Genomic DNA, 127,694 nt, shown 5'->3' with positions numbered 1-127,694 from the left:
CATCCCTGATCATCCCTACTCCCTCTGATCTGGAGGACTCACTAAACAGAGAACATCCCTGATCACCACTACTGCCTCTGATCTGGAGGACTCACTAAACAGAGAACATCCCTGATCATCCCTACTGCCTCTGATCTGGAGGACTCACTACACAGAGAACATCCCTGATCATCCCTACTGCCTCTGATCTGGAGGACTCACTAAACAGAGAACATCCCTGATCATCCCTACTGCCTCTGATCTGGAGGACTCACTAAACAGAGAACATCCCTGATCATCCCTACTGCCTCTGATCTGGTGGACTCACTAAACAGAGAACATCCCTGATCATCCCTACTGCCTCTGATCTGGAGGACTCACTAAACAGAGAACATCCCTGATCATCCCTACTGCCTCTGATCTGGCGGACTCACTAAACACAAATGCTTTGTTTGTAAATGATGTCTGAGTGTTGGAGGGCGCCCCTGGATATCCATAAATAAATTGTCTGGTTTGCTTCATATAAGGAGTTTGAGTATATTTAAAGCATATTTAAAACCAAATACTTTTACTCGAGTAGTATTTTACTGGGTGACTTTTACTTGAGTCATTTTCTATTAAGGTATCTACTTTTACTCAAGTATGACAGTTGGGTACTTTTCCACCGCTGGCAGTATACAGGGAATAGGATTCCATTTGGGAGCCACGCTCCAGTTGGGTACAGTTGGGTACTTTTCCACCACTGGCAGTATACAGGGAATAGGATTCCATTTGGGAGCCACGCTCCAGTTGGGTACAGTTGGGTACTTTTCCACCACTGGCAGTATACAGGGAATAGGATTCCATTTGGGAGCCACGCTCCAGTTGGGTACTTTTCCACCACTGGCAGTATACAGGGAATAGGATTCCATTTGGGAGCCACGCTCCAGTTGGGTACAGTTGGGTACTTTTCCACCACTGGCAGTATACAGGGAATAGGATTCCATTTGGGAGCCACGCTCTGTCTCTGCGGGGTGATTCTCACCGTCAGATGCAATCCATTGTCTACAGCCGTTGAGCTGAGTGGGTTTTTCTCAAAGACATCTGAGGTCAACTGCTAATTTCTCTCTTTTATCCTCAGTCGATATACGAAACAAGTGTCAGGAACCAACGGAATTACAACAAGATTTGACGATTTCAACCAACTCAATGTCATTATTATGTATCCTATAAAGTAACCATCTGTATTATTTAGAGGTTTAATTGAAGTTGTGTGGGTAAGCTGTAGACGTGCTGTGAAGCTAGTTGTCTGACTGGTTCGGTGCGAGGTTGTTTACATGTAGACAGGGGTGCGCAGCGTGAGGACGTGCGAGCTCCGAGAGCAGTTGACAGGTTCACTGTCGCCGAAGTTGGTGTTCTTCTGTCGAACGGGAAAGGAAAACTCCGAAAATATTTGATTCAGTGTTTTTTAAAGATAATTTGGTTATTTTCCCTTTTACCTTTGAATACTGTGTGAAATGTAGCTGGAATGAACCGGAGTGATTAATCCTGGAACCAAGGGAGAAGGAGAGCGAGAGGGATATTTCACCAGGGGTTTGGTAAGCACTTCTCCCGAACATGAAGGAGAAAAGTCGGGATCAGAGCTTTTCTGACTCGAGGGAACTAGACGGGTCTTATGATCCGCTCACAGGTAAGTAAATAATACTTTTCATTTTCGTTTGGATTAATAATTGCAATGGATAAAAAAATTGAAAATGTATACTAGTTGAAGTATGTTGGTTTTGTTAGTTTGCTGACCTGGCTTTTGGTAGGCTATCTTCTTTGGTCTCTGGATATGACGTCCTTATAATAATAATAATCATCATGATGTAAATGATGTGCTTCATTTGGTGGCCCATCAATGACTGAAATCAACCTATTATTTGGTAGCCTAACAGCGTGGAAACGGTGCTGGACGCACAAAGCAAAGTGGAGGACAAGCAGATGTGTTTCAAACTGAAATAATCGGACAGATCGGCCAGTAATAAACTTCTTTCCCCGTAGCGGGTTTTTAATTAAATGACACAACGCGCGCCGCGTGGCCTGATTTGATGAGTCAGCAGCGGCGGTTTAACCGTCCGACTCCATCCCGGACCCCGCGCGGTAGTTTGACGAGCGGGCGGGAGAAATGGGATCCACCGATATGGATAATTTCCCTGCCTAGTCATAAATTCTGCCGGCTCTGGCGCCACGGACAACCGACCAAGGTCACTGTTAAGGGCGACCTGGGATAATGGCACGAGCGGAAAATGAATGAATGAGGCGTCTAATCACTGTTGATTTTAGGGTGTTGTTTCTAACGAATGATGGACAGTCTGTTAGTCTCAGTCTGTTGGTCTCAGTCTGTTGGTCTCAGTCTGCAGACGAGGGCTGCCTCTCAATAGTCTAGGGTAGCTCCGTCTCTCCTCATCTCCTCATCTCCTCTCCTCCATTTATAGTCAAATATATTGAGAGAGGTGAAAACATGTAGACTGAGGTATTCTCTCGAGACATACGGTTTGCTTCCGGCAATGTATCCATGCTCCAGGCTGACGACTAGGTCAGGTACTGAAACGAGCCTAGTCACGTGGCGCTCTCCATGGTCCTGAACATAGAAATATCATCCATTCCATTTCTATGGTCCTTGTTGTGCTTGGAGTTTGGTCTGTTTGAATGGGAGAGAGGTGGGATTGTTTGTTCCTTCCTTCCTTCCTTCCTTCCTTCCTTCCTTCCTTCCTTCCTTCCTTCCTTCCTTCCTTCCTTCCTTCCTTCCTTCCTTCCTTGATGTCCTTCCTTTTGTCCTCCCTCTGTTTGTTGTGTTGGTGGAAGTGGAACTCAACCATCCCTCTCACTTATTAGGGGACATTTTAAGGAAAGGAAGCTAGTTAAGCCAAGAGAATATTGTCACATAGCCCTTGGCTCCCTATGAGTGTGATCCAATGACAGACACGTTTGTCCATCAAATCTCACAATTTGAGGTGCCTGTCTGTCTGTTAGCAACACTTTGAGGTGCCTGTCTGTCTGTTAGCAACACTTTGAGGTGCCTGTCTGTCTGTTAGCAACACTTTGAGGTGCCTGTCTGTCTGTTAGCAACACTTTGAGGTGCCTGTCTGTCTGTTAGCAACACTTTGAGGTGCCTGTCTGTCTGTTACCAACACTTTGAGGTGCCTGTCTGTCTGTTACCAACACTTTGAGGTGCCTGTCTGTCTGTTACCAACACTTTGAGGTGCCTGTCTGTCTGTTAGCAACAATGATCCACCTCCCAACTGTTGTTTTAGTGTTCTTCCCTTTACTGGGGCTGCATCCCAAAATGGCACCCTATTCCCTATATAGTGCACTACGTTTGGGTCAAAAGTAGTGCTTTATGTAGGGAATAGGGTGCCATTTGGAGGCTGACCCTGGGAAGATAAAAGTGTCATTTGAGACAAGGAGGGATCAGCCAATGTTTGGTTGCAGACAGACTCATATTCATTTTTCTATTTAATGCTCTGTGTCTCTCTCTCTCTGTGTGTATGTGTGTGTGTCTGCTCCGATAATTCTAGTCTTTTGTTCTCTCTGACAGATTGTCAAACAGCTCCCGAAATACTGCAAATTCTCATTCTACAAAAATCTCTGATAACACAATCGTTATTTGATCATTTACAGGAGTGTTAGACAGCGAGTGCATCCCAAATGGATCCCTCTTGAGTGCATAGGGCCCTGGTCAAAAGTAGTGCACTATGTAGGGAACAGGCTGTCATTTGGGACTCAGGCAGAGTGTTAGACGGTAGATTTTGATATGGTGATAGATCTGGTCCCAGATCAGTTTGTGCTCATGTTTGGCATGACAGTTCCATAATGAGTTGGACGAGAGAAGAAGAAGCATTTATTTCCAGCTTTTTATCCAGCAGTTTTTCACATTTGTGTTTTTCCATCAGAAAGGGTTATGGTACTTTCATGTGTACAAAGTTACTGTTCCCAGATCTTTTATTAATAGATTTTATGTAGATGTTCTTTTTTTCCAAACGCTATACTTGTTTAGCTGGAAAGGAATGTTTGTATCCTGTGTATTTGACTGTGATCTGTGGCCATCTCACCGAGCTATCTCAAGAAGGATGGTTGAATAGATGACTGAAAGATGGATGGTTGAATAGATGAGTGAAAGATGGATGGTTGAATAGATGAGTGAAAGATGGACGGTTGAATAGATGGCTGAAAGATGGACGGTTGAATAGATGAGTGAAAGATGGACGGTTGAATAGATGAGTGAAAGAGGGATGGTTGAATAGATGAGTGAAAGATGGATGGTTGAATAGATGGCTGAAAGATGGATGGTTGAATAGATGGCTGAAAGATGGATGGTTGAATAGATGGCTGAAAGATGGATGGTTGAATAGATGGCTGAAAGATGGATGGTTGAATAGATGGCTGAAAGATGGATGGTTGAATAGATGAGTGAGAGATGGATGGTTGAACAGATGAGTGAGAGATGGATGGTTGAATAGATGAGTGAGAGATGGATGGTTGAATAGATGAGTGAAAGATGGACGGTTGAATAGATGAGTGAAAGAGGGATGGTTGAATAGATGAGTGAAAGATGGATGGTTGAATAGATGGCTGAAAGAAGGATGGTTGAATAGATGACTGAAAGATGGACGGTTGAATAGATGAGTGAAAGAGGGATGGTTGAATAGATGAGTGAAAGATGGATGGTTGAATAGATGAGTGAAAGATGGATGGTTGAATAGATGAGTGAAAGATGGATGGTTGAATAGATGGCTGAAAGATGGATGGCTGAAAGATGGATGGTTGAATAGATGAGTGAGAGATGGATGGTTGAACAGATGAGTGAGAGATGGATGGTTGAATAGATGAGTGAGAGATGGATGGTTGAATAGATGACTGAAAGATGGATGGTTGAATAGATGACTGAAAGATGGATGACTGAATATCATGCTACATACATGAGTGTGTGTGTGTTCCTCCATCCACTTCTTGTGTGTGTCTTGCATCACTTATCAATAACTTCAGGTGCATAATAACAAATACAAAAGACTTATTAATAATAAAAAAGCTATATAAAGAGATCATCATGAGAACATGTTTGTTTTATTATCCTTGTTTGTTTTATTATCCCAAACAACTGATTTCCATTCAAAATCCCATTGTCCCTAACCCCATTCCTAACCCTAACCTTAATTGTAATCCTAACCCTAAACCTTACCGCCTAGCCTAAAATAGCCTTTTTCCTTGTGCAAACCGGCGAAATGTCGCCACTTGGATAGTAAAACCAAAAACCCCACACACACACGTACTTACACGCACACACACACACACGCTGATGCGGAAACCATCCACTAGGGTCAACAGTGAGCGCTGTTACCTTCCAGTAGGTTTGGGTTTTAGCTGGGTGATGTGGACGGGGTGGTGGAAGGCTGTAAGTATCTGCCTCTGGTTCAGAAGGTTACATGTTCCAACCCAGTGATATTTTAGTTTTAACCCCCCAGAGTCGATGTCTGCGCCCACGCAGAAATCTAATACAATCTGTCAGTTTAAGCTAGAGATCTTTTTGCATCGGCTGCGTCTCAATCCACCGCATCCACCGATGTAACACTTCCACATGGGCTGCGTCTCAATCCACCGCATCCACCGATGCAACACTTCCACATGGGCTGCGTCTCAATCCACCGCATCCACCGATGCAACACTTCCACATGGGCTGCGTCTCAATCCACCGCATCCACCGATGTAACACTTCCACATGGGCTGCGTCTCAATCCACCGCATCCACCGATGTAACACTTCCACATGGGCTGCGTCTCAATCCACCGCATCCACCGATGCAACACTTCCACATGGGCTGCGTCTCAATCCACCGCATCCACCGATGTAACACTTCCACATCGGCTGAGTCTCAATCCACTGCATCCACCGATGTAACACTTCCATATCGGCTGTGACAGAGCTAGAACAGTGTTTGTCAGACCATGAGACATCTCGAAAAATGGTCTGAACGGTTTGGCCTAAAAACCCCTCGGTGGAAAGATGAGACTCTCATGAACATGATGGTGTTCTTCGTTTTGCTCTACGACCCCGACTAGCGTTTTGGGACTCGTCTCAAGTCGGTACAGCCGACTTTTGTCTGTCGTGTCCAGTTTGGACTACACACTACTATAACCCCTCTGTGTAAAAGTGAGATTCTCACTAACACATATGTTGCTTGGTCCCCCAGTACCAGTTGAAAATCATTCTGGAAGTATATATGGAGACTGTTTAGTGCACAAAATAAGGGTGTAAAAAAAAATGTTTGTTTCCTGATTTCTCAGATATAGGACTGACACTTCAGAATAAACATCCTTTAGATTGTTTGGGGGGGACTATCTGTTATTGTATGAGCTAATAGCAGTAAGGCCAAATAAATGTTTTCATCAAATAATTTTTTCATATATTTTTTTAATATTTCAAGGGGTCTTAAAATTCAAAATCAAATAAAAAAATGATCCTTGTTATGACCTTCTTAAAACAATTCCATACAGCTTAGTAGTATCCCCGGCTTAGACGGGGCTTAGCCTCTGGTGGGTTAAGCCTATCCCAACCTTAGTAGTATCCCCGGCTTAGACAGGGTTAAGCCTCTGGTGGGTTAAGCCTATCCCAACCTTAGTAGTATCCCCGGCTTAGACGGGGTTAAGCCTCTGGTGGGTTAAGCCTATCCCAACCTTAGTAGTATCCCCGGCTTAGACAGGGTTAAGCCTCTGGTGGGTTAAGCCTATCCCAACCTTAGTAGTATCCCCGGCTTAGACGGGGCTTAGCCTCTGGTGGGTTAAGCCTATCCCAACCATAGTAGTATCCCCGGCTTAGGCGGGGCTTAGCCTCTGGTGGGTTAAGCCTATCCCAACCTTAGTAGTATCCCCGGCTTAGACAGGGTTAAGCCTCTGGTGGGTTAAGCCTATCCCAACCTTAGTAGTATCCCCGGCTTAGACGGGGCTTAGCCTCTAGTGGGTTAAGCCTATCCCAACCTTAGTAGTATCCCCGGCTTAGACGGGGCTTAGCCTCTAGTGGGTTAAGCCTATCCCAACCTTAGTAGTATCCCCGGCTTAGACGGGGTTTAGCCTCTGGTGGGTTAAGCCTATCCCAACCTTAGTAGTATCCCCGGCTTAGACGGGGCTTAGCCTCTAGTGGGTTAAGCCTATCCCAACCTTAGTAGTATTCCCGGCTTAGACGGGGCTTAGCCTCTGGTGGGTTAAGCCTATCCCAACCTTAGTAGTATCCCCGGCTTAGACAGGGTTAAGCCTCTGGTGGGTTAAGCCTATCCCAACCTTAGTAGTATCCCCGGCTTAGACGGGGCTTAGCCTCTGGTGGGTTAAGCCTATCCCAACCTTAGTAGTATCCCCGGCTTAGACGGGGCTTAGCCTCTGGTGGGTTAAGCCTATCCCAACCTTAGTAGTATCCCCGGCTTAGACGGGGCTTAGCCTCTGGTGGGTTAAGCCTATCCCAACCTTAGTAGTATCCCCGGCTTAGACGGGGCTTAGCCTCTGGTGGGTTAAGCCTATCCCAACCTTAGTAGTATCCCCGGCTTAGACAGGGTTAAGCCTCTGGTGGGTTAAGCCTATCCCAACCTTAGTAGTATCCCCGGCTTAGACGGGGCTTAGCCTCTGGTGGGTTAAGCCTATCCCAACCTTAGTAGTATCCCCGGCTTAGACGGGGCTTAGCCTCTGGTGGGTTAAGCCTATCCCAACCTTAGTAGTATCCCCGGCTTAGACGGGGCTTAGCCTCTGGTGGGTTAAGCCTATCCCAACCTTAGTAGTATCCCCGGCTTAGACGGGGCTTAGCCTCTGGTGGGTTAAGCCTATCCCAACCTTAGTAGTATCCCCGGCTTAGACGGGGCTTAGCCTCTGGTGGGTTAAGCCTATCCCAACCTTAGTAGTTTCCCCGGCTTAGACAGGGCTTAGCCTCTGGTGGGTTAAGCCTATCCCAACCTTAGTAGTATCCCCGGCTTAGACAGGGCTTAGCCTCTAGTGGGTTAAGCCTATCCCAACCTTAGTAGTATCCCCGGCTTAGACAGGGCTTAGACTCTAGTGGGTTAAGCCTATCCCAACCTTAGTAGTATCCCCGGCTTAGACAGGGCTTAGCCTCTAGTGGGTTAAGCCTATCCCAACCTTAGTAGTATCCCCGGCTTAGACAGGGCTTAGCCTCTAGTGGGTTTAGCCTATCCCAACCTTAGTATTATCCCCGGCTTAGACGGGGCTTAGCCTCTGGTTGGTTTAGCCTATCCCAACCTTAACCCTTACCTCAACCATTTGGAGTTAATGCCTAACCTAAAGAATTCTAACGCCTAAACTTAACCTTCAACACTTTGAAATGGGATGTTTGAGAAACTTGGATGTCTAATTGTGATGTGAGAGCGTGTTGCTTTCGTAACCCTAGTTTTAATCGCTCCTCTCTTTCCCACGGTAAATGAAACAACTCTTTAACACCACAGAAAGTTGAATCGCCGGCTCAGATCTGAATCTCAGATTGGTAATCAATGGGATTCCTGGAGGGGCCTTAGTCAGAGTGTACTGTGTGTGTGTGTGTAAGGTAAGTGTGTGTGTGTGTGTGTGTGTGTATCAGTGTACTGTGTGTATCAGTGTACTGTGTGTGTAAGGTAAGTGTGTGTGTATCAGTGTACTGTGTGTGTGTGTGTGTGTGTGTGTATCAGTGTACTGTGTGTAAGGTAAGTGTGTGTGTGTATCAGTGTACTGTGTGTGTGTGTGTGTGTAAGGTAAGTGTGTGTGTATCAGTGTACTGTGTGTGGTTTGCAGTTCAGAACGTTGGGACCACAGGCCACACAGGAGCTGTCAATCACACTACAGCACAGCAGCTGGCCTGCTATGGAAAAACAAACAGAGATATACACACACACGCTTATGAACAAAACACACACAGGCAACAATGCATGTGAGGACACACACACACACACGTTGGAGAAAAATAGTTCTCGTAGGAATAAATAATTGGTGTTCAGCCTCTCTGACCTTTAACTTCTCTTCAGATAATCCCCTGTTTAAACCAGAGAGAGAGAGAGAGAGAGAGAGACACAGAGGGAGGGAGAGAGAGAGACATATGGAGATAGAAACAGAGAGAGCGAGAGAGACAGAGAGAAAGAAAGAGATGGAGAGAGAGAGAGCCAGAGAGAGGGGGAGAGCCAGAGAGAGGGGGAGAGCCAGAGAGAGAGAGAGAGAGACAGAGAGAGGGGGGAGAGAAAGAGACAGAGAGAGACATAGGGAGAGACACAGAGCGAGTCGAAGAGAGAGAGGGAGGGGGAGAGAAGGAAAGAGAGGGAGAGAGTTGGGGGGAGAGAGACACAGAAAGAGAGAGAGAGAGAGAGACACACACAGAGGGAGAGAGAGAAAGAGACAGAGAGAGACATAGGGAGAGACACAGAGCGAGTCGAAGAGAGAGAGGGAGGGGGAGAGAAGGAAAGAGAGGGAGAGAGTTGGAGGGAGAGAGAAGGAGAGAGTTGGAGGGAGAGAGAGCCAAATGTTTGGGAGTCTCTGCTGTTTAGCCTCTCTGACCTCCGCTTCATATAATCCCCATGTTTATACCATGTTAGATTAGAGAGGCTATCCCTCTTCTCATCCAGTCTGTGTCTATGTGTCTGTGTGTCTGTCTGTGTGTGTGTGTGGGTGTTCTATCTCTCCTCTTCGTCTCTTCCTGTCTCTTTTCCACCACACTGAGCCTTGGCCTTATTGAGGTCGTTTGGTCACAGTTCAATCCCTCCATTCAGGGCAGATGGCATTGGCGCTGTCTCTGTGTGTGTACATCGGCGGCATCAATTACACAAGCCTCACTTTCATTATTTGTTACACAACATTGATTGTTATACAACCCGGGAGGGTTGTGTTCATTAGGTACCAGACGGACAAAAACGCACTGAAACAGGGAGGGATATACCTAGACTTTTGTAATGAGAAACGCTCATTTGTAGTTTTACGTTCCAAAACGTTTTTTTTGTTGCGTGTCCTGATGAACACGACACTGGCAAGCATAACCAAACGGTTCAAACTCACTCTTAGGTCATGAATTTTGGCTTTTAGTTTTTTAAGCTGCTGTCCTGATTGTCCCTCATCTGTTCCTGTAGGACTGACTTCAATAGCCCCCTGTTCTTGATTAAGCCCTTGACCATGTGACCTGGAAAACTCAGGGTCCAAATTATGATCATTGACTTCAAGGGGACTATAGATATACAGTAGACTGTGTGTGTGCACGTGTGTGTGTGTGTTCATGCGAGAAATTACAGTTATTTAACCGTACTAAATTACATCATTTTACCTTTATTTAACTAGGCAAGTCAGTTAAGAACAAATTCTTATTTACAATGATGGCCTAGGTTAACTGCCTTGTTCAGGGGCAGAACGACAGATGTTTACCTTGTCAGCTCGGGGATTCGGTTACTGGCCCAATGCTCTAACCCCTAGGCTACCTGCCTCTAACCCCTAGGCTACCTGCCTCTAACCCCTAGGCTACCTGCCTCTAACCCCTAGGCTACCTGCCTCTAACCCCTAGGCTACCTGCCTCTAACCCCTAGGCTACCTGCCTCTAACCCCTAGGCTACCTGCCTCTAACCCCTAGGCTACCTGCCTCTAACCCCTAGGCTACCTGTCTCTAACCCCTAGGCTACCTGTCTCTAACCACTAGGCTACCTGTCTCTAACCACTAGGCTACCTGCCGCCCGAATCAAACACGTCTCGTCATAAGCCTGCTGTAGTTATTATAGTACAGGCTAGTCCCAAATGGCACCCTATTCACTATTTAGTGCACTACCATTGACCCTGGTCAAAAGTAGTGCACTCTATAGGGAATAGGATGCCAGTTGGGAGTGGGACAAACCCAGGTGTTCTCATTTGGAGTGGATGTTTTCTGGTTCAACGTTGCCACAAAGTAGCTCAACACTCCCACCTGGTGGAAGAAATGACACATGACATCCCCTAGAGGCTGACGACCTGCTGGGCTCACCAGGTGGCAACACTGTCTATCAGACATCAATTATTATGTATCAAGTGTCTCAGGGTAATAGTGCTGGTCTAGGATCAGATCCCACCCTGTCCATATACTCATATTAATTATGATCTAAAAGGCCAAACTGATTCTAGATCAGTACTCCTACTCTGAGGCTTTGTGGATACAGGCCCAGGTCCCTCCTGTCCATAAGGTCTTATTGATTATGATCTAATGAAGGTTTAACTGATCCTAGACCAGCACTGATACAGCTTGATATATACAGCCCCAGATTCTACAATATGCTCGAGGTAGAACAGCCTTATTGGCATCAATAATGTGTATTGTTCCCCTCTGTATTGTTGTAGGAGCTTGATGTGGAATAGAATTCATTCACCACTCCACACTGATCTAAGACCTGTTTTAAAATTCCCCCTCTAATGGTTCAGATATGATGAGGTGAAACCGAGGACAATGCACTTTGTGTTGGTTGGCCTTTAAACCGGTCGGTGTGGATTGTGAGGTTTCCATGGCGATGGTCATCAACTCTAATTCGCCGGCGGAGCAGAGAACGATTGAGAGAGAGAGGGAGATGTTAAACCAAAGGTGAGAGAAAGAGTGTGAAAGAGAGAGGGAGGACAAATGATTATATAGAAGAGGGTGGAGAGAAGAGATTGATAGAGACACAGATGAGTGTGAGATCAAGATGTTTTCTGACCAAACAGAACGGCACACGAAGAAAGGTCATCGGTCATATCCGTGCAAACACAAAGTGTTGCATCACCTCGAGAGAGGAGAGGAGATGAGAGAGGAGAGAGCAGAGCGAGAGCAGAGAGAGGAGAGCAGAGAGAGGAGAGCAGAGAGAGGAGAGCAGAGAGAGGAGAGCAGACAGAGGAGAGAGCAGAGAGAGGAGAGCAGAGAGAGGAGAGCAGAGAGAGGAGAGCAGAGAGAGGAGAGGAGAGGAGAGCAGAGCAGAGAGCAGAGAGAGAGGAGAGAGAGAGGAGAGCAGAGAGAGGAGAGCAGGGAGAGAGAAGAGAGCAGGGAGAGAGAGGAGAGCAGGGAGAGAGGAGGAGAGCAGAGAGAGAGCGAGAGGAGAGCAGAGAGAGAGAGAGAGGAGAGCAGAGAGAGAGAGAGGAGAGCAGAGGAGAGAGAGGAGAGCAGGGAGAGAGAGAGAGCAGAGAGAGAGGAGAGGAGAGCAGAGAGAGAGAGGAGAGGAGAGAGAGAGAGAGACAGAGAGACACTTGATAGAGGAGAGGAGAGAGAGGAGAGGAGAGAGAGAGAGAGAGAAGAGAGAGAGGGAAGAGAGGGGAGAGGAGAGGAGAGGAGAGAAGAGAGGAGGAGAGAGAGAGAGAGAAGAGGAGAGGGGAGAGGAGAGGAGAGAGAAGAGAGAGAGGGAAGAGGAGAGAGAAGAGAGAGGGAAGAGGAGAGAGAAGAGAGAGGGAAGAGGAGAGGAGAGAGAAGAGGAGAAAGAAGAGGAGAGGAGAGAGAAGAGAGAGAGGGAAGAGGAGAGAGAAGAGAGAGAGGGAAGAGGAGAGGGGAGAGGAGAGGAGAGGAGAGGAGAGAGAAGAGAGAGAGGGAAGAGGAGAGAGAAGAGAGAGAGGGAAGAGGAGAGGGGAGAGGAGAGGGGAGAGGAGAGGAGAGGAGAGAGCAGAGCGAGAGAGAGGAGAGAGTAGAGAGAGAGAGAGAGGAGAGAGCAGAGAGCAGAGAGAGAAAGGTGTTTCACCACAAGGGAGAAAAAAAAAGTAAAAGAGGAAGTGAAAAAGAAGAGGAAGAAGAGGAGAGGAAGAAGAGAAAGGGAGCGTTTCAATCACCACAAGGACTGGGAAAAAAGTAAAACATGAGAGAAAGAGAAACTTTGGCGGGATGAAAGAAGAGAAGAGAGAGAACATAACAATGAGAGACTCTTTCTTTTCTGACCCTTGACCTCGTGTCGCTCCGAGGTTTCCTACAGATACAGATCTAGGATCAGCTTCGCCTCCTCCAACCCTAAGCTTAACCATTAGTGGTGTAAATGCATAACTGACCCAAGTTCCGCACCTAAGGTCAACTTCACTTTGGGTGTGACAGATGGAGGAACACTGAGTGGTTCGGAGTAGAGTGAATTTGCCTCTAGGGTCAGTTTTGCATTTAGCCAACTAATGGTTAAAGTTTTGTTAAGGGGAGGGGAAGCTGATCCTAGAACTGTACCTAGAACTTCACCCAGAGAGAGAGCTAGAAAGTGAGAAAGAGGTTGATAGAGAGAGGAAAGAGAGACGCGGAAGACAGGGACAGAGAAAGAGAGAAAGATCCAGAGAGAGGAAGCCTTGGGGAGAGGACACAGTTTCCTCTTTAAGACCAGATCGCAACAAGTGGATCTGATTTGAACAAGCTCTCCAGGACCTGAGAGAGAGGGAGTGAGAGATACAGACAGGGAGAGAGAGAGAAGGAGAGAGAGGGAGTGAGAGAGAGAGAGAGAGAGAGAGAGAGAGAGAGAGGAGAGAGGTAGAGAGAGGGAGTGAGAGAGTCAGACAGGGAGCGAGCGAGAGAGAGAAGGAAAGAAGGAGAGAGGGAGTGAGAGAGTCAGACAGGGAGCGAGAGAGAGAGAGAGGGAGAGAGGGAGAAACATAGAAATTAAAAGACGTTTAGTCGCTGCTCATCTTGACCCAGACCCAGATGGAGATCCAGTCCTAACAGAGCTCTCTGTAGAGGAAGAGGAACTCCGTGAAAATAGGATTACAAACCCTGGACTACAATAGACAGGGATTGTAGAGCCTCAACTACAGAACTACATAGAACCATAGGACCACTAACACAGAGAACTGCAACCTTACGACCGTAACCTTAAACCTGCAACTACACAACCATAACCAACAACTGCAACCATAGAACCTTCGGAAAAGAACCTTCGGTTAAAAGAATCTTAGGACCTCGGGAAACTACAGAACCGTAACCTTACGACCACAACCAGAACACAGTCAGGATGGGCCATCGCAGAAGAAGGTGCAAGAGACGACTACTCAGGGTGGCCAGATACCTGTACCGCTGGTTCACTGGGACCCTGGTAGAAGGTACTGTAGGGGGGGGAGGCACCAGGACCCTGGTAGAAGGTCCTGTAGGGAGATGGGGGGGGGGGGGGGGGGGGGGCACCAGGACCCTGGTAGAAGGTACTGTAGGGAGATGGGGGGGGGAGAACACCAGGACCCTGGTAGAAGGTACTGTAGGGGGGGGGGGGGGGGGGGGAGAACACCAGGACCCTGGTAGAAGGTACTGTAGGGAGATGGGGGGGAGAACACCAGGACCCTGGTAGAAGGTACTGTAGGGAGATGGGGGGGGGACACCAGGACCCTGGTATAAGGTACTGTAGGGAGATGGGGGGGGGGGGGGGGGGGAGAACACCAGGACCCTGGTAGAAGGTACTGTAGGGAGATGGGGGGGAGAACACCAGGACCCTGGTAGAAGGTCCTGTAGGGAGATGGGGGGGGGGAGAACACCAGGACCCTGGTAGAAGGTACTGTAGGGAGACACGGTCAGGGTGGAGGAGAGGCTGTGGCGTAGTTATCCTGGCTCTTCGTGGCGTAGTTATCCTGGCTCTTCGTGGCGTAGTTATCCTGGCTCTTCGTGGCGTAGTTATCCTGGCTCTTCGTGGCGTAGTTATCCTGGCTCTTCGTGGCGTAGTTATCCTGGCTCTTCGTGGCGTAGTTATCCTGGCTCTTCGTGGCGTAGTTATCCTGGCTCTTCGTGGCGTAGTTATCCTGGCTCTTCGTGGCGTAGTTATCCTGGCTCTTCGTGGCGTAGTTATCCTGGCTCTTCGTGGCGTAGTTATCCTGGCTCTTCGTGGCGTAGTTATCCTGGCTCTTCGTGGCGTAGTTATCCTGGCTCTTCGTGGCGTAGTTATCCTGGCTCTTCGTGAAGTAGTTATCCTGGCTCTTCGTGAAGTAGTTATCCTGGCTCTTCGTGAAGTAGTTATCCTGGCTCTTCGTGGCGTAGTTATCCTGGCTCTTCGTGGCGTAGTTATCCTGGCTCTTCGTGGCGTAGTTATCCTGGCTCTTCGTGGTGTAGTTGTCCTGGCTCTTCGTGGCGTAGTTATCCTGGCTCTTCGTGGTGTAGTTATCCTGGCTCTTCGTGGCGTAGTTATCCTGGCTCTTCGTGGCGTAGTTATCCTGGCTCTTCGTGGCGTAGTTATCCTGGCTCTTCGTGGCGTAGTTATCCTGGCTCTTCGTGGCGTAGTTATCCTGGCTCTTCGTGAAGTAGTTATCCTGGCTCTTCGTGAAGTAGTTATCCTGGCTCTTCGTGAAGTAGTTATCCTGGCTCTTCGTGGCGTAGTTATCCTGGCTCTTCGTGGCGTAGTTATCCTGGCTCTTCGTGGCGTAGTTATCCTGGCTCTTCGTGGCGTAGTTATCCTGGCTCTTCGTGGCGTAGTTATCCTGGCTCTTCGTGGCGTAGTTATCCTGGCTCTTCGTGGCGTAGTTATCCTGGCTCTTCGTGAAGTAGTTATCCTGGCTCTTCGTGAAGTAGTTATCCTGGCTCTTCGTGAAGTAGTTATCCTGGCTCTTCGTGAAGTAGTTATCCTGGCTCTTCGTGAAGTAGTTATCCTGGCTCACTGCGACACTGACAGAAGGTTCTGTAGGGGAAGGGTTTCTCAAACTCGGTCCTGGGGCCCCCTGGATGCACGTTCTGTTTTTCTCCCCTAGTACTACACAGCTGATTCAAATAATCAACTCATCAAGTTTTAATGGTTTGAATCAGTTGTGTAGAGCCATGGAGAAAAACAGAACGTGCACCCAGGGGGCCCCAGGACCGAGTTTGAGAAACCCTTCAGCACGGGAAGGTGATAAACATATAGACACAGAGCTACTATGTCTATGGGGAACAACACCCGGACAGGGAGTAGTGGTTGAGGGGTAAGTACCGGACCTTATATACAGATTGATCTTCATGTGTTGCTTGGTGGGGGGACTCCTGACCTCGGGGGGGAAGGGGAAGTAGGAATGGAGGCAGAGCACCTGGACAGGCAGCAGGGGTGAGAGGTTGAGGGGGATGGAATGGCTGGGACTGAGGGTGGAGGTTTTGTGAAGTTCTCTCTATCTTTCTACCTTTCCCTCTTTCAGTTGTTGTAATGCTCTCTCTGTGACTTGCTACCAGAGACCTGCGTAGCTGTCTACATACTGTTGTAATGCTCTCTCTGTGACTTGCTGCCAGAGGCCTGTGTAGGTGTCAACATACTGTTGTAATGCTCTCTCTGTGACTTGCTACCAGAGACCTGTGTAGCTGTTCACATGCTGTTGTAATGCTCTCTGTGACTCGCTACCAGAGACCTGTGTAGCTGTTCACATGCTGTTGTAATGCTCTCTCTGTGACTTGCTACCAGAGACCTGTCTACATACTGTTGTAATGCTCTCTCTGTGACTTGCTACCAGAGACCTGTGTAGCTGTCCACATGCTGTTGTAATGCTCTCTCTGTGACTTGCTACCAGAGACCTGTGTAGCTGTTCACATGCTGTTGTAATGTTCTCTCTGTGACTTGCTACCAGAGACCTGTGTAGCTGTTCACATGCTGTTGTAATGCTCTCTCTGTGACTTGCTACCAGAGACCTGTCTACATACTGTTGTAATGCTCTCTCTGTGACTTGCTACCAGAGGCCTGTGTAGCTGTCTACATACTGTTGTAATGCTCTCTCTGTGACTTGCTACCAGAGACCTGTGTAGCTGTCTACATACTGTTGTAATGCTCTCTCTGTGACTAGCTGCCAGAGACCTGTGTAGCTGTCTACATACTGTTGTAATGCTCTCTCTGTGACTTGCTGCCAGAGACCTGTGTAGCTGTCTACATACTGTTGTAATGCTCTCTCTGTGACTTGCTACCAGAGACCTGTGTAGCTGTCTACATACTGTTGTAATGCTCTCTCTGTGACTTGCTACCAGAGACCTGCGTAGCTGTCTACATACTGTTGTAATGCTCTCTCTGTGACTAGCTGCCAGAGGTCTGTGTAGCTGTCTACACACTGTTGTAATGCTCTCTCTGTGACTTGCTACCAGAGGCCTGTGTAGCTGTCTACATACTGTTGTAATGCTCTCTCTGTGACTTGCTACCAGAGGCCTGTGTAGCTGTCTACATACTGTTGTAATGCTCTCTCTGTGACTTGCTACCAGAGACCTGTGTAGCTGTTCACATGCTGTTGTAATGCTCTCTCTGTGACTTGCTACCAGAGACCTGTCTACATACTGTTGTAATGCTCTCTCTGTGACTTGCTACCAGAGACCTGTGTAGCTGTCCAAGGCGTTGAAATATACACGCTGTTGTCTGGTCCTGGAATGGTTACTGTGCACCTTGGTTTGACTCGGGTTGGTAGTAGGTCCAAGCTACAGAAATAGGCAGCCTGCTGCTCGCTACAAAGTGGTGACTGTAGACCGTTTGAAGAGGTGAGGAGCTGTGTGGTTGGGTTGAAGCACTGGTCTTGTAGAAAGGCCGCAGGCCTCAAAGAGAAATCCTTCTAGAAGATCAGAGAGTTCAATCAAGTACCGTCTTAACTGAATGACAACCGAGACAGAACACAATATGGAATGTTATTGAATAGTTGAGGTCTCTTCTCAGAGGAGTGCTCCTCAGAGCCAGATGCTGATGACAGGTTGTCCTATGCTGGGCAGCTGGCATCAGAACCCCCCTGCTTGGTGAACGGGGTTCTGATGACGAGCCTTCAGGTTGTTATGCTGGTGGTGGGCAGGAGGTGGAAGGTCACTGGAAGACTGCAGAACATCAAGTGAGAGACAAGGCATGAGTTGACATATAAAGGCTCCCTGAGATCTATGCCCATTGGTTGACAGAAAGGGAAGTGATTATTGCCCGAGTGAGCCCATAGGTTAATCAGAAAGCGGGGTGGGATAGCCTTAGCGTGCCATGCTCATTGGCTGACGTTAATAGGTGAATGACATTCCACACACTTGTTAGTGGTGAAGAGGAGATGTGACATTATGCTGATGAGGTACCATTATAGTCACTACCATATCAATACACTATATATACTAAAGTATGTGGACACCCCTTCAAATTAGTGGATTTTGCTATTTCAGCCACACCCGTTGCTGACAGGTGTATAAAATTGAGCACACAGCCATGCAATCTCCATAGACAAACATTGGCAGTAAAATGGCCTTACTGGAGAGCTCATTGAAACACTCACTCCGAGTTCCAAACTGCTTTCCCAGAAGAGTGGAGGCTGTAAAAGCAGCAAAGGGGGGACCAACTCCATATTAATGCCCATGATTTTGGAATGAGATGTTCAACAGGCAGGTGTCCACATACTTTGGTCATGTACTGTACCTGCTATGAGGATGAGTGAGATAGGAAGCGATGTGAATTGTAGAGTTTACTAAATGAATGAAATGACGATCCATTCGGACTGGCCTGACTTTCCAAACTACATTTGATGGATTGATGGTTGATAAATGGTATTGAATAATCCCTTATGAGTGAAGCATCATAGCATTGGACTGGGTTTATGAGCAGCTTGTCATGTATTATGTATAATATCTCACTATATCCGCGTCACAAATGGCACCCTATTCCCTATATGGTACACTACCTGGTTAAGCGTAGGACACTATATAGGGAATAAGGTACCATTAAGGACAAGACCTGGTTCTAATGTCAAGACACCACTCAGAGATTCTGTCAGAGCCTGGTTCTAATGTCAAGACACCACTCAGAGATTCTGTCAGAGCCTGATTCTAATGTCAAGACACCACTCAGAGATTCTGTCAGAGCCTGGTTCTAATGTCAAGACACCACTCAGAGATTCTGTCAGAACCTGGTTCTAATGTCAAGACACCACTCAGAGATTCTGTCAGAGCCTGATTCTAATGTCAAGACACCACTCAGAGATTCTGTCAGAGCCTGATTCTAATGTCAAGACACCACTCAGAGATTCTGTCAGAGCCTGATTCTAATGTCAAGACACCACTCAGAGATTCTGTCAGAGCCTGATTCTAATGTCAAGACACCACTCAGAGATTCTGTCAGAGCCTGGTTCTAATGTCAAGACACCACTCAGAGATTCTGTCAGAGCCTGATTCTAATGTCAAGACACCACTCAGAGATTCTGTCAGAGCCTGATTCTAATGTCAAGACACCACTCAGAGATTCTGTCAGAACCTGGTTCTAATGTCAAGACACCACTCAGAGATTCTGTCAGAACCTGGTTCTAATGTCAAGACACCACTCAGAGATTCTGTCAGAGCCTGATTCTAATGTCAAGACACCACTCAGAGATTCTGTCAGAGCCTGATTCTAATGTCAAGACACCACTCAGAGATTCTGTCAGAGCCTGGTTCTAATGTCAAGACACCACTCAGAGATTCTGTCAGAGCCTGATTCTAATGTCAAGACACCACTCAGAGATTCTGTCAGAGCCTGGTTCTAATGTCAAGACACCACTCAGAGATTCTGTCAGAGCCTGGTTCTAATGTCAAGACGCCACTCAGAGATTCTGTCAGATGACTAAATTCAGTGTGTTCAAAATGAAACTTCCACTAAGCTTCAATAATCTGTTTGTAAGCCAAGAACACCAAACCATTCTCTCGTGTGTGAAGATAGAGAATGATGATTTCAAAAGAAATAAAGAATAGAAATCTACAAGATACAGTGGAATGATTCTGATTATTTACATTATCCTATCAGAATGTATCTTTCAGTAAGACTCCTTCAACAACTACAGAAACAATAGCAACATAGCATGCTGGCTGCTCTTTTGATAGTCTACCTTGTTGTGTCAGATGGAACTCTGAAAACACACACGGACACACACACATTTAAAATGCGGGTACCTAAAACGCCATGTGACAAACTGACAGACAGACATACTGACAAACTGACAGACAGACAGAGAGATTGACAGACTAACAGACAGGCAGACTGACAGACAGAAAGACTGACAGACTGACAGACACACACACACACACACACACACACACACACACACACACACACACACGCACACACACACACACACACACACACACACACACACACACACACACACACACACACACACACAGAGAGAGAGAGAGAGAGAGAGCTACTGAAACGTGAGAAGGAAGCAGACAGGCATTTACGCTCCTGTGTTTACACCTCTGTCAGGTTACCATGGAGACGGCTGTTCTTCTCGGAACCCTCCGCTCTGTAGATGGAACCTGACAACCATGGCTGGTTACTGTCACAGTTCCATATATATATATATATATCACCAATCATAAGAAACTATAACCTGAAGCCAGATCAGCAAACTAACTATAGCATCAAGATGGAATAGTGACTACTTCAACTTGTGTGTGTGTGCATGCATATGTGTGATTTGAGTCCATTCTATGGGGTCGTGCCATCCTGCTCTAATCTGTGCTGTGATTGGTTACTTCCAGGTAACCCAGCATCCAACCACAGCAAGCGAACTATAAAACAGAGGTTCCTCAAGCTGCTGCCCTGCTGTCGCTCCAGAACCGCCCCCTCACTCAGTCAAAGCAAGTGCTCGTTTGCATATCCCACCCCTTCCTCCGTTCCTCCGCCCCCTTCGAGCCCTTGCTAAACAAGTGTAATAGACAGTTACACAGACAAGTTGCCGTGTTGGATAGCTTTAGCCAGCTAGCTAACATAAATAGCATTCCTCTCTATTTGAGTTAGGTTGTTGTTAAATTAGCTAAATTAGCTAGCTAAGTAAGTGAACGGTAAACTAAGAAGAAGCATAGAACAAAATATAGCTCTCTCTCTCTCTCTCTCTCTCTCTCTCTCTCTCTCTCTCTCTCTCTCTCTCTCTCTCTCTCTCTCTCTCTCTCTCTCTCTGATGCTTCTCCTTGGTAAAAAAAAGGTTAAAAAGTAAACTACTCCAACTGCAGTGCTAGCTACCTGCAGTGGTGGAAAAAGTAACCAATTGTCATACTTGAGTAAAAGTGAAGATACCTTAATAGAAAATGACTCAAGTAAAAGTGAAAGTCACCCAGTAAAATACTACTTGAGTAAAAGTCTAAAAGTATTTGGTTTTATATAAACTTAAGTATCAAAAGTAAATGTAATTGCTAAAATGCACCTAAGTATCAAAAATAAAAGTAAAAGTATTAATCACTTTAAATTCCTTATATTAAGCAAACTAGACGCCACCATTTTCTAGATTTTTTATTTAATTTACCGATAGCCAGGGACACTCCAACACTCCGACATCATTTACAAACGAAGCATTTGTGTTTAGTGAGTGCGCCAGATCAGAGGCAGTAAAGATGACCAGGGATGTTCTCTTGATAAGTGCGGGAATTTGACAATTGACAATCCTGCTAATCATTAAAAATGTAAGGAGTAGTTTTGGGTGTCAGGGAAAATGTAACCAGTACTTTTGGGTGTCAGGGAAAATGTAACCAGTACTTTTGGGTGTCAGGGAAAATGTAACCAGTACTTTTGGGTGTCAGGGAAAATGTAACCAGTACTTTTGGGTGTCAGGGAAAATGTAACCAGTACTTTTGGGTGTCAGGGAAAATGTAACCAGTACTTTTGGGTGTCAGGGAAAATGTAACGAGTACTTTTGGGTGTCAGGGAAAATGTATGGAGTAAAAAGTACATCATTTTCTGTAAGAATGTAGTGAAGTAAAAGTTGTCAAAAATATGAATAGTAAAGTAGAGTACAGATACCCCCAAAAGTGACTTAAGTAGTACTTTAAAGTACAGTATTTTAACTGAAGTACTTTACCCCACTGGTAACAGGGAACTGAGTATCGCCGTCTTCTCTTCTATCTTTATCTCTTTCACTTCTTCTTCTCTCTTCCTCTTTCTCACACACAATAGGGGGTAGCTACTAAGCATAACCACCATGCCCTCTCTCTCTCTCTCTTCCCCTCCTACAGACAGTGTAGTGGAGGATGGGGAGTTATCTACAGTGTGTTATAGACCAGAGGGGTTGGACCAGCTACTACAACAGACTAAGTTCACCAGGAGAGAACTACAGATCCTCTACAGGGGCTTCAAGAATGTACGTCTCTCCCTGAGGACTGTCTGTCTGTCTGTCTGTCTGTCTGTCTGTCTGTCTGTCTGTCTGTCTGTCTGTCTGTCTGTCTGTCTGTCTGTCTGAAATACAATTTGTAGATATTGTCAAAGCAGTATAGTGGTACAGCATTTCAGTAAATATAGTACAGTAAATATAGTACAGTGCAATGAGGATAATGAATACAGTTTATTTCAGTAGTAATAATAATAGTACTTCAGGGAATTAGTGGTCATGGGATGTCCCTCAGGCTATATGATGATGGTTCCACTATGTATTACTGTCAGTTAAATACAATGTAAAAACTTCAGGGAATTAGTGGTCATGGGATGTCCCTCAGGCAATGGCAGTCATATACATGTGTGGCTGTAATATTTGCTGTTCCTCCCTCACCCAGAATAATTCAGCTTTATGTCATTAGTAAATGCACAGAAGTTGGGAATTGATTGAGATATTTTCTTGAAAAAATAAGATCTTTACTTGGGAGTATTTCTCTCTCTGTCTCATTCTGTCTCACAAACACATTATATCTCTGTCTGTCTCTGTCTCTCTCTTTCTGAACCCCCTCTCTCAATTTCTCTTTCTGTGTCGCTGTCTCTCCCTCTCTAACACACTCTCTCTCTCTCTCTCTGTTTTTATGTGTGTGTTATTTCTGTTGATTATTGAATAGGAATGCCCTAGTGGTGTCTCTCTGTCTTAATGTGTTCTACCATTCTGTTGATTGTCCAATAGGAATGCCCTAGTGGTGTCTGTCTGTCTCTCTAACTTAATGTGTTCTACCATTCTGTTGATTGTCCAATAGGAATGCCCTAGTGGTGTCTGTCTGTCTCTCTAACTTAATGTGTTCTACCATTCTGTTGATTGTCCAATAGGAATGCCCTAGTGGTGTCTGTCTGTCTCTCTAACTTAATGTGTTCTACCATTCTGTTGATTGTCCAATAGGAATGCCCTAGTGGTGTCTGTCTCTCTGTCTTAATGTGTTCTACCATTCTGTTGATTGTCCAATAGGAATGCCCTAGTGGTGTCTCTCTGTCTTAATGTGTTCTACCATTCTGTTGATTGTCCAATAGGAATGCCCTAGTGGTGTCTGTCTGTCTCTCTAACTTAATGTGTTCTACCATTCTGTTGATTGTCCAATAGGAATGCCCTAGTGGTGTCTCTCTGTCTTAATGTGTTCTACCATTCTGTTGATTGTCCAATAGGAATGCCCTAGTGGTGTCTGTCTCTCTGTCTTAATGTGTTCTACCATTCTGTTGATTGTCCAATAGGAATGCCCTAGTGGTGTGGTGGATGAAGAGACATTCAAGTTAATCTACTCCCAGTTCTTTCCTCAGGGAGGTGAGTGTCTTTAAGTGTGTGTGCTGCACCCATGCATGAAATCCTGTGTACGTTTGTCTCTTTTTCTATGTCTCTCTCTCTCTCTCTCTCTCTCTCTCTCTCTCTCAGTATCCCCCTCTCTCACTTCCTCCCCGGGCGCCGAAGACGTGGATGTCGATTTAAGGCAGCCCCACGCATCGCTCTGATTCAGAGGGGTTGGGTTAAATGTGGAAGACACATTTCAGTTGAATGCATTCAGTTGTACAACTGACTAGGTATCCTCCTTTCCCTTTCCCCTCTGTTTAAGACTCCAGCACCTACGCTCATTTTCTGTTCGAAGCATTTGACACCCACAAGAATGGTTCTGTGAGCTTCGAAGACTTCATCACAGGCCTGTCAATCATCCTGAGAGGCTCTGTCACAGAGAAACTCAACTGGGCTTTTAACCTCTACGACCTCAACAAAGATGGCTTCATCACCAAAGAGGTATGGTAAGATGTGTGTGTGTGTATGTATGTACAGTTGAAGTCGGAAGTTTACATACACCTTAGCCAAATACATTTAAACTCAGTTTTTCACAATTCCTGATATTTAATCCTAGTAAATATTCCCGGTCTTAGGTCAGTTAGGATCACCACTTTATTTTAAGAATGTGAAATGTCAGAATAATAGTAGAGAGAAGGATTTATTTCAGCTTTTATTTCTTTCATCACATTCCCAGTGGGTCAGAAGTTTACATACACTCAATTAGTATTTGGTAGCATTGCCTTTAAATTGTTTAACTTGGGTCTAACGTTTCGGGTAGCCTTCCACAAGCTTCCCACAATACATTGGGTGAATTATGGCCCATTCCTCCTGACAGAGCTGGTGTAACTGAGTCAGGTTTTTAGGCCTCCTTGCTCTCACACGCTTTTTCAGTTCTGCCCACATATGTTCTATGGGATTGAGGTCAGGGCTTTGTGATGGCCACTCCAATACCTTGACTTTGTTGTCCTTAAGCCATTTGGCCACAACTTTGGAAGTATGCTTGGGGTCATTGTCCATTTGGAAGACCCAATTGTGACCACGCTTTAACTTCCTGACTGATGTCTTTAGATGTTGCTTCAATATATCCACATAATTGTCCGTCCTCATGATGCCATCTATTTTGTGAAGTGCACCAGTCCCTCCTGCAGCAAAGCACCCCCACAACATGATGCTGCCGCCCCCGTGCTTCATGGTTGGGATGGTGTTCTTTGGCTTGTAAGCCTCCCCCTTTTTCCTCCAAACATAATGATGGTCATTATGGCCAAACAGTTCTATTTTTGATTCATCAGACCAGAGGACATTTCTCCAAAAAGTCCGATCTTTGTCCCCATGTGCAGTTGCAAACCGTAGTTTGGCTTTTTTATGGCGGATTTGGAGCAGTGGCTTCTTCCTTGCTAAGTGGCCTTTCAGGTTATGTTGATATATGACTCGTTTTATTGTGGATATAGATACTTTTGTACCTGTTTCGTCCAGCATCTTCACAAGGTCCTTTACTGTTGTTCTGGGATTGATTTGCACTTTTCGCACCAAAGTATGTTCATCTCTAGGAGACAGAACACGTCCCCTTCCTGAGCAGAATGACGGCTGCGTGGTCCCATGGTGTTTATACTTGCGAACTATTGTTTGTACAGATGAACGTGGTACCTTCAGGCGTTTGGAAATTGCTCCTAAGGATGAACTAGACTTGTGGAGGTCTACAAATTTTTTTCTGAGGTTTTGGCTGATTACTTTTGATTCTCCCATGATGTCAAGCAAAGATGCATTCAATTTGAAGGTAGGCCTTGAAATACATCCACAGGTACACCTCCTATTGACTCAAATGATGTCAATTAGCCTATCAGAAGCTTCTAAAGCCATTACATAATTTTCTGAAAATTTCCAAGCTGTTTAAAGGCACAGTCAATTTAGTGAATGTAAACTTCTGACCCACTGGAATTGTAATACAGTGAATTCTAAGTGAAATAATCTCTCTGTAAACAATTGTTGGAAAAATGACTTGTGTCATGCACAAAGTAGATGTCCTAATCGACTTGCCAAAACTGTAGTTTGTTAACAAGAAATTTGTGGAGTGGTGGAAAAACAAGTTTTAATGACTCCAAACTAAGTGTATGTAAACTTCTGACTTCAACTGTGTGTGTGTATGTATGTATGTATGTATGTATGTATGTATGTGTGTGTGTGTGTGTGTGTGTGTGTGTGTGTGTGTGTGTGTGTGTGTGTGTGTGTGTGTGTGTGTGTGTGTGTGTGTGTGTGTGTGTGTGTGTGTGTGTGTGTGTGTGCAAATATGTTTTTTTTCTCTTCTAAACTATTCCCCCATCCACTCTGTGTGTGTGCGTGTTTGTGTGTGTGAGCACGAATATGTGTGCGTGTGTGTGTGCATGTTTGTGCGTGCATGTGTATTTGTGTGTGTGCCTCTGTGTGTGTTTCTGTGTGTGTGTGCTTCAGGAGATGACTGATATAATGAGCTCTATCTATGATATGATGGGGACGTGTACGTACCCCTGTATGCAGGACGACGCCCCCAAGGAGCACGTCGACAACTTCTTCCAGGTAACAACTAACCACAGATCTAGGATCAGATGAATAACTTATTCCAGGTAACAACTAACCACAGATCTAGGATCAGATGAATAACTTATTCCAGGTAACAACTAACCACAGATCTAGGATCAGATTAATAACTTATTCAAGGTAACAACTAACCACAGATCTAGGATCAGATGAATAACTTATTCCAGGTAACAACTAACCACAGATCTAGGATCAGATTAATAACTTATTCAAGGTAACAACTAACCACAGATCTAGGATCAGATTAATAACTTATTCCAGGTAACAACTAACCACAGATCTAGGATCAGATTAATAACTTATTCAAGGTAACAACTAACCACAGATCTAGGATCAGATTAATAACTTCTTCCAGGTAACAACTAACCACAGATCTAGGATCAGATTAATAACTTATTCAAGGTAACAACTAACCACAGATCTAGGATCAGATGAATAACTTATTCCAGGTAACAACTAACCACAGATCTAGGATCAGATTAATAACTTATTCAAGGTAACAACTAACCACAGATCTAGGATCAGATTAATAATTTATTCAAGGTAACAACTAACCACAGATCTAGGATCAGATTAACAACTTCTTCTAGGTAACAACTAACCACAGATCTAGGATCAGATTAACAACTTCTTCTAGGTAACAACTAACCACAGATCTAGGATCAGATTAACAACTTCTTCTAGGTAACAACTAACCACAGATCTAGAATCAGATTAATAACTTCTTCTAGGTAACAACTAACCACAGGTCTAAACCTTGATTCAATCCTAATGTGCTTGTAGGCAGCAGCACATTTTAAAGCCCATGTTACTGCGTTAGTGGAGATCACATTCAAGGTAAACACAGCAGATGTCGGCTCAATTGGAAATTACCTTTAAATGCTTTAGCACAGTATCTTATTTAATCCAGGCTCCAGGGTTAGATAATTCTACCTCCAGTGTTTTCTAATTTAATCCAGGCCCCAGGGTTAGATAATTCTACCTCCAGTGTTTTCTAATTGAATCCAGGCCCCAGGGTTAGATAATTCTACCTCCATTGTTTTCTAATTGAATCCAGACCCCAGGGTTAGATAATTCTACCTCCATTGTTTTCTAATTGGATCCAGGCCCCAGGGTTAGATAATTCTACCTCCATTGTTTTCTAATTGGATCCAGGCCCCAGGGTTAGATAATTCTACCTCCATTGTTTTCTAATTGGATCCAGGCCCCAGGGTTAGATAATTCTACCTCCATTGTTTTCTAATTGGATCCAGGCCCCAGGGTTAGATAATTCTACCTCCAGTGTTTTCTAATTGGATCCAGGCCCCAGGGTTAGGTAATTCTACCTCCAGTGTTTTCTTATTTAATCCAGGCCCCAGGGTTAGATAATTCTACCTCCAGTGTTTTCTTATTTAATCCAGGCCCCAGGGTTAGATAATTCTACCTCCAGTGTTTTCTTATTTAATCCAGGCCCCAGGGTTAGATAATTCTACCTCCAGTGTTTTCTTATTTAATCCAGGCCCCAGGGTTAGATAATTCTACCTTCATTGTTTTCTAATTGAATCCAGGCCCCAGGGTTAGATAATTCTACCTCCAGTGTTTTCTAATTGAATCCAGGCCCCAGGGTTAGATAATTCTACCTCCAGTGTTTTCTAATTGAATCCAGGCCCCAGGGTTAGATAATTCTACCTTCATTGTTTTCTAATTGGATCCAGGCCCCAGGGTTAGATAGTTCTACCTCCATCGTTTTCTAATTGAATCCAGGCCCCAGGGTTAGATAATTCTACCTCCATTGTTTTCTAATTGAATCCAGACCCCAGGGTTAGATAATTCTACCTCCAGTGTTTTCTAATTGAATCCAGGCCCCAGGGTTAGATAATTCTACCTCCATTGTTTTCTAATTGAATCCAGGCCCCAGGGTTAGATAATTCTACCTCCAGTGTTTTCTAATTGAATCCAGGCCCCAGGGTTAGATAATTCTACCTCCATTGTTTTCTAATTGGATCCAGGCCCCAGGGTTAGATAATTCTACCTCCATCGTTTTCTAATTGAATCCAGGTCCCCGGGGTTAGATAATTCTACCTCCATTGTTTTCTAATTGAATCCAGACCCCAGGGTTAGATAATTCTATCTCCAGTGTTTTCTAATTGAATCCAGGCCCCAGGGTTAGATAATTCTACCTCCAGTGTTTTCTAATTGAATCCAGGCCCCAGGGTTAGATAATTCTACCTCCAGTGTTTTCTAATTGAATCCAGGCCCCAGGGTTAGATAATTCTACCTCCAGTGTTTTCTAATTGAATCCAGGCCCCAGGGTTAGATAATATTACCTCCATTGTTATCTAATTGAATCCAGGCCCCAGGGTTAGATAATTCTACCTCCATTGTTTTCTAATTGAATCCAGGCCCCAGGGTTAGATAATTCTACCTCCATTGTTTTCTAATTGAATCCAGGCCCCAGGGTTAGATAATTCTACCTTCATTGTTTTCTAATTGAATCCAGGCCCCAGGGTTAGATAATTCTACGTCCATTGTTTTCTAATTGAATCCAGACCCCAGGGTTAGATAATTCTACCTCCATTGTTTTCTAATTGAATCCAGGCCCCAGGGTTAGATAATTCTACCTCCAGTGTTTTCTAATTGAATCCAGGCCCCAGGGTTAGATAATTCTACCTCCAGTGTTTTCTAATTGAATCCAGGCCCCAGGGTTAGATAATTCTACCTCCATTATTTTCTAATTGAACCCAGGCCCCAGGGTTAGTTAATTCTACCTCCATTGTTTTCTAATTGAATCCAGGCCCCAGGGTTAGGTAATTCTACCTTCATTGTTTTCTAATTGAACCCAGGCCCCAGGGTTAGATCATTTTACCTTCATTGTTTTCTAATTGAACCCAGGCCCCAGGGTTCGATCATTTTACCTTCATTGTTTTCTAATTGAACCCAGGCCCCAGGGTTAGATCATTTTACCTTCATTGTTTTCTAATTGAACCCAGGCCCCAGGGTTAGATCATTTTACCTTCATTGTTTTCTAATTGAACCCAGGCCCCAGGGTTAGATCATTTTACCTTCATTGTTTTCTAATTAAATCCAGGCCCCAGGGTTAGATAATTCTACCTCCAGTGTTTTCTAATTGAACCCAGGCCCCAGGGTTAGATACGTCTACCTCCATTGTTTTCTAATTGAATCCAGGCCCCAGGGTTAGATAATTCTACCTCCAGTGTTTTCTAATTGAATCCAGGCCCCAGGGTTAGATAAGTCTACCTCCAGTGTTTTCTAATTGAATCCAGGCCCCAGGGTTAGATAATTCTACCTCCAGTGTTTTCTAATTGAATCCAGGCCCCAGGGTTAGATAATTCTACCTCCAGTGTTTTCTAATTGAATCCAGGCCCCAGGGTTAGATAATTCTACCTCCAGTGTTTTCTAATTGAATCCAGGCCCCAGGGTTAGATAATTCTACCTCCAGTGTTTTCTAATTGAATCCAGGCCCCAGGGTTAGATACGTCTACCTCCATTGTTTTCTAATTGAATCCAGGCCCCAGGGTTAGATAATTCTACCAGTGTTTTCTAATTGAATCCAGGCCCAAAGGGTTAGATAAGTCTACCTCCAGTGTTTTCTAATTGAATCCAGGCCCCAGGGTTAGATAATTCTACCTCCAGTGTTTTCTAATTGAATCCAGGCCCCAGGGTTAGATAATTCTACCTCCAGTGGTTTCTAATTGAATCCAGGCCCCAGGGTTAGATAATTCTACCTCCAGTGTTTTCTAATTGAATCCAGGCCCCAGGGTTAGATAAGTCTACCTCCAGTGTTTTCTAATTGAATCCAGGCCCCAGGGTTAGATAATTCTACCTCCAGTGTTTTCTAATTGAATCCAGGCCCCAGGGTTAGATAATTCTACCTCCAGTGTTTTCTAATTGAATCCAGGCCCCAGGGTTAGATAATTCTACCTCCAGTGTTTTCTAATTGAATCCAGGCCCCAGGGTTAGATAATTCTACCTCCAGTGTTTTCTAATTGAACCCAGGCCCCAGGGTTAGATACGTCTACCTCCATTGTTTTCTAATTGAATCCAGGCCCCAGGGTTAGATAATTCTACCTCCAGTGTTTTCTAATTGAATCCAGGCCCAAAGGGTTAGATAAGTCTACCTCCAGTGTTTTCTAATTGAATCCAGGCCCCAGGGTTAGATAATTCTACCTCCAGTGTTTTCTAATTGAATCCAGGCCCCAGGGTTAGATAATTCTACCTCCAGTGGTTTCTAATTGAATCCAGGCCCCAGGGTTAGATAATTCTACCTCCAGTGTTTTCTAATTGAATCCAGGCCCCAGGGTTAGATAATTCTACCTCCAGTGTTTTCTAATTGGATCCAGGCCCCAGGGTTAGATAATTCTACCTCCATTGTTTTCTAATTGGATCCAGGCCCCAGGGATAGATAATTCTACCTCCATTGTTTATCACAAGGGTTTTAAAAGGACCCTCTAGACATAACCTCCTTATTGTTGCATTCTGACTTTGTGAACAACCAAAAGGTCAAATAGAGGTTGCTTATATTTGTCCTGTTTCAGATGTAAGTGTGTATCCTGTACAGTGTGTGTGTGGTGTGAAATGGAAATGTGTTTGTTGCATATCCCACGGAGGCCCTTCGGAGTGTGGGGTCACGGCCAGGGATCAGAGTAGCATATTCAACTGTTTCTCTGTTTCACTCTTTCAGAAAATGGACAAGAACAAAGATGGCGTGGTCACCATTGAGGAATTTCTGGAGTCTTGTCAAAAGGTGTGTGTGTCTGTGTGTGTGTGTGTGTCTGTGTGAGTGTGTCTGTCTGCGTGTGTCTGCGTGTTTCAACATGATTCTATAGGATATGATTATTTATGACGTTATTTAATAATATTCAAAACATCACAATGTGAAGTTTATTTCCACAAAGGTGTGTTTTTCATCAGAAATGATTGCTTATGGGTACATTCATGTGTGTGTAATGATGTGTCACATTTAATTGTGTAAAACCTTGCATGTTACTTTTTTTCTCTGAGAGTGACGTGGATATACAGTTGAAGTCGTAAGTTTACATACACCTTAGCCAAATACATTTAAACTCAGTTTTTCACAATTCCTGACATTAATCCTAGTAAAAATTCCCTGTCTTAGGTCAGTCAGGATCACCACTTTATTTTAAGAATGTGAAATGTCAAAATAATAGTAGAGAGAATGTTTTTTTACATACACTCAATTAGTATTTGGTAGCATTGCCTTTAAATTGTTTAACTTGGGTCAAACGTTTTGGGTAGCCTTCCACAAGCTTCCCACAATAAGTTGGGTGAATTTTGGCCCCTTCCTCCTGACAGAGCTCATGTAACTGAGTCAGGTTTGTAGGCCTCCTTGCTCACACACACTATTTCAGTTCTGCCCACAAATGATCTGTAGGATTGAGGTCAGGGCTTTGTGATGGCCACTCCACAACTTTGGAAGTATGCTTGGGGTCATTGTCCATTTGGAAGACCCATTTGCGACCAAGCTTTAACTTCCTGACTGATGTCTTTAGATGTTGCTTCAATATATCCACATAATTGTCCGTCCTCATGATGCCATCTATTTTGTGAAGTGCACCAGGCCCTCCTGCAGCAAAGGACACCCACACCATGATGCTGCCACCCCCGTGCTTCACGGTTGGGATGGTGTTCTTCGGCTTGCAAGCGTTCACGTTTTTTCCTCCAAACATAACGATGGTCATTATGGCCAAACAGTTCTATTTTTGTTTCATCAGACCAGAGGACATTTCTCCAAAAAGTCCGATCTTTGTCCCCATGTGCAGTTGCAAACCGTAGTCTGGCTTTGTTATGGCAGTTTTGGCTTCTTCCTTGCTGATTGGCCTTTCAGGTTATGTCGATATAGGACTCGTTTTACTGAGAATATAGATACTTTTGTACCTGTTTCCTCCAGCATCTTCACAAGGTCCTTTGCTGTTATTCTGGGAATGATTTGCACTTTTCACACCAAAGTATGTTCATCTAGGAGACAGAACGCGTCTCCTTCCTGAGCGGTATGAAGGCTGCGTGGTCCTATGGTGTTTATACTTGCGTACTATTGTTTGCACAGATGAACGTGGTACCGTCAGGCATTTGGAAATTGCTCCTAAGGATGAACCAGACTTGTGGAGGTCTACAATTTATTTTCTGAGGTCTTGGCTGATTTCTTTAGATTTTCCCATGATGTCAAGCAAAGTGGCACTGAGTTTGAAGGTAGGCCTTGAAATACATCCACAGGTACACCTCCAATTGACTCAAATTATGTAAACTGGCCTATCAGAAGCTTCTAAAGCCATGACATAATTTTCTGGAATTTTCCAAGCTGTTTAAAAGGCCCAGTCATTTAGTGTATGTAAACTTCTGACCCACTGGGATTGTGATACAGTGAATTATAAGTGAAATATTCTGTCTGTAAACAATTGTTGGAAAGATTACTTGTGTCATGCACAAAGTAGATGTCCTAACCGATTTGCCAAAACTATAGTTTGTGAACAAGAAATTTGTGGAGTGGTTGAAAAACTAGTTTCAATGACTCCAACCTAAGTGTATGTAAACTTCCGACTTCAACTGTATATCTTTTTGCCTCTCTGAAATGAAAGAATCTAGTGATAGGTTAAACAAATACATGTCTGTCATTGAACAACCCCATGACATAATGAGATGTGGAAAATCACACCAATCTTTTTCATAAGTTATTGAAACAAAAAAGCTAATTCACTAACATTCGATATTAAACTTTTTATTTATTTAAGAACCTGTTTCTGCTTTTGTACTGTTTAAACCTTTTCTCGAACTGCTTCTTACCTGTTGTGCTTTTTGTCCCTTCCTGCCGCCTGTCCAGGATGAGAACATCATGCAGTCCATGCATCTGTTTGACAACGTCATTTAGTGATACTTCCTGTGGGTGTGGCCTAAAGGACAGGGTTCCCATATTTAGCTCCACAGCCTCCACCCCCAGCTCCCCTTATCCCCAAACACAGACTCATTAGGGCTGTCAGGGGGGTAAAAGGTACCCCTCCATGGATCTCCACTCTCCCATCCATCCCCCTAAAAAGAGACACCCCTACCTGGGAAGATCAGACAACAGTTAGGTGGGCAATAGGTACACCTCCATGGGTCTCCACTCTCCCATCCACCTTTAGCCCATCTCTGCCCCCCAAAAGAGACACCCCTACCTGGGAAGGTCAGACAACAGTTAAGGGGTCAAGAGCCACGCCATGTTGGAGACCATAGCACTCATTCTATATGACATCACATTCACACTATGCAATAATGTCATTTATTCTCTATTAATAGTTGGACAAAATGGTGGACTCTTATTCTTCTAAGGATAAAAGGCTTTAAATCAGGCAATAATCTCATTGCCTGGTCTGAACTTGTTAACTGTGATATATTATTATCAATCAACAAACGTTCCAGAATGTTCCATCTCTCAATGTTCTGGAATGGAATCCCCTGGCTGACGGAATTACCCACAACCGTCCAAACATCCATATTGTGTCCTATTCACCTCATTTTCAACAGAAATATGGGCGGGGTCTGTTTAGGTTTTTTGTGTGGGTGACTTCCGGTTAAGAGCTTCCGGCCAATAGTTGGGAGCTAACTAGCTAACTAATTCAGTATCGCTTTTCACAACTTTACAAACATGGATTCACATAAAATGGTCATTTTATGTTCTGTAAGGGGTTGCCACGGTAACTGTCAGGAACGGAAGTTGTTCATAGAGCAGGAGTGTTCAAACGTTTTTGAGGAGCGAGTGCAGTTGTGAGGCGCCTTTTGATTTGCACCCACCTCCTAAGGACGAGGAGTCTCTTCAGCTTTGGCGCAAAGCATTGAAAAGATGCTGTAAAGAGGTCAATGGAACTCGACCAAAACAATCAAATTGCCATGGGGAAAAGATCCCAAGATCCCAAATCTCCTCATTGCCCCCCAGCAAAATGAACCTACATTTAGGTATTATTTACAGTATAGAGTATGTGTACTATCTTGTGGTAAAAATCAGAGTATAACGCTTGTATGGATGTCAACCACAGGACGTTGGTGGCACCTTAATTGGGGAGGACGGGCTCATAGTATTGGCTGAAGCGAAATCGTTGGAATGGTATCAAAATGCATCAAACACATGGTTTCCATGGTTTCCATGTGATTGATGCCATTCCATTTGCTCCGTTCCAGCCTTTATTATGAGCCGTTCTCCCCTCAGCAGCCTCCTGTGATGTCAACCCCAATGTTCAGGTCATCGTCACCAACTAATACTTTACAGTGAAAAATGATTGACTACCGCCACCCATTTCTGTATGCTAGCTATGCTACCAGCTTATATGCAGGGGAGTTAGCATTTAGCAGTCACTCCTTCTAAACCTGAAAAGGTACAACTTATAAATTTTGCAGCAAAAACAGCCAAATATATTCAAATCAGACTTTAGTAACCACATTGAGGGCCTGTTTAGAAAGCATCACTCATGACGGAGTGATGAATATACACTTTGTTACATCAGATATGTTGAATGTGCCCCAATCCGGCGTCCCTCTTATATCCCCCCCAGTCTGCGTTCCATTGGCCTCTTTACAGCATCTATAGTGTCTGCATGATGTGTGTTTTAAAAATGACAATGAATAATATTTAATGTAACTGGTTGTGTGTCTAGGTGCTGGACATTGGTCCTTCTGAAAGTGTGTGATGATGATGATCAGCATGATGTGATGATAATGATGGAAGTGAATAAACCACTGTTGCTATGCAAACAAATGTAAATGTTTTATTTCTAGTGTTGGAATCGGCTGAACTTTGAACATTGAGATATTAAATAAATGATAGAGAAGAAAGAAGCCTTGAATAGGAAGAGTGGAAGAGACTGGGTTGTGTGTCAGAAGGTAACGGTTCTCTGTGGGTTGTGTGTCAGAAGGTAACGGTTCTCTGTGGGTTGTGTGTCAGAAGTTAACGGTTCTCTGTGGGTTGTGTGTCAGAAGTTAACGGTTCTCTGTGGGTTGTGTGTCAGAAGTTAACGGTTCTCTGTGGGTTGTGTGTCAGAAGTTAATGTTCTCTGTGGGTTGTGTGTCAGAAGTTAATGTTCTCTGTGGGTTGTGTGTCAGAAGTTAATGTTCTCTGTGGGTTGTGTGTCAGAAGTTAACGGTTCTCTGTGGGTTGTGTGTCAGAAGTTAACGGTTCTCTGTGGGTTGTGTGTCAGAAGTTAACGGTTCTCTGTGGGTTGTGTGTCAGAAGGTAACGGTTCTCTGTGGGTTGTGTGTCAGAAGTTAACGGTTCTCTGTGGGTTGTGTGTCAGAAGTTAACGGTTCTCTGTGGGTTGTGTGTCAGAAGTTAACGGTTCTCTGTGGGTTGTGTGTCAGAAGTTAACGGTTCTCTGTGGGTTGTGTGTCAGAAGTTAACGGTTCTCTGTGGGTTGTGTGTCAGAAGGTAACGGTTCTCTGTGGGTTGTGTGTCAGAAGTTAACGGTTCTCTGTGGGTTGTGTGTCAGAAGTTAACGGTTCTCTGTGGGTTGTGTGTCAGAAGGTAACGGTTCTCTGTGGGTTGTGTGTCAGAAGTTAACGGTTCTCTGTGGGTTGTGTGTCAGAAGTTAACGGTTCTCTGTGGGTTGTGTGTCAGAAGTTAACGGTTCTCTGTGGGTTGTGTGTCAGAAGTTAACGGTTCTCTGTGGGTTGTGTGTCAGAAGTTAACGGTTCTCTGTGGGTTGTGTGTCAGAAGGTAACGGTTCTCTGTGGGTTGTGTGTCAGAAGTTAACGGTTCTCTGTGGGTTGTGTGTCAGAAGTTAACGGTTCTCTGTGGGTTGTGTGTCAGAAGTTAACGGTTCTCTGTGGGTTGTGGGTCAGAAGGTAACGGTTCTCTGTGGGTTGTGTGTCAGAAGTTAACGGTTCTCTGTGGGTTGTGGGTCAGAAGGTAACGGTTCTCTGTGGGTTGTGTGTCAGAAGTTAATGTTCTCTGTGGGTTGTGGGTCAGAAGGTAACGGTTCTCTGTGGGTTGTGTGTCAGAAGTTAACGGTTCTCTGTGGGTTGTGTGTCAGAAGGTAACGGTTCTCTGTGGGTTGTGTGTCAGAAGTTAATGTTCTCTGTGGGTTGTGGGTCAGAAGTTAACGTTCTCTGTGGGTTGTGGGTCAGAAGGTAACGGTTCTCTGTGGGTTGTGTGTCAGAAGTTAATGGTTCTCTGTGGGTTGTGTGTCAGAAGTTAACGGTTCTCTGTGGGTTGTGTGTCAGAAGTTAACGGTTCTCTGTGGGTTGTGTGTCAGAAGTTAACGGTTCTCTGTGGGTTGTGTGTCAGAAGTTAACGGTTCTCTGTGGGTTGTGTGTCAGAAGTTAATGTTCTCTGTGGGTTGTGTGTCAGAAGTTAATGTTCTCTGTGGGTTGTGTGTCAGAAGTTAACGGTTCTCTGTGGGTTGTGTGTCAGAAGTTAATGTTCTCTGTGGGTTGTGTGTCAGAAGTTAACGGTTCTCTGTGGGTTGTGTGTCAGAAGTTAATGTTCTCTGTGGGTTGTGTGTCAGAAGGTAACGGTTCTCTGTGGGTTGTGTGTCAGAAGTTAACGGCTCTCTGTTGGTTGTGTGTCAGAAGTTAACGGTTCTCTGTGGGTTGTGTGTCAGAAGTTAATGTTCTCTGTGGGTTGTGTGTCAGAAGTTAACGGTTCTCTGTGGGTTGTGTGTCAGAAGTTAACGGTTCTCTGTGGGTTGTGTGTCAGAAGTTAACGGTTCTCTGTGGGTTGTGTGTCAGAAGTTAATGGTTCTCTGTGGGTTGTGTGTCAGAAGTTAACGGTTCTCTGTGGGTTGTGTGTCAGAAGTGAGCGGTTCTCTGTAGGTTGTGTGTCAGAAGTTAACGGTTCTCTGTGGGTTGTGTGTCAGAAGTTAATGGTTCTCTGTGGGTTGTGTGTCAGAAGTTAATGTTCTCTGTGGGTTGTGTGTCAGAAGTTAACAGTTCTCTGTGGGTTGTGTGTCAGAAGTTAACGGTTCTCTGTGGGTTGTGTGTCAGAAGTTAACGGTTCTCTGTGGGTTGTGTGTCAGAAGTTAACGGTTCTCTGTGGGTTGTGTGTCAGAAGTTAACGGTTCTCTGTGGGTTGTGTGTCAGAAGTTAACGGTTCTCTGTGGGTTGTGTGTCAGAAGTTAATGGTTCTCTGTGGGAAGACAGATAGCTTTGGAATGTGTTGGGTGGAAGGGAGTAGAGCAACGGTTGAGATGGGGGAGACAGATGGATATCTGTGGACTAGGGGAAGGAGGGGTTGAGGTCAGGAGGTGAGGTCAGTTCCCCTTAAGGGAGTAATCAGGGTTTAGTATCTGGTTACCTTCTTCCTGTTGAACCATAAGATGTAAGGGTTGGAGAGAGAAGGAGGAGTGTCCTAAAGTGGGATGTATAAAACTGATGGTGATAAATGGTTTGCTGTCTGATTACAGCTGTACAGAACCTTTGGGAAGAATTCAACTTGGTTAAGCTTCTCTAGTGTCCGTGAGTCAATATCAACCTAACAGTTACTGTATGTACAGTACAAGAGGTGGGATTTTAAATGCTACTTTGAAGATACTGTTATAACAAGGAGAAAACAATGACAATGAAGTTTCATCTGAACAGTTTATTAAACACAATCCACACTTAACAGTTTCCAGTATTTTTATAAAAGCGATGAGAGACGTTACATCAGGACACTGAGGCAAAGTATTACCATAACTTTGTCATAAAACCAATAATATATGTATATGAACATACCAAGTAAACATATATTATGTATCATCTAACAGTACTGTAGAATGTAATAGAATAGAAACAGTACTGTATACTGTAATAGAATAGTACTGTATACTGTAATAGAATAGTACAATACTGTCATAGAATAGTACTGTATAATGTAATAGAATAGTACTGTATACTGTAATAGAATAGAAACAGTGTTGTGTACTGTAGAATGGTACAGTGCTATATAATGTAATAGAATATAAACAGAATATAAGAAATGTATTGTTCCTGAGAGGAAACATCAAGAAGTAATTAAAACATATTTAGAATGTTCTTAGCCTTCATATAAAATATAACAAGTTTAATTTTATAAAAAATATTAAATATATGCATTCTGCAGCGATACGCTATCCTATCTGGTTTGTGCTTAGTGGGACTATCATTTGTTTTTCAACAGGACAATGACCCAACACACCTCCAGGCTGTGTAAGGGCTATTTGAACAAGAAGGAGAGTGATGGAGTGCTGCATCAGATGACCTGGCCTCCACAATCACCCCGACCTCAACCCAATTGAGATGGTTTGGGATGAGTTGGAACATAGAGTGAAGGAAAAGCAACCAACGAGTGCTCAGCATTTGTGGGAACTCCTTCAAGATTGTTGAAAAAGCATTCCAGGTGAAGCTGGTTGAGAGAATGCCAAGAGTGCGCAAAGCTGTCGTCAAGGCAAAGGGTGGCTACTTTGAAGAATCTCAAATATAAAATATATTTTTACACTTTTCTGGTTACTACATGGTTCTATATGTGTTATTTCATAGTTTTGATGTCTTCACTATTATTCTACAATGTAGAAAATAGTAAAAATAAAGAAAAACCCTTGAATGAGTAGGTGTGTCAAAAGTTTTGACTGGTACTGTATATACAGTGCATTCAGAAAGTATTCAGACCCCTAGGCTTTTTCCACATTTTGTTACGTTACAGCCTTATTCTAAAATGAATGAAATTGTTTTTTCCCTCATCAATCCACACACTATACCCCATAATGACAAAGCAAAAACTGAAATATCACATTTACACAAGTATTCAGACCCTTTACTCAGTACTTTGTTGAAGCACTATGGAAGTGTTTACAGCCTTGAGTCTTCTAGGGTATGATGACACAAGCTTGGCACCTGTATTTGGGGAGTTTCTCCTGTTCTTCTCTGCAGATCCTCTCAATCTCTGTGAGGTTGGTTGGGGAGCGTCGCTGCACAGCTATTTTCAGGTCTCTCCAAAGATGTACGACCAGGTTCAAGTCCAGAGCAGCTCGGCCACTCAAGAACATTCAGAGATTTGTCCCGAAGCCACTCCTGCGTTGTCTTAGCTGTGTGCTTAGGCTCGTTGTCCTGTTGGAAGGTGAACCATCTCGCCAGCCAGGACCTGAGCGCTCTGGAGCAGGTTTTCATCAAGAATCTCTCTGTAATTTGCTCCGTTCATCTTCCCCTCGATCCTAACTAGTCTCCCAGTCTCTGCTGCTGAAAAACATCCCAACAGCATGATACTGCCACGTCCATGCTTCACCGTAGGGATGGTGCCAGGTTTCCTCCAGACGTGACGCTTGGCATTCAAGCCAAAAAGTTGAATGTTGGTTTCATCAGACCTGAGAATCTTGTTTCTCATGGTCAAAGTCCTTTGGGTGCTTTTTGGTAAACTCCAAGTGCGTTGTTATGTGCCTTTTACTGAGGAGGGGCTTCCATCTGGAAACTCTACCATAAAGCCCTGGTTGGTGGAGTGCTGCAGAGATGGTTGTCCTTCTGGAAGGTTCTTCCATCTCCACAGAGGAACTCTGGAGCTCTGTCAGAGTGACCATCGGGTTCTTCAGCACCTCCCTGACCAAAGCCCTTCTCCCCCGATTGCTCAGTTTGGCCGGGCGGACAGTCTTGGTTGTTCCAAACTTATTCCATTTAAAAATTAGCCACTGTGTTGTTTGGTACCCTTCTCCAGATCTGTGCCTCGACACAATCCTGTCTCGAAGCTCTACATATAATTCCTTCGACCTCATGGCTAGGTTTTTGCTCTGACATGCACTGTCAACTGTGGGACCTTATAGACAGGTGTGGGCCTTTCCAAATCATGTCTAATCAATTGAATTTACCACAGGTGGACTCCAATCAAGTTGTAGAAACATCTCAAGGATGATGAATGGAAACATGATGCACCTGATCTCAATTTCAAATCTCATAGCAAAGGGGCTGAATACTTATGTAAATGAGGTATTTCTGTTTTTTATATTTAATACGTTTGACAAAAATGTCTAAAAACCTGTTTTTGATTTGTTATTGTGATGCATTATGTGTAGATTAAGATTTGTTTTTATTTAATCCATTTTAGAATACGGCTGTAACGTAACAACATGTGGAAAAAGTCAAGGGGTCTGAAGACTTTTCTGACTGCACTGTATATTATGTGTATCATTGTACTACAGTACTGTATAACGTCATAGAATAGTACAGTACTGTATAACGTTATAGAATAGTACTGTATAACGTCATAGAATAGTACAGTACTGTATAACGTCATAGAATAGTACAGTACTGTATACTGTAATAGAATAGTACAGTACTGTATAATGTAACAGAACAGTACAGGACTGTAGAATGTAATAGAATAGTACAGGACTGTATAATGTTATAGAATAGTACAGTACTGTATAATGTAATAGAATAGTACAGGACTGTATAATGTAATAGAATAGTACTGTATAATGTAATAGAATAGTACAGGACTGTTTACTGTATTAGAATAGTACAGGACTGTAGAATGTAATAGAATAGTACAGGACTGTTTACTGTATTAGAATAGTACAGTACTGTAGAATGTAATAGAATAGTACAGGACTGTATAATGTAATAGAATAGTACAGGACTGTATAATGTAATAGAATAGTACAGGACTGTAGGATGTAATAGAATAGTACAGGACTGTAGAATGTAATAGAATAGTACAGGACTGTAGAATGTAATAGAATAGTACAGGACTGTATAATGTAATAGAATAGTACAGGACTGTATAATGTAATAGAATAGTACAGGACTGTAGGATGTAATAGAATAGTACAGGACTGTAGAATGTAATAGAATAGTACAGGACTGTAGAATGTAATAGAATAGTACAGGACTGTTTACTGTATTAGAATAGTACAGTACTGTAGAATGTAATAGAATAGTACAGGACTGTAGAATGTAATAGAATAGTACAGTACTGTAGAATGTAATAGAATAGTGCAGGACTGTAGAATGTAATAGAATAGTACAGTACTGTATAATGAGTATAATAGTACAGTACTGTATAATGCCATAGAATAGTACAGTACTGTATAATGTAATAGAATAGTACAGTACTGTATAATGAGTATAATAGTACAGTACTGGAGAATGTAATAGAATAGTGCAGGACTGTAGAATGTAATAGAATAGTACAGTACTGTATAATGAGTATAATAGTACAGTACTGTATAATGCCATAGAATAGTACAGTACTGTATAATGTAATAGAATAGTACAGTACTGTATAATGCCATAGAATAGTACAGTACTGTATAATGTAATAGAATAGTACAGTACTGTATAACGTCATAGAATAGTACAGGACTGTAGAATGTAACAGAATAGTACAGGACTATAGAAAGTAATAGAATAGTACAGGACTGTATAATGTAATAGAATAGTACGGGACTGTAGAATGTAATAGAATAGTACAGGACTGTAGAATGTAATAGAAAAGTACAGGACTGTATAATGTAATAGAATAGTACGGGACTGTAGAATGTAATAGAATAGTACAGGACTGTAGAATGTAATAGAAAAGTACAGGACTGTATAATGTAATAGAATAGTACAGGACTGTATAATGTAATAGAATAGTACAGGACTGTATACTGTAATAGAAAAGTACAGGACTGTATAATGTAATAGAATAGTACAGGACTGTATAATGTAATAGAATAGTACAGGACTGTATAATGTAATAGAATAGTACAGGACTGTATACTGTAATAGAAAAGTACAGGACTGTATAATGTAATAGAATAGTACAGGACTGTATAATGTAATAGAATAGTACAGTACTGTATACTGTAATAGAATAGTACAGGACTGTAGAATGTAATAGAATAGTACAGGACTGTAGAATGTAATAGAATAGTACAGGACTGTATACTGTAATAGAATAGTACAGGACTGTAGAATGTAATAGAATAGTACAGGACTGTATAATGTAATAGAATAGTACAGTACTGTATAATGTAGTAGAATAGTACAGGACTGTATAATGTAATAGAATAGTACAGGACTGTAGAATGTAATAGAATAGTACAGGACTGTAGAATGTAACAGAATAGTACAGGACTGTAGACTGTAATAGAATAGTACAGGACTGTAGAATGTAATAGAATAGTACAGTACTGTAGAATGTAATAGAATAGTACAGGACTGTAGAATGTAATAGAATAGTACAGGACTGTATAATGTAATAGAATAGTACAGGACTGTATAATGTAATAGAATAGTACAGGACTGTAGAATGTAATAGAATAGTACAGGACTGTAGAATGTAATAAAATAGTACAGTACTGTAGAATGTAATAGAATAGTACTGTATACTGTAATAGAATAGTACAGGACTGTAGAATGTAATAGAATAGTACAGGACTGTAGAATGTAATAGAATAGTACAGGACTGTAGAATGTAATTGTAACGTCCTGACCAGAGTTCTTATGTGTTTTGCTTGTTTAGTGTTGGTCAGGACGTGAGCTGGGTGGGAATTCTATGTTGTGTGTCTAGTTCGTCTGTTTCTGTGTTCAGCCTAATATGGTTCTCAATCAGAGACAGCTGTCAATCGTTGTCCCTGATTGAGAATCATATATAGGTGGCTTGTTTTGTGTTGGGGATTGTGGGTGGTTGTTTCCTGTCTCTGTGTTTGTATTCTGCACCAGATAGGACTGTTTCGGTTTGCCACTTTTGTTATTTTGTATTTGTTTAGTGTTCACAGTAGTTTTTGTTAATTAAACATGTTGAGCACTGGCTACGCTGCGTGTTGGTCCGATCCCTGTTTCACCCTCTCTTATAGTGAAGAGAGGGAAGGCTGCCGTTACAGAACCACCCACCAATCTCGGACCAAGCAGCGTAGCAACGGGCAGCAGTGGCAGCAGCAGCAGCAGCGGGACCAGGAGAGATGGACATGGGAGGACGAGCTGGACGGAAAAGGACCCTGGGCAGAGCCAGAGGAGTATCGCCGCCCCAAAGCAGAGCTGGAGGCAGCAAAAGCAGAGAGGCGGCGTTTCGAGGAGCTAGCTCGGCAGCAGGAGCCGGATCTGGGTTACACCACTTGGGAGGAAATAGACAGGTGGTCGGTTGACCCAGGGAGAGTGCCGGAGCCCGCCTGGGATTCGATGGAGCAATGTGCAGAGGGATACCGGCGAATGAGGTTAGCACGACGACGCGGTAAGAAGCCCGTGAAGAAACCCCAAACATTTCTTGGGGGGAGGCTAAAGGATAGTGTGGCGAAGTCAGGTAGGAGACCTGCGCCCACTTCCCATGCTTACCGTGGAGAGCGGGAGTACGGGCAGACACCGTGTTATGCGGAAGAGCGCACGGTGTCTCCTGTACGTGTGCATAGCCCGGTGCGGGTTATTCCACCTCCCCGCACTGGCCGGGCTAGATTGAGCATTGAGCCAAGTGCCATGAAGCCGGCTCTACATATCTGGCCTCCAGTACGTCTCCTCGGGCCGGTGTACATGGCACCAACCTTACGCATGGTGTCCCCGGTTCGCCAACACAGCCCAGTGCGGGTTATTCCACCTCCCCGCACTGGACGGGCTACGGGGAGCATTCAACCAGGTAAGGTTGGGCAGGCTCGGTGCTCAAGGGAGCCAGTACGCCTGCACGGTCCGGTATATCCGGCGCCACCTTCCCGCCCCAGCCCATTTCCTCCAGTTCCAGCACCCCGCACTCGCCTTATGGTGCGTGGCCCCAGCCCAGTACCACCAGTGCCTACACCACGCACCAGGCTTCCAGTGCGTCTCCAGAGGCCTGTTCCTCCTCCACGCACTCTCCCTATGGTGCGTGTCTCCAGCCCAGTACCTCCAGTTCCGGCACCACGCACCAAGCCTCCTGTGCGTCTCCAGAGCCCTGTACGCACTGTTCCTTCTCCCCGCACTCGCCCTGAGGTGCGTGCCCTCAGCCCGGTACCTCCAGTTCCGGTACCACGCACCAGGCCTATAGTGCGCCTCGAGAGTCCAGTGTGCCCTGTTCCTGTTCCCCGCACTAGCCTTGAGGTGCGTGTCTCCAGTCCGGTACCACCAGTTCCGGCACCACGCACCAGGCCTACTGTGCGCCTCAGCAGGTCAGAGTCGGCCGTCTGCCAAACGCCGCATGCACTGCTCGTCTGCCCAGCGCCGTCTGAGCTGCCTGCCTGCCCAGCACCATCTGAGCCATACGTCTGCCCAGCGCCATCTGAGCCATCCGTCTGCCCAGCGCCATCTGAGCCATCCGTCTGCCCAGCGCCATCTGAGCCATCCGTCTGCCCAGCGCCATCTGAGCCATCCGTCTGTCCAGCGCCATCTGAGCCATCCGTCTGCCCAGCGCCATCTGAGCCATCCGTCTGCCCAGCGCCATCTGAGCCATCCGTCTGCCCAGCGCCATCTGAGCCATCCGTCTGCCCAGCGCCATCTGAGCCATCTGTCTGCCCAGCGCCTTCAGAGCCGCCCGTCTGCCACGAGCCTTCAGAGCCGCCCGTCTGTCCCGAGCCATTAGAGCCGTCCGCCAGTCAGGAGCCGCTAGAGCCGTCCGCCAGTCAGGAGCCGCTAGAGCCGTCCGTCAGTCAGGAGCCGCCAGAGCCGCCAGCCAGTCAGGAGCCGCCAGAGCCGCCAGCCAGTCAGGAGCTGCCAGAGCCGCCAGCCAGTCAGGAGCTGCCAGAGCCGCCAGCCAGTCAGGAGCTGCCAGAGCCGCCAGCCAGTCAGGAGCTGCCAGAGCCGCCAGCCAGTCTTGAGCTGCCCTACAGTCATGAGCTGCCCTACAGTCATGAGCTGCCCTACAGTCATGAGCTGCCCTCCAGTCATGAGCTGCCCTCCAGTCATGAGCTGCCTTCCAGTCATGAGCTGCCCTCCAGTCATGAGCTGCCTTCCAGTCACGAGCTGCCCTACAGTGATGAGCTGCCCTACAGTCATGAGCTGCCCTACAGTCATGAGCTGCCCTACAGTCATGAGCTGCCCTCCAGTCATGAGCTGCCCTCCAGTCATGAGCTGCCCTCCAGTCATGAGCTGCCTTCCAGTCATGAGCTGCCTTCCAGTCATGAGCTGCCCTACAGTCATGAGCTGCCCTACAGTCATGAGCTGCCCTACAGTCATGAGCTGCCCTACAGTCATGAGCTGCCCTACAGTCATGAGCTGCCACTCAGTCCGGAGCTGCCATTCGTCCTGAGTTGCCCCTCTGTCCTGAGCTACCCCTCTGTCCTGAGCTACCTCTCTGTCCTGAGCTACCTCTCTGTCCTGAGCTACCTCTCTGTCCTGAGCTACCTCTCTGTCCTGAGCTACCTCCTAAATCATGTGGGGGCCTTGGGGAGGATTCTTAGGCCAAGGTCGTGGGCGAGGGTCGCCACTCAAAGGACGCTAAGGAGGGGGACAAAGACAGTGGTGGAGTGGTGTCCTCGTCCACCGCCGGAGCCGCCACCGCGGACAGATGCCCACCCAGACCCTCCCCTTGAGTTTTAGGGGTGCGTTCGGAGTCCGCACCTCAGGGGGGGGGGGGGGTACTGTAACGTCTTGACCAGAGTTCTTATGTGTTTTGCTTGTTTAGTGTTGGTCAGGACGTGAGCTGGGTGGGAATTCTATGTTGTGTGTCTAGTTCGTCTGTTTCTGTGTTCAGCCTAATATGGTTCTCAATCAGAGACAGCTGTCAATCGTTGTCCCTGATTGAGAATCATATATAGGTGGCTTGTTTTGTGTTGGGGATTGTGGGTGGTTGTTTCCTGTCTCTGTGTTTGTATTCTGCACCAGATAGGACTGTTTCGGTTTGCCACTTTTGTTATTTTGTATTTGTTTAGTGTTCACAGTAGTTTTTGTTAATTAAACATGTTGAGCACTGGCTACGCTGCGTGTTGGTCCGATCCCTGTTTCACCCTCTCTTATAGTGAAGAGAGGGAAGGCTGCCGTTACAGAACCACCCACCAATCTCGGACCAAGCAGCGTAGCAACGGGCAGCAGTGGCAGCAGCAGCAGCAGCGGGACCAGGAGAGATGGACATGGGAGGACGAGCTGGACGGAAAAGGACCCTGGGCAGAGCCAGAGGAGTATCGCCGCCCCAAAGCAGAGCTGGAGGCAGCAAAAGCAGAGAGGCGGCGTTTCGAGGAGCTAGCTCGGCAGCAGGAGCCGGATCTGGGTTACACCACTTGGGAGGAAATAGACAGGTGGTCGGTTGACCCAGGGAGAGTGCCGGAGCCCGCCTGGGATTCGATGGAGCAATGTGCAGAGGGATACCGGCGAATGAGGTTAGCACGACGACGCGGTAAGAAGCCCGTGAAGAAAGCCCGCGTGTTGGTCCGATCCCTGTTTCACCCTCTCTTATAGTGAAGAGAGGGAAGGCTGCCGTTACAGTAATAGAATAGTACAGGACTGTAGAATGTAATATAATAGAAACAGAATAGAATATATATTTTTAATGTTCTTAGCCTTCATATATAATCTCATAAATTTCATTATAAGTGTATATATGTTTTTAATGAAAAATGTAAATAAGAATAATATATATATATATATACACACACTACCATTCAAAAGTTTGGGGTCACTTAGAAATGTCCTTGTTTTTGAAAGAAAAGCAAATTTTTTTGTCCATTAAAATAACATCAAATTGATCAGAAATACAGTGTAGACATTGTTAATGTTGTAAATGACTATTGTAGCTGGAAACAACAGATTTTTTATGGAATATCTACATGGGTGTACAGAGGCCCATTATCAGCAACCAACACTCCTGTGTTCCAATGGCACATTGTGTTAGCTAATCCAAGTTTACCATTTTATAAGGCTAATTGATCATTAGAAAACCACATTGCAATTATGTTAGCACAGCTGAAAACTGTTGTCCTGATTAAAGAAGCAATAAAACTGGCCTTAGACTAGTTGAGTATCTGGAGCATCAGCATTTGTGGGTTTGATTACAGGCTCAAAATGGCCAGAAACAAATAACTTTCTTCTGAAACTCGTCAGTCTATTCTTGTTCTGAGAAATGAAGGCTATTCCATGCGAGAAATTGCCAAGAAACTGAAGATCTCGTACAACGCTGTGTACTACTCCCTTCACAGAACAGCGCAAACTGACTCTAACTAGAATAGAAAGAGGAGTGGGAGGCCCCGGTGCACAACTGAGCAAGATGACAAGTACAGCATTGTTTATAAGACAAAACTGACCCTAGATCAGCACTCCAACTAAGTGTGAATACAGTAGACCTGTGTGTTGGTAGAGCATGGTGCTGACCCTAGATCAGCTATCCTACTCTAAGTGTGAATACAGTAGTCCTGTGTGTTGGTAGAGCCTGGTGTATGGGTTCGATTCCCAATGGGGCCACCGGCATGAAAGATGTGTCCACGCATAATAAGTCTCTTTGGATAAAAGTTTTTCTAAATGGCATAACATGATATAATATTATAACACTTAGTTTGACTATACAGGTCCAGATATACAGGGTTTCTGTCAAACTTGTTGTGTTCAGGTCTTCTTGGTTCTGGGTTTGTATTGTTCAGGTCTTCTTGGTTCTGGGTTTGTAATGTTCAGGTCTTCTTGGTTCAGGGTTTGTTGACTGTACTGTAGAGAACAGAGGAGTACTCCTCAGCTGCTTGTGCTGCTGTGGGTCTGAAGAGAGAGAAAGAGAAATTAAACAGAATCTGCATCCCAAAAAACCCTTCATGTACTCTTTATAGTGCATGACTTTGACCAAGGCCTATATGGCTCTGGCGAAAAGTAGAGCACTAAATAGGGAATAGGGTTCCATTTGGAACACAGAACAGTTCCTCAAAACCATCACTCTCTCATTATAGACATAGGAATTGTCTTGAGATTTCCATTGTTGTGTTTGTAGTTTGTAGTTTAAGGAAGTGCCGTCACTAGTGGCCACTCGGGGTAAACTATTTTGCTTATTAATGACATCATGGTCTTCTCGTCCAATAAGCAGCAGCATATGAATGAGCTGTAATCAAGAATATAGCTTGTTTACAACCAAATCTAATAAAATATATATGTAAATGGTATGTTATAGAAGGATCAGATTTTGTTTTTGAGAAACTATCCCCAACTAGCGATTCACTTCCTCATCCTCGTTGTTCAGTAAGTGGCTCCAAAAACACCCAAAACATCCTTTTACTTTCTTTTTTTAAATTTAAATTTTATCCCCTTCAATTTTCGTGGTATCCAATCGCTAGTAATTACTATCTTGTCTCATCGCTACAACTCCCGTACGGGCTCGGGAGAGACGAAGGTCGAAAGCCATGCGTCCTCCGAAGCACAACCCAACCAAGCCGAACTGCTTCTTAACACAGCGCGCCTCCAACCCGGAAGCCAGCCGCACCAATGTGTCGGAGGAAACACTCTGCACCTGGCCCCCTTGGTTAGCGCGCACTGCGCCCGGCCCGCCACAGGAGTCGCTGGAGCGCGATGAGACAAGGATATCCCTACCGGCCAAACTCTCCCAAACCCGGACGACGCTAGGCCAATTGTGCGTCGCCCCACGGACCTCCCGGTCGCGGCCGGCTGCGACAGAGCGCGAACCCAGAGACTCTGGTGGCGCAGCTAGCACTGCGATGCAGTGCCTTAGACCACTGCGCCACCCGGGAGGCCCCCCAAAACATCCTTTTAGAAACTAAAAAGCTCTAAGTAGTCTATAGTGATGCAGGTCTTTACATGTTGTACACATGAAGTTGTGTCATTCAGAACTTAATCCATAACTTTATGTTCCATGTTGTTGAGACTTGAACGATGCTTCTCATTCATTCTAGCAGCATGATACACTGAGAAGAGAACAGTTGGACGGGGAAACAGCAGGAGTCACACAATGGAATATAACGTTGTTGATAAAGTTTGGAATGACACTTTCATGTGTACAACTGTTACATCTAAAGTCCTGCATCACTATACTGAGAGCTTTCTGTTTCTAAAAGACGTATTTGTGTTTTTGGAGCATTTGTTCATTTTTTTTCAGAGCCTCTACTGCACAACGAGGATGAGGAAGTGAATTACTGGTTGGGGAAAGTTTCTCTAAAACAAGTGAAGTCACAATAAAAGGTGTCTGGACCTTTCTATAACATTTACATAAAAAATAGAAATTTGGTTGTAAAAAAAACAACTTCTGCTTTATTGTGGTGTATTCACAATGCTCTAGAATTGTCTCTGTTGTTGTAATGGCAGAATATGCTCACCGGTTGGCAGCACTGGGGCAGTTGAATTTCACAGCATCGTACTGGACATCCTCTTCCTGTTTCTGGGGTTGATGCAGCTGGACGCTGGAGTACAGAGGCACTTCCTGGTTTTTGGAGCGAGAGAAGTTGATGCTGGCGTAGTGAACGTCATCCTGGTCGATGGTGGCCGCTGTCTGTGCTGCAGTAGAGGTCATGGCCATGCCTGAGATGTTGTCATACACTGGACTAGAGTCTCCCTGATGGGAAGAAGACAGACAACATAATGAGTAGAAATGTCCCACAAAGCAATACACATAATCTGATAGTAACAGACTCACCTGTACATTCTCTGATGTCTCTCTTGTGTCAGAGGTGGATTTGGAGGCCTTCTTCCTGGTTTGCACATTAATTAATTTATTATTGAACGAATCAATGAACAAAGTAAGTTAATAAAAAAGAGTTGGAGTGAAACAATCGTTTAAAGAATCTCTCACCTGAACCACATGAGTCCAGAGAGACAGAGGATGAGAACCAGAACAACCACTATGATTCCTACAGCTGCAGTCAGAACTGAGGTCTGTTTCACTATAATAAAATATGGATGATATGAGTACTGGCATTTTATAAACTGAAAATAAACATAGTCCAGGACAATAATACAACATTTGTTAACTGATCTAATCTCAACGTATATATAAATATAAAACAAAGTACGATAAGCCAAAGTATAATTATTAATATTAGTTTGTAACATAATGTTGTATTGAAATATTAAAGATGAAACTTCACCTGGTAAAATGATCATCAGAGCTGTAGAGTTCCTAGATCCTCTTCCATTCCAGGCCTCACAGTGGTAATGTCCATTGTCCTTAGACTTGAACTTACTTATGTTGTAGATCTGTTCAAATCCATTTAGAAAAGTCTTATTTTGAAAGTACCAGGTGTATTTGTCCACAGGTGGGTTGGCATCACTGCTGCAGGTCAGAGTCACTGAACTGCCCTCCACTATTTCACCAGAGGGACTGACTGACACAGAGGTGTTCCTTGGGTCATCTGGAGGACAATATGTAACAACATTGTAAATAGTGTTTTACTTGTGATTGAAATATGAATTTAAATGTGATCCTCTGATTAAAAGATGAGGTTAGGTGTACTAACACTGAACGTCCACAGACACAGAAGAAGAGTTGAGACGTCCATATTTATTCTCAGCCTCACAGTAGTATTCTCCACTGTCCTCAGAGCTGATGGTCGTGAAATTGTATGTCTTTTCAGATCCTGTCAGTGAAGCTCCATTCTTCTTGTACCAGGTGTATTTGTCCACAGGTGGGTTGGCATCACTGCTGCAGGTCAGAGTCACTGAACTGCCCTCCACTATTTCACCAGAGGGGCTGACTGACACTGAGGTGTTCCTTGGGCCATCTAGTAAAGGAGAATTTGCCAGACCGATAGGACAGTAGCATATTTACGACAGTAGTATATTTACAAATGACATGTGTCAAAAGTAAATGATCTGTTAAGTCAGATAACTATCTAAAACTCTGACACAAAACGTTAACAAATACACATTTGGAGATGTTATGCTTAAGGACTACTTAATTTAATTATAATTGTTTTGCTACTTTAGCATTCAAACACTGAGCTGTACTTTACTCACACTTCACATCCATGTTTATGGTCCTAGACCTGTCTGTCCCCATCTCATTCTGGGACTCACAGTAGTACTCTCCAGCGTCAGATGACTGGATTTGATTGAAGACATGCTGTGGTCCTGTCATACTCTGATAGTGATCTCCATTCTTCTTGTACCAGGTGTATTTGTCCACAGGTGGGTTGGCATCACTGCTGCAGGTCAGAGTCACTGAACTGCCCTCCAATATTTCATCAGAGGGACTGACTGACACTGTGGTCTTTGGTTTATCTGATGTAAAAGACAAACATTTTGTTAAAGTAATATTACTAATGAGTAGGAAAAGGCTTTATGTTTTGTAATGATTGATACAGCAAGACATGTCTCTTTTGCCTGAATGCATGATACTTGCTAAGTATTTTTGTACTATTGTACTGTACTCACACACTGCAGGAGAGCTGAGTCCCTCATGGCCTTTTACAGCACAGAAGTAGCTGTCTACAGCATTAGGGAGGACTGAATAGAGGGACGTATTCTCAGTTACAACCTGTCCGTTCTTGTACCAGATGTAGGTGGGGTTGTCAGTCAGAATACAGGTGGTGCTACAGGTCAGTGTTCTCTGTCCCTCTGCAGCAGGAGTCACCTTCACCTGCAGACCTGAAACAATATGTATAAAACCACATACACCTCTGTGTTAACAGGATGGTTAATTTATTTGTTTCTAGAATTCAAAATGATATACAGTTGTATCATACAGTGTAGTATTACCTGTGACAGACAGAGTTGTTCCTGGGAAACTATGACCCCATTCAAAGTTGTCTGTTTTAAAAGTGAAGCGATACTCAGCTGAGTCCTCCTCTCTCAGATCTGTGATTCTCAGGATGCAGGGATCTTTATATCTCCATCTCTCTTTGTCAGGGTACTTCACACGACCTGCATACCCTGGGTCTCTGGTTAGGTCCTCAGGTGTCAACTTATTAGTCCAACTAGCACTCCGTTTAGGACTAAACCAAAGTGATGATTTGACTCTATTATAACCACTGTCATAAGTACAGGACATGTCCACTGTTGACCCCTTCAAGACACACATTCTCCTATTTGTGTAAGTCATTCTGTTGCAGTACTGATACTGAACACCTGAAACACAGTGACAAGAGGGCATGATTTACACAGTAGAATATTGAGCTTCAGTAATCGTGTGATACAGTTTTGTTAGACAACTCTGAAGCTGTTTAGCAGACAGAATAATTATATCTGAAAAGTTATACTAGAATACTGAGTTGAATTCATACTCACACACTGCAGGAGAGTGGAGATCCTCATGACCCTTTACAGCACAAGAGTAGCTGTCCTTAGCATTAGGGAGGACTGAATAGGTGGAAGTCTTCACAGTTACTATCTGTCCGTTCTTGTACCAGGTGTAGGTGGGGTTACCAGTCAGAGGACAGCTGGTGGTTCTACAGGTCAGTGTCATCCTCGTTGACCAATGTGAAGGAGTCAGCTTCACCTCCAGATCTGTAGTAGATAAAAACATTAAAACCCTGAATCACCTGTTCTATAGTTTAATCACATGATGCAAGACATTCTCAAACACATTTAATTCTTAAATCTGTTTCATATATACAAATCCAATTTCTAGACCTAAATGGACAGTAGATATTAATTGAACAGACTAGCAGTATAAAGCATATTACTGTACCTGTTACAGACAGAGTGACTCCAGGATCTCCATAATATCTCCCTCTGGTCTGATCTGTTGTAAATCTGAACTTGTACGTAGCTGAGTCGTTCTCTCTCAGGTCTGTGATTCTAAGTGTGTGACCATTCTTCTTATCCCCATGATACTCCAGACGACCTGTATACTCTGGGTCCTGATCTATATCTTTAGGTTCTACACCAGTCTCCATTTTAGTGAACCAGAAGGTTGATGTGACTTTATGACCTCTGGGATATGTGTAAGAGCAGGTCAGCTCCACTGTTGACCCCTTCAAGGCACAGATACTCTGAGTGGTGTAAGTCACACTCCAGCCATACTGACCCAGTACCACTGAAACACAGTCACACATCACAATGGTGTAAGAATGAAGACAAGGTATATTGGCTCACACTGAAGGTAGGGTTTGTCCACACTTTGTTGCCATAGTTCCTGATTTGAGTGTGAATGGAAACCACAGAAAAGCGTCACTCAGTGAGGTGTGAAAGATAACTATTAAAGTGAAGTGGAGACTCCTAACAGAACACACCAGAATAACATTATGATTCTTATCCTTTTATAAATGTCTGTAGATTGATAAACAGAGCAACTAAAAGATAAGAATGAGACCATACCTGATACAGACCAGAGAAAGACCACCAACACACTTCCTGCTGTTCTCAAGGACATTGTTGCATCTCCCACCCTGCAGTCTTAGAAACATAAACAACAACTCACTCTATAGCTGGTGAATAACTACATACAAACCATCAGGGGCAGCAGGTAGGGCTCTAGTCAAAGTAGTGCACACTATAGCTGGTGAATAACTACATACAAACCATCAGGGGTAGCAGGTAGGGCTCTAGTCAAAGTAGTGCACTCTATAGCTGGTGAATAACTACATACAAACCATCAGGGGCAGCAGGTAGGGCTCTAGTCAAAGTAGTGCACTCTATAGCTGGTGAATAACTACATACAAACCATCAGGGGCAGCAGGTAGGGCTCTAGTCAAAGTAGTGCACTCTATAGCTGGTGAATAACTACATACATACCATCAGGGGCAGCAGGTAGGGCTCTAGTCAAAGTAGTGCACTCTATAGCTGGTGAATAACTACATACATACCATCAGGGGCAGCAGGTAGGGCTCTAGTCAAAGTAGTGCACTCTATAGCTGGTGAATAACTACATACATACCATCAGGGGCAGCAGGTAGGGCTCTAGTCAAAGTAGTGCACTCAATAGCTGGTGAATAACTACATACATACCATCAGGGGCAGCAGGTAGGGCTCTAGTCAAAGTAGTGCACACTATAGCTGGTGAATAACTCCATACATACCATCAGGGGCAGCAGGTAGGGCTCTAGTCAAAGTAGTGCACTCTATAGCTGGTGAATAACTACATACAAACCATCAGGGGCAGCAGGTAGGGCTCTAGTCAAAGTAGTGCGCTCTATAGGGAATATGGTGTCATTTGGGATGCAGATATAACAACACATCATCATCACAGCCTTGAGTGGATGGTGTGTAAATAACATAATAGTTTGGTAATATGGAGAGTGTCAGTGGTATCGGCAGGTAGCCTAGTGTTTAAGAGAGTTGGGCCAGTAACTGAAACATTACTGGTTCAAATCCCAGAGCTGGCAAGGTGGAAAAATCTGCCAATTTGAGCAAGGCAGTTACTACCAGCTTGAATGATAACTCCTATCCCCAAGCTGTGAGGCTGAACAGCAAGTCACACATACCTTTTATATCATCATTATATGATAGTGTCTGTATTCACCAAGTGTCTCAGAGTAAGATCTAGGATTAGTTTTCCCTTTTAGATCCTCATTATATGGACCAGGAGGACCTGATCCTAGATCAGCACTCCAAGTCTGAGACCCTTGAGTACATGACTTGTGGCTAAAAACAAAAAAACATATTTCAAGATATCAAGAGTACTTACAGACTGAAGGGGAGAAGTCTTGTACAGTGAGTCAACTGACTGGTAGTGAGTGGGAACTGTTAGTAAGTGTCAGTTCAGTGATTGACTAATATGTAAAGTAGTCAGGACACAAGTAGCTGATGCAGAACTGTCCTTTCCTTCCTCTTTAAGTCATTAACATGCATGACGACCAGACCAGAACATCAGAATAGTGTTTACTATAGCCTACGATGTGGAATGTTTATAATATATTAGAATGTGTTTACTATAGCTTACTATTTGGAATGTTTATAATATATTAGAATGTGTTTACTATAGCTTACTATTTGGAATGTTTATAATATCTTACAATGTTTTTACTATAACCTACTATTTGGAATGTTTATAATATCTTAGAATGTGTTTACTATAACCTACTATTTGGAATGTTTATAATATCTTAGAATGTGTTTACTATAGCCTACTATTTGGAATGTTTATAATATCTTAGAATGTGTTTACTATAGCCTACTATTTAGAATGTTTATAATATATTAGAATGTGTTTACTATAACCTACTCTTTGGAATGTTTATAATATATTAGAATGTGTTTACTATAGCCTACTATTTGGAATGTTTATAATATCTTAGAATGTGTTTACTATAACCTACTATTTAGAATGTTTATAATATATTAGAATGTGTTTACTATAGCCTACTATTTAGAATGTTTATAATATCTTAGAATGTGTTGCCTTGCCCCTCTCAGTTCTACATGGAACAGGTCAAAGTTCTATATATATATTTATTATTATTTATCTAAGCCTTATTTTACCAGGTAAGTTGACTGAGAACACATTCTCATTTACAGCAACAACCTGTGGAATATTTAAAAGGGGGATGATTGAGCCAATTCAAATCTGGGGATGATTAGGTGGCACAAGGGCCAGATTGTGAATTTTAGCAGTGGACACCAGGGTTAACACCCCTACTCTTACAATAAGTGCCATGGGATCTTTAGTGACCACAGAGAGTCAGGACACCCGTTTAACATCCCATCCAAAAGACAGCACCCTATACAGGGCAATGTCCCCAATCACTACCATGGGGTATTGGGATGTATATATTTTTAAACCAAAGGAAAGAGTGCCTCCTTCTGGCTCTCCAACACCACTTCCAGTAGCTTCTGGTCTCCCATCCAGGGACTGACCAGGTGAACACTGCTTAGCTTCAGAAGCAAGCTAGCAGTGGGATGCAGGGTGGTATGCTGCTAACAGTTGGCCAGTTCCATGGACTTGTAAGTAAGCATTTCATGGTAAGGTCTACACCTTCCATTAGATTTTCCTTCTATTCTACAAACACATTCAATTTACACTCCTCAGCTGCATCACTGTGCTACTGAAGGTTCTAGTGTTCTAGACTAGAGCTCCACCTACTGGCATCTCAACATTACTGCACCATCCTAATAATAATGTCCTCAATAATATTGGACTAATAAAACACAACAAACTGACAATACATCAGATGGAATGGTGAAACACAACACTGGCTACTACTTGACAAAGTCACATTAATCGCACAAACACTGATGTCTGTAGTAGTACAACATGCGGCATTGTCAGCTAACTGCTCAGACACGCTCCAGCTAGCTGTTTATACATGTACAAAACTACAAGGGTCTGAAAGACCTCTGGATGAGACCTCTACTAATCCCTAGGTACTGACTCAGGAATGTGTGAAGGACCACAGGGACGTCAGAGCAAAGGGTTGTTATTGTGACCACAACAAGGCCCTCCGGTTCACTTTGGGTTCTTATACAACAGGATTTCTAGGAGGAAAGAGATACATGGAAATATAATTAAACCTTCTCTCCAGCTGCTTCTTACCCATTGTTCTTTTTGTCCCTTCCTGCCTCCTGTCCAGGATGAGAACATCATGCAGTCCATGCATCTGTTCAACAACGTCATTTAGTGACACTTCCTCTGGGTGTGGCCTATCAGAAGGGACACCCATATTTACCCCCACTGCCCCCGCCCCATGTTCTATCCCATAATCAGACTCAATGGGGCTGTCAGGGGGATAAACGATACCTCTTCATTGGATATCCACTCTCCCATCAACCCCTAACCCCTCTCTTCCTACCTGGGAAAGTTTGACACTAGTTAGGGGGTCAAGAAACATATGACATCACATTCTCACTAAACAATGATGTATTCTATTCTCTAACTACTAGTTGGACAAAATGGTGGATATTCATCTAAGGACAAAGGCTTGAAATCAAGAAATAATCTGAACTTGTTAACTGTGAGATGTAATATTATCAATCATGGAACATTCCGGTATGTTCCATCTTTCTGTGTTCCGGAGTGGAACGCCCTCGCTGGTGGAACTACCTTCAACACTCCAAACATCCATGATGTCATATTGTGTCTGCATGATGTGTTTTAAAATGGCAATAAATAATATTTCATGTAACAGGACATTGCTCCTTCTGAAAGTGTCTGTGTTTATTTTGTACTGATGATGATGATGATGATATTGAAGGTGAATAAACCACTATTGCTATACAACCCAATGTAAATGTATTATTTGTAGTTACTATATGTACTGTAAAGTACAAGAGGTGAGATGTTGAAAGATTTCCATTTCCTCTCCACTGAAGATACTGTTATAACAAGGTGAAAACAATGACAATGAAGTTTATTGTTAAAAGTATATTTAAAAAAATGTCATAACACAGTTTACAAAAAAAGATTTGATAAAAGCATTAAGAAACGTTGCATCAAGCAGAACTCTTTCCTGGACGTTGAGGCAAAAGTCTCCCAAAGTTTGATGATTGTTTCAGAAACATAACATAAAAAAATACATAATTATATAAAATGCATTCGGAAAGTATTCAGACCCCCTGACTTTTTTCAAATGTTGTTACATTACAGCCCTCTTCTAAAATAGATTAAATAAAAATGTATTCTCAATCTACCACACTATACACATAATGACAAAACAAATAAAGGGTTTTTAAAAAGGTTTGCTAATTAAAACAGAAATATCTTTAGATAAGTATTCAGAGAATTTTCTTTGAGACCCGGAATTGAACTCAGCTGCATCTTGTTTCTATAAATCATCCTTGAGATGTTTCTACAACTTGATTGGAGTCCACCTGTGGTAAATTCAACTGACTGGACATGATTTGGTAAAGCACACACCTATCTATATACGGTCCCACAGTTGACAGTGCACGTCAGAGCAAAAATCATGAGGTCGAAGAAATTGTCTCTAGAACTCAGAGACAGGATTGTACTGAGGCACAGATCTGGGGAAGGGTACCAAAACATTTCTGCAGTTTTGAAGGTCCAAGAACACAGTGGCCTCCATCATTCTTAAATAGAAGATGTTTGGAACCACCAAGTTTCTTCCTAGAGCTGGCCGCCTGGCAAAACTGATCAATCGGGGGAGAAGGTTCATGGTCAGCGAGGTGACCAAGAACCCGATGGTGACTCTGACAGAGCTCCAGAGTTCCTCTGTGGAGATGGGAGATCTCTTCCAGAAGGACAGCCAACTTTGCAGCACTCCACCAATCAGGCCTTTATGGTAGAGTGGCCAGACGGAAGCCACTCCTCAGTAAATGGCACATGAAAGCTTGCTTGGAGTTTGCCGAAAGGCACCTAAAGACTCTCAGACCATGAGAAACAAGATTATATGGTCTGATGAAATCAAGATTAAACTCTTTGGCCTGAATGCCAAGCGTCATGTCTGAAGGAAACCTGACACCATCCCTACGGTGAAGCACGGTGGTGGCAGCATCATGCTGTGGGGATGTTTTTCAGCGGCAGGGACTGCGAGACTAGTCAGGATAGAGGGAAATATGAACAGAGAAAAGTACAGAGAGATCCATGATGAAAACCAGCTCCAGAGGGCTCAGGACCTCAGACTGGGGGGAAGGTTCAACCTTCCTATAGGACAAGGACCCTAAGCACACAGCCAAGACAATGCAGGAGTGGCTTTCGGGAGAAATCTCTGAATGTCCTTGAGTGGCCCAGCCAGAGCCCAGACCTGAAAATATCTGTGCACCGACACTCCCCATCCAACATAACCAAGCTTGAGAGGATCTGCAGATAAGAATGGGAGAAACTCCCTAAATACAGGTGTGCCAAGCTTGTAGCATCATACCCAAGAAGACTCAAGGCTGTAATCGCTGCCAAAGGTGCTTCGACAAAGTACTGATTAACCTCTCTAGAGGGGGTGGGACGCTAGCATCCCACTCGGCCAACATCCGGTGAAATTGCAGAGCGCCAAATTCAAAAACAGAAATACTCATTATAAAAATTCCTGAAACATACAAGTGTTATACATTGGTTTAAAGATAAACTTCTTGTTAATCCAACCACGGTGTCAGATTTCAAAAAGACTGTACGGCGAAAGTAAACCATGCGATGATCTGAGAACAGCGCCCAGCAGACAAATCATTACAAACAGTAACCAGCCAAGTAGACGAGTAACACAAGTCAGAAATAGCGATAAAATTAATCACTTACCTTTGATGATCTTCATATGGTTACACTCACAAACCTCCCAGTTACCCAATAAATGTTCGTTTTGTTCGATAATATCCCTCTTTATGTCCAAAAACCTCAGTTTTGCTGTTGCGTTTTGTTCAGTATTCCATTGGAACAAAGCGCGGTCACAAAAGACAGACGAAAAATCTAAAAAGTACCATAAAGGTTCGTAGAAACATGTCAAACGATGTTTATAATCAATCCTCAAGTTGTTTTTGTCATAAATAATCGATAATATTTCAACCGGACAAAAGCTTCATCAGTAGAAAAGGAGAAACAAGAAAGGCACGCTCCCGGTCACGCGCTGGCTTCATGTCTGGAAATTTCCAATGTCCACTCATTGAAAGTACTGTTTCTCCCTCATTTTTCAGAGTAAAAGCCTGAAACAATGCCTAAAGACTGTCACATGTTGTAAGGCATAGAGATTGTGAACTGCATCATAAGTCTTTGTATGGTGGATAGGCTTTCAATGGAAAAACAGACATTTCAAAATAAAGGCACTTCTTGGATGGATTTTCCTCAGGTTTTCGCCTGCCATATCAGTTCTGTTATACTCACAGACATTATTTTAACAGTTTTGGAAACTTTAGAGTGTTTTCTAATTATATGCATATCCTAGCTTCTGGACCTGAGTAGCAGGCAGTTTACTTTGTGCACGCTTTTCATCCAAAATTCCGAATGCTGCAACCTACCCTAGTGAGGTTAAAGGGTCTGAATACTTATGTAAATGTTATATTGCAGTTTTTTGTATTTATACATTTGCAAAATTTTCCCTGCTGGGACTTCCCATACGAAAAATGTATTGAAACACGACTGTAATGACTGTGAATTTGGATAAAAGTGTCTACTAGATGGCATATATTACTATATACTATTATAAACTGAGTAGTTTGGTTCATGGATGTTGATTGGCTGAAACAGAATTTCAGAAGTCTATACTGTATATCAGACAATATACCACGGGTATGACGTAAAAATACTTGTTTACTGTTCTATTTATGTTGTTAACCAGTTTAAAATAAGCCGTGGTACAGTATGTTGGTCATATATTATTTCTATCTCTACTTTGCACTTTCTTCCACTGCAAACCAACCATTCCAGTGTTTTTTTACTTGCTATATTGTATTTACTTCGCCACCATGGCCTTTTTTATATTTTTATTTATTTATATATATATTTTGTTTGCCTTCACCTCCCTTATCTCACCTCACTTGCTCACATTGTATATAGACTTATTTTTCACTGTATTATTGACTGTATGTTTTTTTTACTCCATGTGTAACCATGTGTTGTTGTATGTGTCGAACTGCTTTGCTTTATCTTGGCCAGGTCGCAATTGTAAATGAGAACGTGTTCTCAATTTGCCTACCTGGTTAAATAAAGGTGAAATAAAATATACCACAAACCCCTGAAGTGCCTTGTTGCCATTATAAACTTAAGCAATAAGGCCCGAGGAGGTGTGGTATATGGCCAACATACTACGGCTAAGGGCTGTTCTTATGCACAACGCGGAGTGCTTGGATGCAGCCCTTACCCGTGATATATTGGCCACATACCACAAACCACAAACCCCGAGGTGCCTTATTTTAAACTGGTTACCAATGTACTTAGACCAGTAAATAAATGTAAGTAAATACAAATGTTAATACCCATGGTATACGGTCTGGTATACCACGCCTGTCAGCTAATCAGCATTCACGGCTCAAACCACCCGGTTTATAATGGTCAATATTCCACACCTCCACAGGCATTATATCACTTCGTTTAAATATACAGGTCCAGATATACAAGGTTTTTGTCAAACGTGTTCTGTTCAGGTCTTCTTTCTGGGTTTGTTCTTTTCAGGTCTTCTTCTTTCTGGGTTTGTTGTGTTCAGGTCTTCTTTCTGGGTTTGTTGCGTTCAGGTCTTCTTGGTTCAGGGTTTGTTGACTGTACTGTAGAGAACAGAGGAGTCCTCCTCAGCTGCTTGTGCTGCTGAAGAGAGAGAAACAGAAATGAAACAAAGACATCGTCCCAAATGGTGGCACCCTATAGGGCTCTGTCTAAAGTAGTGCACTAAATAGGGAATAGGGTGCCATTTGGAACAGAAGAACAGTTCATCAAAACCATCATCACATCACTCCCTCATTATAGACATAGTCATAGTAATTGACTTGAGATGTCAATTTTTGGGTTCATAGTTCGGGTTCATAGTGGTCACCTACATGCTGACCAGACCGGACAGGTCGGTGCGCGAGCGTCGCAAAATACATTTTGAAATCCATGTTATTCAATTATTGCACTCACACTGCTCGCGCGCGCCAACGAGCGTCTGTCATGCCAAGGGCTAAAATAGAACTCCTTTCTATTTCTGACGCAGATCGCACTGAAAGTCCTGCCTCTCCCATCTCCTCATTGGTTTATAGAAGCAGGTACCCACGTGCCATCTCCTCATTGGTTATACCCACGTGCCATCTCCTCATTGGTTATACCCACGTGGGTGATTGAAAGACGAACTGTTTTGCCGGTCGTCGTGGCAATACTATGAAAGTTTAGATGCAGATCACCATATAAGTTCAAAGATGAAAAAGCCTGGAAGGAGGAGAGATGACTAGAAATGATTCGTTTGGCCGTTTTATGTGTGGATTAATTGTTGGAGTAGAGGACCTTGTGCATTTCAGATAAAATAACAACTCAATATTTATATCCCATGACAAATTAGCTAGCAACAGCAAGCTAGCTAAATAGGACAAATTAGATAGCAAGTGCAAGCTAACTAGCTAAATTTCCATACATGTTTAATGCTTTTCGACCTGTCCCCAAATTAATGTCATTGGTTCAGAGTTTGTTTTGATATTTTAACCTGCGTGTCGTGGTCGTGTTTGGTGTAGGTGTAACGGATGTGAAATGGCTAGCTAGTTAGCGGGTACGCGCTAGTAGCGTTTCAATCAGTTACGTCACTTGCTCTGAAACTCAGTTGCTGATGTGTGCAGAGGTTCCCTGGTTTGCGCCCGTGTCGGGGCGAGGGGACGGTTTAAAGTTATACTGTTACATAGGGGGACAAAATAAATGTATGCACGATAGCGCACGATGGCGCACGCACGCAGCAGGTTTGGGTTCCGTGTAAGGGTCAACTGTTTTGCTTATTGATGACATCTCCTACAATAAACTGCAGCATATGAATGACCTTAATGCAGAATACGCTCACCTGTTGGCAGCACTGGGAGGTTGAATTTCAGAGCAGCGTACTGGACATCCTCATCCTCTTTCTGGGGCTGAGGCACTTGGACGGTGGAGTACAGAGGCACTTCCTGGTTTTTGGAGTGAGAGAAGTGGACGCTGGCGTAGTGAACATCATCCTGGTCGTCTGTGGCTGCTGTCTGTAATGCAGTAGGGGTCATGGCCATGCCTGAGATGTTGTCATACACTGGACTAGAGTCTCCCTGATGGAGAGAGAGGACAGACAACACGAGGAGTGGAAATGTTCCACAAAGCAATACACATTAATCACAGTCATCTTCTGATTCCAACAGACTCACCTGTCCATCGTGTGCTTTGTCTTTTGGGTCAGAGGTGGATTTGGAGGCTTTCTTCCTGTTTTGTAAACAAATGAACAAATTAATTAATTAATGAATCTTCTAAAGTGAAATAATAAACAAAAAAACTCACCTGAACCACATGAGTCCAGAGAGACAGAGGATGAGAACCAGAACAACCACCATGATTCCTACAGCTGCAGTCACAACTGATGTCTGTTTCCCTAAAATAAAATATGGATGATATGAGTACACAGCATGTTCTAATGTACTGAATATTATTATAATAATAAAATAGAATATCAATGTAATACAGAGTCACTGAACTGCCCTCCACTATTTCACCAGAGGGACTGACTGACACTGAGGTGTTCCTTGGGCCATCTGGTGGACAATATGTAACACATTGCTAATACATAGAGCTGTACATGAGGAGCATCATGGAACTTGGACTTATGATTGAAATAAGTTAAATATGACTTTAAATATGTGTGATTCTCTGAACAAAAGAAGAGAAGGTTAGGTGTATTTACACTGAATGTCCACAGACACAGAAGAAGAGTTGAGACTCCCATATATGCTCTCAGCCTCACAGTAGTATTCTCCACTGTCCTCAGAGTTAATGTTGGTGATGAGGAAGGTGTTTTCAGATCCTTTCAGTGAAGCTCCATTCTTCTTGTACCAGGTGTATTTATCCACAGGTGGGTTGGCATCACTGCTGCAGGTCAGAGTCACTGAACTGCCCTCCACTATTTCACCAGAGGGACTGACTGACACTGAGGTGTTCTTTGGAGAATCTAGTAAAGCAGAATGTGACAGAGGGTCAGGGCTGTAGTACACTACCTCAAATGACATCATGTCAAAAATAAATTATATCTAAAGTCAGAGAACTATCTAAAACTATCACTGACACAAAACATGAACAAGAATACATTTGGAGATACTTTAGGACTTGAGTGTCTACTAAACTATTCTTCAAGTGTCTGAGGTACTGAACATTCTAACTATAGACATGCATACATCTATGACATTGTGTGTAATTTCTATGTAATGATGAATATTGAAAGATAAAGCAGTAATACTCTTCTTATTGATATTAAATGATTGATGCTTTCTAAGTAGAATAGTAGATGAATTCATACTCACACACTGCAGGAGAGTGGAGGTCCTCATGGTGTTCTACAGCACAGGAGTAACTGTCCGCATAATGACCCAACACTACTAGGGTATTACTAGAGTATTGTTGGGTAGCAGGCTCATCGAGACGTTGTCCGTTCTTGTACCAAATGTAGGTGGGGTTGGGGTTGTCAGTCAGAGTACAGGTGGTGCTACAGGTCAGTGTCTTCTGTCCCTCTGCAGCAGGAGTCACCTTCACCTGCAGACCTGAAACAATATGTATAAAACCACATACACCTCTGTGTTAACAGGATAGTTAATATATGTGCTCCTGTAATTCAATATGATTTACAGTTGTATCATACAGTGTAGTATTACCTATGACAGACAGAGTTGTTCCTGGGAAACTATGACCCCATTCAAAGTAATTTGTTTTAAAAGTGAAGCGATACTCAGCTGAGTCCTCCTCTCTCAGATCTGTGATTCTCAGGGTGAAGGGACCTTCGTATGTTCCAGTGTACTCCACACGACCTGCATACCCTGGGTCTGTGGTTAGGTCTTCAGGGGTCGACTTATCACTTCTAAACCAGAATGACGATGTGGTGTAATAATAACCAACATAAATACAGGATATGTCCACTGTTGACCCCTTCAAGACACAGATTCTCCTCTTGGTGTAAGTCACTCTGCTGCAGCTCTGACCCTGAACACCTGAAACACAGTGACATAACAAGAGGTCAACTGGATTATATTCTCAGTTCTTTCTAGAAATGCTAAAAGTTCTCAAAGGACAAAAAGAAACCAACACACACAGAGGTTATACCGTTTTATGTATTAAAATTACACTCACACACTGCAGGAGAGTGGAGATCCTCATGGCCTTTTACAGCACAGGAGTAACTGTCTACATAGTTACTGGAGACTGAGTCTTTGTACTGGGGGGAGGTGCTCTCATCTAGATGTTGTCCGTTCTTGTACCAGATGTAGGTGGGGTTGTCAGTCAGAGTACAGGTGGTGCTACAGGTCAGTGTCTTATCCTGATGTCCACCAGTCACCTTCACCTGAAGACCTGGAGAATAAACAATATCACTGTAAATCCCTTTATCACTGACTTATCACTCTAATACTAAGATGGAAGAAATCCTATATTATACAGACTATAATACATACACACCACAACAATTGTCAGAACTAATTGGAATTGAACAGAAAAACACTTTTTTACTGTACCTGTGACAGACAAAGTCATTCCAAGTTTGCCAGTATATGTCCCTCCTTCCTGATCTGTTAGTAATCTGAACCAGTAAGTTGCTGAGTCACTCTCTCTCAGGTCTGTGATTCTCAGGGTACAGTCTTTCTTCTTATTCCCATGATACTCCAGACGACCTGCATGCTCTGGGTCCTGACCTATATCTTCAGTCTCCATTTTAGTGAACCAGAAGGTTGATGTGAATTTATGACCTCTGGGATAGCTGAAAGAGCAGGTCAGCTTCACTGTTGACCCCTTCAAGGCACAGATACTCTGAGTGGTGTATGTCACACTCCAGCCATCCTGACCCAGTACAACTGAAATACAGTCACACAACACAACATTTATTAAATGAAAATTAAGCAAAAATGGCTCTCACTAACAGTATTGCTGGTCCACATTTTCTTGCCATAGTTGCTGAGTTGAGTGTGAATGGAAACCACAGATACACATCTCTCAATGAGGAGTGAAAGACAACTATATAAAGTGAAATAGATACGACAAACATAACAGAATAACATTATGACTCTTAACCTTTTAGACATGTTTGTAAATTGAAAAACAGGGCAAATAAAACAGTTATGAAAGGGACCATACCTGCCACAGACCAGAGAAAGACCACCAACACACTTCCTGCTGTTCTCAAGGCCATTGTTGCATCTCCCACCCTGCAGTCTTAGAAACATAAACAACAACTCACTCTATAGCTGGTGAATAACTACATACATCATCATTATAAACAACAACAACAACAATCACTTATTGAACAGATCTGTAGAACTGTAAACACATATTTCTACATTGATTGTTGTGAAGCTGTTTAATTCTCAGAACCCCAAATATAGGAGGATAAATGTTCAATCCTCTACGGTCCGTCAAGCTGTACAGCAGCCTGAAGACTGAACACCAGGTTAAATGATAGCTCCTATCCCCAAACTGTGAGAATAAACAGCCAGTGACACACACACACACACACACACACACACACACACACACACACACACACACACACACACACACACACACACACACACACACACACACACACACACACACACACACACACACACACACACACACACACGCACCATCTGTAGTGAATGCCCATAAGGCCCATGGAGTCTGTATCAAAGTCTAGAGAGCTGGTTGTTATGGATGTAGAAAAGTTAAAACACATCCGACACAGTATAGATGTCAACCCTACTCCCTATCAGTCTGGTCCTAAAGGGCCGTCAGATAAATCCACTGTTTCATTCACACACACACACACTCAACCACGCCGGGGGAGACACTTTATGAATACTGGCCATGATGTGACAACCAAAACACAGCTCAAAACATAACAAGAACTAAAGGATACATTACCCTCAAGAATATGACTTATGACTAAATACAAATAACCAAAAACTATATTTCAAGATATTGTCAAGAGTACTTACAGAGTGAAGTGAAGGGGAGATGTCTTGTACAGTGAGTCAACTGACTGGTAGTGAGTGAAAACAAGAAGTAAGTGTTGAATCATTATAAAAGCAGTCAGAACACAAGTAGCTGATGCAGAACTGTCCTTCCTGTTTAGACATTAACATCCACGACAACCAGACCAACACGCCAGAAAAGGGCTGTTACTGTATTTGAACAGAAATTGTGTGAGACAAGTCTGGGCATATATTTATTTTATAAACAAAATGTGTCAATTTCCAATGTGTTCTTTTACACTACATACAGAACCATGTAAACAATGTGTTGACTAAACTATTTATAACGTTAACATTTTAATGACCTACCTTACCCTTCTGAGTTCTGTATATACAGGTCAAAGTTCCATGATGTCATTCAATTAGAACCCATTCCATTTATACACCCATGTCCATCACTCATCATCAGCTGCATCAAAGTGGTACTGAAGGTTCAGTGTTCTAGACTAGAGTTCTCCCTACTGGCATCTCAACATTACTGCAGGGTTCTAGACTAGAGCTCTCCCTACTGGCATCTCAACATTACTGCAGTGTTCTAGACTAGAGCTCTCCCTACTGGCATCTCAACATTACTGCAGTGTTCTAGACTAGAGTTCTCCCTACTGGCATCTCAACATTACTGCAGTGTTCTAGACTAGAGTTCTCCCTACTGGCATCTCAACATTACTGCAGTGTTCTAGACTAGAGCTCTCCCTACTGGCATCTCAAAATTACTGCAGTGTTCTAGACTAGAGCTCTCCCTACTGGCATCTCAACATTACTGCAGTGTTCTAGACTAGAGGTCTCCCTACTGGCATCTCAACATTACTGCAGTGTTCTAGACTAGAGCTCTCCCTACTGGCATCTCAACATTACTGCAGTGTTCTAGACTAGAGGTCTCCCTACTGGCATCTCAACATTACTGCAGTGTTCTTGACTAGAGCTCTCCCTACTGACATCTCAACATTACTGCAGTGTTCTAGACTAGAGGTCTCCCTACTGGCATCTCAACATTACTGCAGTGTTCTAGACTAGAGCTCTCCCTACTGGCATCTCAACATTACTGCAGTGTTCTAGACTAGAGCTCCCCCTACTGGCATCTCAACATTACTGCAGTGTTCTAGACTAGAGGTCTACCTACTGGCATCTCAACATTACTGCAGTGTTCTAGACTAGAGGTCTACCTACTGGCATCTCAACATTACTGCAGTGTTCTAGACTAGAGGTCTACCTACTGGCATCTCAACATTACTGCAGTGTTCTAGACTAGAGATCCCCCTACTGGCATCTCAACATTACTGCAGTGTTCTAGATAGAGCTCTACCTACTGGCATCTCAACATTACTGCAGTGTTCTAGACTAGAGATCCCCCTACTGGCATCTCAACATTACTGCAGTGTTCTAGATAGAGCTCCACCTACTGGCATTTCAACATTACTGCAGCCTCCAGTCCTGATGTCCTCATTCATTTGGGAAGTAATAGGAATAAAATGAATGATGTTCCCGTCATTCCAGCCATTATAATGAACCCGTCCTCCTGTATACCAGCCTCCTCTGTTGTACAGTACTGGTAGAGGCTGTATCTAGAAAAGGCATCAATGAACATCACCATAGCCTGCTGTACTGACTGTGTGGTCTATTGTAGTCTGCTGTCCATAAATAATGCCATCTAGTTATCAAAAGCAATGTACAGTCTTTGTGCATATATTTTACCTATGGGTGGTCTCGGGAACCAAACCCATAACACTGCAGGTGCCATGTTCTACTAACTGAGCTACAGAGGACAATATTCTGTATAGTCTAATGTTTCTCACTGTGTCTCATGTTAATACTACTCCTAAACACAACCCACCATCACTGTGTCTCATGTTAATACTACTCCTAAACACAACCCACCATCACTGTGTCTCATGTTAATACTACTCCTAAACACAACCCACCATCACTGCGTCTCTTGTTAAAACTACTCCTAAACACAACACACCATCACTGTGTCTCTTGTTAAAACTACTCCTAAACACAACCCACCATCACTGTGTCTCATGTTAATACTACTCCTAAACACAACCCACAATCACTGTGTCTCATGTTAATACTACTCCTAAACACAACCCACATCACTGTGTCTCATGTTAATACTACTCCTAAACACAACCCACCATCACTGTGTCTCATGTTAATACTACTCCTAAACACAACCCACCATCACTGTGTCTCATGTTAATACTACTCCTAAACACAACCCACCATCACTGTGTCTCATGTTAATGCTACTCTTAAACACAACCCACCATCACTGTGTCTCATGTTAATACTACTCCTAAACACAAGCCATCATCACTGTCTCTCATGTTAATACTACTCCTAAACACAACCCACCATCACAGTGTGTCATGTTAATACTACTCCTAAACACAACCCACCATCACTGTGTCTCATGTTAATACTACTCCTAAACACAACCTATCATCACTGTGTCTCATGTTAATACTACTCCTAAACACAACCCACCATCACTGTGACTCTTGTTAAAACTACTCCTAACCACAACCCACCATCACTGTGTCTCATGTTAATACTACTCCTAAAGACAACCCACCATCACTGTGACTCTTGTTAAAACTACTCCTAACCACAACCCACCATCACTGTGTCTCATGTTAATACTACTCCTAAACACAACCCACCATCACTGTCTCATGTTAATACTACTCCTAAACACAACCCACCATCACTGTCTCATGTTAATACTACTCCTAAACACAACCTACCATCACTGTCTCATGTTAATACTACTCCTAAACACAACCCACCATCACTGTGTCTCTTGTTAAAACTACTCCTAAACCTCTTATGAAACATCAACTCAATCACTCTTACTGTCACTCTTACTTTAGGTCATTTTCAAAAAAGTTCCCACTATAATGTATTCTTCTCTGACCGACACGTGTTTGTGAGAGTCTTACCTTATTAGGCTCACATTTAGCAGGCAAAAATGTTACTGTATAAGCAACATGTACAGTATATATCTCACAATCAAATGTTCAAAAAAAGTATCCACTATAATCTACCCCTATCAGAACCCTCACAATAACATGCAAACCTCTCCACTATAATCTACCCCTATCAGAACCCTCACAATAACATGCAAACCTCTCCACTATAATCTACTACTCTCAGAACCCTCACAATAACATGCAAACCTCTCCACTATAATCTACTACTGTCAGAACCCTCACAATAACATGCAAACCTCTCCACTATAATCTACTACTGTCAGAACCCTCACAATAACATGCAAACCTCTCCACTATAATCTACTACTGTCAGAACCCTCACAATAACATGCAACCCTCTCCACTATAATCTACTACTCTCAGAACCCTCACAATAACATGCAAACCTCTCCACTATAATCTACTACTCTCAGAACCCTCACAATAACATGCAACCCTCTCCACTATAATCTACTACTGTCAGAACCCTCACAATAACATGCAACCCTCTCCACTATAATCTACTACTCTCAGAACCCTCACAATAACATGCAAACCTCTCCACTATAATCTACTACTGTCAGAACCCTCACAATAACATGCAAACCTCTCCACTATAATCTACTACTGTCAGAACCCTCACAATAACATGCAAACCTCTCCACTATAATCTACTACTGTCAGAACCCTCACAATAACATGCAACCCTCTCCACTATAATCTACTACTCTCAGAACCCTCACAATAACATGCAACCCTCTCCACTATAATCTACTACTCTCAGAACCCTCACAATAACATGCAAACCTCTCCACTATAATCTACTACTGTCAGAACCCTCACAATAACATGCAAACCTCTCCACTGTAATCTATTACTCTCAGAACCCTCACAATAACATGCAAACCTCTCCACTATAATCTACTACTCTCAGAACCCTCACAATAACATGCAACCCTCTCCACTATAATCTACTACTGTCAGAACCCTCACAATAACATGCAACCCTCTCCACTATAATCTACTACTCTCAGAACCCTCACAATAACATGCAACCCTCTCCACTATAATCTACTACTCTCAGAACCCTCACAATAACATGCAAACCTCTCCACTATAATCTACTACTCTCAGAACCCTCACAATAACATGCAACCCTCTCCACTATAATCTACTACTCTCAGAACCCTCACAATAACATGCAACCCTCTCCACTATAATCTACTACTCTCAGAACCCTCACAATAACATGCAAACCTCTCCACTATAATCTACTACTCTCAGAACCCTCACAATAACATGCAAACCTCTCCACTATAATCTACTACTCTCAGAACCCTCACAATAACATGCAAAAGTCTGATACATGAAACCACACAGTATATCTCCCAATCAGATTCATATGCAAAAATACATCTACAGAGTAACCTGTACATAACAGCAAAACAAAACAACATAATTTCCAATAGCATCGCCATGCCCATAACAGAGGGATATGGTTCATGGCTATAGACAAATAATAAAATATACAGATTTTAAGATATTGTCAAGCATACTTACAGAGTGAAGGGGAGAGAGGTCTTGTAATGAACTATCTGTCAGTCTGAGGAAACAGACACTGACTGTGAGGTATGAGGTCTGTGGTTGACACAACTTTGAAGTAGTGAAAGACCATAGAGTTGGATAAAAGGCACACTAGCTACAAAGGCTGTTTAAGCATGGGCATAACATTGTATGCAACTTTTCAGTTTGTTTATCGACTGTCATTAAATCCTGGAGGTTGAAGAAGAAGAAATTGACAACTTTAAAATACAGAGAGCCCTCAATTGCACTGCCGATATTGTCACAGAACCCATCATGAAAAGATGCAAAGCTGTGCCCTCTATCCAACTCTATGTCAGGTACCAAGATGCTAATTCAGAGATGGCTTCCTTCCTCATTCACACAGGCTGTGTTCAAGAGCATCAAAACTGTGACTTGTGACGGGTAAATTCTGACTGACTGATCTACAAATCACCTTGCATGATAAATAACTACCTCAGATTATTTGTAGATCAGTCAGTCTTGACTCGCCTTTAAAGTCGGCTGCAATGTCGAACGCGGCCACATTTACATGCTTGACACCCAATGATGTCATACAATATTATAATAACTGTGGCATACGTTTAAAATCTTTTTCTTATTTTTAAGAATGACAGGCTAACCTGCAACATTTAAAAGAAAAACATTTTGTATGAATTGTCTTAAACTTTGAGCTTATTTACAACATGATGCATAAATTACACTGAATCATACTTTATCTAAATTAGGTATTAATTCACAATTGTATGTAAAAAAAAGTGTGATTATGGTGTAACTTCTCCTTCTCATTATTGCCATTGCTCAATAATGTCTGATAGCAATACAAAGTACATCATTTCAACACATCAAGATAAACTTGGTCCGAGACTTTACACATTAAAAAGCTGTTGTCAATGTTATCAATACCAGTCACTGAGAAAAGTACATTATGTAATAAAAAAATATCTAAATGGCCAAACCCCACAGGAAAAGAGCAGAAGCACAGTCTATCTTATTTATCATCAATATACTTAATTATCACTACAAGGAAAGAGAATTCAACTCCAAATTTACTCAAAAGTTAAAACTATGGAAAACATTCTGGATATGGTAACAATATGAAAGCATGAGAATAGAGGTGTGAAGCCTAGCTTTGGTTTGATGCTGTAAATCTTCAGTCCAAGTTCTGTTTTGGTTCTCTTCAGTCCAGGTTTGTTTTGGTTCTCTTCAGTCCAGGTTCTGTGGTGGTTTCCTTCAGTCCAGGTTCTGTTTTGGTTCTCTTCAGTCCAGGTTCTGTGGTGGTTTCCTTCAGTCCAGGTTCTGTTTTGTTTCTCTACAGTCCAGGTTCTGTGGTGGTTTTGTTCAGTCCAGGTTCTCTTCAGTTCTCATAATTGGAGGGTTGAGCATTTCTCTGCTGTTATATCAAACTCCATATTAATGCCCATGATTTGGGAATGAAATGTTCTGTGAGCAGGTGTCCACATACTTTTGGTCATGTTGTGAATATACACTGAGTGTACAAAACATTAAGGACACCTTCCTAATATTGAGTTGCACCCCCCACTTTTGCCCTCAGAACAGCCTCAATTTGTCAGGGCATGGATTTACAAGGTTCCGAAAGCATTCCACAGGGATGCTGGCCCATGTTGACTCCAATGCTTCCCACAGTTGTCAAGTTGGCTGGATGTCCTTTGGGTGGTGGACCATTCTTGATACACACAGCGCTTGATGGGTGGCTACTTTGAAGAATCTCAAATATAAAATATATTTTGACTTGTTTAACAATTTTTTGGTTACTACATGATTCCATGTGTGTTAGTCTTCACTATTATTCTACAACGTAAAACTAGTACACATAAAGAAAAACCCTGGAATGAGTAGGTGTGTCCAATCTTTTGACTGGTACTGTATATAGAGTGTAATGTGAATATTTATGTTGTATTATACAGGGCACATTTTAAAAAGTGACCTAGTTCTCAATATGTACTCCATGTTAAAATAAAGGTTAAATAAAATAAATAAACATTATTTGGGTATGAGTATGATAAAAGGTATCTCTCCATGGGATCTCCACTCTCCCCTCCCCTCCTAGGCCCTCTCTGTCCCCAAAGAGAGACACCTACCTGGGAAGGTCAGACAACAGTTAGGGGGTCAAGAGCCACGCCATGTTGGAGACCATAGCACTCATTCTATATGACATCATATTCTCACATTCTCACTGAACAATTATCTATTTTATTTGCACTAAACAATTATGTATCTTATTCTCTAACTACTAGTTGGACAAAATGGTGGACTGTTATTCTTCGAAGGACAAAAGGCTGCTGCAGCCCGATATCGGTACACTTATGACAACAGCCAGCTCAAAGTGCAGGGCGCGAAATTCAAAATATATATTTTTAAAATATTTAACTTTCACACATTAACAAGTCCAATACAGCATATGAAAGGTACACATCTTGTGAATGAAGCCAACATGTCCGATTTTTAAAATGTTTTACAGGGAAGACAAAATATGTAAATCTATTAGCTAACCACGTTAGCAAAAGACACCACTTTTCTTACTCCATCAGTTTCTTACTCCATCAGTAGCTATCACAAATTCGACCAAATAAAGAAATAAATAGCCACTAACCAAGAAAAAACTTCATCAGATGACAGTCTGATAACATATTTATTGTATGGCATATGTTTTGTTCGAAAAATTAGCATATTTCAGGTATAAATCATAGTTTACATTTCAGCTACAATCAGAAATTGTACCGAAAGCAGCCATAATATTTACAGACACCAACGTCAAATACCTAATTACTCATCATAAAACATTTCTGAAAAATACATAGTGTACAGCAATTGAAAGACAGGCATCTTGTGATTCCAGACAATATTTCCGATTTATTAAATGTTTTACAGCGAAAACACCACGTATATTTATGTTAGCTCACCACCAAATACAAAAGAGGACAGACATTTTTCACAGCACAGGTAGCATGCAGGTAGCATGCACAAAGCCAACCTAACTAACCTAGAACCAACCAAACTAACCTAGAAACAACTTCCTCAGATGACAGTCCTATAACATGTTACACAATAAATCTATGTTTTGTTCGAAAAATGTGCATATTTGAGCTATAAATCAGTTTTACATTACTGCTACCATCATAGCTACAGTCAGAAATAGCACGGGAGTAGCCAGAGTAAATACAGACACCAACGTCAACTACCTAATTACTCATTATAAAACATTTCAGAAAAATATATGGTGTATAGCACATGAAAGACAAAGATCTTGTGAATACAGCCAATATTTCCGATTTTTTAAGTGTTTTACAGCGAACACACAATATAGCGTTATATTAGCTTACTGCAATAGCTAACACACAACAGCATTGATTCCAGGTAATCGGTAGCGATGGCACAGTTCGACAGATATATGAAATAGCATCCCAAATTGGGTCCTACCTTTGTTGATCTTCCATCAGAATGTTGTACAAGGAGTCCGTTGTCCAGAACCGGCTTTGTTTGGATCCAAAACGAACTCTTTCCCTCTTGAAATAGCATGCGCACTGGCCATGCGGCGCTAACCTCTCCTTCTTGAACAAATTCTTCCAACGCATCACGTCTAAAGTCCCGAATAAATTTCAATAATATAATTAAACTATATTGAAAAAACATACGTTAGGATGATATTGTGACATGTATCAAATAAAATCGAAGCCGGAGATCATATTCACCTATAACGACGGTTTTCCAGGAGGCGATTCCAGGTCCAACTTCGCGCCTTCGAAAAAAAATCCTCACTCCAAGAGGATGTATTCAATCCCAGAACAAGATAATCAAGTCATTTCTGCTCTCACTTCCGCTTGACACCCAGGGGAAGGTGTATGACGTGTTTCTATAGTCCCAAGTGACATGCCCTTTTATAGACAAGCTCTTGAAAAAAGACCTCGCTTTTGGAAATCTCACTTCCGGATAGGAAATGGGCTGCAGAAAGAGTTCTGGTTCACTTAGAGAAATAATTCAAACGGTTTTAGAAACTAGAGAGTGTTTTCTATCCAATAGTAATAATAATATGCATATTCTACGAGCAAGAATTGAGTACGAGGCCGTTTGAAATGGCCACCTCTTTCCAGGTTACTCAATGCTGCCCCTTCAGCCATAACAGGTTAAATCAAGCAATAATCTCACTGCCTGGTCTGAACTTGTTAACTGTGAGATGTATTATTATCAATCATCGACATTCCAGAATGTTCCATCTCTCAGTGTTCTGGAATGGAATGCTCTCACTGACTGAATTACCCTCCACACTCCAAACATCCATGTTATGTCATATTGTGTCTGTGTATTTTTAAAATGACAATGAATAATATTTAATGTAACTGGTTGTGTGTCTAGGTAACGGACATTTTTTTTTATTACCTATATTTAACTAGGCAAGTCAGTTAAGAACAAACTCTTATTTACAATGACGGTCTAGGAACAGTGGGTTAACTGCCTTGTCAGGGGCAGAACGTCAGATTTTTATCTTGTCAGTTCAGGGATTCGATCTTTCAACCTCTACGGTTACTAGTCCAACGCTCTAACCACTAGGCTACCTGCCACCGATTGCTCCTTCTGAAAGTGTCTGTGTATATTTTGTACATTCATGATGATGGTGATGAAGGTGGATTAACCACTATTGCTATGCAAACCAATGTACATTTCTTATTTGTAGTTACTGGATGTACTGTACAGTAGAAGAGGTGTGATTTTGAAAGCTTTCCATTTTGTCTCCATTGAAGATAGTGTTATAACAAGGTGAAAACAATGACGATGAAGTTTATTGTTTAAAAAAGTCACTTCACACACTAGCTTACAAAAAAAAACTGTTGATAAAAGCGATAAGAAACCTTGCATCAAGCAGAACACTTTCCTGGACATAAAAACAAAAAATATACCAAACTTCTACTACGTGTATCATCTAACAGTACAATATGAAGTAATACAATATAATAGAAGCAGATAGAATTACTTTCTTCTTCTTAGCCTTCATACAGCATATAGTCTCACAAGTCTGATGATTGTTTCAGACATATAACATAACAACATATATAGCTATAAAATATAACTGGACCTTGAGGTTGCCTACTTCAGAAATACAACATTTTGGGAAAAAGATATTGTAATCAGAAATGTTTACAATTTTACTTAAAAAAAAAAAATGTTAAGGTCCTTCTTATTCATCATAGTTTAAAAGGCATAACTGACCCTAGATCAGCACTCCTACTCTAAGTGTGAATAGAGCAGTCCTGTCTGACTCAGTTTGTACAGCATGGTGCATGGGTTCTATTCCTGCTTGTCACGCCCTGACCATAGAGAGCCCTTGGTTCTCTATGATGTTGTAGGTCAGGGCATGACTAGGGGGTGTTCTAGTCTTTTAATTTCTATGTTGGTGCTCTTAGTATGGTTCCCAATTAGAGGCAGCTGATGTTCGTTGTCTCTAATTTGGGATCATACGTAATGGTTCCCTGTTTCCACCTGCTTTGTGGGATATTGTTTTGTGTGAGTGCATTCAGCACCACGTAGTTCATGTATGTTTATTGTTTTTGGTTTAAGTTTCACTGCAAATAAATATGTGGAACCCAACTCACACTGCGCCTTGGTCAGTCCATTTTAATGAGCGTGACACTGCTGGGACTACCCATACGAGAAATGTATTCGAACATGACTGTAATGACTGAGTGAATTTGGATAAAAGTGTCTGTTGGATGGAAAATATTATTATATACAATTATAAACTGGGTGGTTTGGGTCCTGGATGCTGATTGGCTGAAACAGCATTTCAGAAGTGTATACTGTATATCAGACAATATACCACGGGTATGACGCAGAAATACTTGTTTACAGTTCAATTTATGTTGGTAACCAGTTTATAATAGCAAAAGGTACCTCAGGGGTTTGCAGTATATGGTCAATATACCACGGCATATTCACTCAAGAACAGCCCTTAGCCGTGGTACAGTATATTGTCCATATACCACAAACCCCTGAAGTTTGTTATTGCTATTATTGAATGAAGCAATAAGGCCTGAGGAGGTGTGGTATATGGGCAATATACCACGGCTAAGGGCTGTTCTTATGCACAACGCAATACTGAGTACTTGGATACAGCCCTTAGCCGTGGTATATTGGCCACATGCCACAAACCCCCGATGTGCCGTATTGCTACTAGAAACTGGTGACCAACATAAGTACACCAGTAAATAGTAATTGTATGTCATACTGATATACCACACCTTTCAGCAAATCAGCATTCAGGCCTCGAACCTACTGGTTTACATTGGCCAATATTCCACACCCCCTCAGGCCTTATGTCACTTAGTTTGAATATACAGGTCCAGATATACAAGGTTTTTGTAAAACTTGTTCTGTTCATGTCTTCTTGTTTCTGAGTTTGTTGTGTTCAGGTCTTCCTGGTTCTGGTTTTGTTGTGTTCAGGTCTTCTTGGTTCTGGGTTTGTTATATTCAAGTCTTCTTGGTTCTGGGTTTGTTGACTGTACTGTAGATCTCAGAGGGATCCACCTCAGCTGCTTGTACTGCTGCTGGTCTGAGGAGAGAAACAGAAATGAAACAATTCTGAGTCCCAAATGGAACCCTATACCCTTTATAGTGCACTACGTTTGACCAGGGCCTATAGGATTCAGTCAAAAGTAGTGCACTAAATAGGGAATAGAGTGCCATTTGGAACCCATCACTCATTATAGTCATGTCATGGTAATTGTCTTGAGATGTCCATTGTTGGGTTGGTAGATTAAGGAAATGACATCACTAGTAGTCACTAGGGGTCAACTGTTTTGCATATTGATGACATCTCCTACAATAAGCAGCAGCATATGAATGACCTTATTGCAGAATATGGTCACTTGGGGGCAGCAGTGAGGCGGTTACATTTCACAGCAGCTTATTGCACATCCTCGTCCTGTTTCTGGTGTTGAGGCATGAATTACCTTAATGCAGAATATGCATTATTTATGACATCATCATTGTCTACTCCTCCAATGAGCACATGGCCCTAACTACATATGAGGACACCGAATGTCTATTTTGAAAATAATAATAATAGCCTAATACATATACTGTACACAATAAAGACAATTAATTCCGCATCAACATCTAAATGTTTCTCCCAGCGTTGTTCAAAGCTTATTTTCTTGATCTGACTAATCGCTCCTGCCTCTTTGCGAACGATTGGAATCATGAACTGTGATTTGTTCGTTATGTTTGCCTGTTTGCCTGCTAATGTTTGCCTGCTTTGAAAATTGCTTTTCAGCTTTCAGGTTAAAATATTTAAAAAACTCTGAACCAATGACATTAATTTGGGGACAGGTCGAAAAGCATTAAACATGTATGGCAATTTAGCTAGTTAGCTTGCTGTTGCTATCTAATTTGTCCTATTTAGTTCGCTTGCTGTTGCTAGCTAATTTGTCCTGGGATATAAACATTGAGTTGTTATTTTACCTGAAATGCACAAGGTCCTCTACTCCGACAATTAATCCACACATAAACGGCCAACCGAATCGTTTCTAGTCATCTCTCCTCCTTCCAGGCTTTTTCATCTTTGAACTTATATAGTGATCGCATCTCACGTTCATAGTATTACCACGACGACCGGCTAAACAGTTCGTCTTTCAATCACCCACGTGGGTATAACCAATGAGAATATGGCACGTGGGTACCTGCTTCTATAAACCAATGAGGAGATGGGAGAGGCAGGACTTTCAGCGCGATCTGCGTCAGAAATAGAAAGGAGGTCTATTTTAGCCCTTGGCATGGGAGACGCTCGTTGGCGGGCGCGGGCAGTGTGGGTGCAATAATGGAATAACATGGATTTCAACATTTATTTTGCGACGCTCACGCACACGATGTGTCCGGTCTGTTCAGCATAATAGCCAGCTAGAAGGATGAAGTAAGAAGCTAACGTTAAACGGAGCCTACCTCAGCAGGAGCAACAAATACACTACTAAGTCCTTTACAGAGAGTAGGCTACTGAGACAGACAGTGATGTGGGGCTCAGTGGAGAGGCTGAGGCAGGCTGCAATGCATGCAGGTGGAAGTAGAGGAGACCGAGAGAGAGAGGAAGCAAGCAGAGAGAGAGATTTTTACAGTGGTTCCCAAACTTGGGGTCGGGGCCGCATGTGGGGTCCCCTGAGAAAATCTGTACTAATCTAATCAAACACTTTAGGAACATAAAAAGTAAATGTTTCAATATGAACATCTCCACAGGACCTATCTTCCCCATATACTGTAGCTATATATATATAAAGATATGTTTCAATATGAACATCTCCACAGCACCTATCTTCCCTATAGTCCTACATTATAATACTATCAACAAGCAAACAACACAGTTCTAAAAATGTCACACGTTTCTGTTTCTTCTATGATTAGTGTGTCAGTGTGAATCATTCCCATATTTCCTCCCTTTCAGATGTATAACATTACAACTGTATAGCTAATAGGCTATGTATTTGTAGATGGACTGAGGTGAATTAACCCACAGTAGCCAAGGTGAAAATGGCCGGGGACATTTTTGCTTGACTTGCTGTTTTCCAAATACTATTTTTAATTGTGTAGAAATACAGTAAATGAGATTCAACTTTCCAACCCCCACCCCCCCATCCAGATTTGGTTGTAAACAAACAAACTTCTCCTTTAATGCTGTGTGTTCACAATGTTCTAGTATTGACTCTATGTTGCTGTATTGAGATTGCTCACTGGGTGGCAGAACTGGGGAGGTTGAATTTCACAGCAGCGTATTGGACATCTTGGTCCTGTTTCTGTGGTTGATGCAGCTGGACGGTGGAGTACAGAGGCACTTCCTGGTTTTTGGAGCGAGAGAAGTGGACGCTGGCGTAGTGAACATCATCCTGGTCGATGGTGGCCGCTGTCTGTGCTGCAGTAGGGGTCATGGTCATGCCTGAGATGTTGTCACACACTGGACTAGAGTCTCCCTGATGGAGAGAGAGGACAGACAACATGAGGAGTGGAAAAGTTTGACAAAGCAATACACAGTCATCACAGTCATCTTCTGATTCTAACACTCACCTGTCCAACGTCTGCTGTATCTCTTGTGACAGAGGTGGATTTGGAGGACTTCTTCCTGTTTTGCACATTAATAATGAATAAATAAATTAATGAATTAATGAAGTTAACAACAAATCAGAGTGCTACATTTAAATAATAAACAGCATAAAAATATGCATTTTAATTCACCTGAACCACATGAGTCCAGAGAGACAGGGTATGAGAACCAGAACAACCACTATGATTCCTACAGCTGCAGTTATAACTGAGGTTTGTTTCCCTAGAATATAACATAGATGATATGAGTACATGGCATTATATAATAAACTAAAAATAAACGTATATACAGGACATTAATACAATACTTGTTAAGGGATCTTATAACCCAATGTATAGTTATAAACTAAGGTGTAATAAGACAAAGTATAATGATCAAAATTAGCTTGAAACATGTAGTTTTGTATTGAAGATGTAACTTTACCTGCTACAATGATCATCAGAGCTGTAGAGTTCATAGATCCTCTTCCATTCTGGGCCTCACAGTAATATTCTCCTCTGTCCTCAGAGCTGATGTTAGTGATGCTGTAACTCTGTCCTGATGCTTTTGCTGAGGCTACGTTCTTCTTGTACCAGGTGTATTTGTCCACAGGTGGGTTGGCATCACTGCTGCAGGTCAGAGTCACTGAACTGCCCTCCACTATTTCACCAGAGGGACTGACTGACACTGAGGTGTTCCTTGGATGATCTGGTGTAAAATACATTGTATTTATTTATAGCAACATTTGTGTTTACATTTTACGGTTGAGTTTGAAATAATTTATAAATTATAATAAATTATTAATTCAGAGCAAAAGAAAATCTGAAACAGAATCACAAAAAATAATGATGACATTGTGGTAAAGCACATTCAGGGAAATGGATGTGTCAGGATCGTGTGGAGAGACGGACCAAGACGCAGCGTGATTGGAGTTCCACATCTTTATTTTTATTGAAACTTAAAATAAACCAAGAAACAAACAACGACCGTGCAGTACTGAGGTGCAACATGCACTCACTCAAAAACAATATCCCACAAAGCAGGTGGGAGAAAGGGCTTCCTAAATATGATCCTCAATTACAGGCAACGATTAGCAGCTGCCTCTAATTGGGAACCATACAAACCAGCCACATAGAAAATAAATGACTAGAACACCCCCCTAGTCACGCTCTGACCTAAACACCATAGAGAACCGAGGGCTCTCTATGGTCAGGAACTGACAGGATGTTACACACTAAAATATGTATTGATAGATATATTTATGTGGAAAACAATCTATTCTCAATTGTCAACATGATCAGCATATCAAACTGGACGTCTAAACCCCCAATGTACTTACATGTGACAGTGAGAGTCTCTTCAGCAGAGGGGAGATCCTCATGGCCTTTTACAGCACAGGAGTATCTGCCTGTATCCTCACTGCTGACTGAGAATAGGTTATAGACAGGAGAGTAGGTGTTGCTGTTTGGTAAAGGCTGTCCATTCTTATACCAACTGAAGGCTGTGATGGGGTCCAGTGTACATTTGATTCTACATGTCAGTGTGACTCTCTCCCCCTCTGACACAGATGTAGGATCCATCTTCAACACAACATCTAGAGTAAAAGGAACCAAATCATTATTCTCCTCCTATATATGTCCTCTTATGAGAAATATTATTTCTTTTTTTTTTGTTACATAACACTGCCGTGTCTGTATGACTGCCCTTAAATAAGGTAATTACTGTCATTAATTTGATATATTTAGACAGGACAGTCAAGTCTGTAAAAATGTCCACTGTTTTCCAGGAAGTCCTGGGTTCTATAGAATCAATAAAACAGATTAAAACACAACATTCTCATTAGCATACATACAAAACAACACTCACATTACATCTATCTAGATATGTGTCATAGATGTGAGATGAGTGACAGGTTACCTGTGACAGTCAGGGAGACAGGTGAGCCAGAAAACTTTCCTCCAGATGTTATGAATCTGAACCTGTACCCAGCAGAGTCACTCAGTCTCAGGTCTGTGATTCTCAGGGTAGAGTCATTCTCCATATCCCCAAGGTACTCTATATGACCCTCATACCCTGGCACTGAGCTCAGATCTTCAGCATCCATACCAGACCATTTAGTAAACCAGAAAGCTTTTTTGATCTCATGGTAACTGGGATATGTGTAAGAGCAGGATATGTTCACTGTTGACCCCTTCAAGACACAGATCCTCTGATGGGTGTAAGTCACACTCCAACACTTCTGACCTGAAAGACAAGAGAATATAACACCTTTATAAAATTCTTAATTACAATATCTACTGTATACACTTATGCTGTTACGTTCCCCAGCAAGAACACCTAAAATGTCACCCAAACAAAAGTGGGAATGAATAAAAGAGTCACTGACAAAGACAGAAATGAGACCAGTGGGCTCTGAAAGACACTCGTCCATTGAAAATTGACTATCAACAACAACTGGAACCAAAAAGACATGAGCGCCCACAACATTTGCCCAAGAAGAGGCAAACAAAATAAAACCCCACATGCCAGCACAGTTGTAACACATACTGACTAACGAGTGACGCCAATCAGGGCACCCCACCTCCAAATATAAATGGGGAAAAAAATCAACAATGTTTAAATCAAATGCTGTGAAAGTAACCAGGAAGTGACTATCCCCTCAGCTTTGTAGTTTTTAAACTTTGGTAAAAACAAATTCATGGGTCTTCAGTGCTCAAAAAGTAGTGCAATGGTGTACAAGTGCAAAAACGTAATGAAAGGTATCTGGTAGGAGTAAATTCATCCATTGAGTGCATTTTCATGAATTTGATTATATATCTTGAAGCCCGTTCAACACTGCGTGGCAAAGCATACGCATCTAAAGCAGAAGTGGACGTCACATTCACAGCAAATTAAATAATGATTGTCTGACAACCTGAAACAAATGTTGTATGTAAAAGTCCACACTTACACACTGCAGGAGAGTGGAGATCCTCATGGCCTTTTACAGCACAGGAGTAACTGTCTGCATCACTAAAGTAGTCTGAGTACAGGCTGGAAGTGTCCTCCTTTACTTTGTTTCCGTTCTTGTACCAGATGTAGGTGGGGTTGTCAGTCAGAGTACAGGAGGTGATACAGGTCAGTGTCCTCTTCCCTGCCTCTGTGGCAGGAGTCATCTTCACCTGCAGGTCTGAATACAGGGTCAATGACAATAACATAATTAAACCAATCAAGTATTATGGATGAAACATTTATAATGAAACATCAAATAGAAATATATGTATAAACATGAACATTTCTTCAGTGTTACCTGTGACAGTCAGAGTTGTTCCAGGGAAGCTGTATCCCCATCTTGATGTCTGTGTGTTGAATATGAACTTGTACTCAGCAGAGTCCTCCTCTCTCAGATCTGTGATTGTCAGGGTGAAGTGACCTCTCTCCTTCTCTCCAACATACTCCACACGACCTGCATACCCTGGGTCTGTGGTTAGGTCCTCAGGGACCAACTCATCCTTCCAGCTGTCACTCTGTTTAGGACTAAACCAGAGTGATGATGTGACGGTATCATAACCACTGCCATAAGTACAGTATATGTCCACTGTTGACCCCTTCAAAGCACAGATTCTCCTCTGGGTGTAAGTCACTCTGTAGCAGCTCTGACTCTGAATGCCTGAAACATAAAGATAGGTGTTTTTTCAATTCTCGTTCTTTTCAAAATGTTTCTCACCAAGAAAAAATCTATAGCAATTTCTACTTTGGGGAAAGTGAAATATTGTAGTTTACTTCAACAGTAAATGTAAATGGAAGTTACTGAGCATTTAAAAAGTGATCACCAACTTTTCTGCTTACAGGCCTCGTCAGGGTTGAATCCACACTTACACACTGCAGGAGAGTGGAGATCCTCATGGCCTTTTACAGCACAGGAGTAACTGTCTGCATCACTAAAGGAGTCTAAGTACAGGCTGGAAGAGTCCTCCTTTACTTTGTGTCCGTTCTTGTACCAGACGTAGGTGGGGTTGTCAGTCAGAGTACAGGTGGTGATACAGGTCAGTGTCTTCCAATACTCCCCTCTTGTCCACATTCTCACAGTCACCTTTAGATCTGTAGTTATGAAACAACAATGGAGAACATCTGTCATTCAGCACCATTCCAAGGTTCTCATTGAAAATGTAATATATCATTAGAAATCAAATTTCAATTCAAATGTATTTATATAGCCCTTCTTACATCAGCTGATATATCAAAGTGCTGTACAGAAACCCAGGCTAAAACCCCAAACAGCAAGCAATGCAGGTGTAGAAGCATGGAAGTGGTAACTATACTCTTCATGTCAGAATAAAGAACAATGGAGAACGTCTGTCAGTCAGCACCATTCCAAGGTTCTCATTGAAAATGTAATAAATCATTAGAAGTGGTAACTATCCTCTTTATGTTAGATTACAGAACCTGTGACAGAGAGAGTGACAGCTGAGCCAGATGTCCATGAGCCTGTTGTAAATGAGAAGTAATATGATGTTGAATCCTCCTCTCTCAGGTCTGTGATTCTCAGGGTGCAGTCATTCTCCTTATTCCCACGGTACTCTATACGATCCTCATATTCATCTTGGATTTGAGTCCAGCTCACACTCTTCCATTTGTACCACTTGGTTGTTGTGACTGTATGACCTCTGGGATATGTGTAAGAGCAGGACAGATCCACTGTTGACCCCTTCAAGGCACAGATACCATTCTTGGTGTAGGTCACACTCCAGTTATACTGACCTAGTACCACTGAAACACAGTCACACAATGTAAAGGGCATCAGAATTAGGTCAAGGTCTTTTGGCTCACACTGACTGTAAGGTTTGTCCACACTTTGTTGCCATAGTTGCTGAGTTGAGTGTGAATGGAAACCGCAGATATAATCACTCAGTGAGGTGTGAAAGATAACTATTTAAGTGAAGTGGAGACGACTAACAGAACACACCAGAATAACATTATGATTCTTATCCTTTTAGAAATGTCTGTAGATTGATAAACAGAGAACTAAAAGATAAGAATGAGACCATACCTGCTACAGACCAGAGAAAGACCACCAACACACTTCCTGCTGTTCTCAAGGCCATTGTTGCATCTCCCACCCTGCAGTCTTAGAAACATAAACAACAACTCACTCTATAGCTGGTGAATAACTCCACCTGATACATTGAAGTATAAACTGTAAATGGGGTACAGGGTCTCATTACTGAAAATGAACCAGGCTCATATTGTGTTGTGTTGTATTGTGCTATATGGTTGTCTATGTGAATACTGTCTGTCTGTAAGTCTACTGCACTATGTAATGTAATGTAATGTAATGTGTGTGATGGGTTGCATGTCTGTCTACATCTGTCTATTTAAGATGACATGTTGTATGATTCAATAATAAATTCATAATGGATACAATAAAGTAATCACCATCATCAATAACAACAACAATCACTTATTGAACAGATGTGTAGAACTGTAAACACATATTTCTACATTGATTGTTCTGAAGCTGTTTTATTCTCAGATCCCCAAATATAGGAGAATAAATGTTCAATCCTCTACGGTCCGTCAAGCTGTACAGCTGCCTAAAGACTGACCACCAGGTTCAATGATAGCTCCTATCACCAAACTGTGAGGATAAACAGCAAGTGACTCTCTCTCTCACTCACACACACACACACACACACACACACACACACACACACACACACACACACACACACACACACACACACACACACACACACACACACACACACACACACACACACACACACACACACACACACACACACACACACACACACACACACACACACACACACACACACAAATACGGACACCATCTCTAGGGAAGGCCCATAAGTCCCATGGAGTCTGTATCAAAGTCTAGAGAGCTGGTTGTTATGGATGTAGAAAAGTTAAAACACACATCCTACACAGTATAGATGTCAACCCTACTCACTATCAGTCTGGTCCTGAAGGGCCCTCAGATAAATCTGCTGTGTCACACACACATTTTAAATACTTTATTTGAAGCAATAATAACAAATAAGAAAAGGGTTTAAACATTTTAAAGGTCCCTGTATGTACGGCACTCAAGGGTCCAGAAATGACCTCCTTCTTGAAACAGCATGACAGCTGAAACAGAGCAGTACCTAGTTAATTGTTTTGTCCTAGTTTTTGTCAGACCCTCAATCTGGAGGCCACACACTGCCAGCCTGTCAGCCAAATATCACCTCCACCCAGGCTGTCTAAGCACCAGGAGGGGCTGGTATTTATGCAGATTCTCTGTAAAGACCTGCTCTATGTAGTAGTTAAATGAGCAGCCCACTTCCACAATGAGCACCTCCCCCTGGCCTCTCCCCACAACAACTATATCTGGTGTATTTGACACACAGGAAATCACATCATCATCAACATAAACCAGCTTCCCCTGACACAATAACGTTTATGCATGTGTGATAATGGTGAGATTACTTGTCTCACCTCGCTGGCTATCAGGTCAACAAGGTGGTCATGACTAGCAATGTACAAATCCCCCCCCCCCCCCCCCCCCCACACACACACACACACACACACACACACACACACACACAAACACACACACACAGACACACACACACTGCAGTGTTACAATGTTTGTTTGCATGTCGATTTTACCCTGGTTAATCATCTCATCACTATGTAGATCAACACTCCTACACTGAGACACTTTATGAATACTGACCCTGATGTAACAACCAAAACACAGATCAAAACATAACAAGAAGTAAAATGATACATTATCCTCAAGTATATGACTTATAGCTACAAACTAATAACCCAAAACTATATTTCAAGACATTGTCAAGAGTACTTACAGAGTGAAGTGAAGGGGAGAGGTCTTGTACAGTGAGTCAACTTACTGGTAGTGAGTGGCAACTGCTTGTAAGTATCAGTTCTGTGGTTGATACATATTTATAGTAGAACACAAGTAGCTGATACAGAACTGTCCTTTCCTTCCTCTTTAAGACATTTACATGCATGAGGACCAGAACAGTTCATCAGAAAAGGAAGGTTACTGTATTAAAATGGGCCCTACATTTCTAAAATGGACAAAATGTCCCCCATTTCCACTTTTATTTAAATACAGAACCATGTTAACAATATGTTGACTATTCTATATGGAATGTTTATAATATATTAGAATGTGTTGCCTTGTCCCTCTGAGTTCTACATGGAACAGGTCAAAGTTCCATTTACATTTGGTCAGTTCCATGATGTCATTCATTCCATTCTACAAACACATTCAATTTACACTCATCAGCTGCATCAAAGTGCTACTGAAGGTTCCAGTGTTCTAGACTGGAGGTCTCCCTACTGGCATCTCTGGTCCCGTGTGGCTCAGTTGGTAGAGCATGGCGCTTGCAACGCCAGGGTTGTGGGTTCATTCCCCACGGGGGGACCAGGATGAATATGTATGAACTTTCCAATTTGTAAGTCGCTCTGGATAAGAGCGTCTGCTAAATGACTTAAATGTAAAATGTAAATGTAAATCTCAACATTACTGCAGTGGTCTAGACTAGAGTTCTCCCTACTGGCATCTCAACATTACTGCACCGTCCTCAATAATGTTGGGCTAATATCAATATTACAAACTGACAATACATCAGATAGAATGGTGAAACACAACACTGGCTACTTGACAAAGTCACATTTAATCACACAAACACTGATGTCTGTAGTAGTACAACATGTCACTATCATATTATGTTACACTGTTGACCCTTGTGTACAGTATTGGTAGTAGCATTATTTAGCAGAGGAATCAGTATCATCATCACCATAACCTGCTGTATTGACTCCTGCTGTCCATATACTGTATAGTCTAATGTGGCCTGTTATCTATATATAGTCAAATGTAGTCTGTTATCCATATATAGTCAAATGTAGTCTGTTATCCATATATAGTCTAATGTAGCCTGTTATCCATATATAGTCTAATGTAGCCTGTTATCTATATATAGTCTGATGTAGCCTGTTATCCATATATAGTCTAATGTAGCCTGTTATCCATATATAGTCTAATGTAGCCTGTTATCTATACATATTCTAATGTAGCCTGTTATCTATACATATTCTAATGTAGCCTGTTATCCATATATAGTCTAATGTAGCCTGTTATCCATATATAGTCTAATGTAGCCTATTATCCATATATATAGTCTAATGTAGCCTGTTATCCATATATAGTCTAATGTAACCTGTTATCCATATATAGTCTAATGTAGCCTGTTATCCATATATAGTCTAATGTAGCCTGTTATCCATATATAGTCTAATGTAGCCTGTTATCCATACATAGTATAATGTAGCCTGTTATCCATACATAGTCTAATGTAGCCTGTTATCTATATATAGTCTGATGTAGCCTGTTATCCATATATAGTCTAATGTAGCCTGTTATCCATATATAGTCTAATGTAGCCTGTTATCCATATATAGTCTAATGTAGCCTGTTATCCATATATAGTCTAATGTAGCCTGTTATCCATATATAGTCTAATGTAGCCTGTTATCCATATATAGTCTAATGTAGCCTGTTATCCATATATAGTCTAATGTAGCCTGTTATCCATATATAGTCGAATGTGGCCTGCTATCCATATATAGTCTAATGTAGCCTGTTATCCATATATAGTCTAATGTAGCCTGTTATCCATATATAGTTTAATGTAACCTGTTATCCATATATAGTCTAATGTAGCCTGTTATCCATATATAGTCTAATGTAGCCTGTTATCCATATATAGTCTAATGTAGCCTGTTATCCATATATAGTCTAATGTAACCTGTTATCCATATATAGTATAATGTAGCCTGTTATCCATATATAGTCTAATGTAGCCTGTTATCCATATATAGTCTAATGTAGCCTGTTATCCATATATAGTCTAATGTAGCCTGTTATCCATATATAGTCTAATGTAGCCTGTTATCCATATATAGTCTAATGTAGCCTGTTATCCATATATAGTCTAATGTAACCTGTTATCCATATATAGTATAATGTAGCCTGTTATCCATATATAGTCTAATGTAGCCTGTTATCCATATATAGTCTAATGTAGCCTGTTATCCATATATAGTCTAATGTAGCCTGTTATCCATATATAGTCTAATGTAGCCTGTTATCCATATATAGTCTAATGTAGCCTGTTATCCATATATAGTCTAATGTAGCCTGTTATCCATATATAGTCTAATGTAGCCTGTTATCTATATATAGTCTAATGTAGCCTGTTATCCATATATAGTCTAATGTAGCCTGTTATCCATACATATTCTAATGTAGCCTGTTATCCATATATATTCTAATGTAGCCTGTTATCCATATATAGTCTAATGTAGCCTGTTATCCATATATAGTCTAATGTAGCCTGTTATCTATATATAGTCTAATGTAGCCTGTTATCCATATATAGTCTAATGTAGCCTGTTATCTATATATAGTCTAATGTAGCCTGTTATCCATATATAGTCTAATGTAGCCTGTTATCCATATATAGTTTAATGTAGCCTGTTATCTATATATAGTCTAATGTAGCCTGTTATCCATATATAGTCTAATGTAGCCTGTTATCTATATATAGTCTAATGTAGCCTGTTATCCATATATAGTCTAATGTAGCCTGTTATCCATATATAGTCTAATGTAGCCTGTTATCCATATATAGTCTAATGTAGCCTGTTATCTATATATAGTCTAATGTAGCCTGTTATCCATATATAGTCTAATGTAGCCTGTTATCTATATATAGTCTAATGTAGCCTGTTATCCATATATAGTTTAATGTAGCCTGTTATCCATATAGAGTTTAATGTTGTGGCGTATTCTGCACAGAGCCTTCACCGTGCGCTGCCACTTTAAGAGCACATCAGCAGTCAGGAAGGAGGAAATAAAGCTCTTCTGGCTCTCTGTGTGGAGCTGTTGGTTGGTGCACAGTGTGTGCTGCTCTGTAGGAGTCTTGTTTATTTTCAGCGTGCTTAGTTGTAAAGTGTTAAGTCGATGGCCGGTGTTACCTCTCTAGGTCGTGGTTTTAAAATACTTGTTTTTCCAGACGTTGAAGTTAGGTTCACTTTAGGTTCTGAATGAAAGATGAAGAGACGTTATTTATGTACGTCTGTGTTTGGGCCAAATGAAAGCTGGTCCAGACTGGGCAAAATCTCAACCAAACACCGACGTTTATGATTGGTTCAGATTTGGTCCGGACCAGACCAAAAACCAACGTCTGTGAACGTGGAAATGAAGCCCGGTCCGGAATGCACAAAAAAAAACATCCAAAAGGTGTCAGTGTTGGACGGTGCTTAATGAGGCATAGCCTAGAGCACAGGTGTCAAACTCATTCCACGGGGGGCCGAGTGTCTGCGGGTTTTCGCTCCTCCCTTGTACTTGATTGATGAATTAACATCACCAATTAGTTAGGAACTCCCCACACCTGGTTGTCTAGGGCTTTATTGAAAGGAAAAACCTAAAACCTGCAGACACTAGGCCCTCCGTGGAATGAGTTTGACACCCCTGGCCTAGAGGGTTGTCTGAAATGTAATTTTAGGAATACCCATCTATGTTGTAGGCCTACCATTTGTAAAACACCAAAGAAGACTGCCAGTTCGGACATGACCAAAAAAGATGTCCAAAAGATGTCGGCCTGTGCTTACGGGGGTGTTTTCTACCATGTCGGCCCACAATGGAATTTAATGAATGCCCATCCATTTGGTAGGTCCACCGTTTGTAAAACAGGCCGTTTCATCAACTTAATTAGTCCTGATTCCTGTGACTAATCAATTTGGCTAATTAAGCTCTTAATTTCAGCTACCCAACTTTATCAGGAGTAGTAATCCTGAGCCTATTTGCACTGTGTTTACACAGTGAGAAATGCAGAAATATGTTTTCTCTCTCACTATGATCAGCTTAGAAAAACATTGAAGGATACATACTTGAAACCACTGATCATGACAATTTAGCCCACGGGATGAATCTCCTGGACAGCAGTGACTAGCCTGGTTGTCCAGACCATATTTTCTATTTTACTTTGACCTGTCCTGTTTTTAGAATATGTTGTTTGTTAAGTGTCAGCTGATTTTTTATGTGATTGGGCGTCATTTAGGTTAGGCTATTTGATCGGAGAAAGCTGATGTAAAAAGTTTCCTGAAAAGGCCACATATTCTTTATACCAAATGTTATATCTGCTGCATTATTTTTGACAGAATGTTGGTGGAGCGCTGCAGTGATGCGTCTCTCCAACAGCACCCTGGAGAGGCATGCTGGGAATTACAATATACATATTTTGCATCCCTGCAATTGACAAAGTGGTTTCTGCTTATCACAGGGTGGAATCAGCACTCACCTAAAAACCCCACTGGTTGAGAGAAATTGTCTTTCTTTTTAGGCAGAATTATGTGAGGTTTTCTGTGTTGTTGGATGTGGGTCTTGGTCAGTTTAGCTCAGAAAATGCTGCCCTCGTCAATCTGCCACCATAGACCTAATCCTATGCAGGCCGGCCTTGTGTCTCATGTTAATACTACTCCTAAACACAACCCACCGTCACTGTCTCTCATGTTAATACTACTCCTAAACACAACCCAACATCACTGTGTCTCATGTTAATACTACTCCTAAACACAACCCACGATCACTGTCTCTCATGTTAATACTACTCCTAAACACAACCCACCATCACTGTGTCTCATGTTAATACTACTCCTAAACACAACCCACCATCACTGTGTCTCATGTTAATACTACTCCTAAACACAACCCACCATCACTGTGTCTCATGTTATTACTACTCCTAAACACAACCCACCATCACTGTGTTTCATGTTAATACTACTCCTAAACACAACCCACCATCACTGTGTCTCATGTTATTACTACTCCTAAACACAACCCACCATCACTGTGTTTCATGTTAATACTACTCCTAAACACAACCCACCATCACTGTGTCTCATGCTAATACTACTCCTAAACACAACTCACCATCACTGTGTTTCATGTTATTACTACTCCTAAACACAACCCACCATCACTGTGTCTCATGCTAATACTACTCCTAAACACAACCCACCATCACTGTGTCTCATGTTAATACTACTCCTAAACACAACCCACCATCACTGTGTCTCATGTTAATACTACTCCTAAACACAACCCACCATCACTGTGTCTCATGTTAATACTACTCCTAAACACAACCCACCATCACTGTGTCTCATGGTAATACTACTCCTAAACACAACCCACCATCACTGTGTCTCATGTTAATACTACTCCTAAACACAACCCACTATCACTGTGTGTCATGTTAATACTACTCCTAAACACAACCCACCATCACTGTCTCTTGTTAAAACTACTCCTAAACACAACCCACCATCACTGTGTCTCATGTTAATACTACTCCTAAACACAACCCACCATCACTGTGTCTCATGTTAATACTACTCCTAAACACAACCCACCATCACTGTGTCTCATTTTAATACTACTCCTAAACACAACCCACCATCACTGTGTCTCATGTTAATACTACTCCTAAACACAACCCACTATCACTGTGTGTCATGTTAATACTACTCCTAAACACAACCCACCATCACTGTCTCTTGTTAAAACTACTCCTAAACACAACCCACCATCACTGTGTCTCATGTTATTACTACTCCTAAACACAACCCACCATCACTGTGTCTCATGTTAATACTACTCCTAAACACAACCCACCATCACTGTGTCTCTTGTTAAAACTACTCCTAAAGCTCTTATGAAGCATTAACTCAATCACTCTTACTCTTACTGTGCTGACAAACTGCCTGGGAGCTCCTCAGTGGTGAAACTCCTCCTCCTTCAATCAGTGGTGAACCAGGTGGAACAAATCTTCCAGGCAATCTGGGCGTGCCAGCACCTGGCTCTGTTGTTGTCTTTAGACCGCAGTGAAAGGAGCATTTATAACACCACAAGACCAAGGAAACTTCATCTTTGTGATCAAGGTGACTGTGCAAGTCCAAGCCCTCCACAAAACTGTGAAAGACAGCCGAGGTTTTTCACCTGTTTACTGCCAACCAAAGAATGGTAAATAAAAGACAAACAACTGATTCCATGGCTGTTTATTGAGTGAAATCCAGTTAAAATCTTCATGTGGAGGGACTGTCCTTTTCAAGTGGGGAATTGCACAAGAAAGAGGTCAAGACTTGACAGTGAAAAACCGTGGCTCAAGACTGGAAAAGGACCAGAAAAGTGACCACACGTGTCCAGAGAGACAAGTAAAGACTGTTCCCGCCTGCTGCTGTGATTGAAATGGCTGATTCATTACTGGTGGAGCAGCTAAAGACCGCAAGGACATCAACGAAGCGTCAGTTTTCCCGTCTGGCCAATAATGTGCTACGAATGCATACAATGATGTCAGAAGAGGAGCTCAGAGACAATTTTAGGAAGCTCACTGCAGAAGCTGGCAAAGTCCTGGAAGCCAACGATGATGTAGAGGGGCAATGTATTGAAGAGAACTCTGATGCAGAGGAGTTGAGCGAGCAGCAGAAGTCTGACTTGGTCAAAACAGCCAATGAGTGTGAGAAAAAACTGCAAGAGCTAAAGGACCTCATACAAAAGACATTGTGGGCCAATTTCGGGGAATATGAACTGACACAAGCAATTACAACAGCAGAGTCGCAAGCAGAAAACGTGGGAGCTGTGGACCCAAGTAAAAACCCAGATGCATATCTCTTCATGATCGGACAACTAGAGAAACTTGTGAAGGCTGCGAAGGAGGTGCATAAACATTGGAAGTGCTGGGCCCCCCCAGCAGAGCAACAACATTTCCAGAGTCGTATCAAAGACCTTGAAACTATCCTGCCAAATCTCACAATAAGACAAGCAGACTTTACAGGGGCACACGTTAGAGGAGAAACCAGCAGATTGAGTACTACTTCAAACAGTTCTGTGGCCACACCAGCAATTAAATTAAAGCCTGCTGCCCTCCCAAAGTTTTCTGGCATCTGCCGAGAGTTTCACCGGTGGAAAAAAGACTGGGAAGCGCTCCAGATGCAGGGAGAACCTACTGGATCCAGAGAGGTTAAAAAGTTCCAACTTCTCGACAGTGTGGATGAGAAGACCATACGAGACCTTCACCTTACAACTTACACAACTGCTGAGGAGGTTTTCCGGGTCTTGGAGAACCGCTTTGGAAATAAGACAACTATAGCCCTTGAGATAGTAGAAGAGCTCCAAAGACTCCAAGCAGTTAAAGGTAACCAGCCCAGGAGGATTGTTGAGCTCATCCAATCTGTAGAAAAAGCCCTGGTCGATCTGAACGAGCTTGGCAAGACCGGTGCTATAAAGAACCCTCTTGTAACAAAGACAATAGAGAGTAAACTTCCTGATGGCCTGAAGAAGGAATGGCTTCTTCATGTAGCTGGCAAAGGTGATGAAGCTGAAGAAGACAAGCGATTTGACTACCTCCACAAGTTTCTTCAAGGTCAAGAAGCCATCTATGAGAAGCTGGACCAACTGAGAGAGGAGGAACCAAAACCGAAATCTGAACCTCGGCAAGCTCGAACCAGAACCTCCACCCAACTAAGCGACCAGGCTCAAGGATGTGTGGTCTGCGGAGACTGCAAGCATAAGAAAAGGCTATATTTCTGCCAAAAGTTTCGCACGCTTAAGCTGTCAGAGAAAAGAGATGCTGTCAGGAAGCTGGGAGCCTGCAAAAGATGCCTGGAGATTCACAAGGAAGGTGACTATTGTAAATCAGAGTTTCTGTGCAGGAGGCCAGACTGCATAGAACAGCGTGCTGCAGAACACCACTATTACCTCTGCCCGAGAGCTGGTACATCCAAACGGAATGTCGTCCAGAGGTCCAATAACAGCAAAGTGGGAGGTGACACAAGAGAGCGTTATACCCAAGCCCAAGAAGAGTTCATTAAAAGTCTCTCACCTGAACTTGCAGAGAAGTGTTGCAATGCCTTTTGCAACACTATAGCCAGAACCTCTCTTGTGTCCAACCAACCCAGTCTTCTAGCAGAGAATGGAATAGTGGAGTGGCCAGTCATCATGATGCTCTTAGAGGTCACGGCCAATGCAGGACAAAAAGTTGGGACTTTGATCGACCTGGCATCGGATACAAACTATATAACTCATGATGCAGCTGATCGTTTGAACCTTAGAAGTGAAGCCATAACCCTTGTTGTCCATGGTGTGGGAGGAATGAAAGTTCAAGTCACCACAAAACGGTACCTCCTAAAGATCCGGGTCCGCACAGAGCAAGGCAATGTCAGATCCCACCAACTCCTCTGCTATGGTTTGGACAGCATTGCAGAGATTCACAAACATGTGATAGCCAAAAGACTCCAAAAAATTATTTCCAGATGTCCCCCAAAATGAACTTGTTAGACCAAGACAGATACAGCTTTTGATAAGCCATAAGGAAGGGCGACTGGTCCCACAGAAAATACGCACCGTTGGGGACCTTGTACTATGGGATGGGCCATTGGGAAAGACAATTGCAGGGACACACCCTGGTCTGTTTGAAGAGGCTACAGTTACAGCACACCAGTCCAGAGCGCACTTCGCCAGATCCATGAGAACAGCAGCATTGATGTATGAAGAACATATCTGCGCCAAACCTACCATCAAGTCTTCTTATTCTGCTATTTCCACTCGGGATTTTATTGAGTGGTGGAGATGGGATAGCATTGGCGCCCCCTGCACCCCAAAATGTGGAGGATGTCACTGCGGCAGTTGTCAACTTGGTGGCAAAGAAATGACTCTGGCTGAAGAAAGGGAGCTGGAAGTTGTTAAGGGTGGCCTGACTTATGTTGGTGCTGATGACCACAGTGATAGTCCACACTGGCATGCAAGGTATCCATGGCTCATTGACCCATCTACATTGACAAACAACATAAAAGCAGTGGAGGCAACCTTTCTCAGAACAGAGAGACAGCTCGCCAAAGAACCGCAGTGGAAAAAAGCCTATGGTGCTCAAGTCCACGAAATGGTTGACCGCCGGGCTGCAAGAAAGCTGACCAAAGAGGATCTAACCAACTGGAATGGACCTGTCTGGTATATTAGTCATCTTATTGCACCCAACCCCCACTCTGTTACAACTCCGGTAAGACTTGTCTGGAACAGCAGTCAGAAGTACAAAGGCCAAAGTCTCAATGACCTTCTGATGAAAGGCCCTGACGTTCTCAATCCGATTCGAGCTGTCCTCCTCAAGTTCCGCCAAGGCTCCTATGCCGCTCTAGGAGACGTCAGAAAAATGTACAATTCTGTGTGGCTCGAGGAGAGGGAAGTCCATCTACACCGGTTCTTGTGGCGGGATTCAGAGGGCGATGAGGTGGAACAATACGCCATAACCAGAGTGAATATCGGGGACAAGCCAGCAGGGTGCATAGCACAACTGGCCATGAGGGAGACGGCTAACCTGCCTCAATTCAGCCACCTCACAGATGAATGCCAAGTATTACATGAGCACAGCTACGTCGATGACATCTTGACATCCCACAACTGCCGTGAAAAACTCGAAGTCATCACAAAGAATGTGGAGCTGATTCTAAAAGCAGGAGGGTTTGCACTGAAGCCTTGGGTCTTCTCAGGCCAAAATAAAGGAGAAAGAGAAAAGGCATCACCAAATATTGTTGTCCTGCCAAATCAGCTTAAGGAGGAAGACAACAAGGCACTCGGTCTCGGCTACATTGTGGATGAAGACATGTTGCATGTCATGGTGAGGGTCAACTTCTCCAGGCGGAAGAAAAAGATGAGACTTGGGCAAGACTTACTGCTAGAAGAAGTACGAGCACAGACACCAGACCCGCTGACAAGACGTGAACTGCTGAGTCAAGTTGCTGGTTTGTACGACCCAGTTGGCCTGACAACGCCATCAAAGCAAAGAGGGGCTATCTTGGTCCGAAGGGCATTCCAAGAGGCAAAACCAAAGTGCAGCATGGTCAAGGACACATGGGACCTTCCCCTGTCGGATGAGCTCCGCAAAGATGCAATTGGAATTTTTGAGGAGTACGTCCAGCTAAGCAAAGTAATGTTCCCAAGAGCTCTTACTCCACCAAAGACAACAACTGAACCAGTCGCTGTCACTTTTTCAGATGGCAGTGAAAGCTCCTATGGTGCTGTCCTCTACCTGCGGTGGAACCGCAACAAACAATTAACAATTTGACTAGTGGAGTCAAAAGCAAAGCTGACACCACTAGACCAGAAGGGGGATGCAGTCAAAGCGGAACTTTGCGGTGCAGTCTTTGCAAGCCGCCTGAAAAAGTACTTTGAACAGCATACCCAGATCCAGATAAAAAGGTGGTACCATTTGTTAGACAGTCAGACTGTTCTTGGAGCTATCCAGCGTGAAAGCTATGGATTTCAGACTTTCTTCGCTAATAGAATTGGAGAGATCCAAGAGAGCACACGGCTACAGGACTGGTGGTGGATCCCTGGACCACTCAACATAGCCGACATTATCACTCGAGGAGCTGGGCCAAAGGAACTTGATGCCCATTCAGAGTGGCAGCAAGGGCCAGAGTTTCTATATCTTCCAGAGAGCGAGTGGCCAATTATGTCGTCAAAAGATGTGTCTGTGACAGCTCGAGAGAGCATTAACAATATGCAAAAGAAGTCATTTGTGGCAGCACTCACCAGAGCCCAAGCGAAAAGAAGTCTTCCAAGTCTTGTGGGACGATTTCCTGCTGGTGCAGCTGTCCTAAACTTGGTGGATGAGAGGCGCTTTAGTAGCCTAAAGTGTCTAATCAAGACTGTTGCTTTTATCTGGAGAGCCGCCAAAAAGTTTAGATCTGCAACAAAGTCCATCGAGACCCCAAAGTGGGAGGCGATTCCCACAAAAGGAGTTATCACCGCCACAGAACGTTAAGAGGCAATAAGAGACATCTATCTTGCTGCTCAAGAGGGGGTGACGTTCCCAACTACCACTACGGACCGCTTGGTTGTGTACAGAGAGCCAGAATCTGGGTTACTAGTCTGCGGTGGGAGAATCCATGGCTTCAGGGAGGATGGCGCTACAGTTCCCCTTCTGCCTTTCAATGCATGGGTATCTACTTTATTGGCACGGGAGGCGCACGATGAGGGTCATGAAGGTGTGGCTGCAACCCTGCTGAAAATGAGGAGGAAAGCCTGGGTCATCCAAGGAAGAAAAATTTCCCAAAAAGTAGTGGATAACTGCCTTTTCTGCAAAAAGTCAAGAGCAAGAAGGTGCGAACAGGTAATGGCTGACTTACCTGCTGAAAGAGCCACACCTGCAGCTCCGTTCGAGTTCACTACAGTCGACCTCTTCGGACCGTACCTTGTCAAAGATGACATCAAGAAACGGGTCTCAATGAAAGTGTGGGGTGTCGTCTTCAGCTGTATGGCCAGCAGGGCAATTCATGCAGACCTGGTCAACACAATGTCGACAGAGAGCTTCTTGATGGCTACCAACGCTTTACTGCAATTAGAGGGCACCGAAGAAAGATCTGGTCCGACCCGGGGACAAACTTCATCGGCGCCAAACCTGTCCTAAGAGAGCTGTACCAGTTCCTGGATGCTCAGAATAGAACTTCAATAGAAGAGATGTCGGCTCAAAAAGGTACCAAATGGGAGTGGACAATTCACCCTGCTGACTCACCTCACCGCAATGGGGCTGCTGAAGCCGCTGTTCGCATTCTCAAGAAGGCACTGCAGAGCCTGGGCAACAACACTGGCCTTAGCTACAGCGAGCTTCAGACAACTACAACTACAACTTGCTGCAAACCTTGCCAACGAATGCCCAATAGATGCCAGGGTGCAGAGCCATGAAGAAAGCGTGCAGTATGTGTCACCCAACACACTTCTCCTGGGCCGAGCCTCTCCAAGCGGTGAGATCAGAACATTTGACTTTGCGAACTACCCTTACAAGAGACTCAGAGAGATGCAGAACCAGGTCAACAAGTTCTGGAGGTCTTGGAGCCAGCTTGCCGGCCCAAACTTATTTCTGAGAAGTAAATGGCACACTTCATATCGCAACGTTGCTGTCGGAGATATTGTCTGGTTGTGTGACCAAAATGCAGTGAGGGGCCAATTCAAGCTAGGACGGGTGGTGAGCGTTAATCCAGATGCTAAGGGCATTGTTCGAGACGTGAACGTCAAAGTGGTCCAAAGCTCCTGCCTTCCTGTCACAAAACCCGCACTAAACCGGCCATCGGCCAAAGTCCTGAAAGAAGCTATGCAAACAGTCCTGCACAGAGATGTTCGACGCCTGGTTGTCTTGCTACCAGTTGAGGATCAAACTCGGAGCTGACCGGCAGTATGTAGGTGCTGATTTACGATCTTTCCATCGGTTCCCGTGGGAAGATTGAGTGGGAGGTGTGCTGACAAACTGCCTGGGAGCTCCTCAGTGGTGAAACTCCTCCTCCTTCAATCAGTGGTGAACCAGGTGGAACAAATCTTCCAGGCAATCTGGGCGTGCCAGCACCTGGCTCTGTTGTTGTCTTTAGACCGCAGTGAAAGGAGCATTTATAACACCACAAGACCAAGGAAACTTCATCTTTGTGATCAAGGTGACTGTGCAAGTCCAAGCCCTCCACAAAACTGTGAAAGACAGCCGAGGTTTTTCACCTGTTTACTGCCAACCAAAGAATGGTAAATAAAAGACAAACAACTGATTCCATGGCTGTTTATTGAGTGAAATCCAGTTAAAATCTTCATGTGGAGGGACTGTCCTTTTCAAGTGGGGAATTGCACAAGAAAGAGGTCAAAACTTGACACTTACTGTCACTGTTGCTCTGAGAGCTCTTAATTAAAATAGCATGTTAATGTTGTCATGTGAAACAACATGTACAATGTACTTCCCATCTTTTGTAGCATACAATATAGCTCAGTATTTGTCATGGGTGCCAATGATTTTGGTCGTGACTGTATATCTAACAATCAGATTAATATGTCAAAATACATGTATACACACACACACACACACACACACACACACACACACACGCACACACACGCACACACACGCACACACACGCACACACACGCACACACACGCACACACATGCACACACATGCACACACACAGTTATACTTGACCCTGTTATACTTTGACAGTGAACATGACCCTATTGAATGGAGATCTGGGTATTCCTGGTGAAACAACAGTCCAGGATCTGTATTCACAAAGTGCATCAGAGTAGCAGTGCTGATCTGGGATCAGTTTAGCCTTTTAGATCATAATTATATGGACCGTCTGAGACACTTTATGAATACAGGCCCTGATGTAACAACCAAAACACAGTTCAAAATTAACCAACAAGAACAAAGATACAGTAAGTCATGTGATGTATGGCTAAAAACATCAAAACTAAAACTATATTTCAAGATATTGTCAAATGTACTCACAGAGTGAAGCGAAGGGGAGAGGTCTTGAACAGTCAGTCAACTTACTGTCACTGCGTGGAAACAAGAAATAGTCTACTGTAAGTATTTGTAGAAGCAGGCGTAGCCTAAGTGTGAGTACTGTGGTTGATACATTTTAAAAGTAGCCTAGTCTCGTCAGTGCATTAACATGCAGCAACAGCATGTCACATAAAGGATGTTACTGTATCTAAATAGAACATGGTCTAAAGTCAGAATACTGTAGTTACATTTCTTTATTTGAGGAGTGGGCCTACATGTTTTACAAGAGACACAATGTGACCCATTCCCATCACTCCTCATCAGCTAGTACTGAAGGTTCCAGAACCAATAAAATGGGAGAATCTTTGGTACCAGTGTTCTAGACTAGAGCTCTCCCAATTGACATCTCAACATTACTGCAGCTTCCAGGCTTCATATGTCCCTACTGGTCCGATGAAAATATACAAAATATAAGGTAGAAAATGTCAAATATATACATATATAATAAAACAGTCAGGCACGTAAAAATACTGTGTTATTGGGACTTATGTTAAACTGCCGTTTGAATTGAGTGAACTAGTGATCTCACCTAGCTTGTTAGCTACATGAAGCTGCTGTTATTCAGTGATAAACAAGTATTTTTGTGCATCACACAGCTACTCTGAATGGACTGGATTGTGAACAATCAGCTGCCGCTGAATTACAGCAAGACCCCATACTTAGCTAGTGAGCTAACTAGTTAGCTAACATTTAGCTATCAACATTAGCTAGATTGCTAAAAACAACAGACAACAGTGAGCTGTCATTATGCCAAGGCCAAGGCAAGCTGCTCTGAGTTTCCAATGTGTTCTTGTATGAAAGAGATGTCTTCAGCTCACTGATCTTCAGAACAACGGACCCAAAGTGAACCCTGACATGCATATAACTAAGTCTGTCTTTCGGTCTGGGATTATTGTGTCCCATTGTGTCTGCATGATGTGTGTTTTTTTTAAATGACAGTGAATTCTCATTCATGTAATTGGTTATTGCTGCTTCGTTATTGTTATTTTGTGATCTTTTATTTTGTAGCATTATTATAATATTTTTTTAAATTATTTTCTTACATAAAAACAACTGCATTGTTAGTTAAGGGCTTGTCATTAACCATTTCACAGTAAGGTCTAAACCTGTTGTATTTGGAGCATGTGACTAATACAATTATATTTGATTTGTGTGTCTAGGTGCTGGACATTGCTCCCTCTGACACTGGGTTTCTGAACCTCTAAAAGTCTGAGCCGTTTGGGGGGTTCTACTAGCTGACATATGGAATTGTTTTAAGGTGGTCATACCATGGATCATTTAGCTATTTGATTTTTAATTTTAGTACCCCTTTAGGTATAAAATAATATCCATAAAAACTTATTTGAAAAAATACTGCTATAGCAGTATAACACTCCATTACTGCTATAGCCCATATAAACACATTGAATAACACATTCATAAATGGCAAAAACAAAGACAGTGTAACGGCTGATTTCCTCCTCTTCGTCTGAAGATAGGCTCATAGGACTGAAAGGCACCTCTGGACTGAGGGGCAGTTCCGGACTGAGGGGCAGTTCCGGACTGAGGGGCAGCTCCGGACTGAGGGGCAGTTCCGGACTGAGGGGCAGCTCCGGACTGAGGAGCAATTCCGGCATCGCCGGCGTGACAGGCAGCTCTGGCAGCTCCTGGCTGATTGACGACTCTGGCAGGTCCTGGCTGACTGACGACTCTGGCAGGTTCTGGCTGGCTGGCGGCTCTGGCGGCTCCTGGCTGGCTGGCGGCTCTGGCAGGTCCTGGCTGGCTGGCGGCTCTGGCGGCTCCTGGCTGGCTGGCGGCTCTGGCGGCTCCTGGCTGGCTGGCGGCTCTGGCGGCTCCTGGCTGGCGGCTCTGGCGGCTCCTGGCTGGCTGGCGGCTCTGGCGGCTCCTGGCTGCCTGGCGGCTCTGGCGGCTCCTGGCTGGCGGGCGGCGCTGGCGGCTCCTGGCTGGCGGCTCTGGCGGCTCCTGACTGGCGGGCGGCTCTGGGGCTCCTGACTGGCGGGCGGCTCTGGCGGCTCCTGACTGGCGGGCGGCTCCTGACTGGCGGGCGTCTCCTGACTGGCGGGCGGCTCTGGCGGCTCCTGACTGGCGGGCGGCTCTGGCGGCTACTGACTGGCGGGCGGCTCTGGCGGCTCCTGACTGACGGGTGGCTCTGGCGGCTCCTGACTGACGGGCGGCTCTGGTGGCTCCTGACTGACGGGCGGCTCAGACGGCGCTGGGCAGCCGGGCGGCTCAGACGGCGCTGGGCAGACGGGCGGCTCAGACGGCGCTGGGCAGACGGGCGGCTCAGACGGCGCTGGGCAGACGGGCAGCTCAGATGGCGCTGGGCAGATGGGCAGCTCAGACGGCGCTGAGCAGACGGGCAGCTCAGACAGCGCTGGGCAGACAGGCAGCGCTGTCGGCTCAGGACAGACGGGAGACTCTGGCGGCTCAGGACAGACGGGAGACTCTGGCTGTGCTGGAGAAGAGGAAGGCTCTGGCAGCGCTGGACAGGCGGGAGCAACTGTAGAGAGAAAACGGAGAGACAGCCTGGTGCGGGGGGCTGCCATCGGAGGACTGGTACGTGGAGGTGGCACCGGATATACCGGACCGTGAAGTACAGGAGCTCTTGAGTACAGGAGCTCTTGTGCACCGAGCCTGCCCAACCTTACCTGGTTGAATGCTCCCCGTAGCCCGGCCAGTGCGGCGAGGTGGAATAGCCCGCACTGGGCTGTGCTGGCGAACCGAGGACACCATGCGTAAGGCTGGTGCCATGTACGCCGGCCCAAGGAGACGCACTGGAGACCAGATGCGTTGAGCCGGCTTCATGGCACCTGGCTCGATGCCCAACCTAGCCCGGCCGATACGAGGAGCTGGAATGTATCGCACCGGGCTAAGCACGCGTACTGGGGACACTGTGCGCTCCACCGCATAACACGGTGCCTGACCAGTACGACGTCCTCTCTCTCCACGGTAAGCACGGGGAGTTGGCTCAGGTCTCCTACCTGGCTTAGCCACACTCACCGTGTGACCCCCCCAAGAAATTCTTGGGGCTGACTCTCGGGCTTCCAATATTCCCCTGGCTGAGTCCAGGGTCCCCTGCCGTCCAGAATCTCCTCCCAAGTCCATGAATCCTGTGTCTTCTGCCGCTACTGCTGCTGTCCTTTACCACTCTGCTTGGTCCTTGGTTGGTGGGTGTTTCTGTAACGGCTGATTTCCTCCTCTTCGTCTGAAGAGGTGTAGCAGGGATCGGACCAAGACGCAGAGTGGTAAGTGTCCATGTTTTAATATAATCCACTGAAGATGACAAAAAATACAAAATAACAAAGTAACCTAACCGAAACAGTCCCGTGTGGCATGAACACAGACACAGGAAACAAACATCCTCAAACCAACAGTGAAAACAGGCAACCTAAATATGGTTCCCAATCAGAGACAATGCAAAACACCTGTCTCTGATTGAGAACCATATCAGGCCAATTGACAAACCTAAACATAGAAACACATAACATAGACTGCCCACCCCAACTCACGCCCTGACCATACTAACTAAAGACAAAACAAAGGAAAATAAAGGTCAGAACGTGACAGACAGTGGAGAAATGTATCATAAGAACTAATGTTTTGAAGTGACAGTCCTATATCTAGGATATATAACAAGCTCAGGAAATATATATTTTTTTGGAGACATACACTATATACAAAAGGATGTGAACATCCCTTCAATTTAGTGGATTGGGCTATTTCAGCCACACCCGTTGCTGACAGATGTATAAAATCGAGCACACAGCCATGCAATCTCCATAAACAAACGTTGTCAGTAGAATGGCCTTACTGAAGAGCTCAGTGACTTTCAACGTGGCACCGTTATAGGATGCCACCTTTACAACAAGTCAGTTAGTCAAATTTCTGCCCTGCTAGAGCTGCCCCGGTCAACTGTAAGTGCTGTTTTTGTGAAGTGGAAACATCTAGGAGCAACAACGGCTCAGCCGCGAACTGGTAGGCCACACAAGCTCACAGAGGGGAGTGCGTAGCGCGTAAAAATTGTCTGTCCTCGGCTGCAACACTCACTACCGAGTTCCGAAATGCTGCTGGAAGCAACATCAGCACAAGAACTGTTCGTCGGGAGCTTCATCAAATGGGTTTCCATGGCCGATCAGAAGCACACAAGCTGAAGATCACCATGCGTGTAATAGTCCCTCTGTGTAGCTGGTGTAGAGGAGTCAGGCGCAGGACAGCAGATATGAGTATTTAACGGAATTTACTCAAATATACACAAATACAACACAATAAATCGATCCCACATTAAACCACATACACCTCTGTGTTAACAGGATGGTTAATTTATTTTATCCTGTAATTCAATATGATTTAGAGTTGTATCATACCGTGTAGTATTACTTGTGACAGACAGAGTTGTTCCAGGAAAACTATGACCCCATTCAAAGTTGTATGTTTTAAAAGTGAAACGATATTCAACTGAGTCCTCCCCTGCCCTGCCTTCAGCAAATCTGACCTTGACTCCATTTTGTTGCTCCTAGCCTATAGACAGAATCTAAAACAGGAAACGCCCGTGCTCAGGTCTATCCATTGCTGGTCTGACCAATCGGATTCCACGCTTCAAGATTTCTTTGATCACGTGGACTGGGAAATGTTCTGGAGATCCTCAGACAACAACAGTGATGTATACGCTGACTCGGTGAGCGAGTTTATTAGCAAGTGCATTGGAGATGTCATACCCACTGTGACTATTAAAACCTTTCCTAACCAGAAACCGTGGATTGATGGCAGCATTCGCGCAAAACTGAAAGCGCGAACCACTGCTTTTAATCAGGGCAAGGCGTCCGGAAACATGACCAAATACAAACAGTGTAGCTATTCCCTCCGCAAGGCAAACAAACAAGCTAAGCGTCAGTATAGAGACAAAGTAGAGTAGCAATTCAACGGCTCAAACACGATACGTATGTGGCAGGGTCTACAGTCAATCACGGATTACAAAAAGAAAACCAGCCCCGTCGCAGACATCGACGTCTTGCTCTCAGACAAATTAAACAACTTCTTTGCTCGCTTTGAGGACAATACAGTGCCACTGACATGGCCCGCTACCAAGGCCTGTGTGCTCTCCTTCTTCGTGGCCGAGGTGAGTAATGCATTAAACGTGTTAACCCACACAAGGCTGCCGGCCCAGACAACATCCCTAGCTGCGTCCTCAGAGCATGTGCAGACCAGCTGCTGGTGCGTTTACGGACATATTAAATCATCCCTATCCCAGTCGCTGTCCCCACATGCTTCAAGTTGGCCACCATTGTTCCTGTTCCCAAGAAAGCTAAGGTAACTGAGCTAAATGACTACCGCCCTGTAGCACTCACTTCCGTCATCATGAAGTGCTTTGAGAGACTAGTCAAGGATCATATCACCTCCACCCTACCTGACACCGTAGACACACTCCAATATGCTTACCGCCCTAATAGGTCCACTGACGATGCAAGCGCCATCACACTGCCCTATCCCATCTGGACAAGAGGAATACCTATGTAAGAATGCTGTTCATTTACTACAGCTCAGAATTTAACACCATAGTACCCTCCAAACTCATCATTAAGCTCGAGACCTGGGTCTCGACCCCGCCCTGTGCAACTGGGTCCTGTACTTTCTGACGGGCCGCCCCCAGGTGGTGAAGGTAGGAAACAACATCTCCACCCTGCTGATCCTCAACACTGGGGCCCAACAAGTGTGTGTTCTGAGCCCTCTCCTGTACTCCCTGTTCACCCATGACTGCGTGGCCATGCACGCTTCCAACTCAATCATCAAGTTTGCAGACGACACAACAGTGGTAGGCTTGATTACCAACAACAATGAGACGGCCTACAAAGAGCAGGTGAGGGCCCTCGGAGTGTGGTGTCAGAAAAATAACCTCTCACTCAACATCAACAAAACAAAGGAGATTATCGTGGACTTCAGGAAACAGCAGAGGGAGCACCCCCCCATCCATATCGATGGGACAGTAGTGGAGAAGGTGGAAAGTTTTAAGTTCCTCGGCGTACACATCACGGACAAACTGAAATAGTCCACCCACACAGACAGCGCCTCATCAACCTCTGGAGGCTGAATAAATGTGGCTTGTCACTTAAAACACTCACAAACTTTTACAGATGAACAATCGAGAGCATCCTGTCAGGCTGTATCATCACCTGGTACGGCAACTGCACCGCCCTCAACCGCAAGGCTCTCCAGAGGGTAGTGCGGTCTGCCCAACGCATCACCGGGGGCAAACTACCTGCCCTCCAGGACACCTACATCACCCGATGTCACAGGAAGGCCAAAAAGATCATCAAGGACAACAACCACCCGAGCCACTGCCTATTCACCCCGCTATCATCCTGAAGGCAAGGTCAGTACAGATGCATCAAAGCTGGGACCGAGAGACTGAAAAACAGCTTCTATCTCAAGGTCATCAGACTGTTTTAAACAGCCACCACTAACATAGAGAGGCTGCTGCCAACATACAGACTCAAATCTCTGGCCACTTAAATAAACAGACATAATAAAAGGTATCACCAGTCACTTTAAATAACGCCACTTTAATAATGTTTACATACCCTACATTACTCATCTCATATGTATATACTGTATTCTATACCATCTACTCCATCTTGCCTATGCCGCACGGCCATCGCTCATTCATATATTTATATGTACATATTCTCATTCATCCCTTTACATTTGTGTGTATAAGGTAGTTGTGAATAAGTTAGATTACTTGTTAGATATTACTGCATTGTCGGAACTAGAAGCACAAGCATTTCACTACACCCGCATTAACATCTGCTAACCATGTGTATGTGACAAATAACATTTGATTTGATTTGATTAGTTGCCATATTATTATTTTTATTATTATTATTATTGCTAGTAAGTATTGTTTGTTTTGCTTTTTTCATTTAAACACTTGAAAACAAGATGATGCATCTCAACAGATTTAATCCTGCAAAACCTCAGATAAATAAATAAATACATATTTGAAAAGAAAAGAACAGCAGTATATAGAATGTTACTGTACCTGTGACAGCCAGAGTGACTCCAGGATCACCAGTATATTTTCATTTGTTACGATCTGTTATAAATCTGAACTTGTACGTAGCTGAGTCACTCTCTCTCAGGTTTGTGATTGTCAGGGTGTGGCCATTCTTCTTGTCACTACGGTACGTTACACGACCTTAGTAGTCTGGGTCATCACTCAGACTCACAGGATTCCCCTCAGCATCAATTTTAGTGAACCAGAGGGTTGTTGTGACTGTACCAATGGGATATGTGTAAGAGCAGAACAGCTCCACTGTTGACCCCTTCAAGGTACAGATACTCTGAGGGGTGTAAGTCACACTCCAGCCATACTGACCCAGTACCACTGATACATTCACACATCACAAGGGCATTACCTACTGGCTTACACTAACAGTAGGGTTTGTCCACCCTTTGTGTCTGTAGTTGCTGAGTTGAGTGTGAATGGAAACAACAGCTACACTTATTGAGGTGTGAAATGCAGCTAGTGAAGTGGAGATTCCTAACAGACGACACCACTGAACACACCAGAATAATATTAAGATCTGTATGCTTTTACAAATGTCTAAGGATCCTATAATACAATTATAAATGATAACATACCTGTCACAGACCAGAGAAAGACCACCAACACACCTCCTGCTGTTCTCAAGGCCATTGTTGCATCTCCCACCCTGCAGTCTTAGAAACATAAACAACAACTCACTCTATAGCTGGTGAATAACTCCACCTGATACATTGAAGTAGAAACTGTATGGGGTACAGGGCCTCATTACTGAAAATGAACCAGGCTCATATTGTGTTGTGCTGTATTGTGCTACAGATATAGGATCTTAATTTGAACCCCCATTTGTTGGAGAGAATGTTCCTGGTAAGCAGGAAATACAATATTGTAGTGTATTCAAGGTTTAAAAAGGCTTCTAAAGTTTGTAACTTTCTATTTAAAATGTCAGACTTGATTTTCTCCAACGGAAACGGTGTCAACCACCACATTAATTATAATCCACATAATAATTAACGTTTCTTGTTGCTGCAGGATTATTTTTAAGATCCTACATGTGTATATGGTTGTGTGTGTGAATACTGTCTGTCTATTGCACTATGGATCAACATCATCAATAACATCATCAACAACAACAACAACAACGTATTGAACAGATGTGTAGAACTGTAAACACATATTTCTATATTGATCATTCTGAAGCTGTTTTATTCTCAGAACCCCAAATATAGGAGGATAAATGTTCAATCCTCTACGGTCCGTCAAGCTGTACAGCAGCCTAAAGACTGACCACCAGGTTCAATGATAAATCTTATCCCCAAGCTATGAGGATAGAAAGCAAGTGACTCTCACTCACTCACTCACTCACTCACTCACTCACTCACTCACTCACTCACTCACTCACTCACTCACTCACTCACTCACTCACTCACTCACTCACTCACTCACTCACTCACTCACTCACTCACTCACTCACTCACTCACTCACTCACTCACTCACTCACTCACTCACTCACTCACTCACTCACTCACTCACTCATTCACTCACTCACTCACTCACTCACACACACACACATACCTTTTATATAATACATATATGGACTTGGGGCCCTGTTCCTAAATCAACACTGGGGGACAATGACACACCTTGCTGAATACTGGCCCTGAAGTAACAACCAAAACACAGGTCAAAACACAACAAGAAGTAAAATGATACATTACCCTCAAGTACATTACTAATGACTAAAAACAAATGACCAAAAACTATATTTCAAGATATTGTCAAGAGTACTTACAGAGTGAAGTGAAGGGGAGAGGTATTGTACAATGAGTCACCTTACTGGTAGTGCATGGACACTGACATTAAGTGTGTGTTCTGTGGTTGATACATATTTAAAGTAGTTAAGACACAAGTAGCTGATGCAGAACTTCCTTCCTCTTAAAGTCATTAACATGCATGAGGACCAGACCAGCACATAGAAAGGGGAGGTTACTGTATTTCAAAAGAAAATGTACAACAGACTGCATATCTAGTTGCCTTTCTTCATTTGAGTACTGGGCTTACATTGTTTTAAACCTGGCCCATTTACAATGTATTCTATTGACTAAATACAGAATCATGTTTACTATAGCCTACTATTTTACTATAGCCTCCCTCTGAGTTCTACATGGAACAGGTCAAAGTTCCATTTACATTTGATCAGTTCAATGATGTCATTCATTCTAATCCACAAACACATTCAATTTACACTCCTCATCAGCTGCATCAAAGTGGTACTGAAGGTTCCAGTGTTCTAGACTAGAGCTCCACCTCGTGGCATCTCAACATTACTGCAGCCGTCAGATAAGAATGTCCTCAATAATATTGGGATAATAACAACATTACAAACTGGAAATGAATCAGATAGAATGGTGAAAAACAACACTGTCTAGTACTTGACAAAGTCACATTTAATAAGCACACAAACACGTGTAGCGAAATCCTGCATGGAGTCTTCACCGTACACTTTAAGAGCGCAGCAGCAGTCAGGAAGGAGGAAATCAAGACGGCTCTTCCGGCTCAGTGTCGGAGCTCTCGATTGGCGGGGCAGTTTTGACGGGTGTGTTCAACTCCGCTTACGTCTTGTTTGGTTTCAGCTTGCTTAGTTTATAACATTTCTAAGTGTGATCGCTGTTGTTATCGCGCTACACTCCTGACGAGTTGGAAGCGTTCTGGCCTCTGATCTCATCGATTACGAGCAACATTGTTGCAAGCTTTTGTCAAACGAACAACCAAGGATTGTGTCGGACGGACAAATACACGTTCAAGCCTGGACACAACAGCTAAGCCCATCTCTCTTTCTATCTCCTTCTTCAGTGAAATATGTTCTCTCTTAGTGCTGCTCTCTTCATGTTCAGAGCCTTCAGTGAACTAATAATGCACTGTAGGACTGTTTGACATGTTAGTTAAAGGGAGGTTGCTGAGTGTTTTGAACTTTATTGATTTTGTGTGGGACAACAGACATTTAGAAATGTTGAAGTCCTTTTGTTGTCTATGAACACACCTACACACACCCATTCATACCCCCTCCCTCCTCCACTTGGAGGTAATACAGAATATTGCAAATTCTCTAAGTTTTATGACTGCGTTCTTTCTTGTCCATTGTTTCTAGGAAGTTGCCTTTGTATTGCTTTGCCATTAATCTTGTATGAGTAATTATTGGTTAGGTTACCCCTGTGCTGTGACTTGTCTTCTCCTTTCTCCCCACTGGCTATCTGGCCAACAGGGTAACCTATAGGCAGTCTCTTCTGCTAATGTGTCTGGTAGTGGTTCTCTATCTATCCTACTCTTTTCAGTTCAGCAGGTTAATACCTGTCTGGTAGTGGTTCTCTATCTATCCTACTCTTTTCAGTTCAGCAGGTTAATACCTGTCTGGTAGTGGTTCTCTATCTATCCTACTCTTTTCAGTTCAGCAGGTTAATACCTGTCTGGTAGTGGTTCTCTATCTATCCTACTCTTTTCAGTTCAACAGGTTAATACCTGTCTGGTAGTGGTTCTCTATCTATCCTACTCTTTTCAGTTCAGCAGGTTAATACCTGTCTGGTAGTGGTTCTCTATCTATCCTACTCTTTTCAGTTCAGCAGGTTAATACCTGTCTGGTATTGGTTCTCTATCTATCCTACTCTTTTCAGTTCAGCAGGTTAATACCTGTCTGGTAGTGGTTCTCTATCTATCCTACTCTTTTCAGTTCAGCAGGTTAATACCTGTCTGGTAGTGGTTCTCTATCTATCCTACTCTTTTCAGTTCAGTAGGTTAATACCTGTCTGGTAGTGGTTCTCTATCTATCCTACTCTTTTCAGTTCAGCAGGTTAATACCTGTCTGGTAGTGGTTCTCTATCTATCCTACTCTTTTCAGTTCAGCAGGTTAATACCTGTCTGGTAGTGGTTCTCTATCTATCCTACTCTTTTCAGTTCAGCAGGTTAATACCTGTCTGGTAGTGGTTCTCTATCTATCCTACTCTTTTCAGTTCAGCAGGTTAATACCTGTCTGGTAGTGGTTCTCTATCTATTCTACTCTTTTCAGTTCAGCAGGTTAATACCTGTCTGGTAGTGGTTCTCTATCTATCCTACTCTTTTCAGTTCAGCAGGTTAATACCTGTCTGGTAGTGGTTCTCTATCCTACTCTTTTCAGTTCAGCAGGTTAATACCTGTCTGGTAGTGGTTCTCTATCTATTCTACTCTTTTCAGTTCAGCAGGTTAACACCTGTCTGGCGCCTCTCTCTAACAACACTGCTACAAACTGATGTCTGTATTGGTACAACATGTCAATGTCATATTCTGTTACACTGTTTCTGTCTCAAATGGCACCCTAATCCCTATATAGTGCAATACTTTTGACCGGGGGGGGGGGGGGTGTTCGTTCCAGGGGATGACTGATATCATGCACTCCATCTATGATACAGTATGATGGGAATGTGTTTGTCAGCAGCATACCACCCTGCGTCCCTGGATGGGAGACCAGATGCTGCTGGGAGTGGTGTTGGAGGGCCATTAGGAGGCACTCTTTCCTCTGGTCTAAAAAAATATCCCAATGTCCCAGGGCAGTGATTGGGGACGTTGCCCTGTGTAGGGTGCTGTCTTTCAGATGGGATGCTAAACGGGTGTCCTGACTCTCTGGTCACTAAAGATCCCATGCCACTTATCATAAGAGTAGGGGTGTTAACCCTGGTGTCCTGGATAAATTCCCTACCTCGCCCTCATACAATCACAGTCACCTAATCATCCCCAGCTTCCAATTGGCTGATTCATCCCCCTCTCCCTGTAACTATTCCCCAGGTCGTTGCTGTAAATGAGAATGTGTCTCAGTCAACTTACTTGATTAAATAATATAAAAAACGTACCCCTGTATGCAGAACAACTTACCAATGCAGCATGTCGACAACTTATTCGAGGTAACAGAACTAACCACAGGTCTGAACACTTATGTAAATGTGATATTTCAGTATTTTTTTGATATGTTTGCAAAACATTTTTAAACCTGTTTTTGCTTTGTCATTAATGGGTATTGTGTGTAGATTGACGGGAAAATAAACAATTTCATCCATTTTAGCACAAGGCTGTAACTTAACAAAATCTGGAAAAAGTCAAGGGGTCTGAATGCTTTCATTTTTTTTTTTTTTTTTTCGAATCCAATTGAATCCTAATGTGCTTGTAGACAATGCTTTTATTTAAAGGCAGAGTTCCTGCGTTAGTGGAGATCACATTCAAGGTAAACACAGCAGATGTTGGCTCAAATGGAAATTACCTTTTAAATGCTTTAGCACGGTTTCTAATTGGATCCAGGCCCCAGGGTTAGATACGTCTACATCCTGTGTTTTCTAATTGGATCCAGGCCCCAGGGTTAGATAATTCTACCTCCAGTGTTTTCTAATTGGATCCAGGCCCCAGGGTTAGATAATTCTACATCCAGTGTTTTCTAATTGGATCCAGGCCCCAGGGTTAGATACGTCTACATCCATTGTTTTCTAATTGGATCCAGGCCCCAGGGATAGATACGTCTACATCCATTGTTTTCTAATTGGATCCAGGCCCCAGGGTTAGATAATTCTACCTCCAGTGTTTTCTAATTGGATCCAGGCCCCAGGGTTAGATAATTCTACCTCCAGTGTTTTCTAATTGGATCCAGGCCCCAGGGTTAGATAAGTCTACCTCCATTGTTTTCTAATTGGATCCAGGCCCCAGGGTTAGATACGTCTACATCCATTGTTTTCTAATTGGATCCAGGCCCCAGGGTTAGATAATTCTACCTCCATTGTTTTCTAATTGGATCCAGGCCCCAGGGTTAGATAATTCTACCTCCATTGTTTTCTAATTGGATCCAGGCCCCAGGGTTAGATAATTCTACCTCCAGTGTTTTCTCATTGAATCCAGACCCCAGGGATAGTTAATTCTACCTCCAGTGTTTTTCACAAGGGTTTTAAAAGGACCCTCTAGACATAACCTCTTTATTGTTGCATTCTGACTTTGTGAACAACCAAAAGGTCAAATAGAGGTTACTTATATTTGTCCTGTTTCAGGTGTAAGTGTGTAACCTTTACAGTGTGTGGTGTGAAATAGAAATAGTTTGTTGCATATCCCACTCCTCCTGAGACACCCTCGGGGAGGAGAAAGGGTTGCATATTCAACTGTTTCTCTGTTAGAAAGTGGACAAGAACAAAGATGGTGTGGTCACCATTGAGGAATTTCTGGACAGGGTGCCCATATTTAGCCCCACAGCCTCCACCCCTAGCTCTCCTCTATCCCCAAACACAGACTCATTAGGGCTGTCAGGGGGGTAAAACGTACCCCTCCATGGATCTCCACTCTCCCATCCGGCCCAATATCTACTGTTTGTTTACGGAATTCTGTGTGATTATTTAGTTAGAAAATATATAAGCCAATTTGTATATTGCTGATTCATTATGGAAACCAGAGTTCGTGCAGATAACCAATAATGTTACGACGTTCAGATGAGACTGAATGAGGTAAAGAATAATTGATGACTGAAATGGAAGAGATTTAGATCTGTAAGAGTTAATTCGGAAGACGGAACTCCTTTAAATAACTTCTCCGTGGTGCCCCAGGTTATTACTGAGGTAATTGTTACATGATTTAATTCAATCACGTAATCAATTAAACGTTAGGTAATCCATTTAATAAAATAGCATGCCATCACATTAATGAGATTCACAGACACTACAAAGTGATAAGAAACGGTGCATCAGAACCTTGAGGCAAAATATTACCATAACTTTGCCATAAAACCAATAATAAATGTATATGAAAATATCAAATAAACATATATTATTTGTATATCTTACAGTACTGTAATAGAATAGAAACGGTACTGTATACTGTAATAGTACAGTACTGTAATAGAATGACTGTATAACGTAATAGAATAGTACTGTATACTGTAATAGTACAGTAATGTAATAGAATGACTGTATAACGTAATAGAATAGTACAGTATACTGCAATATAATAGTACTGTAGAATGTACCGTAATATAATAGTACAGTACTATATACTGTAATAGAATAATACAGTACTGTATAATGCAATAGAATAGAAACAGTACTGTATAATGTAATATAATAGAAACAGTACTCTATACTGTAATCGAATAGTACTGTAATAGAATAGTACTCTATACTGTAATAGTACAGTACTGTAATAGATTGACTGTATAACGTAATAGAATAGTACAGTATACTGCAATATAATAGTACTGTAGAATGTAATTGAACAGTACTGTATAATGTAATTGAACAGTACTGTATAATGTAATTGAACAGTACTGTATAATGTAATTGAACAGGACTGTAGAACGTAATAGAACAGGACTGTAGAACGTAATAGAACAGGACTGTAGAACGTAATAGAATAGTACAGGACTGTAGAACGTAATAGAATAGTACAGGACTGTAGAACGTAATAGAATAGTACAGGACTGTAGAACGTAATAGAATAGTACAGGACTGTAGAACGTAATAGAATAGTACAGGACTGTAGAATGTAATAGAATAGTACTGTAGAATGTAATAGAATAGTACTGTAGAATGTAGTATAATAGTACAGTACTGTAGAATGTAATAGAATAGTACAGGACTGTAGAATGTAATAGAATAGTACAGGACTGTAGAATGTAATAGAATAGTACAGGACTGTAGAATGTAATAGAATAGTACAGGACTGTAGAATGTAATAGAATAGTACAGGACTGTAGAACGTAATAGAATAGTACAGGACTGTAGAATGTAATAGAATAATACAGGACTGTAGAATGTAATAGAATAGTACAGGACTGTAGAATGTAATAGAATAGTACAGGACTGTAGAATGTAATAGAATAGTACTGTAGAATGTAATAGAATAGTACTGTAGAATGTAATAGAATAGTACAGGACTGTAGAATGTAATAGAATAGTACAGGACTGTAGAATGTAATAGAATAGTACAGGACTGTAGAATGTAATAGAATAGTACAGGACTGTAGAATGTAATAGAATAGTACAGGACTGTAGAATGTAATAGAATAGTACTGTAGAATGTAATAGAATAGTACTGTAGAATGTAATAGAATAGTACTGTAGAATGTAATAGAATAGTACAGGACTGTAGAATGTAATAGAATAGTACAGGACTGTAGAATGTAATAGAATAGTAGAGGACTGTAGAATGTAATAGAATAGTACAGGACTGTAGAATGTAATAGAATAGTACAGGACTGTAGAATGTAATAGAATAGTACAGGACTGTAGAATGTAATAGAATAGTACAGGACTGTAGAATGTAATAGAATAGTACAGGACTGTAGAATGTAATAGAATAGTACAGGACTGTAGAATGTAATAGAATAGTACAGGACTGTAGAATGTAATAGAATAGTAGAGGACTGTAGAATGTAATAGAATAGTACAGGACTGTAGAATGTAATAGAATAGTACAGGACTGTATAATGTAATAGAATAGTACAGGACTGTATAATGTAATAGAATAGTACAGGACTGTATAATGTAATAGAATAGTACAGGACTGTAGAATGTAATAGAATAGTACAGGACTGTAGAATGTAATAGAATAGTACAGGACTGTAGAATGTAATAGAATAGTACAGGACTGTATAACGTAATAGAATAGTACAGGACTGTAGAATGTAATAGAATAGTACAGGACTGTAGAATGTAATAGAATAGTACAGGACTGTAGAATGTAATAGAATAGTACAGGACTGTAGAATGTAATAGAATAGTACAGGACTGTATAATGTAATAGAATAGTACAGGACTGTATAATGTAATAGAATAGTACAGGACTGTAGAATGTAATAGAATAGTACAGGACTGTAGAATGTAATAGAATAGTACAGGACTGTAGAATGTAATAGAATAGTACAGGACTGTAGAATGTAATAGAATAGTACAGGACTGTAGAATGTAATAGAATAGTACAGGACTGTAGAATGTAATAGAATAGTACAGGACTGTAGAATGTAATAGAATAGTACAGGACTGTAGAATGTAATAGAATAGTACAGGACTGTAGAACGTAACAGAATAGTACAGTATTGTATAACGTAATAGAATAGTACAGGACTGTATAATGTAATAGAATAGTACAGGACTGTATAATGTAATAGAATAGTACAGGACTGTATAATGTAATAGAATAGTACAGGACTGTATAATGTAATAGTACAGGACTGTAGAATGTAACAGAATAGTACTGTATAACGTAATAGAATAGTACAGTATTGTATAACGTAATAGAATAGTACAGGACTGTAGAATGTAATAGAATAGTACAGGACTGTAGAATGTAACAGAATAGTACTGTATAACGTAATAGAATAGTACAGTATTGTATAACGTAATAGAATAGTACAGGACTGTATAATGTAATAGAATAGTACAGGACTGTAGAATGTAATAGAATAGTACAGGACTGTAGAATGTAATAGAATAGTGGAGGACTGTAGAATGTAATAGAATAGTGGAGGACTGTAGAATGTAATAGAATAGTGGAGGACTGTAGAATGTAATAGAATAGTGGAGGACTGTAGAATGTAATAGAATAGTGGAGGACTGTAGAATGTAATAGAATAGTGGAGGACTGTAGAATGTAATAGAATAGTAGAGGACTGTAGAATGTAATAGAATAGTAGAGGACTGTAGAATGTAATAGAATAGTAGAGGACTGTAGAATGTAATAGAATAGTAGAGGACTGTAGAATGTAATAGAATAGTAGAGGACTGTAGAATGTAATAGAATAGTAGAGGACTGTAGAATGTAATAGAATAGTAGAGGACTGTAGAATGTAATAGAATAGTAGAGGACTGTAGAATGTAATAGAATAGTAGAGGACTGTAGAATGTAATAGAATAGTAGAGGACTGTAGAATGTAATAGAATAGTAGAGGACTGTAGAATGTAATAGAATAGTAGAGGACTGTAGAATGTAATAGAATAGTAGAGGACTGTAGAATGTAATAGAATAGTAGAGGACTGTAGAATGTAATAGAATAGTAGAGGACTGTAGAATGTAATAGAATAGTAGAGGACTGTAGAATGTAATAGAATAGTAGAGGACTGTAGAATGTAATAGAATAGTACAGGACTGTATACTGTAATAGAATAGTACAGGACTGTATAATGTAATAGTACAGGACTGTATACTGTAATAGAATAGGACTCTATACTGTAATAGAATAGTAGAGTACTGTAATAGAATAGTACTGTAGAATGTATCAGAATATTACTGTAGAATGTAATAGAATAGTACAGTACTGTATAACGTAGTATAATAGTACAGGACTGTATACTGTAATAGAATGGTACTGTAGAATAGAAGTATTGTTCCTGTGAGCAAACATCAAGAAGAAATTAAAACATATATTTATAAGGTTCTCAGCCTTGATATAAAATATAACTGGACATCGAGGCTATTTCAGAAATACAAAGCAAAGTTATTGTGTTCAGATGAATGGAAAATGTTTTTACATAAAAAGTATTTACAAGGGTCCTCCTCTTATTCATCATAGTTTAAAAGGCAAAACTGACCCTAGATCAGCTCTCCAACTAAGTGTGAATACAGTAGTCCTGTGTCTCAGTTGGTAGAGCATGGTGCTGACCCTAGATCAGCACTCCAACTAAGTGTGAATACAGTAGTCCTGTGTCTCAGTTGGTAGAGCCTGGTGCTGACCCTAGATCAGCACTCCAACTAAGTGTGAATACAGTAGTCCTGTGTGTTGGTAGAGCATGGTGCTGACCCTAGATCAGCTCTCCAACTAAGTGTGAATACAGTAGTCCTGTGTCTCAGTTGGTAGAGCCTGGTGCTGACCCTAGATCAGCACTCCAACTAAGTGTGAATACAGTAGTCCTGTGTGTTGGTAGAGCATGGTGTATGGGTTCAATTCCCAATGGGGCCACCGGCATGAAAGATGTGTCCACACAGAATAAGTCTCTTTGGATAAAAGTGTTTCTAAATGGCATATCATGATATAATATTATAACACTTAGTTGGACTATACAGGTCCAGATATACAGGGTTTCTGTCAAACTTGTTGTGTTCAGGTCTGCTTGGTTCTGGGTTTGTTGTGTTCAGGTCCTCTTGGTTCTGGGTTTGTTGTGTTCAGGTCTTCTGGGTTTGTTGTGTTCAGGTCTTCTGGGTTCTGGGTTTGTTGTGTTCAGCTCTTCTGGGTTTGTTGTGTTCAGGTCTTCTGGGTTTGTTGACTCTACTATAGATCTCAGAAGAGTCCTCCTCAGCTGCTTGTGCTGCCGTGGGTCTGAAGAGAGAGAAACAGAAATTAAACAGAATCTGCTTCCCCTCAAAATTTCCTTCATATACTCTTTATAGTGCATTACTTTGACCAAGGCCTATAAGGTTCTGGTGACAAGTAGTGATCTAAATAAGGAATAGGGTTCAATTTGGAACACAAAACAGTGCCTCAAAACCACCACTCTCTCGTTATAGACATAGGAATTGTCTTGAGATTTCCATTGTTGTGTTTGTAGTTTAAGGAAGTGCCGTCACTAGTGGCCACTCGGGGTAAACTCTTTTGCTTATTAATGACATCATGGTCTTCTCGTCCAATAAGCAGCAGCATATGAATGAGCTGTAATCAAGAATATAGCTTGTTTACAACCAAATCTAATAAAATATATATGTAAATGGTATGTTATAGAAGGGTCAGATTTTGTTTTTGAGAAACTATCCCCAAGCATCTATTCATTTCCTCATCCTCGTTGTTCAGTAAGTGGCTCCAGAAACACCCCAAAACATCCTTTTAGAAACTAAAAAGCTCTAAGTAGTCTATAGTGATGCAGGTCTTTACATGTTGTACACATGAAGTTGTGTCATTCAGAACTTAATCCACAACGTTATGTTCCATGTTGAGACTTGAACGATGCTTCTCGTCCGTTCTAGCAGCATGATACACTGAGAATGGAACAGTTGGACGGGGAAACAGCACGAGTCACACAATGGAATATAACGTTGTGGATAAAGTTTGGAATGACACTTTCATGTGTACAGCTGTTACATCTAAAGTCCTGCATCACTATACTGAGAGCTTTCTGTTTCTAAAAGACGTATTTGTGTTTTTGGAGCATTTGTTCATCTTTTTTCAGAGCCTCTACTGCACAACGAGGATGAGGAAGTGAATTGCTGTTTGGGGAAAGTTTCTCTAAAACAAGTGAAGTCACAATAAAAGGTGTCTGGACCTTTCTATAACATGGCATTTACATATAAAATAGAAATTTGGTTGTAAAAAAGCCAACTTCTGCTTTATTGTGGTGTTTTCACAATGCTCTAGAAATGGCTCTATGTTATTTTAATGGCAGAATATGCTCACCGGTTGGCAGCACTGGGGCAGTTGTTTTTCACAGCATTGTACTGGACATCCTCTTCCTGTTTCTGTGGTTGAGGCAGCTGGACGGTGGAGTACAGAGGCACTTCCTGGTTTTTGGAGCGAGAGAAGTGGACGCTGGCGTAGTGAACATCATCCTGGTCGAAGGTGGCTGTTGTCTGTGCTGCAGTAGGGGTGAAGGCCACGCTTGAGACGTTTTCATACACTGGACTAGAGTCTCCCTGACGGGAAGAAGACAGACAATATAATGAGTAGAAATGTCCCACAGAGCAATACACATAATCTGATAGTAACAGACTCACCTGTACATTCTCTGATGTGTCTCTTTTGTCAGAGGTGGATTTGGAGGCCTTCTTCCTGGTTTGCACATTAATGAATTAATGAATTTATTATTGAAAGAATGAATGAATAAATGAACAAAGTAAGTTAATAAAAAAGAGTTAGAGTGAAATAATCTTTTAAAGAATCTCTCACCTGAACCACATGAGTCCAGAGAGACAGAGGATGAGAACCAGAACAACCACTATGATTCCTACAGCTGCAGTCAGAACTGAGGTTTGTTTCCCTAAAATAATATATGGATGATATGAGTCCTGGCATTTTATAAACTGAAAATTAACATAGTCCAGGACAATAATACAACATTTGTTAATTGATCTAATCTCAACGTATATATAAATATAAAACAAAGTACGATAAGCCAAAGTATAATTATTAATATTAGTTTGTAACATAATGTTGTGTTGAAATATTAAAGATGAATCTTCACCTGGTAAAAAGATCATCAGAGCTGTAGAGTTCCTAGATCCTCTTCCATTCCAGGCCTCACAGTGGTAATGTCCATTGTCCTTAGACTTGAACTTACTTATGTTGTACATCTGTCCAAATCCATTTAGAAAAGTCTCATTTTGAAAGTACCAGGTGTATTTGTCCACAGGTGGGTTGGCATCACTGCTGCAGGTCAGAGTCACTGAACTGCCCTCCACTATTTCACCAGAGGGACTCACTGACAAGGAGGTGTTCTTTGGGCCATCTGGTGGACAATATGTAACAACATTGTAAATAGTGTTTTACTTGTTATTGAAATATGAGTTTAAATGTGATCCTCTGATCAAAAGATGAGGTTAGGTGTATTTACACTGAACGTCCACAGACACAGAAGAAGAGTTGAGACGTCCATATATATTCTCAGCCTCACAGTAGTATTCTCCACTGTCCTCAGAGCTGATGGTCGTGAAATTGTATGTCTTCTCAGATCCTGTCAGTGAAGATCCATTATTCTTGTACCAGGTGTATTTGTCCACAGGTGGGTTGGCATCACTGCTGCAGATCAGAGTTACTGAACTGCCCTCCACTATTTCACCAGAGGGACTGACTGACACTGAGGTGCTCTTTGGGCCATCTGGTAAAGGATAATTTGTCAGACCGATAGGACAGTAGTATATTTACGACATTAGTATATTTACAAATGACATGCCAAAAATATATTCTCTGTTAATATCATTAACCTAAAACTCTGACTAACACAAAACGTTAACAAATACTCATTTGGAGATGATATGCTTAAGGACTACTTCATTTAATTATAATTGTTTTGCTACCTCAGCATTCAAACACTGAGCTGTACTTTACTCACACTTCACATCCATGTTTATGGTCCTAGACCTGTCTGTCCCCATCTCATTCTGGGACTCACAGTAGTACTCTCCACTGTCAGATGACTGGATTTGATTGAAGACATGAAGTGATCCTGTCATACTCTGATATTCACCTCCATTCTTCTTGTACCACCAGGTGTAACTTTGGACAGGTGGGTTGGCATCACTGCTGCAGGTCAGAGTCGCTGAACTGCCCTCCACTATTTCACCAGAGGGACTGACTGACACTGAGGTCTTTGGTTTATCTGATGTAAAATACCAAACATTTTGTCAAAGTAATATTATCAATGAGTAAAACAATGATTTTGTCTAAAATGATTGATAAAGTAAGATATCTCTTTTCCCTGAATACATGATACTTGCTAAGTAGAATACTGTACTATTATTGTACTGTACTCACACACTGCAGGAGAGCTGAGATCCTTGTGGCCTTTTACAGCACAGTAGTAGCTGTCTACAGCATTAGGGAGGACTGAATAGAGGGAAGTATTCTCAGTTACAACCTGTCCGTTCTTGTACCAAATGTAGGTGGGGTTGTCAGTCAGAGTACAGGTGGTGATACAGGTCAGTGTTCTCTGTCCCTCTGCAGCAGGAGTCAATTTTCTCCTGTAATTCAATATAATTTACAGTTGTATCATACAGGGTAGTATGACCAGTATATCATCATGTTATGTAAGTGTAGTATTACCTGTGACAGACAGAGTTGTTCCTGGGAAACTATGACCCCATTTAAAGTTGTATGTTTTAAAAGTGAAGCGATACTCAGCTGAGTCCTCCTCTCTCAGATCTGTGATTCTCAGGGTGAAGGGACCTTCGTATGTTCCAGTGTACTTCACACGACCTGCATACCCTGGGTCTCTGGTTAGGTCTTCAGGGGTCGACTTATCACTTCTAAACCAGAATGTTGATGTGGTGTAATAATAACCAACATAAGTACAGGATATGTCCACTGTTGACCCCTTCAAGACACACATTCTCCTCTTGGTGTAAGTCACTCTGTTGCAGCTCTGACCCTGAACACCTGAAACACAGTGACATAACAAGAGGACAACAGGATTATATTCTCAGTTCTTTCTAGAAATGCTAACAGTTCTCAAAGTGAAACCAACACACAGTATAATGTATTAAATTCACACTCACACGCTGCAGGAGAGTGGAGATCCTCATGGCCTTTTACAGCACAGGAGTAACTGTCTTCATAGTTACTGGAGACTGGGTCTTTGTACTGGGGGGAGGTGCTCTCATCTAGATGTTGTCCGTTCTTGTACCAGATGTAGGTGGGGTTGTCAGTCAGAGTACAGGTGGTGCTACAGGTCAGTGTCTTCTGTCCCTCTGCAGCATGAGTCACCTTCACCTGTAGACCTGAAACAATATGTATAAAACCACATACACCTCTGTGTTAACAGGATGGTTAATCTATTTTCTCCTGTAATTCAATATGATTTACAGTTGTATCATACAGTGTAGTATTACCTGTGACAGACAGAGTTGTTCCTGGGAAACTATGACCCCATTCAAAGTTGTTTGTTTTAAAAGTGAAGCGATACTCAGCTGAGTCTTCCTCTCTCAGATCTGTGATTCTCAGGGTGAAGGGACCTCTGTATGTTCCAGTGTACTTCACACGACCTGCATACCCTGGGTCTCTGGTTAGGTCCTCAGGTGTCAACTTATTAGTCCAACTAGCACTCCGTTTAGGTCTAAACCAAAGTGATGATTTGACTGTATTATAACCAACATAAGTACAGGATATGTCCACTGATGACCCCTTCAAGACACACATTCTCCTCTTTGTGTCAGTTACTCTGTTGCAGTACTGATACTGAACACCTGAAACATAATGACAAGAGGGCATGATTTACACAGTAGAATATTGAGCTTCAGTAATCGTGTGATACAGTTTTGTTAGACAACTCTGAAGCTGTTTAGCAGACAGAATAATTATATCTGAAAAGTTATACTAGAATACTGATTTGAATTCATACTCACACACTGCAGGAGAGTGGAGATCCTCATGGCCCTTTACAGCACAAGAGTAGCTGTCCTCATCATTAGGGAGGACTGAATAGGTGGAAGTTTTCTCAGTTTCTACCTGTCCGTTCTTGTACCAGGTGTAGGTTGGGTTACCAGTCAGAGGTCAGCTGGTGGTTCTACAGGTCAGTGTCTTCCTCTGTGACCGATGTGAAGGAGTCACCTTCACCTGCAGAGCTGTAGTAGATAAAACATTAAATCCCTGAATCACCTGTTCTCTAGTTTAATCACATGATGCAAGACATTCTCAAACTCATTTTATTCTTAAATCTTTCATATATACAAATCCAATTTCTAGACCTAAATGGACAGTAGATATTAATTGAACAGACTAGCAGTATAAAGCATATTACTGTACCTGTTACAGACAGAGTGACTCCAGGATCTCCATAATATCTCCCTCTGGTCTGATCTGTTGTAAATCTGAACTTGTACGTAGCTGAGTCTCTCTCTCTCAGGTCTGTGATTGACAGTGTACATTCTTTCTCCTTAACCCCATGATACTCCAGACGACCTGTATTCTCTGGGTCCTGACCTATATCTTTAGGTTCTACACCAGTCCCCCATTTAGTGAACCAGAGGGTTGTTGTGACTGTATAACCTCTGGGATATGTGTAAGAGCAGAACATCTCCACTGTTGACCCCTTCAAGGTACAGATACTCTGAGGGGTGTAAGTAACACTCCAGCCATTCTGACCCAGTACCACTGAAACACACAGTCACACAACACAATGGTATCAGAATGAAGACAAGGTATATTGGCTCACACTGAAGGTAGGATTTGTCCACACTTTGTTGCCATAGTTCCTGATTTGAGTGTGAATGGAAACCACAGATAAGCATTACTCAGTGATGTGTGAAAGATAACTATTTAACTTCTTATGGCTGCAAGGCAAAGTGTTGAGTAGCCAGTGAAATCGTGCCCATTTCAAACGGCCTCCTACTCAAATCTTGCTCGTACAATATGAATATTATTATTCTTTTTGGATAGAAAACACTTTCTAGTTTCTAAAAGAGTTGGAATTATTTCTCTGAGTGAAACAGAAGTCCTTCTGCAGCACTTTTCCTGACCAGGAAGTGAAATGTCAGAAATCGATGCTCTTTTCAACTTGATGCCTATACATGGTCTTAACACTTAGGAGTCTGCTGACACTCTATACGCCTTCCTATTGGTGTAAAGAGGATGTCAGAGAAGAAATTTTTGTGCTCCTCTTGGTCTGTGGTGGAAAAAAACCTATTTCTTTGACGTGACCGTCCACTTCCGGTACTCTGAAGGAAGTGGGATTGACTTCTGTTTTGCCTTGGTAACGAACGGCTAACGTCTCCGGCTCGAATTTTTTTTGATACATGTGACCATATCATCGTAATGTATGTTTTTTCAATATAGTTTAATCAGATTATTGAAACTTTATTCGGGAGTTTTGCCGTGTTCCGTCCTCTGACTGTGTTTACGTTGGAGAAATTTATGCCACTCGGCTAGTGCCAATGCTAATTGAAGAGGGAAATTTGCCATTCTGAATCGAAACAACGACTCATCTGGACAGAGGACACGTTCTTCAACATTCTGATGAAAGATCAGAAAAAGTAAGACCCATTTTATGATGTTATTTCATATATCTGTCGTGCATGTGAACTGGCCGTGGGCGCCCAATTATTTCTGTCTATTGTAGCTACGCTAATATAGCGATACATTTTGTTTTCGCTGTAAAACATTTAATAAATCGGAAATATTGTTTGGAATCACAAGATGCCTGTCTTTCAATTGCTGCAGACTATGTATTTTTCAGAAATGTTTTATGATGAGTAATTAGCTATTTGACGTTGGTGTCTGTAAATATTATGGCTGCTTTCGGTGCAATTTCGGATTGTAGCTGAAATGTAAACTATGGTTTATACATGAAATATGCAAATTTTTCGAACAAAACATATGCTATACAATAAATATGTTATCAGACTGTCATCTGATGAATTTGTTTCTTGGTTAGTGGCTATTTATATCTTTATTTGGTCGAATTAGTGATAGCACCTGATGGAGTAAGAAACTGATGGAGTTAGAAAAGTTGTGTCTTTTGCTAACGTGGTTAGCTAATAGATTTACATATTTTGTCTTCCCTGTAAAACATTTTAAAAATCGGACATGTTGGCTTGATTCACAAGATGTGCACCTTTCATCTGGTGTCTTGGACTTGTTAATGTGTGAAAGTTAAATATTTAAAAAAAATAGATTTTGAATTTCGCGCCCTGCACTTTGAGCTGGATGTTGTCATAAGTGTACCGGTGTCGGGCTGCCCCCGTAAAAGGTTAAAGTGAAGTGGAGACGCCTAACAGAACACACCAGAATAACATTATGATTCTTATCCTTTTAGAAATGTCTGTAGATTGATAAACAGAGAACTAAAAGATAAGAATGAGACCATACCTGCTACAGACCAGAGAAAGACCACCAACACACTTCCTGCTGTTCTCAAGGCCATTGTTGCATCTCCCACCCTGCAGTCTTAGAAACATAAACAACCACTCACTCTATAGTTGGTGAATAACTACATACAAACCATCAGGGGCAGCAGGTAGGGCTCTAGTCAAAGTAGTGCACTCTATAGCTGGTGAATAACTACATACAAACCATCAGGGGCAGCAGGTAGGGCTCTAGTCAAAGTAGTGCACTCTATAGCTGGTGAATAACTACATACAAACCATCAGGGGCAGCAGGTAGGGCTCTAGTCAAAGTAGTGCACTCTATAGCTGGTGAATAACTACATACATACCATCAGGGGCAGCAGGTAGGGCTCTAGTCAAAGTAGTGCACTCTATAGGGAATATGGTGTCATTTGGGATGCAGATATAACAACACATCATCATCACAGCCTTGAGTTGATGGTGTGTAAATAACATTCATCACAATAGTTTGTTAATATGGAGTGTCAGCGGTATCGGCAGGTAGCATAGTGGTTAAGAGAGTTGGGCCAGTAACTGAAACATTACTGGTTCAAATCCCAGAGCTGGCAAGGTGGAAAAATCTGCCATTTTGAGCAAGGCAGTTACTACCTTCTTGAATGATAACTCCTATCCCCAAGCTGTGAGGATAAACAACAAGTCACACATACCTTTTATATCATCATTATATGATAGTGTCTGTATTCACCAAGTGTCTCAGAGTAGGATCTAGGATTAGTTATCCCATTTAGATCATAATTATATGGACCAGGAGGACCTGATCCTAGATCAGCACTCCAAGCCTGAGACCCTTGAGTACATGACTTGTGGCTAAAAACTAAAAAACATATTTCAAGATATCAAGAGTACTTACAGACTGAAGGGGAGAGGTCTTGTACAGTGAGTCAACTGACTGGTAGTGAGTGGGAACTGCTAGTAAGTGTCAGTTGTGGTTGATACATATTTATGTAGTCAGAACACAAGTAGCTGATGCAGAACTGTCCTTTCCTTCCTCTTTAAGTCATTAACATGCATGACTACCTGAACAGCACATCAGAATAGTCTTTACTGTAGCCTACAATGTGGAATGTTTATAATATATTAGAATGTGTTTACTATAGCCTACGATGTGGAATGTTTATAATATATTAGAATGTGTTTACTATAGCCTGCTATTTTGAATGTTTATAATATATTAGAATGTGTTTACTATAACCTACTATTTGGAATGTTTATAATATATTAGAATGTGTTTACTATAGTCTACTATGTGGAATGTTTATAATATCTTAGAATGTGTTTACTATAGCCTACGATGTGGAATGTTTATAATATCTTAGAATGTGTTTACTATAGCCTACGATGTGGAATGTTTATAATATATTAGAATGTGTTTACTATAGTCTACGATGTGGAATGTTTATAATATCTAAGAATGTGTTTACTATAGTCTACTATATGGAATGTTTATAATATCTAAGAATGTGTTGCCTTGCTCCTCTCAGTTCTACATGGAACAGGTCAAAGTTCTATATATATATTTATTATTATTTATCTAAGCCTTATTTTACCAGGTAAGTTGACTGAGAACACATTCTCATTTACAGCAACAACCTGGGGAATATTAAAAAGGGGGATGAATGAACCAATTCAAATCTGGGGATGATTAGGTGGCATGAGGGCCAGATTGTCAATTTTAGCAGTGGACACCAGGGTTAACACCCCTACTCTTACAATAAGTGTCATGGGATCTTTAGTGACCACAGAGTCGGGACACCCGTTTAACATCCCATCCAAAAGACAGCACCCTACACAGGGCAATGTCCCCAATCACTACCATGGGGTATTGGGATGTATATATTTTTAAACCAAAGGAAAGAGTGCCTCCTTCTGGCTCTCCAACACCACTTCCAGCAGCTTCTGGTCTCCCATCCAGGGACTGACCAGGGTGAACCCTTCTTAGCTTCAGAAGCAAGCCAGCAGTGGGATGCAGGGTGG

General features: G+C 42.5%; 2 protein-coding genes across 2 annotated transcripts; one reads left to right on the top strand and one right to left on the bottom strand.

The window, feature by feature from the left end:
• Window positions 1-13,891: 13,891 nt before the first annotated feature.
• Window positions 13,892-32,724, top strand: LOC120028064 (Kv channel-interacting protein 2-like). The gene is made up of 7 exons (XM_038973217.1): window positions 13,892-13,979; window positions 21,790-21,914; window positions 23,195-23,264; window positions 23,551-23,729; window positions 25,716-25,820; window positions 30,523-30,585; window positions 32,677-32,724. Exons 1-7 carry the CDS (start codon window positions 13,892-13,894, stop codon window positions 32,722-32,724), a joined length of 678 nt encoding a protein of 225 aa, XP_038829145.1.
• Window positions 32,725-50,078: 17,354 nt separating this feature from the next.
• On the bottom strand, window positions 50,079-52,029 carry LOC120023495. The gene is made up of 4 exons (XM_038967526.1): window positions 51,852-52,029; window positions 51,324-51,692; window positions 51,004-51,212; window positions 50,079-50,084 (listed from the first exon to the last, which is right to left on the bottom strand). Exons 1-4 carry the CDS (start codon window positions 52,027-52,029, stop codon window positions 50,079-50,081), a joined length of 762 nt encoding a protein of 253 aa, XP_038823454.1.
• Window positions 52,030-127,694: the final 75,665 nt, after the last annotated feature.

This window comes from Salvelinus namaycush, chromosome 2 (assembly GCF_016432855.1).
Source record: "Salvelinus namaycush isolate Seneca chromosome 2, SaNama_1.0, whole genome shotgun sequence".
In the NCBI taxonomy this organism is placed as follows: domain Eukaryota; kingdom Metazoa; phylum Chordata; class Actinopteri; order Salmoniformes; family Salmonidae; genus Salvelinus; species Salvelinus namaycush.
The sequence above is the reverse complement of the archived record's forward strand: the minus strand, read 5'-3'. Positions and strand labels throughout refer to the sequence as shown.

Bases quoted from the DNA above. Each gene is read 5' to 3' on its own strand.
- LOC120023495 (XM_038967526.1), bottom strand. From the start codon at position 52,029: ATGACACTGACCTGTAGAACCACCAGCTGTCCTCTGACTGGTAACCCC. The intron at 51,693-51,851 runs GTGAGTATGAAT...ACTGTGTTTCAG, and splicing joins TCTCCACTCTCCTGCAGTGT to GTGTTCAGTATCAGTACTGC. The intron at 51,213-51,323 runs GTAATACTACAC...ATATTGTTTCAG, and splicing joins AACAACTCTGTCTGTCACAG to GTCTGCAGGTGAAGGTGACT.
- LOC120028064 (XM_038973217.1), top strand. From the start codon at position 13,892: ATGGGCCATCGCAGAAGAAGGTGCAAGAGACGACTACTCAGGGTGGCC. The intron at 23,730-25,715 runs GTATGGTAAGAT...TGTGTGCTTCAG, and splicing joins ATGGCTTCATCACCAAAGAG to GAGATGACTGATATAATGAG. The intron at 30,586-32,676 runs GTGTGTGTGTCT...CCGCCTGTCCAG, and splicing joins TTCTGGAGTCTTGTCAAAAG to GATGAGAACATCATGCAGTC.